We start from the raw sequence: 123,252 nt of genomic DNA on the forward strand, positions 1-123,252 counted from the left end.
TTACTTTTGCTATTTTTATGGGGGCGGGCACGGTATCTGATTCTATGGTGTAACGGTTTTTAAAAATAAATATTCATTGCTTTCATAATACATAGTTTTAAATTCTAGTGCTTTGAATATTTTGTAGAGTTGCTGCTCAGGTCTAAACACTCTCCCCCATTCCTCCTCAATGATCCCCAAGTATGTTCATTTTAAAAGGAAGTGGGCATGGCTGTAATCTCAGTACTCAGGAAGTCAGACAGGCAGATCAGGAGTTCAAGGCCGGCTTGGGCTATGTAGTGAGATCTTGCTTCAGAAACAAAAATAAACAGAATGTCCGTACTGAACATGTAGAAATGTTCTCTTGTTATTCCTCAACAGTACAGTAAAGCAACTGCTTACATATTATTTACACTTGGGTATATGTCATCGAGAGATGATTGAAAGTATTTAGTACACTATTTAGGGGTCTTGAGCATTCCCAGATTCCAGAATCTGGGAGAGCCCCTGAGGATAGCCTCCTTTGAAATATAGCACTGATGCCTTCTTCTAGTGAAGCTGGGAGCACCTTGACATATGATTCATCACTAATTATTAAGGTGTTCCATATGATAAGGCTGGGTGTTATCTATTAAGTGGTCACTGAGGGTTGAATGACTAACCTCTTTGTTAGGCCAAGGTCTTGCTCTGAAGGAAGTCTGAACTGACTTAGGGCAGAATAGTCAGTTCTGTTTCCCTCACCCCAGATCATTGCGTTCCAACTACTCTTGCTTTGGTCTTCTGAAAAGAGCAGTGTTGTGGTGTGTGTGTGTGTGTGTGTGTGTTGTGGTTATTATTATTTTGGGGGTTGCTATGTCCCCTTGTGTTTAAATATCTACTAGGGGTTTCTAGCTCACTTCAGAGCATATTGTTCCCAGATAAAAAGACACAGGAACCTTTAGATTCATAATAAGTTTAAAAGCATTAGAGCTGGCTGGATATCAACCTTCTATGCTATTTTGTCTACTTCTCTGTGGTGATCCCCAATGTATTGCCATGTAGGACCACTCCTACTCCATCGGGACAGTCCTTTTAGCCGTGGGCTCATGACCCACCTACCCTATGGCCACTAATTCCTTTTTACTCTCTTTATAGTTCCTACCTCAAATCCCAAGCCTGGGAACCTTTGCCCTTCTTTGCTGCCCAGCCATCTCTATAACAGGTCAGGGGTAAGTTGGGAGGAAAGGTTTACAGAGCATCATTTGGCACTTAGTGTACCTGAGATCTTGGGGGCTCAGGATTTAGCATTTGGATACATAGTAGCATCAGACCAACCCTTGTGTGTGTGTGTGTGTGTGTGTGTGTGTGTGTGTGATATTTCTTTTGCTATAGAGAGTCACTGTTTGCAGGAGTAAGGCAGCAAGCCTCTGTTGGTTTTGAATGTAAAGAGGCGTCTGTGAGATGTCTGTGAGATAGTTTCCTTAGTGAGTCTGGTTTTCTGCCTTGTTTCTCAGCAGTGTTTCTTGTTGAGATTGGAGGAAAGACAGCCTTCTCAGAGAGCCTGGCTGGAGACAGGTGTGAGGCTTGAAGCCTACTCAGTCATCTGGGACATCAGACAATGGCAGCCAAAGTGCCATCAGCGCCCAGTCCGCTCAGCCCTTTGGTTCAGGCACCTCAAGAAGAAGATGGACAGGCGGAGGTCACCAGTATGATCCTGGAGGACGATTCATGGGTGCAGGAAGCAGTGCTGCAGGAGGATGGCCCTGAGTCTGAAACCTTTCTCCAGAGTGCTGGAAAAGGCAGCCCCCAGGACGAGGGTGCAGCTGAGGGACCTCGGGATGCGCTTGCCCGATTTCGGGAGCTCTGTCGGCGCTGGCTAAAGCCAGAGGTGCACACTAAGGAGCAGATGCTAACTGTGCTGCCAAGAGAAATCCAGGCCTGGCTGAAAGAACATCGGCCTGAGAGCAGCGAAGAGGCAGTGGCCCTGGTGGAAGACTTGACCCAGACTTTTCGGCACAGTGGTAAGATGCAGAAACACGTAGGAAGAGGGCGGGAGCCTTCTGACATGGAGTAGTGTCCGGTTTTTTAGTTTGTGTGTGTGTGTGTGTGTGTGTCCAGGAGTGAGTGGTCTTCAAACAGTGTAAGAGATGGTGCTTGTCTTTCCCTACTGTTTGCAGCACTCAGCAAGATACTTGCTCTTTTAAGACCCTCACCTTGTGCAGTGGTCGCTCCAGACTTTTAGTGTGAGGGACTTGGAGGGCTGTTCTTGGAGCTCCGTTTGCATACTAAACACAGCTTCTATAATTTATTCCAACGGTTGGAAAGTTTACTGAGATCACAGGATAAAGTTCAATGGTTAGTAAAACACTTGCCTAGCAAGCACAAGAGGTATCTGGAAGCGATTTTTGTGTTTGTGATTTTTAATTTTTCTTGCTATAGAGACAAAGTATTTGTTGTTGTTTTTCTCCTTCTTACTTCTTTCTTCTGCTTCTTGATAGGGTCTCATTATGTAGTCCTGACAGGCCTAAACTCACTGTGTAGACCAGGCTGGCTCCAAACGCACAGAGATCTGCCTGCCTCTGCCTCAAGAATAAGACATTCTTCCCTTAAGAGGAACAAACACTTCTGTTGGTTTGCAGCACAAAAGAGACCTTTGTAACCCACCCCTTGGTCCCTTTCAGTTGGCTGTAATCATTCAGATTACAATAAATTAGAATAAAAGCATGCAGGTTTTTTTCAAAGTGGTCCTTTTAAGAAACCATGATAAACAACTAGTAAATTGTCTGGGCTTCTTGTGGTATGACGCCATTGTAGACCCTCTAGAGAGTAATTGTCCAGGCCTGGAAGGGCACACCTATTATCCTCATCCTTAGAATTGCGGCAGGAGGATTGCAAGCTAGTCCTCTGTATTTAGAGTAAGTTCCTTCTGGAGAGCTAACAACAAAAAGTAATTTCAGACAAGCTCTTTACGTGGTTATATATGTACCCTCTTTGTTAGTAATGAGTTCTGGATCCTTGTCTCCTTAGCAATTCTGTGTGCATTTGGCCTTGGGCTGTAAACTGTGCTCATTTGATTATCAGGTGTTTACCTCAGTTCTGCCTTTCCCCTAGGATAATTCCAGGACCCATAGGAGGTTGCAGGATTGAGTAGAAATTGGAAAGTCCAGGGTGAGGAGTGCTCAGAGAGCTGTGTGTAGCCAAGGCCCTGAAGTGGGGAAGCGGGGGAAGTAGGTTTCTTCAGATTTAGAGATGGTGAGGCAGGCTTGCTGGTTGGATTGGAAAGTGTTTTCAGGAAGTGGTGGGAGTTTGGGGGAAGGGAGGATGGAGGCTTGAATGAAACTCAGCAGGTTCTTGAACTGGGGCCTGTGGGGCACAAGAGGAAGCGGAGCTTGGCTACAGGATGTAGGTTTGATTAGGTGGGAAAGAGGCTGGAGGGCAGAGAGCAGTCAGGAAGCAGCCTGGTCATGGGGTGTGCAGTGATGAGAGTCTGGCCAACGGTGAGGTTGGACAGGCTGTGTGAGAAAACTCGCAGTGTGAACAGCACCTCTGGAGTTCTTTCTCCGGTCCTCAGTCTGCTGGAAGGTGAGTGGATTATTGTCCCTAAGATCATGCAGCTGGTCTGAGGCAGAACCAAGAGGACTCATGTTTTTAAGCATGTCATGGCATGAGTGTCCTGACAGTTCCTAGGGAAGTGCTGGAAGGAGGTCCCAGCAGGGATTAGGGCAGATTGACTCTGCCATCCAGTCTGGAAGACTTAGCCACGAGGGAAGGGAGAGCAGGAGGAGAGGGTGGTTTAAGGCAGAGGGTACGACAGCAGCTGAGGACTGAGAGATATGGAGAGGTCCGGGCTTAGAGGACTGACTGAATCTTGCTCCGCACCGGACACCTTAGATGGCGCTCACACCAAGAATCTTGTGAGCTGAGTGGATTGTCACTTGACAGCTTCACACAGCTGTCATTCAGTAGAGCCAGGATTCAAACTCAGGTCTGTTTGCTTCAGTAGGCGTTTATAGGCGCTGACTTTTATCTGAAGTGAAGTATTTTAATTTCTTTGACTGACTGATAACTTCCTTAGGGGGTGTGCTCGAGATCAAACCTAGGAACTGGATCATGTGAGGCAGGTACTGTATCATGTATGATGAGTACCATGTATGTGCCTGGTGCCTTCAGAGGTCAGAAGAGGGCATCAGATCTGGAACTGTATTTACGGACCACACTCTAAGCGACAAGTGGGTGCTGGGAATCGAACCTTGGTGTGCACCTAGCTGCTAAGCCATTTACAGCCCCACCTTGATCTTTTGATGGCCGACTTCACTGGATAGGATTGTAGATGTGTGCTGGTGTTCCTGGTTTCTGTGGTGCTGAGGCATCAAACCCAGGGCTTCTTGCCTCTTTGGCAATCAATCTACCAAACCTAACTACATCCTTAAGTCAGTTTGTGTTTTGAGACAAAGTCTCTCACATGATGGCCTAAATTGGCCTCGGTCTTATGGTAATTCTCCTGTTTCAGCCTCCTGAATTCTGCTTAATTCTACCACATTCGGCTTAATTTTATACTTTGAACAAAGAAGAAGAAAGAAAAAAACCTCTCTCGCCCTGTCAGACTCTCCTTCCCTTCTGATGGCCATGGCAAGTTTATAATGAACTTGAGGGTTTCCAAGTTATCTCAGAGGCTTGGGCTGAGGTCTGTTTGGTGGTGATTTACTTGGGGCAGTCACAGATTGATTGATGCCATGTCTCAGCAGGTATCTGAGGTGACCACAGCCCTCACCACAGCTTTGCAGTGCTTTCTTTACTTTCTCATTGGTCATCTGAGGTGGGGGATTCTCCTGAGAGGAATCAGATGGCTGCCTCCTGACTTCCGCTTCTAAGATTCTCTCTGCTGGCCTCCATTTGGTAACACATTGTGCCCTTCTTCCTCATAGCTGCTCACTGGAATCTACATTTTCCTTCATTCCTTCTCAAACACTGACTACCTGACACCAACCAGCCTCCATTCTGTTCCGTGAGTTTACCCAGGAAAGGTCATTTCAAGGCCTGGTTAGTCATTGTGTAACATCTGCCTGAGAGGCACCTCTGGGTGCATGCACTGAAAGTGTCCTGTGACTCCAATTAAAACCACTCCTCTAGTATAGCTTACATGGAAAGTTCATCTCTATTTGTTCATGAGTCCCATGGGTGTTCTAGTTCCATTCCAAGACCGAAATCAGGCTTTGGGATTTCCTGACTGAAGTTTTGCAGGTCTCTGAACTAAACCTTCTAGCCTCTTTACCGCTCATCAGACTCCTCTACACCTCCCAGAGCAGTCTGCCTGCACTCCACAGGCTCCCCTCCTCCTATGGGGCAGTCTCTTCATTCATTCTATTGCAATCTCTTTCTCTTTGTGTTTTTGTTATTTGCTTGGTTTTGTTTTGAGATGAGGCCTCACTATATATTGTGTCTAGCCTAGGCTGATCTGGAGCTCATCTTCCTGCCTTAGTCTTTTGGCTTTTTAATCACTCTTGTTTTTCTATTTATATAAATACTCTTATGTCTTTTAGGGACTTTTCTTTTTTTATCATTTATTTTATATGAGTATACTAGCTGTCTGCAGACACACCAGGAGAGGGCATCCGATCCCATTACAGATGGTTGGGAGCCACCATGTGGTTGCTGGGATTTGAACTCAGGGCCTCTGGAAGAGCACCCAGTGCTCTTAACTGCTGAGCCAGCCCCTTTTAGGGACTTTTCTATTCCTCCTTGTCCTCTTTCTCGGTTCCCTGTCACAGTGAAGGCTCAATGGGGATTGTTGGGACACTTTTGCACTTGCAGGTTGAGAGATCTCTACCTGCTGAGCCATCTCTCCAGCCCCAAGTTCTACATCTTGATTAGAAAACAGCTAGAAGACTCTCTCTTCTTCCCTGGGTGGAGCTTAAGTATAGGACCTCAAAGCCCACCTCAGTGGGCAGTGATGCACTTCCTCCAACCAGGCCACAACTCCTAGTAGTAGCACTCCCTATGGGCCACAGAGAGAGGGAGACCATGTGTGCGTGTTAGCATATGTGTGGAGATCAGAGGGCAACTTGCTGGAGTTCTCTCAGGTATCAGACTTGGTGGCAAGCACCCTCCACCCAAGCTGCTGCCCATCTCCTTTAACTTGGTTGGTTTCTTCTTCTCGTCCCAATGGGGAATTGAGCGGACATTGTATGTTTTTCTTCCCTTCAGATTTTGAGATACAGAGTGAGAACGGGGAGAACTCAAATCAAGATGTGTTTGAGGACGCAGGATCACACGGGATGTTTTTGAAAATCCCTGGAGGGGAAGGTGGTCAACAGTCCGATGGGGAGAGTGACTTTGAGAGAGACCATGGCTCCGGAGGGGCACAGGGAAATGCCCCAGATGAAGGGCACAGGGACGTGCCATCTGAAGGAAGGGAAGTTGGCCAGCTAATAGGCCTTCAGGGCACCTACCTGGGTGAGAAGCCTTATGAATGTCCCCAGTGTGGGAAAACTTTTAGCCGGAAATCCCACCTCATCACCCATGAACGGACCCACACAGGAGAGAAATACTACAAATGTGATGAATGTGGGAAGAGCTTTAGTGACGGCTCAAACTTTAGTAGACACCAGACGACTCACACAGGAGAGAAACCGTACAAATGCAGGGACTGTGGGAAGAGCTTTAGCCGGAGTGCGAACCTAATCACACACCAGAGGATCCACACCGGCGAGAAGCCTTTCCAGTGTGCCGAGTGTGGCAAGAGCTTCAGCAGGAGCCCCAACCTCATCGCTCACCAGCGCACACACACAGGGGAAAAGCCATACTCGTGCCCTGAGTGTGGAAAGAGCTTTGGCAACCGGTCCAGCCTTAATACTCACCAGGGAATTCACACTGGAGAAAAACCCTACGCGTGTAAGGAATGTGGCGAAAGCTTCAGTTACAACTCCAACCTGATCAGACACCAGAGAATCCACACGGGAGAGAAACCATACAAATGTACCGAGTGTGGACAGAAGTTCAGCCAGAGCTCAGCGCTCATTACCCACCGGAGAACACACACGGGGGAGAAGCCGTATCAGTGCAGCGAGTGCGGCAAAAGCTTCAGCCGCAGCTCCAACCTGGCCACTCACCGGAGAACCCACCTGGTGGAGAAGCCCTACAAGTGTGGGGTGTGTGGCAAGAGCTTCAGCCAGAGCTCCAGCCTGATCGCCCACCAGGGCATGCACACCGGGGAGAAGCCCTATGAATGCCTTACGTGCGGAGAGAGCTTCAGCTGGAGCTCCAACCTCATCAAACACCAGCGGATCCACACCGGGGAGAAGCCATACAAATGCGGCGACTGTGGGAAAGGCTTCAGCCAGCGCTCGCAGCTGGTGGTGCACCAGCGGACTCACACGGGTGAGAAGCCCTACAAGTGCCTCATGTGTGGCAAGAGCTTCAGCCGGGGCTCCATTCTGGTGATGCACCAGCGCGCGCACTTGGGAGATAAGCCTTACCGGTGTCCTGAGTGTGGGAAAGGCTTCAGCTGGAATTCAGTCCTCATCATACACCAGCGGATTCACACAGGAGAGAAGCCCTACAAATGCCCCGAGTGTGGCAAAGGCTTCAGCAACAGCTCCAATTTTATCACACACCAGAGGACTCACATGAAGGAGAAACTTTACTGACGTGGCAGTAAAGAGAAGTGCTGAGCTGACTCTGAAGGGAGAAGTCCCACAGTGCCCCCTCCCCATGTTGTCCCTTTAAAAGAACCATTTTTCCTAAATGTTCTTTGTGAGTTTATGCCAGAACCATACCGTTTGTCCTCATTTCTAGGACACTGTTATCTTGTTAGAGTCCTGTACAGGTCAAGAAGGGAGTCTAGGAGTGGACATTCCTCAATTTAATTGCACCTTCTCCCCTTTAAATTCCTCTGTGCTTCTGTTCTCTTTAAGTGGGGAAACACTTCTCCATATGTGATGACAGTTTGGTCTGCAGCCTAGGCTGAGCCCTCAAATACTGAACATTATTTGCGTGGCCCTGATTGCTTTGCTGTCAGGTTGTCCCGCTAAGGTGCCCTTTCCCCCAACCGCTAGCATCCCAGGCTTCTCTCCCGTGTCAGACTCCATCTTGCTAGCTTTTGTGTCAGGTCAGGATGATAGGTCTTCTCCAGCTCTGAATCACCTGTAGGAAGGCAAAGCCCTTTTCTGGTTTCAGAACACAGTCTGGGGAAGTATGTGCTGGGACTGATGTCCCACTGTCTCTTCCATTGGTAAGAGGGACAGTGACTGCCAGGAGAGTGTCAGCTTAGATTCGTATGTCTGTGGGGGGGAGCACACTTGGACACACAGTTTTGTGTTTGGAGCCTGAGGTCTCTGACCTCCAGCTGTCGCATTAAGGTGAAACAGTCTCGTGTGCTGTGCACTGTGTGTGCATTTTCAATTCACTCCTGTACTTATCTGCCCCCGTCCATATTTTATACACACACACACACACAGTGCATGGGTCCCATAGAGCTAAGGCAAGCCTTGAACTTATAATGTATTTAAAAATGACCTTAAACTTCTGATCCTGAGTGCTGGGATTATCAACATGCCTGGTTTATGCCTTGTTGGGGTTGAATTTAAAGCTTCATACATGCCAGGCCATCACACTACTGAGACATATCTTCAGTCCCTTACATCTTTCAGTGTGTGTGTGTGTGTGTGTGTGTGTTGTTACGGTGTATACAGGTACTTATGGAGACCAGTGGTTAGCTTCCAGTGTCATTGCTAAGGCATGGTTGACCTTATTTTTTGGAGACAGAGTCTCTCGTTGGGCCTGGAACTCTGCTCAGGCTAAGGTCCTGTCTAGACCGCCCCCAGAACTGCCCTCCAGTGCTAGTGTTACAAGCACGTGCACCACAACATGTACTTTACCATTTGAACATGTGAATCTAGCATACTGCCCTGCAGGTCTTGTATACCAAGGGTGTTCTTTTTAAGGCAGTGTCAATTTTGAGGATATCAGAAATCTCATTGTGGGGTTGATGAAGCGGGTCAGCGGTTAAGAACACTTACTGCTCTTCCAGAGGTCCCTGGTTCAATTCCAGCACCTGCCTGACAGCTCACAACCATGTGAAACTTTCATTCTAGAGGATCTGATGGCCTCTTCGCACATACATACCTCATACATGCAGGCAAAACACACATACACACAAAATAAAATCTTTCAAAATAGGAAGAAATTCCCTGGTGAGGATTAGTTTTTTCTTTTTTCTTTTCTTTTTTTTAAGATTTATTTATTTAATGTATGTGAGCACACTGTTACTCTTCAGACACACCAGAAGAAGACATCATATCTCATTACGGATGGTTGTGAGCCACCATGTGGTTGCTGGGAATTGAACTCGGGACCTCTAGGTAGAGCAGTCAGTGCTCATAACCACTGAGCCACCTCTCCAGCCCTATCGCTGCTATTTGTGAACCATCCATCATGTTTGTCATTCAAGCAAGGTGTGGTGCCTCATACTTTTATAAACCTATCCCTTGGGAGGCAGAGATAGGAAGATGACAAGTTTGAGGAGTGTGAACTCAAGTCCAGGCCAGCTTTAGCCACCTGTCTTGGCATGGCACATCTGGCTAAGGAATAAGAGCGTTGAGAATCGTCTTTATTCGGAATCAGTTAATGTCGACAGCAAGGAAGACTGTGAAACTAAGTAGTCTGTTAGGTCCATCACCGACTCTTTCCCTTTGCTTATCGAGTGAGCATTCATCGGATGCACCATCATCCCTGTGCTCAATGTTAGGAAAACTATAAAGTCCTACTGGGTGCCAGACGAGACATTTGGATGTATCCAGGAAGGTGCAGGAGCTGCGTGTCAGAAAGGCAGCGTAGCTAGAATGGTTTCCCAGCTGACACTGTTTCTCATGTAGCCCACACTGATCTGAAGCAAAGGGACAGAACGTGCCATGCCAAGCCTGCCTCTGCTTCCCAAGTCCTGGCACTATGGTTTTATGTGCCACCATGCCATCCACTCTCACACTGACTATATGAAGTCATCCTGGGACAGTCCCCTTACTTTAAAGATTATACTGAAACATGACAGATAAGTACATAAAAGTGTACGACTTGCTTTAGTTTCACAAACTGCATACACTTAAACAACCACCCAGATCCAGAAACAACTGGCACATAGCCAGATGTGCCACTTTGCGCCTGCCTAAAGTTTCAGGCCTGGTTCTAAACAAACTTGTGTTGCACAGATCTGCTTTCACTATTTTACAGCAGAGTCGAATCCTAATGAGATTGCTTCTCCACAGAATTCTATGGAGTCCATTTATGGTTCGTGATGCCATGATAGCTTACAGTGTAAGCAAAAGGTACAGAGCAGGGACAGTGGCAGTGCCCTGCTTCTCCTGCTCTCTCTCCCAATGACAACCATCAGGTAAGTAAGTAGCCTCACTCTAGGGACAGCCTGGAGACTTAGGATGTGCTAAGTACATTATTAGCACCTGTTAATCCTGTGGTTGCTTAGCTATGTTGTATTAGTTTCTTTAAATTTTTTATTTTTACTTTTGTTTATATGAGGCAAAGTCTAGGAGTATAGCCCAGGTCAGCCTCAGACTTATAGATCTCCTACCTCAGCTTCTCACCTTGGGCATTCAAATTTATTATTAAAGCTGTAAGAAAGGGCGTGGTGGCTGGGCCGTGGTGGTGTGCGCCTTTAATTCCAGCATTTGGAAAGTAGAGGCCACTGGATCTCTGTGAGTTCAGGCAGACAAGAAGGTTCGGTGGGTAAAGGAGAGGACCACCAAGCCGGAAAGCCTCAGTTCAGTCCCTCGGCCCCATGTAGTGACAGAAGAAAGCGGCTCCCAGAAGAGCTCTCCTCTGACCTCTATGTTGGCACCACTGCATACACTCCCCACCCCCCACATAAAGTTTTTTAAGTTTAAAAACCAAAGCAAACACAAGACACACTAAGAACAAATGGATGGAAAGAGCTGATAGTAAAAATGACACATTAGCCACTTTTTCTAGTCAGTAGCAGGGTTGACACACTTGTGATTAGTCTTGCAAGCAAACAACCATCACCTTTCCTGGCCCTTTGGCCCTGACTGGGTTGGGGGATGGGGTGGAGGGGGGGTGGGGATTTTGGGGAGACTGCAACCTCCTAACTAGGAAGCTCCATGGCTTGTTCACCCCACTGTCTCTCACATGACTGTCCATAAGCAGGTTTTCAGATCTTTGGGTAAAATGTGCATCTTTTCACTTTTGTGAATGCTGGACAGGTGTTGAGATAGAGATCAATCTCCTTTGGTTTTTCCCACATTCCCTACCCCAGTCCCTTGTATTCTATCTAGGTCTGGAGACCTTTGGTAATCTGAGCAAAGGCTGTGACCCTGGGGGCCCACTTGTCCTTGGGTTTCTCTCCACTGCTCACCCCATGATGAGTTTTACCATCTGCGTGAAGCTGCTGTGGGAGAGGTTATTAGGGGAAGGGCTCACTGCAGGGACAGTTCGCCCAGTCATTCCTTCATAGCTTGATGTGAACCCTGTCAAAGGAGAGACACTCTGTTAATTGGCAAGTGCTCCAAACTCCCTCCCGGGCTAGGTGTTGGGAATAGATTTCTTGGCTTGCGTCCAGACAAACCACACCAAACCAACACGGTTCCACACTGTTCCACGTGGAGAGAAGAGGAAAGAAGGGGGAGGGGTTTTGGTCTTTTATGGGAGTAGTGACATCACTTGCTCCCAGGTGCAGGTGGGCGTCTGAACGGGTGTATCCTGGGAATGCTCAGCTGTTTCCATGGCAATGGATGCGCCAGGTCCCTGTCACCTGTGGGTGGCGCCATCGCTGGGGGTGGGAGCCGTCCTAGTACCAGCACTAGGCCTTAGTCCCTAAGGCAACTCTGCACTTAATCTTAGCCAAAAGGCCAAGAAGTGATCCTAAGGCAACTCTGAAACTCCTGGGCTGCTTTGGAAGCTAAATGCTGTGTGTTGGCTTTGGTTTCCACATAAGCAGTCTCAGAACTCCTGAAGATCAGAGAAAGAAATCTCCAAAGTCCAGTCTCATTACTGGTCCCTCCTGTCATCCCGTCTCCACGGTTGTTCTTCCTGTGGGCAGGCACACTTAGCTATCTTGAGCTGTGGAATTTTCACCTGGTAAATAGTGACCAGAGACCAGGGATAGAGTCCCTGCGTAGCAGAGCAGGTAGTTATCATGTGTGAGGCACTGGGTTTGGTTCTTAACACCTAAAGTCAAAACACACAATAACAGTTATTTATTTATTATAATATATGAGTACACTGTAGCTGTCTTCAGACACACTAGAAAAGGTCATCAGATCTCATTGCAGATGGTTGTTGCTGGGATTTGAACTCAGGACCTCTGGAAGAGCAGTTAGTGCTCTTAACCACTGAGCCATCTCTCCAGCCCATAACATTTATTTTTAAGGCAACTTCTTACTGTGTAGCCCAGGCTGACCAGAACTGTCCATTGTCCTGCCTCTGGTGCTGGGATTACAGATAAAACTATGTGCTAAGTACCTTCCTGCCCCTTTCCTTGAAGCCCCACCTTATCCCTTTGAGCTCTCCCATCTCTCTGTAGTATTTCCACACATTGACTTTGAACACGCACATATTTGGCACGAACCACACTGCTGTGCAGGCAACTGGGTTGTTCAGAGCAGCATTTTGGAAAGTTCTCTCTCTGCCCGACTGCACTCAAGCAGGAGTGTGCTTTTCTTTTCCCAACACAGCAAGTTCTAGTCCAGCTTTTGATGCCCCACAGTTGGCTTTTGATGAGTTAGTGTCAAGGATACTCTTAGAATCAGGCAGGCCTCGTGCAGAAAATAAAGAAGTGGGCTGTGTGTTACAGCTTTGCATGACAGGTACCTGGCATGTTAAGCGGTGGAAAATGCCAATTGGACTTTGAGCTTCATTCATACTAGTTATTCACCTGTATACTAGATAAGGATAAATACCTCGGTCGGTCCACTGCCGTGAATGACGACTCTGAAAAGGCCCCTGGTACTCAGCGCCCCGAGTGGAGTGGCAAGGCCCCCTCCAGCTCTTAGGGGCTCCTTCCCCTGCGACTGCAGCTCCCTTTGCACCTTCCCGCTGCAAAGCAGTACTGAGGTCTCGCCCTTCACCAATGATTCGTATGAAACAATAGGTGTCCTTATATTTTATTGGTTAACACTGCTGTCAGTCTGAGTGTGGAGGCCTTTGGGAAATGTAGTACTTGCTGAGTCCTGGTGCGCGCCGCTCTGTCTTCAGGATTCTTTTGCATTGGCCTGTCCAAATGATCCACGATTGAGTGTCACGTGAGGATGTAGCGTGCAGGGGAAGAGGCTCCAGGTTGTCCCCGCCCCGCCGGGTGGACGTGGCCAAACGGAGAGACAGGTCATGTTGCACCTACCCCTCAGTGGGACCAGTACTTGGTGCTGGAGGCCTGTCTTGCTGTTCATTGGGCCTGGAGACCATATCCATGAGCTTTCAACTCGGGTCCCAGAGCCTGCGTTTGCTACCAAATTGTTTCTAGAAAACCTAGCGCGTGGAACAGACTAGCCTTCCACTTCCTGGTCATGAACCAAACAAGTCACCTGCGGGGGGGGGGGGGCTGCATTTTTATTATGTGTTCCTAAAGTTTGTAGTGTTCAGGAGTAATGACCCCTGTCTTATTATGTTAGGGCTAAGACATTCTGACCTAAGGTGGGAGCCTAGCTAGAGACAGGGCAGCTCAGCTACTGAGCTTGAATCTCAGGTTGGGGCTGATTCCACCCAGGTGCTGCTGGTTTTAAAAGAAACCGGGCTCCGGAACAGAGAAATAAACAACTGAAAAACAGTAGTTGGCCTGACACAGCATCACAAGAACAGACTTTAATCCCAGCATTGGGGAGGCAGAGGTAATTACATCTTGACAAGTTCAAGGACAGCCTGGTCTACATTGTGGGTTCTAGGCCTGCAAAGGCTACATAGTGAAACTCTGTCTCATGAAACAAAACAAAGCAAAACAAAACAGAACAAAAACAGTACGTTGTTTGGCTCCAGCTCCCAAAACAGGATATAAAGAATAGTACTTGGTGATGGTCTCTAGCTGAGTGAACTTAAACTGACCTCAGGAAATTCTTCAGTAGGGAAGCATGCACAGTAACCTTTTCAATTCTAGGGATATTTAAACCCCAATATGTATCATTGAATTTATGGGGGATATGTATTAGCTTTCTCTCCCTCTTCTCCCTTTTCTCTTCCCTCTCTCCCTCTTCTCCTCCATCTCTCCCTCCCCCTCTCTCTCTTGGCTTTTTGATACAGATTTCTATGTATGGCCCTGGCTATCCTGGTAGACCAGGTTAACCCTCAATCTCATAGAGATCCATCCACCTGCCTTTGCCTTCTGTGTTCTAGGATTAAAGCCTTGTGCCACCATGGTCAATTTAGCTACTCCTTTTTAACTTTTGTGCGTTTTGTTTTTGTTTTAAATGTTTGTGTGCCTGCTTGTTCTTATGTGTATCATATGCTTGTAGTTACCCTACAGACCAGAAGAGGGCGCCAAAACCTTGAACTGGAGATACAGTCAAGGTTGTGAGCCACTTGTATTGCTTGGCACTGAACTCTGGTCCTGATGCAAGAGCATCAACTGCCATTAACCACCTCGAGCCGTCTCTCTAGCCCCATATTCTTGCATCTTATACATTTTCTTAAATTCTGGGTAAAATAGGCTTCCAAGAAGAATGTGTGTATGGGGGGGGTGATGGCTGGAGAAATCGATCAGTGGTTGGGAACACTAGAACACTGGCTGCTCCCTTAGTCCTGGGGTCAGCACCCACATGGTTGCTTCAAAACTATTTGTAACTCCAGTTCTAGGTGATTCATGGCACCGGACATGCACATGGTGTGCGCGCAGACACATTCACGTGCAGGCAAAGTGCCCATACAAAATAAATAGTATCAAAAAAAAAAAAAAAAAAAAAAAAAACAATTTCAAAAGTGTATCTTTTTTTTTTTTTTTTGGAAGTTCTTAACCCGGGGGGAAGTTATAGGAGAGGGGATTACAGAGGAGGGAGAAATTTAAGCCCTAATACCTGCCAAGACCGAGACCATTGCTGCTTGGCTCTTATTTTTGCTTGCTAAAATTTAATACTTAGTGCATGCTGTATTCCATGTCCAGTTTGAAGTCTTCTCTCGGGGAAGCTCAGGAACAGTGATCTGTTGGGATGGAGACTGGAAGAAACTCAAACCTCTCCAAATACTGCTGCCCTGTAGGAGCTGAGATTCATACCAGATTTTATTTCAAGACCCTCGTAGTTATTTGGTACAGTGAGGGAGGGTTGACAGGTATGAGCTCCATGAACCCACCCTCCGCCACACTGCCACATGGATAACTTGGGTTTTCTCATCCCTGAGTGAACAGTGAATTCCAATGCAAACAGCTTCAAGATAGATAGCCACACGGCACAGGCACCAGGCGGTTAGCAGGGCAGGCGGCAGGGCTCTCTTCTCCATCCTGCTGATCTAACAGTTGGAAGTTCACTAGGGTTCCAATAGCAAGAGGCACTAGGACCCTTCATGGCCTTCGTACTCCAGCAGATACTGTGCCATTAGTGGCGGAAACCAAAGCATTCCAAAGAGATGATGCTACACTTGCCTCCTTTAGAACATTTCCAAACTCTTCTTCCCCCTGGAGGTCCAGATCTGAGCGGAGAGCAGCATCCAGACAGGATCCAGACAGGAGGCTGTGGCTCTGTCGTGAGACTTGCCGAAGCCTGAAAGGCAGAGGCTGCCTTTCAACAGTCCTGGTTCTGGCTATATGTGTGTGCAGGTTAAAGCCGTAGAACACATAGGCGAACTGGAGGCACAGGAGGCTGTGACCAGCCTAACATGGGGTCCTCTGGAAATGCCACACACACTGTTCACTGCTGAGCCATCTCTCCCTAATCATTTCTATGTTAAATTTTAAAACTTCATTTCTTTCCTCAGTCCTACTCCAAAAGAGACAGGAAGTCAAATACTGTTCAGCAGTAGAGAGGATGTTTTCTCTTCCCTTCCTACTCCTTTCTTTAAAAACTATTTCCTGTCCATTTGTTTTATGTGCACAAGTGTTTCGCCTGCATGTATGCATTCGTAGGCTGCGCATGCCTTCGGAAACAGAGTTAAGAACAGTTGTGAACTGCCGTGTGGGTGCTGGGACTCGAACCCTCGTGCTCTGTAAGATCAACAAGTGCTGAGCTACATCTCCAGCCTCCCCTGTTTTTTGAGCAGAGGTTCATGCTAATCACAGGTCTGCCACTCTCTCCTCTGGAGCAGGGAAAACCTGAGCACTGTGGCCCCTGAATCCCAGTGGGTGAATAGCCTTTTTCTTTTTTCTTAAGATTTATTATATACATAATAAATAAAGCATTCTTTCTGCATGAATGTTTGCAGGCCAGAAGAGGGCATCAGATCCCATTACAGATGGTTATGAGCCACCATGCCGTTGCTGGGAATTGAACTCAGGACCTCTGGAGGAGCAGCCAGTGATCTTAACCTTTGAACCATCTCTCCAGCCCTTAATTTATTCTGTTTTGTTTTGTTTTTTTTTCTGTTTTGTTTCTTCCGTGTGTAGTATCCCTGGCTGTCCTGCAACTCGCTCTGTAGACCAGGCTGGCCCCTGCTTCTGCCTCCCCAGTCCTGGAATTAAAGGTGAGGGCTACTTCACATCTGTCAGGGAGCGTTACCAGCAGGTGGTTAAGAGCCAAGCTTGGCCTGCTATCAGTTGTTAAGAACAACCTAGGCCTTTGCTCATTTGGTTTCTGTTGCTGTGATAAAACACCACAAAAAAAAAAAAAAAAAAAAAAAAAAAAAGTGAGGAGTAACAGTCACAGTCCTTCACTGAGGGAAGGCCGGAACTTAAGCGGCCATCATAAAGGGGTGCTGCTTACAGGCTGCCCATGCATGGCTTGCTCAGCCTGCTTTCTTATGTCACCCAGGGCCATCCCCAGGGTAGCCCCACCCACGGTGAGCTGGGCCCTCTCACATCAGCCATCAAACAAGAAGATGCCTACACACTTGTCCACGGGCCAGTCTGATGGGGGCATTGCCCACGGGCCAGTCTGATGGGGGCATTCTCCTCAGTAGAAGTTCCCTCTTTCCAAAGGACTGGCTCGTGTAACACCGGCATAAAAAGAGCCTCACAGCCTTGAATGGGGAGGAGGGCCAGGGCCGAGGGGAGCAGAAGGGATGACGAACATAGAGGGCTGCAAAGACCAAGGGGGTTCTGGGACATGTCAGTGAACCTTATATCCAAGAAAAGCCCCACCTGCCATCAGAATTGCAGAGGGGACTGTCCTGTGGCTGGCTTGTGACCAGTTCTTAGCACCCGTGGGCCCAGGAACTGACTCAAAAGCCTGTGGCCCAGCTGCTGCCAAGCCAGGAGAACCAAGCACCTTCTAGGCTAAGAGACATACCCAATGAGTCTTCCTGGGTGCTTGCTGACATCTTTGATGCCTTAGAGGTGATGGAAAGCCTTCTTTGCCACAGAGGGGGACTCCCAGGGAGCAGCACCAAAGGGTGAACAGGGTAAGAGTCAGAGGAGTTGTAAGGGGAACCCAGAGGTTGGGTCCCAACCTTGGGTAGCAGGGATGATCTCAGTGATAAGCTCTCCTCTCCAAAGTGCTTGGAACACTAAGAGACACCCCTAACCGTAAAATCAGGGACCATGAGTTGCTAGTCAGGATTTTCATCTTCTTCAGGGGGAAACATTTTGGGAAAAATATTTACCTCCTATCCTGAAATACAGCTCAACCAACTAGAAGTGCAGGGTGACTCACAAAGGCCATTGGAAGGGGTTTCCCCTGCTCTGTAGCAAAGGAGTCTTGTCTGCTCCTAATAACAGCATGAACACAGAGCAGGAGGGGAGTCTCCAGACAAACAGTGCCTGTTAAAAGTGTCATTCAGATGGGCTGTGGCTTGTTTCGTATTCAAGAAGTTCTTTGAGTTTAAGGATTTAGGGCTGGGGAGATGGCTCAGTGGGTAAAACATTGGACCATTGAGGCGGGTGTACTTAGTGGGAAGAGAACAGAGAAAGACTGTCTCAAATATAGCAGAAGGTGAGGACTGCCACTGAAGTGTCCTCCAACCTCCACATGTGCCCCGTGGCAAGCAATTCACACACAATTTTGTGCATGTGCACACACACAGACACACTTTCTAAAGAGCTGGGGAGACGGCTCAGAGAGGGGAGAGCTTGCTTGCAAACATGTGGCCCTGAGTTTGATCCCCAGGCCCAGTGTGTGCATCTGTAACCCTACAGTATCTTCAGCTTGGCGGGAGCCAACCGGAGGATTCCAGAAGCTCAAGGGCCAGGTGGCCTGAGATACAGCAGTGAACCAGAAGAGAGCCAGCCTCAAACACAGTGGCAGATGGGGACCAACACTCAAGGTGTCCTCTGACTTCCACATGCATGCTTTAGCATATACACATACAACACGCACACACACACACACACACACACATACATGCAGAAACATCACACGAATCAATGATACATAAATTGGGTTGTAAAATGTCTTCATACTATTCAGACAGGACCTCGCTCTATAGCCCTGACTGGCCCAGCACTCAGTGTGTTAACCAAACTACACAGAGGTCCACCTGCTGGAATTAGGCCAGACCAGGCTACTTTAGAAGGCTTCACACTCCACACTCCGGGAGCTTAGTACTCTACACATGGGAAGCTCAGTAGGTGCTGACCTAAGCACCCGTTTGTTAAGCTTCTATCTTCCTCTGAGACTTGGCTCTGTTCAGTTTCCTCCTTCCGGTCTAGTCCTATCAATGGATGGCTATTTGCAGACTTTGAGACTTTTCAGAACACCTGTTGTTGGAGATCATTTTCAAAGGAATATTCCAGAAATCAAGTTGGAGTCTTTGTTTCTTCCAAGGACAGAAAACAAAAGTGGTATAGGTTATTTTAGAATAACCTTTTAAAGAATTTTTAAAAATTATTTATGTGTATGTGTGCACATAGGTACCACAGAGGGAAGAAGAGGGCAGTGGCTGCCCCTGGAGCGAGCTACAGACAGGTGTGGGTGCTGGAAATCGCGCCCCAGTCTCTCTAAGAGCATTAGGAGCTCCTCCTCTGAGCCGTCTCTCCAGCTCTGAAGTGTTTACTTTTAATCACCTAAGGTTCCTTATTAGACAATAATTCCCATTCTCCCACCTAACCCTGACCTCAGTGTCCTAGCTGAGTCCCAATGACTCTGACTGCTATAGGTACCCTCCGAGTGGTCACCTGTCACATTTGTCCTCTGGGTTGGTTCATGTCCTAGGATACATTTGCCCAAGTTTAAGGATAGCCTTGGGCAAAGAGCAAGCAACGTCCTTGACCAGCTGGGCTCTGTTCCTTGTGTTAAGTGCATCCATGTGTCTGCATGCACACTCTTCCTGCTGCCTAGCACAATCTAGTGCCACCCTCAATGCCCCCTGCATGTGTCAGTGACAGACCTCACACCTGTCTTCTCAAGTTGTATTCCTACTCACTCCTAGGGTTGGGACTCCAACTTTACCAATGATGTCCCCTCTGCCTGAACACAGGACACAACTCAACTGTCACCTTCCTTGTGTGAGCCTGCTCTCACCAAGCGCATACGTGTGTGTAACTGAGCCTGTGCTGCAGGCCATGTGCTCCTTCTCTAAGCGAGGCCCTCTGTATACAGTGCAGCATCTCATCCTAGCGCCTAGGCTAGTGCTTCACTGCATTCAGGAACTTTTGGAGATGGCTAAGTGAGAGAGATGGAGCCTATAGTACCACTGTTTCCACAGCTGCCCCCCTCTCATGCCCCAAATCCTGTGGCAGCTGTGAGCATGCCTAGCCCCGCCCCCTTTCCCTAGCTGGGAGAAAACACTGAATTCCAGGTAGCTTTTGTCAGTGCCTTCCTGACTCCCAGCACATAGACCATGCTAGGCCAGGTCACAAGATGTGGAACTAACTCCTCTCACCAAAAAGAAAAAAGGGAAAGAAACACAGCTCAGAGTTAGAAATTCACTTTTCTCTGGCTCCCACTGAGCTGCCTACAGACAGGACCTAACTCTACTGTCCTGGGACTTGGAGGGAAGGCTCTCATTCTGTCTCTTTAAGGCCCCCTTATGTCTGCCTCATAGTCCTGGTGTCCTCTTTCAGCTAATGCTTTCTCCTCCCAGGCCCGACCACTGCGGCCTGAGGCATGAGGTTGCCTTTCCTCATAGCTCATCTGAAGGGAGTTTGCATTGCCTCTGTGAACCTCTGAATCTGTCCCCATCTCCTATCACTCTACTTTCTGTAGCAGACAGCCCTCTTCTCTGTGGACCTAGTGCCCCAGCTCTGGTCAGACAGAAACCTGCAGTTCTTACCTGGAGGCCTCTGGCCTAGAGACTTTCTGCAGCTGTACACCTATCTCTGCAAGCCTCGCCCCCTTCACTTCCTCTGTAGCACTGAACTTCAGCTCGATCACCTGGTCAGACCCTGGCTGATACGTGTCAACAGAGCACCTTCTCTAACCAACCAACCTCTAAACCACTCACTATGCGCTCACTCAGCAGGTTGAGCTCAGCTAGTGGTGGCTGGTACCTGGATCTTGGGATGGGAGTGCTGATTTGGAACACTTGCCAGTTTCTGGGATGTAAACACTCCCACTAAAGCCAATTTCAAGCTATCAATTTGTCACCGCTGAGCACAGGGGAAGGTGGGGGACTTCAGGATGAGCTTCAGGCGGGGCGGGGATGACAGAGGATGCTTCCGAAACTGAGCGTGATCCGTCCTGAAACTGCAGTTCTCACAGCTCTCCAAAACCAGCCTTTATCAACTTCACAGCTAAATAATCAAGTACTTCTTTCTCCTGTTGGTCTCAGGGTCACAAGCCAGGATCCTATCTACTCAGGAAGCTGAGGGAGGAGGGGCGTATCACCTGAGCTCTCAGCCTGGTTGGTATTAAAGGGAAGAGAATCCACACCTGTGTCTACATCTACTGGGAATGGCCTCAGGAGGCTGAGGAAGGAGGCCTGCATGTTCAAGGTCAGCCTGATTCTTTACACAATGAGTCTGAAATTTTACTTTAAAAAGTTGTTAGGTTTTTCTTATCTCCAAATATTTTTATGTGCTGTGGAAGGAAGAGTGTACCCCTGCAAATTCATACACTGAAGTCCCGACCCCCAGAGAGACTGAGGTTAAATAAGGTCATAAGGATGGGACCCATATCCAACAGCAAAGAAGACAGAGCTTACTCCAGTCAGCATGCAGAGGGGTCACGTGTGCACAAGGCAAGCAAGGTGCATCCGTTAGCCAAGCAAAGAGGCCTCAGGGTGAACCCACCTTCCCAGAACTTCTTGGTGCCTATACTCATGAGTGTGCACACCCAAGCAGCATGTACACACACACACACACACACCCCGGGAAAAGCTAAAAGAAACCAGTTGGGACATAACTCAGTACAGTAGCCCTGGGGTCAATCCCATGTACAAAAACCAAGTAAGTAAATTACTAACTGCTTCTCACTGATGTTCTTTTCAGTGTTTATTGGCCCTGAGACATCGATTCCTTCTGTGAGAAGGTTCACACCCATATTCACACTCCAGCTCTCCTGACTCTCACCATGAAGCTGTGAAGACAGGAACACAGCCTGCTGCTATACACTTGGAGGTAGAGCTCCTAGAGACAACGGTTGCTTCCAGCCATGTTATACCATGTGCCCTACCAACTGTTCTCATAATTTTCTTGTGACACCCCCCACAGTACTAGGTGGTAGTTACTACACCTTCATTTTACAGATGAGAAAAATGGACAGGGGCAGGCTAACTTGCCTGAAGCCAACGGCTGTGGTAGACTTGTGGTCACTCACAGTCTGTGTCAGCCTCTCGCGCAAGTCCTTTTCTCAGAGGCCCATGAGGGAAGCTGTTGCTGTCATCAGGAGGCCTGGAGGTCAACCCAGTCCCACACATGCAGAGAGGCATCACTTGCTGCTGATAACAAAGTTCTGGGCTTGCTGGGGTGCCAGGTATGGGTGGTGACCAGAGGAGCTGAGTCAACCTCATTTCCATCCAGGAAGATGTGGCCCTTGTGAGTGAAGAGAGGCTCCACTTGGGTTTTCTCTCCATCCCATGATGTGACATCATAGATCTGTACCGTCCCGTCAAAGCCTGGAGAAGGATGTGGAGAGATGTGACCCTACTCTTTCTAGGAGGACATACTGTGTCACAAGACACTCAGATCACCCACAAAGCAACCTGCACCTGCACCAGTGCGGGACGCACCATGAGCAGTGTGGAAACCCATCACACTCCACACAGTATGTAATAGCATGCATCATATACTCAGGCCACTGTGTTTGTGAGGAGGTCAGAAAGGTAAACCTTAGGTACCATTTTCCAGGCACAGTAAACCTTGTCTTTTGTCATATAGAGTCTTTTCATTGGCCTGGAATTTGCCTGTCTGTCTCCCTGATGCTGGAATTATAAGCACAGGACACTTCAGCCAGCCCCCCTCCCATATATATATATATATTATATGTGTGTGTGTATACATATGTATATGTGTGTATACACACACACACATTTTCAAGACAGGGTTTCTCTGTAGAACATCTAGCTTTTCTACATAGGCTCTGGGGATCAAACTACTCGGGTCCTTGCTCGCACGGCAAGCTTCACTGAGCTACACCTGCAATTTCGGCTGTGACATCTTTATCCTCATAACAGCATCTCCATGGGAAATGGAGGCAGCAGAGACTTTCAAGTTGCTCCAGATCCCCATCCTTCCACCTGCTCCTGGAGGAAGCCTCGTCTCTCTTGTCCATCTGTCCCTATCCCACCCTGCTGTCCTTCTGTTCTCCCTGACACAATGTTTCTTCTGTTCTCTTGGGATCCTGGACCGTGAACTCACAAGAATCCCCAGGCTTCAGGAGCCTGTAATGGCTATAGCCAAAAATACAAGTAACAAGCAGCTCACTGAGAATCTGTCTAGTGCAGCCCCTGTCTTACTATCTATAAGTCTCTCAACACACCTGAACCTCTGTGAGGTTTGGAAGAGCCACTGCTGGTTGCTGCAAGTTCAGGGATCAGGATGGGTGGGGCCTGCCTTGAAAAATCTGAAGACCACCTTAGCATCCTGATAGGAAACCTAAACTGCAGCCAGGGTAACTATGGGACTACAGTTCCTTCCCAAGCACCTATCATCTCTGGGAGAAAGCAGTGGAGTAAGTTTCTCAACAGTACCTGAAATAGCCAAGCAGTTGTCCAGGCCTGGAGCCCAGGTCACCCGAAGCAGCTCTGGGTCAGGGCTAGGTTTGAACACTGGGCACTGGGCTGAGATCACAGGATGACAGAGATTCCGGGGGTCAGAGAGACAGAGCTGCCCATCTGAGCTAAGGCTGGCAATGCAGGGCCCAGGGCCTTGGCCCTTGTTCCTAACTTCTGCACACCATCTCTCTCCACTGGGGCTGACAGTCTCCAATGGTGCCCACTTCTGGCGGGTGTCCACAAGCCCCAGTCGACCTGAGGTGCCACAGAAAGCAAAGGTATCTGCGTCTAGGACCTGAAGGCTGCTCAAGGACTCACTGTCAGTTGTACCTACAAGACAGAGGGCAAAGAAGAAAAGGTGCTGGAGTCAGGTGGATCTGGTGGGTGGCAGGGCTGGAGGCTGCGCCATGCCTCCTGTCCAAACCCTCCCCTCATCCTGCCTGTCTGCTCTGCTGGCAGCTGCTGGGGAAACCAGGGTTGGCACTGTATGCTCCAGGTTTCCCCAGCATCCGGCACAGAAATCTTGAGCAGTGTCTCACAGTGGCTGAGCTCGGCTGAGGGACAGAGCTGTCTGGAGGAGCCAGCAGGGGCTGTGGTAGTACCTGAGCTGTACGTGATCTTCTGGGATTCTACATCCACAGTCCTCAGGCTGCTGAGCCGAGCCCCGTGGAGGATTCCAGGCGCCACAGCGCAGAAGACAGAGACCCGAGGCCAGAGACTCTCCTCTTTGTCCTGCACATCAATGGTACTGACGACTTCAATGACATCTGAAGCAAAGGGGAAGAGGCAAAAGTGCAGAATGTCAGTGAGGCCGGCTGGTCAGAAACCTTCTCTGACATTTAGAAGGTCAGGGAGAGAGGGAGCTAAGGGCTGCTGATCTAGTGCTGAGACAAAGGCATTCTGGGGTTTGTTCAAATATCTGAAGTGCCAGAATCCCTTCGTGTCCTCATAAATTATTTTAGGAACTGTTTTTATACATGGGAGACAATGCGTCACTGCAGCCATCTTGAAATCACACTGTCCCGACATGTCTGATGGAGAAGAGAAAGGAAAAGAAAGGGAAAGGACAACGCTGCTGATGTCAGTCACATCTACAGTGAAATGTGACAAGCACCCAGTTCACAAACCAGTCCTGCTTCTTCCAAAATATGCTCCGTGACAGCCTGCAGACCTGGCTGTTCCTAGCTACAGTGTCACCGATAAAAACAGGAAACCAGGAAGGGCAGCCTCTCAAACAAAATGCATCAAAGATGCATTTTCAACTAGGTAAAATTTTAGTTTAGTTTTCATCTTTAAATATCACTTACTTTGCTTATTACTGTATGTGTGCCATGGTGCCTGTGTGAAGGTCAGAGAACAACTTGCAGGAAGTCGGTTTTTTCTGTCCACTGTGTGGGTTCTGGGATTGAATTTAGATTGCCAGATGGCCAGGCTTGGAAGCAAGTGCCTTTGCCCGCTGAGCCATCTTGCTAGACCTTTTCTTCTTCTTTTCTTTTTGAGACAGGGTCCTGCTACGTGGTCCAGTCTGGCTCGCACTCCGTCTCCTCCTGTCTCTGACCTGGTACTGATGTGAATGTGTTTTAGCTTTTGTTTGGGTCTCACGTCTGTGGCTCACTGTGCGTCTCAGGCTCGGGCTGCCAGGTTAGCTGTTTCTAGTCTCTGTTCTATATCATCTGACTTTTTTTTTAATTTAAGTTTTGGAGATGGGTCTCACTATGTAGACCAGGCTGGCTCAAACTCATGAGGTCCATCTGCCTCTATCTCCCGAGTGCTGATTCACTTGACACTTCCGTCGCTGTCACGGGGAACAGTTTGGAACAAGTATTTGCTGCACAAACTACTGAAAAGAGAAATCTTGTTTTCTGCTTTGAATTTTCTTTCTCCAAAACCAGAACTCACTATTTCACGTCCACATGTGTGGAGAGGAAGCTCTGTGTGCTTCTTCAGTTCTAAAGGACGGGCCTTGATGAGAACGGCGGGTGGGGTGTGAGAGGTACTGAGAGGCTGAACAGGAGTACTGTTCCCTCCCGACAGTTCTGCACCAGGGGCAGGGATGGCTGGGCTCCCATGGGACCCTCAGGGCATAAAGCTGAAAAGCACTTGCAGCAGACACAACAGCTGAGCCTGGGGCTATTAGCTTGTCCCTAGGGAGCACAGAAAGGCTGCTCTCCTGGGCCATGCTTCCCTGACTCTCTCACTATGATCCCAAGGAGCGTGAAGCTCCCGGGACCTGCTGCTCTGAGCTGGGAGAGGCATTTCAGCTCTGCTGGAAGGGAGGAAACCTACTTAAAAGTCTTAGCATGAGCAGTGCTATATGAGGCCCCAGATGACCTCTCTGTCCAGTACCACAATAACTGCACACATAAAACAAGTCCAGCCCCTCTCTCCAGTCAGAACAAAAGTACATCCTCTAGAAAACCCCCACTTAATACCCAAAGCCAGTACATTAAGATGCTCAGAGAGCCAGGAGAGGTGGTACATACTTGGGAGATGGAGACCAGCCTGATCTACATGAATGACTTCTAGGACAGCTCTGATTATATCGTGAGACACTGTCTCAGAAAAACAAAACAAAACAAAAAAAGCAAGACACCAAAGAGAAGAAAACCACCAAACTGGGATACATAATCAGCAAATATATCTAATAAAGAACTTGTATCCAACACATACAAAGAACTTTTATAACTCAAATAAGTGAATGGCTTCAAAACCACATGCAAGATGTTCAGCGGGAAAATGCAAACAGAAGTTACAGTGATACATAATAAATACCACACCCGTGAGAATGGCTTTGACAGAAAAGCTACGGTTAGAGAGAAGTGCTTGCCCTGTAGGCATAAGGTTTAATCCCTAGGCACCCAGAGACAGTGACAAGTGTCAGTGAGCACATGGAAAAATGGTAACTCTTGCCCACTGCTAGTGGGACATAAGTAAAATTGTGTGTGTGTGTGCGCGCGCGCGCCTCTATCTACATGAGTTTCTGTGCACATGCTCACAGAGGTCTGAGGGTACCTGGTCCCCATGAGCTGAAGTAGCAGGGCCTGTGAGCTACGTGACAAGCAGATGTGCTGGGAACCAAACCCAGGTCATCTGGACAGCAGGAAGAGCTCCTAACCACCGACCTCAGCAATGTATGTCCACATTAGGATTTGCACACTAGGGCTGGAAGAGGCAGAAAAAACGTGCCATACTAAGGGCACGGTATCAGCAATAAAGGAACAAATCGCTGATGTGCGCTGGAACACGGACAGTCTTAAAATGCATCTGCTCAGGGACGGAGGTCAGATACAAGAGAACACACGAGAGGGTCAACAGATTTTATCTTTAAAAATCACTGACCTGTACACTGAAAACAGATGAGTCATTTGGTAGGTAAAGCATACCCCCATTAAAACAGCAGCAATAAGCCAGATGGGGGGGGTACCTTTAGTCCCAGCCTTTTACAGGAAGGCAGAGGCAGGCAGATCTCTGAGGCCAGCCTGGTCTACATGAGCAAGTTCCAGGATACCCAGGGCTACACAGAGAAGAAACCCTGCCTTGAAACATCAAAAAAAAAAAAAAAAAAAAAAAAAAAAAAAACCAACAACACCCCAGCAGCAACAACAAAAACCTCCCACGAGCATAGGTGAGCATCACAAGGACAACACAGACAAGTACTGAGAGAGCAGTGGTCGGGGATAAGCCTGCACAGTGAGTGCAGCAGTGAAGTAACAGCTGCTGCTGGGAAGCTCTGTGGAGACAGGGTGCCATGGCCGGCTTCCTGCTGTGAGATGTCTCTCACTGGAGGAGGGAGGGATGCATGCTCTTGGTGTCTGCCTGACAAGGACCTGCAGTCCCATTGCTAATCCCTACAAGGGGACTTCCTAACACTGACAAGGGACAGCTAACACTTCCTGTTCTCTCTGTAAGACACTGCCAGTGAGCATCTTGCTCACTTGTGACTTGCCTTCCCCGGAAGTAGCACTCTGTAAAAGGAGGGACCTCCTCCAAGAGCTGAGTGCTCCGGAGTGGCTCTAGCTCAGCCTTCCTCAGCCCATGTCCAGCAGAGAGGCCCTGGCTCTCTCGGGGCTCGGCCAGCGGCTGGGTGGTAAACTCAACTCCTGGAGGGAGTTTAAAGAAGCCCGTTAGGCCTGTCTGCTGCACTGTGGACGCTAACTCATCTTCGTTGTTTCGCATAGTATGCAGAGCCGTGCTGTCCCGCCCCCTCCCTTAAGTACTTTCTTACCGGCTCAGCTAAGAGACAGGAGTGTGAGTCACTTTCCTAAAACCTCACCTTCCAACAAGTGAACTTCACTTACCACTGTCTTCTCTCACTTGCCACACTTGTATGCCACACCCTGGGAGTCCACTGGTCACCAGCAACCTGTTCCAGAGAGACGGACCATCTTGAGTCCTGACAGGGAAGTCAGCCCTCACCCCAACAGCCTTTCCTCTCCAGCCCACTCAGGAGCCCTGGGACCAGCTGCCCGCATGCAACAGAGGAGCAGGCTCTCCCTGCTTTAGGGACAGGATCACAACTCAGAGAGCCACAGGCTGCCACAGGTCATAACGGTCACCTAGAAAGGACACAAGTAGGAAAGGCTGAACACAGAACCCTGACTAAAACCTGAATTCCTACAGGGGTCTGCCAGCTCTCGGACAAGCTTCAGAGAACTTTCCCACTCTGGAGTGGCTCCATAGACTTGTGTAGGCTCTACTAATTGAAATGGCTGCCAAGCTAATGATTTCTTCAGATGGCAAATCTGTGTGAACCGTGGCACCATGAACACCCACTTACGTCTGTGAGCTGAGGAAAGGGCATGCTGATAAAAATGCAGAGCATTTCCTGCAATCACCACAGAATGGAAAGTCTGGGACAGACTGGCCATACCTGGTATCTGGCACGTGCTTTAGGTCAAAGACAGATCTGTCTGAAAATCCTCCGTGGCGCACTGTGAAGTCCCTCTCTGGGTATAAGCCCTAGAATCAAAGGGATGGGGCAATCAGACAGCACAGGCTTTCCCTTTCCTTTTTGGCTTTTCTAGGCAAAGTCTCTATGTAGCCCTGGTCGTCCTGGAACTGGCTCTGTAGACCAGGCTGGGATTAAAGGTGTGCACCACCATGCCCTGCTCAGTACCTGCTTTTCAAACAAACACTTCAGATGAGCACCAGGGAAGGAGGCATCAAAGTCACTCAGCTGGACCAGCAGGTGTGTAAATACGTACATGTTCAGCTTCTTTTTTTCCTGCCTGTCTCTAAGCCTTCTTCTAGCCTGTCCCAGACCTTGGATTATAGGGCAAAACCAGTTTACAGCTTCTTAGAGGAGTCACAGAAGACAAACAGCCTCAGCCAAGAAGACAAAGATTACTACTACCAACCACTCACCTGCCCACTAGAAGCAAGGTGGGTCTTCCTAGCAATAAAGACAGAACGACATGTAACACTTGTTCACTCTATTAGGCACATCCAACTGTTTTTCTTCTTTGTTCTTTGAGACAAGTTCTGTCTAACCCTGGCTGGTTAGCAGCAGCCACTAGTTACACTTACATAGCTACCACTCGCACCTTCTTTTCTCTCTATTTCAGAGAATATCCTTTCTCTGCATCATTTAAATATGCCCCTTAAGGTTCTATTCCTACTGGCTCAGGTCCTACACCTTCATCCCAGGTGACCTTACTCATCCACATGGCTTCCAATAACCCCTACTCTACCAGCTCCCTAGGCTACTCTCTGAGAGTTGGACTGAGATGAAAGAGGTCGTGCCCATGCTGAGCACTACACTGGCTACTTCTCAAGGTTCTAGATCTATTTGTTAAATTTATTTTATGTATATGGATGCTTTGCCTGCAGCATGGCTGGACACCATGTGCGCAGTTGGTGCCCTTGAAGGCCGGAAGAGGGTGCTGGGTGCCCTGAACAGGAGTTATAGAAAGCTGTGAACTGCAGTGGCTGCAGTGTGGGTGCCAGGAACCAAATGCAGATCCTCTGGAAAAGCAGCTGGTGCTCTGAGCCTCTGAACCATCTCTCTAGCCCCCTGAGTCTATTTTCGATAAAGACCTGACTTTCCTTAGCATTCATCCCTATGCACAGGAGCCTCTTTCTACTAGGCTTTGGTTTTGTTTTTCTTTTTTGAGACAGGATTTCTCTGTGCTACCTTGGATGTCCTGGAACTGTAGAACAGGCTGGCCTTGAACTCACAGAGCTCCACCTGCCTCTGCCTCCCAAGTGCTGGGATTATAGGTATGCACCACCTCCACCCAGCTCCTTCTGTGGACTTTAAGGGCTGACCCAAGTACTTGTTACCTGGTGGGTGTACCCTACAGAAATGCATAATACATTGACACATATAATCAGCTTCTCTATTTAAGTTACCTGGTTTTCTTTTACAGAGAGTCTGAGAGGTAGTATCAAATGAAGAATCTCATTTTTTTTCAAACTTTCATAACCAGCAACAAAAACTCCTGAAACAAAACAGTAACTATGACAAAGTATTAGAAATATCATGGGTCTATAAATTTCCCCAAAGGATAACTACCTTCCCCATTCTCTGAGCAGCCTTGTCAGGGGATGAAAGTTGAATGGGTCTCTCTAAAGGCTCAGATTTTAAAACTCAGCCCGAGAGGCAGAAACAGTGGCAGGCAAGGTGTATTACCTTTTTCACCAACCCACTCAAGGACTCGAGTGGCTCCTGAGAGGTCAAATGCATGGAAGTCTTGGTACCTGCAGGAGAGGGAGACAAAAATCACAGCTAACCAAGAACTCTGAGATTGCTGAAGGATTGGTGGATCCAGGTTCTGGAGTTAGGTAGACAAGGGGCTGAATCTTTTATTCTGCATTTTACTCCCTGGTGTATAGGACCAGACTGACCATAAGGAACCGAGCCTGGTTCCTCACCTGTGGAACTCCCACAAAATTGATTTCCCCAAGTTGAGATGAACAATCAGTAGGAGAATCTGTGTTCAAGTTAATCTAGCAGTCGGCACAAGCACGGATCAGGTTGCATTACTTGCTTACAAAGGACTGAGCATCCCAGACCTAGAGGCCGGAGAGTAGGACCTCTGTCCGTCCGTGCCTGTGCACTGCCCGCGAGCCCACAACAGCCCGCGCCCTCTCCCATTGCCCATCAGACCCGCCCACGGCCCGATTTACAAGCGCAAAGACTCCACGAGCCAGTCCTCTGCGAGCTCCATAGCAACTGTGGCTTCCGTCGCTCCACTTCCGCCAGCCAGACTTCCTGGGCAGGCGCGCGTTCTCGCGAGGAGAGGGCGTGGCCTTCCGCTTAGCTGGGTCCTGAGCGCTCAGAGCTGCGCGAAGCTCTGTTGATGTTTCTTCGGTTTTGTGTGCAAAGTCCTGGTGAAAACGATGCAAAAAACCCAAATTCATCGATGTAAGTTACAAGCAGGGTCGGAGACAACAAATATACGCCTTAGGGTCATGTATGTGCAATCAAAGAGCTGTCAGTGTCCCAAAGCCCGGTACAATAGAGACTTGCAACTTTAGGTGAACAGTTAATTTAAAAGTTTGCGTGAATATGTCCGTGTAGGATACTTTAGGATTTTTTTTTTTTTAAATGAAAGGAATCTTGTTGGACTGAGGATGGAGCTCAGTGGCTAGAGTGCTTGCCTAGCATGCACGGAGTTAGCTTTCTAGTACCACGTTAAAAAAACACACAAAAACCTAGGGTGGTGGCGCACGACTGTGATTCCAGGACACAGAGGGATCAGAAGTTTTAGGTCATCATCTGACACATAGGGAATTCGAAGCCAGTCTACGTTAAAGAAGACACTATCGATAAAGTATCTGACATTTCAATTTAATTTTTATTTGATAACTTTGGCGACATGGATGGAAAACCCCACATCCAGAGAATAAGAACACAGTAGGGCTGGATTCCAAGGTGATTCTCTCCCATATGTACCAAGTACTGCACTAAAGTTTGCCATGGGGATGAAAGACGGGGCCAGTGTAGTGCAGGCCTCCGATTGCAGGCAGAGAAACTTCCTCTGGTAGCAGAACTCATGGCTGGTAATGGGTCAGTGCAGCCAACACTAATGCTAAGAGTTGGCAACCACTCATTATCTGGCTGGTGCCTTGGTGAGGGGTGATGGGGCTTTCCCAAGACTAACCCATCTTTCTGAACATGCCTCCAGAGCCCTTCCCTCTTTCCTCAAATGTGGGTGGAAGGAGAGGCCCAGACAGTCTGTGTAAAGAACAGTGTTTTTATTCACAACTTCACCAGGGAAGCAAGGCACACAGCAGGAAAGACTCTGTCCACATCATCCCTGGTGACCCAATCAGAAAGCAGAGTAACTGTAACACGCCCGAGCTTAGGATTTACATCCAGACTGCTAGGGTTCCATTCATCAGTTTCCCTGGATGGACACAGTCTAAGCCCGGCGTGGCGCTTGCTCCGCTGTTGGCATCACTTCTTCAGTATCGGCTCCCGCAGCCTCCTGTGCTGAAGGCAAAAGAAAAGACTTGACCCTGGGGTCCACAAATCAGGGGCATGCTGAGTGTATACAGGAAGGCAGTGGCAGCAGGCTCTCCCCTGAAAGACCCGAGGAGAATACAGCCCCAACTTTCACAGGGCAGTCATGACAACTGAAGGACATCACAGAAATCAAGCCCAAGGCATTGGACAAGTGTCGGCGACATGCCTTACCCCCCAAACTCTGCTCTAGACCTCGCTCCCATTCTCTCCGACACTGGCTTTGGCACTGTTGCTTCCTCTGAGATTCTCTGGTTGGTCTTGGTATTTCAGGCTTTCAAAACAATGTCCCTAGAGGTGATGTGTTCTCTCTCTTTCTCTCCCTCCCTCCCCCCTCTCTCTCATTTCCTCCCACCCCCCACCCCCCCGGACTCAGCCAGCCCAAGCTTCTCCTTTTGCATTTGAGTTTCTTGGGATGCTTGCTGGAACTGGAGGTAGGCTTCTAAGGAATGTCTCTTTGAGCATGTGCCCACAGTGCTAAGCACAGTGCAGGATAGGAAGGGGGTCATCAGAAAGTCCTGCCAGGAGCTTGCAGACATGCTTACTGAGAGCTCTCTATGTGACCAGCACTGGACAGAACATGTGCCACAAATGATCTCATCTACTGGGAGGTGGGCCTGTTGTTTCTGTTTGATGAAGGACATATTTCTAAGGTCACCTAGCTGCTTAGCTCGGTATGGCCTCAGCATGCGTTCTACCCTGCACACAGCAGCAGGACAGTAGTGTGCAGTGGGGATGACACCAGAGCCAAGAATGGAGGAACTGCCACCCAACCAGGCAGAAGCCTAAGGCCTTGAGCAGCACAGGGCAATGCTTTACAGCCAACAGTGATTCTAGCCCGCTTCCACCTGGGGGACACCAACACTATTGTCTGAGGCCTTGGTTTTTTTGTTTTTCCCAAACTCCCATCCTCCTGCCTCATCCTCTGAGGGATTTGGGACTGCAGGCAAGTGCATTGTTTTTGGTCCGGAGGGAATTTTGATTATCACAACCTGGTGAGGAGGGGGTGGACGTGCTCCTGGCATCTGGTGGGCAGAGACCAGGGGTGTGCTAAGCATCCTCAATGCACACAGCCCTCAGAGCCTTGCTGTCAGGAGCACTGGGAAACAGATGGGGGTTGGAAAGCAGGCTGCTTCTGAGCTGTCACCACTCTAGGCCTCGGGGATCACAACTTGCTCCGGACACGGGCACAGACTGGCACGGCAAAGGTGGGCTTGGCTAATATGCCGGATGGCAGCTGGGGTGGACAAGGCGGTACGGCCTGGAGAACACTATTTAAGGGCTAGAGTGCTCCTAGTCTGTGACTTCAGACTGGGGATGGGCAGAGAGGAACTTCTTTCCCCTGTAGTCTGCTGCGTCATTTTCCAGAATATTCCATTCTTTGGGAATTCCTCCTTTGAGCCCTGGGACCCTGGCTTTGTGGAATCCATTTGCATTCTGCTCTGGCTAGGCTGTTCCACCCTGAACCCATGCTGGGTGGCAATTCTTCTGTGCTGGTCCTGGGGAAGGGACTTACCTGGACCGGGAGAGCTGGGCCACTGCTGTTCATGCCTAGAGCTTTCTTTAGCAGGAGAATCCTGAGCAGGTCATGACTCAGCTGTAGTCTCTGGTCCCTCTGGGTGTTAGGGGGTGCTGTCCCCACCAGTGACAGGCTTGGGGGTTCCAGACTCTTCTTGCCCATGAAGTGGCCTAAGGAAAGGAGGTGCCAAGGTACGTGGAAGCTAGGGATGAGGACCCTATTACCATAACCCAGTTCGGGTTTATTCTACCTTTCAGCTCTCACAGAGGGAAGACAGGAAACATTCTCCTTAGCAAGAAGCTACAGATCTCTGGGTGGAGGCAAAGCTGACATCCTCAGCTTTTCCTGACCCACTGGAGAACAGAAGAAGGGTTGATAGCCAGGGACCAGAGAGATTACCTGCCAGGGGAGGAAGTGGAGAAGGTGCCTCTAGATGGATGTGTAGAGAAGACACGAGGTGAGAAGACCTGGTAGTCTGCCTAAGGGAAGGGGGATCGACTGGTAACCAGATCTAAGATGCTGGCCCAACTCTGTCTTAAACTTGCTGAGTGGGTTATCTTAGCCAAGTCTGTGAGTAGCTAGGATCTCAAGATTCCCATCTGTTAAACTTGAGGAGCCCCCGGGGTCTGCAGGAGCTCCGCTACTAAGAGCTCCCAGAGGATTGAAATGGAAACTGAGGACCAAGGTGAATGAGACACTCTTGTCGGGTCCCCTAACACTTACCAGTCGCCCAAAGGTTGCCCCGAGGATGCACTCGAATCTTGCTTGCTCGGCTGCGGGGCTCCGGGAGATCCCAGTTGAATGGGGCGACGCCGGAAACGAACAATGCGAAGAGCAGGAGACCACGGAGCAGCCAAGAGCTCCCTGCCTGGCGGACCATGGCTGTGCCAAACAGGTTTCCTTCTGGCACTCTCAGGATCCCAGCTCCCGAAGCCCGCCTTCCAGCCTTTTAAACTACAGTCTGGAGCGGAGCCTGCTTGAGCGGAGCTCGCTCCTCCCCAGAGCCCCGCCCCCTGCAGGCTCCGCCCACACACCCTTGCCTCCCGGAGATTTCTAGCTGAAGCCCACCAGTCACCTGGGGTGTGGTGGGTGTGGCATCACCCCCAGCAAAGGTGGTTCCCAAGGCTCTCCTTGGCCTCCGACACAGCCTTCTGCCATCACCAGCCCTCGAGGCTTCTCCTTAAAGCTAAAGTGGAACAAGAAGCCCTGCTTTTGGCAGCATGTGTTTGGCATCATCCGGCAGAGGAACTCCAATGGAAGAATCCTGTCACCTCCTGTCACCTCCTGTCTCAAACCATCTGAGCCTTGCTTGTACTGCTCTGCTCTCACAAATGGCACACACCGGGCAACCTGGAAAAGTTCTGTGCCCAGATTGGGGACATGATGATGGGGAAGGGAGGGAGGAGTTGTCTCCTAGCAGTGGCACCCTTTGGAGGGCCTGGCTTATCATACATAGGCCGACTGACCTACCCTGTAGGGCCACATCAGTGGAAAGGCTGCTGCGCCACATGACACTTTCTTCTTTTGTAAAATGGAAGTAAGCATGCTGCCTGTAGCTTTAATGATTTTACATTTTTTTTTAGTACAACTATTTCTGGTTTATTTCTTTTTGAGGAATGGTTTGTGTAGCTCTGGCTGTCCTGGAACTATGTAGACCAGGCTGGCCTCGAACTCAGAGCTGCCTGCCTCTGCCTCCTGAGTGCTGGGGTTAAAGGTGTGCACCACTGCCTGGCAGTACAAGTACTTGCTGAGGAGCAGAACTCTCTTCCTGAGCTGTCCTTACTGGTCCTGGAAAATATCTTCAGTGGCATCTCTGAATGAGCAAGGGCAGATATGTGCTCCGACCCATTGTGGGAGGAACAGAAGGAGACGCCAACTCCTGACTCCAGAGACTTCACCTTCTCATTGGAAACTAGGTCAAGGAGTAGATGATGGAGTGGGGTATTAGGTCTTGGACCCTCCTCTGCAGCATTTGAGCCTCCTAGCACAATCTTTCAGCTTTGTTTGAGACATGAGCTAGGTAGCTCTGCTGCCCTGGAGCTCACTTGTGTAGACCAGATTGAGCTGAATTTACAGCAATCCTCCTGTCTCAGGTATGAGCCACTCTACTTGGTTTGCTGTCCTCACTCTTATACATAGCTAGCTGAGCAGGGCCAGAGTCCTACGGACCACCATCCCAGAAGGCATTCTTGTGGATGTCAGAAGTTAACACATTAAGCGTTTTCCTCAACTGTACTCCGAGTGTGTGTGTGTGTGTGTCCACATGTAGGGGCCAGAAGACAACTTTCAGGGGTCAGTTCTTACCTGCTTTGAGGGAGGGTCTCTCTGTTCTGCTGTCTGCCATGTGGGCCATGCAGGCACAGATTCGGGTTATTCCCCCATCCATCATCTCTCATCTCACCGTAGTACACACGGTTTGTCTTGTATGTTCTAAGAATCTGAGACTAGCTCAGTTTGTTGCAGCAAGTGCTTTTATCCACTGGGCCATCCCCCCAGTCGACACCTTACTGTTTGAGGCAGGGTCTCTTGCTGAAACTGAGGCTCGCTGGTTTAAGACTGACTAGCCAGGATGCCTAGGGGTCCTGCCACTCCACTCCCCAGCACTGGGGTTGTAGGTGCTTGCCCACACCCCTGGGTCTTTATTTGGAGCTGGTCCTCATACTTGCATGGCAAGCACTTTGGTAAGCTGAGCCTCTGCCAGGCCCAGGGAAGCTTTCTGAGGCTATGTTGTTGAGATTCTGGAGTGTGGCACACGGGACAGTGACAGTCATTTCTGGCCCTGGCTTTTCCCGTCAGTCTCCTTGCTTCTCACTCTCAACCTGACATTCACACTTCCCTGCTTTGTCACAGCTTAGCCATGGTGTTCAGATATAGCTCTTATCACCTCCCATAATAATCATTCCCTGAGCAACTGCCTCCTGCTTTCCTGCACCCATCACACACCCAGTCTAACTCTTTGGTCCATGGATGTAGAAACCAAGGAAAATAGTATTTAGTGAGTGCTGACTTCCTTAAACACTTGAAGGAACTCATCTGACAAGCTTCTCTCTTATGTTATTGGTAAAGATCACCTCAGAGGCTTCGGTACTTGTGTAGACATCTCACTAGAGTCACGCTTCCAGTCTGTCATGACACCTTTGGGGCACTGCCTCACGTACCCAAAGCTGTGAGAACAGACACAGCTCTCCCTAACACATGCAGGCCTGTTTTCCCACGCCATCGTCTCGGGGGTCAGAGTTAGTGACACTGCCTCTCGGTCTCACTGTTCTCCTGCACGTGAGCTCTGGTCTCACAGGCTCACTGATCTGAACAAAAACTAGCTCCATCAGATACACATAGAGCCAGGAAGCTGCTACTCAGTGAAGAGAGGTCTTAACTGCGCATGTAACATTTGCGCATTTAAGGTGATAGTTATACAACTCAAGTAATATTTTCAACCCCAAAGAGGGTTTCCAAAAATGGATTTTAGAGACACTCATTGTGGAACCCAAGGCTGGTCTTGAACTCAGAATCCTCTTGGTTCAACCTCTCCAGTGCTGGGATGTGTGCCACATTACTGGGCGTCCAAAGACTTGGGAATCTGGTATAGAATCTCATGATTTCTAAGAGATATGATAATCTGAGCAAACCCGAGAGAGGACTTTGCAAATCTAGGCCATTCCATTTCCAAAGACAGGACAGGGTAAGGCACCCAGTGCAGCAGCCTACACTGGGAAAAAAGCAGACCTCTGCTGTGCACTGACCTTGCAAAGATGCAGTGTAAACACCTGAACTCTGCTTTGTCTCCTGAGGGAAACAGAGGTTATTCTGAGGCTTGTTAAATAGGAAACAAAGCTCTTGCCTTTTGCTGCCATCACTAGAGCAGCCAAGCCAGAATGAAGCTGAACCCCTTTGTGAGTTCGGACTGAAGCGGTGAGGGGGCACTTCAATGGACCCTCTCACATTCGGAAGAACATGATGTCTTCTCTTTCTAAAGCCAAAACAGAAGTGGAGTGCCCAATGGATAGGATCCACCTGCTTCTGCCTCCTATGTGCTGATGGGACTAAGGGCATGGGCCTCCACCTTGGTATTACCTCAATTTTTGACCAGTTCTGAAAAAGAATTCTGTAGTACTCTGGTTTAGGCTTGAATACATTGGAAGGCTGAGAGCTTCGGTCAAAGTTTGATGTCAGCTTATTTATTTGCTTGCCTAACATTAAGTTCTGAATATACATTTGTCTAACTAGACTCATTGAATTAAAGCAGGTAACAGGCTTACCAATCCAAATAGATGGGGCAAGTAAGTCAAGGTTGTGTGAAGTGATTCAAAGTGGGCAGAGGCATGCTGGGAATGCTAAGACAGGCATCTGTAAGTCAGAGTGAATAGTTCACTTTAACTGTATATGAGAAAAGGGCATTGTTTTATTATACAAGCTTCAGACAAAACAGAGTAAAAAGGCAAAATGTTCTTGACTGACCAGAGTAAGAGATCGGGGTAGGAGTGTCAGGATAATGAGGATACCAGATTTCTATTTCCTAAAGACGCCCACATGGAGTTAGAAGTTTACAGATGATCATCCTAAGGAAAGTTCAAATATCTGACGGATGTGGCTTTTTGGTTTGTTTACGCTTTGAGACTGGCTCTTGTGTAGCTCAAGTTGGCCTTGAACTCACAGTCTGTAGCTAAGGCTGGGTCTTGAATCCCCGATGTGCCTGCCTCTACTCCCCATGCCAGGATCACAGACATGGGCTGCCACACCCATTCAGGCGGTGGCTTTTTGTAGATGTTGTCGTACTAACTATACTGAGAAACTTCTGGGAACAGCCTCAGCAAAGCTACCAGGCTAATTTGGACAGGGTTATTACGTAACACTCAGGGTGGTCCAAGAGCTCTCTGTCCTTGGAAACTAGTATACGCTTTCTATTATTATTATTATTGTTATTATTATTATTATTATTGTCATTATTAGGTTTTCTAGCATGGTTGCTCTGTGTATCCCTGGCTGTCCTGGAACTCAGAGATGCCTTTGCCTCCCGAGTGTTGGGACTGAAGGCAGGCATCACCCACCCAACTTTCTTTTCATTACATTTTATGCCCATTCTATAAAGCACAGTTCCCTTCTTTGTACTAGATACTGGGAAACCAAGAGTCAAAAGGTACAGATTTCTTCCAGCAGACAACAGAATCTTTTACTACCTTAGGTTTTATGTAAGGCAAACTGATTTTAGATCTGGCTTTATCCATTTCTACTCCAACAATGATCTCAACTCTAATTTCTTCTGTTACAATTTTATATTTTATCACTTAATACTAAATTTACCTGTACAGAACAAGACAAGTATTTAAATAAATTTAAAAATAAACACAATACTGTACTGGGAACTAGGGGTTACCCAAAGATGAATCCAAAACCAGACCTGTCTATCTTAATGCCTGAAGGAATCAACTCTCAGGGAAGAGGGACGTGGAGAAAAGCCATTGCCCCGAGGGCGTGTTTGGGAGAACAAGGACAAAGCACTGGGCAGTCTGAAGCTGAAGCATCACGTGCAGTCACGGAGAATTAGCGGCGCCCACTGGAAGCCCCCAGCACCATCTTATCCTAAGTGGGAAAGGCTGAGACATGCTCGCCCACCAGGGCATTGTTTTGAAAGGGCTCCTCACCTCTGCAGCTGGGTTTGGCTGGAAATCTGACACAGCAGATGTTCAGTAAGCATCTGCTGAGTGAATGGGGAATTCTTAGCTGCACCCCAGGCAGTGAGCCGCATAAGCAAAGGTGGCATGTTTCCATGCTAAGACCATGTGGATGCGGAGAATGGGGTCTGAGGAGAGCTGAGACAGAAGAGTCCTGAGTGAGGCTTACAGTGAGGCTTGAAGAAATGTGCTCACAATGTGAGGTAAGCCTTGATCGTTTCAGTCTCAATAACATTCCTGGATTAGACAGCGTTTTCTATATCCATGCACACTTTACAACAGCACGGGTATTGTTCAGTTCCAGCATCAGAGCACAGCGATGAAGGTACAGACAGGCAGAAAACAGCTTGCACCGCCTTCCTGGCTCAAAGAGCGCCCAAGGAAGCACGAGTCCATGGAGTCAGCTACAATGCTGTCACAAGGAGAGCTAGCTAGTGACAGCGACGAGGGGCGAGTCTCTCCCATGTGACGAGCAGCTAGTTGAATGTGATAAAACACGAAGGCAAGCACCAGAGCCTATGCTAGAGAGCCTCTGTGCACGTCCCCAGAAAAACACACGAGTACTCAAGAAAGCCATGGCTCTCAAAACCTGTGACTCCGGAGGTAGTGACAAATGTCAACAGTCCAACCAATAAAGACAACTCGGAGAGACCCTGCAGGCATCCAGAACAAGACAGCAGAACTAACACTAAAGGGTGTGCTAGCTGGAGCCATGGCGAGAGGAAGTTTTCCGATTCCAATTTGGCAAGGCCAGGAGAGAATGTACTTAGTAAATAACAGGAAAGTACAAATCACTTTAATGATTCATGCGCTCTGCTTACAACACCCATCGAAGACACTGCGCCTGTTCCAGTGCACGACTATACCCAGCATTTGACAGATGCTGCTTCATGCTACTGGAGAAACAGTACAGCGGCGTGGGGGTGCTCACTCACTACCACGCCCGTGCGCAGGACCCAGGCAGGGTGAAAACAAACCGTCTGCTTCAGGCACAGGATGCTTCTGCACACACGCCCAAACGAATGACCCACACTGCCCACAGTCGGGATCACAGGGCCGGGGAATACAACAGAGGAGAAAGGAATGAGCAGGGATGTGGTGAGTGGTGCTCAAGCAACAGGAAGCAGGGAAGCAGTAGTTGCTAATGAAAATGGATGGCAAAGGGAGACATAGGCTCAGCAATGAGACACACAGGAAAACACCCCCTAGCGCCTCCCTGAACATGTATGTGAGAACTGGCCGAGGAGCTTGAGTTTAAAATGGGATAGTCAAGTCAGAGGTGTGGGACTACTGAGAAAATGACATATCGCTCTATTAGCTGGAGCTATGAGAGTCAAGAGATCATCCTAGTATCAAATTCCAGTTTAAGGTTTTATTAGTTCTCACTGTTTCTAATTCCTTCCAGTGGCTGAGTCCTCCACCCTTCAACTAATCTCGTTAAATATCAAAGAACTGGGAAGTCAATTCAATTACTAGTTATGTTTCTCTGGCATTTTACTTTTTTATTCTTTTCTTTCTTTCTTTTTTTTTTTTTTTTTGTATTTTCGTTTTGGTGAGTTGTGTCTCAACATGATGCCCAAGGTGGTCTCAACCCCACGGACTCAAATGGTCCTCCTGCCTCAGCCTCCTGTGTGGTTTGGACTATAAGTGTGTAGTGATGTATCTGGCTCATTTCTTACGTTTTCTGTTTTTTAAGGATTTATTTTAAATTGTGTATGTGTCTGTGAGCACAGGGGCCAAAGGAGACCAGAAAGTGTGAGATCCCCTGGAGCTGGAGTTATGGGCAGTTGTGAGCTGCCATGTGGGTGCTAAAAACCCAGATCTGCAACAGCAGTAAAAGTATCATTCTCTAATCACCCCCATTTCAAGAATTATTTTAATTTCTTACATTCTCAAAAAGCTCAAAAAACATTTAATTTTTTAGTTTTAAAGATTTATTATTTTTGAAAGATAGTTTTATTTACATATTTGTGTGTGTATATGTGTGTATGTGTGTGTGGTGTGTGCTTGTGAAAAACAAAAGGCAGCACTGTATCCCCTGGAACACCACATGGCTGTAAGGTGCCTCATGTTGGTGCTGGGAACTGAACTCACGTCCTCTAAAGGTGCAGTGTGTGCTGTTAACCAATAACCTCCTCTCCAGCCTTTATTTTTTATGTGTGAATGTTTAACCTGAAGGTATGCATGAATACCATCTGTCGTCAGTACCCCTGGAGGTCAGAAGAGGGCATCAAATTCTCCATGGAGCTAGAAAATACCGGTTGTGAACAGCCACCATGTTGGAAGCCAAGAAGAGAGGTCTGACGGAACACCCAGTACTCTTCGGGCTGAGTCATCTCTCTCTGCTCCCCAGATCTTAGTGTTAAGTCTTATGTTTTAGCTTTCAATAATATAAAACTTGGGAACATAATAACTCTCCCCAAAATAATCTTTTTACTTTTGGCTAATAGAATGATTCAAGTGTTTTAAGTGCTCTGGCTACTTCTTAAGAAAAATGTAGCCTTTGTAATAGAAACTTCTAGCAAAGGAAGAAAAAGGAGGTGGGGCACTGATCAGAAAGAGTATGAACTCTATCTCTCACAGATGACTATCGAGTTAAAAATAATAATAATAATAATAACCTGCCATGCCACTGAAGAGGCAGTTTGAGCACCCTTAGGGATCATGGGAAGTAAGTTTCACAGGTTGTGAAAGCCATCTGTTAAGAGCTGGTATCACTAAGTGCCATATACAAAGTTTGAATGTAAGGCCTAGTTACTAGGTCTCACAGAACAGCAGTCTATATAGGGAAGGCTTTGGAAGCCTGTCTATTCTATTAGCAATATAGCACAGGCGTCACCTCAGCTGAATAAACAGAAGCTGACCACAAGCTTGCTTTGAGATTTTGCATTAAACAAGAAAGGCAGAATTAGAAGTATTTTGTGTTACTGCATATTGGTCTATCCTACAATCGAATTTCAAAATGAAAGGAAAACACAATTGGGCTTTTAGTCACTACTTACACTGTCTCCTTAAGCCTGCATTAGAGAAAATGCAAACCTGGCCACTTAAAGGAATGGGTTTAGGCAAATCAGAATTAAATAGAGTAAGGTGCTGGCTCCCTGCACCTGCCTCATCCAAGTGCTAACACATAGTGTGGAGTAGACGAGAGCTTCCAGTAGACAAAGGGTTAGGTGTCTTTACAGCCAGGTGAGATTTTTCTGGACCTCTCAGTCACACCATCTGGGATTATACATATCTGAGTCACACTCTAGTGAAGAATTGGTTATGACTAAGATTTCCTATGAACGTCAATTGCTACTTTGGCTTCATAGAAACAAAAACAAACCTAAACACAAAAGACATTTTTTAATATTTGATCAACTATCACTGACTGTTAAGGACTGTTCATACTAAAGCCTTTTCTTCTTTAGCCCAGGCTGGCCTTGAACTCAGAAAGTAGTTGAGGATGGCCTAGAACGTCTGGTGCTGAGATACTTCCGAGCTGGGATAACAGGCATGTGTCTGCCCAGCGACAAAGCCTTTATAAACTCATGATGGGTGCTAAGAACCAGCCAAGAAAGGCACATTTCAGAAGCTTTCCCAACAAACAGAATTCAGGGAAAGGGGTTCAATGTGCAAAGTCTTTTATTTAAAATTTTGAAAAGTTAAGACTTATGACCGCCTCAATAGGTGCCCTTCCCACTGTAAGGAGGAACGACAGGTTTGAACTCATGCAGAGCTGTGTTTTCATGTACAGAACTCTGTAGGCACTTTAAAAGTGAAGCTTGGCTTCAAAATACAAACACTAGGGGCTTTGGCTCAACCTTTTAATATAAAAAAATTCACTGATGTACAAAAATGTGAAAGAGTGACAATGACAACATATGAAACCCTGTGATTGACAGTCCCCTTGTGTGCACTCCCTGGTGCACATGCACCCGCCCACACATCATTGGGTGTGGAAACACAAAGTAATGCAAACCAGTGCTACCAAGAAGTGCCAACATGTGTCCTCCGAATATCCGCCAATCACAGACCAGGATCTACTCCAACATTCAGTAACAACAAGCACAGCATCTTCCTAGGACCAGCGAGGTCGACTTCTTACTCACGATGGACCAGCACAAATAGACCCAGCAGAAACAGTACTGCGTACTAGAAAAAGAAACAGGGACACATGTCAAGGACACTTCCAACACTTCTTAAGTCTTCATCGGTCATAAACTCAATTGTGACCAGGATCAATTACTATACTATTCTTTCATGTTTTAACTGTAATCCATTTAACAGTTTCCAAAATTAAAACAAAAGATCTCTATGGGTGAGGTGGGCTGAATCCAGGACCTCACACATGCTAAGCATGATGGCTGCTGAGATATACTCTCAACCCAAGATCCTTCACTTTTAATCAAACACAAAGTTGCAGTCTCACCTTAAATTTAGGATAGTCATTCATGAGGATTGTCACAATTCCAATATAAGGAACAAACCTAGAACAAACAAGTAAACAAACAACTTATCATCAGAGAGAAACACCCCAGATGAGCAGCTGCTAACATCTACTATTAATGACCAGTACCTTCCAGAGTACTAACTTTCAGTTCATAAAGTCTACTTGCATACATTTTATTTGTTTCTTTCAACAACCTGCTACAAGGAAGTTAGGATTATTACCATCTTATAGATGAGGAAAACAGGATCAAGAACCCAAGGTGCATGGCTTGTGTGTGGCAGAAGCAGTCAGTAGCAGACCAGAGATCTTAGGTCTCTAGTTGGTGTCTCTAATGCTAGGGGCTGGGTGTAGGGAACTGCCAATCTTGGTGGGGAGATAAGGCACACAGCAGCTCACTGCAAGGCACCTCATGTCAGGCAGTCACCACCCCCTAGTCTGGCTTTGGTCCTTTTAATCTTGGTTTTATTTTTAGACAGGGTCTAGAAATGTAGCCCTGGTTCACCTTGAGCTCACTTCCACCCAGCTTAGCCTCCTAAAATGCTGGGATGAGTACACGTGTCACTGTGCCTAGCTCTGAAATTTACTAAAACCATTTTTATTACCACATGCAGCAGACCAGTCTGAGCCTCCATCTTCCTATATATTGCTTTAGCATTCTTTTCAATTCTTAGATTTATTTTGTTTATGTGTGTGTTTTACCTATGTGAATATATGTACATATACCTGGTGCCCACAGACCAGAAGGAGGCATTGGATCCTCTGGAAATGTAGTTACAGATGGTTGTGAGCTGCACATGGAAGTTGAGAATAGAATCCAAGCCCAAGCCCTTTGAAAGAGCAGTCAGTGTTCTTAACCAGAGAGCCATCTCTCTAGGTCCAGTATTTGATTTTTAATGACTACAACTTGCTCTTGAAATTCTTCCTTTTTTGTTCTAATAACCCACAAACCTATTTCTACACCTACCTCTAGACGTATCTGTACTTTCATTTCTTAAACTGGAATTAGAGATGGGTGATTAAGCCTACCCAGCATTTACAGAGGCTTTGGGGATCGAACTCAGGTACTTACACTTAAGCTTCAAGCACTTTAACCACTGAGCCATCTCTCCAGCCCTGTGTTTTCACTAGCTTTCTTTTCCTTCATCCCCTCACACTGAGCAAAAACACCTGGTAACAAGTTTTAATGTATTCGATACACTTGCCCAAAGGTCGCTGTCTCAATTTTAAGAGCTTTTGTTTTAGTTCTATATCTGCTGCCCCTCTAACTCTATGAGAGTAGCCAGGTTGATCTCCCATAACCTCATGGCCTTGTACACCCAACCTTCCAGTAAACACGTACAGGTGCACACGCGTGTGTGCGCACACTCCCACACCAAGTTTCACCATGCTAGAGATCAAACTCAGGGCTTCATCCAGGCCAGGCACTTATTCCATTGCTGAGCCACACTTTGGGCCCAATATTGCCTGATGGAATGTTTGAGTAGGTTTTCTTTTCATTTTCTTGAGAATTTCAATTTCTCCAGGCTTTAAATCTTCTGTGTAAGACATCTTAACACTGTAAGACTTTAGAGCAGGGACTGGGCTAGTCAGTGGTACACACATTTAATCCCAGCCCTCAGTAGGCAGAGGCAGGTGTATGGGTATCTGAGTTCAAGGCTAGCCTGGTCTATAAATCAAGTTCTAGTTCAAAGAGTGCTACACAATGACACCCTATCTCAACAACTCACAACAACAATAATAATTCAGGACAAAAAAAAAAAATCAAGGTGTCACTGATGTGCTAGAAAAGGAGGTGAGCAAACACAAACATTCACCTTTCTTCACTCTCCCCGCCACTGGCAGACTTCAGCGTAGAGTGGCCATAATGTGGCAATGGCCCATGTGGACTTCAACTCTTTTATCACCGGCCACTTTCACTATGTGCAGACCCTTCCTGCCGTGCTACAGGCAGTGAAACAGAAATCACCTCCACCATCAAAGCCATAGCAAACTTCAACAGTGTTTTTAGTGTCCATCACTTCCTGTTAAGAACTCTTCTTACTTTCCATTTCCTGTGCTCTCTCTTTTTAAAAACTAAACTGTCTTTCTCCCTCCTTTCCCCAAACTCCCTTCCCATATGCCAATGTTTCTCACTGGTTGGGAGTCACTTGGGGCTGCATCTATAGCTCAGAAGGCAGAGCTGGCCTAGCATAAAGGCATGAAGCCCTGGGTTCGATCTCCAACACCACAGAATTCAGTTGTAGGTGACACACCTGAATGTCAACATTTGATAGGTGGAGCCAGGAGGATCAGTCATTCTTGGCTACCACAGAGAGCTCAAGGCCAGCTTGCGCTACACAGAACACAAAATTACCAGATACACTTTCCTAGTATCTCCAGATTATCTGAGTTTAAACAAATCCCTGAAACATGCACCCGAAACAATGCTCTTACACACTCAAGTTCAAGATATTTAGGCTGGTACAAGGTATGTGGCACAGGTGCATGGTGGCAAGCAGTTCCACCACAGCAAACCTGCATCACATATGGGTTCTCCGAGAGCTGAAGACACTTCTGCAAAGTACTGAAAGGCTCTGGGAGGAACAACAAGGGCTCTTAACCACTGAGCTACCCATCCAGCCCCATATTTCTAATTTTCAAGATAGAGACTCACTGTGCAGCTGCAAACAGCTCTACCTCAAAACAGTCCGTGCTCCAGGCAGCTATGACTACAAATGTGCCACCACACATAGGCACAAGCTTTATATCCTATTTACATGTAACTTACATTCCTTTTGTGGGCATATTGTTTTAATTGGGTATTTTAATACATGTATACAGTGTGCACTAAACACATCAGGGTATTTCCACTCAACCGTGAAAGCCCGTGGCACACTTTAGGGGCAGACATTTTCCTGATGCACTTCACTTCCTGTTAAGAACACTTCCTCTTCTGTCAGGACAGCTGTCTGGATGGTTCCCGAGTCACTATCCCTATTCCCTTCTTTAGTCTCATTCATTGTGACATTTTGTGCCAACTCTCCTGCCCATCTCTTATCTTCTAACACTCTTTTCTGTGACTAACAGGTCCAACTTTCTGATTTTTTAAAGTCATCTCTATTAAATATTTTTAGTTGGTACAGTACTAGTTTCGTTTCTAAAAATTTTATTGTGTGCTACAAGATGAACTAACTGTGAAAATTAGGATAGGTAAAAGAAACCAAACACAGAAGACCACAACTGTGACTCTGTTTACAGGAGCTACCCCACACAAGCCAGATGCCTACACAGCAGGTTAGCACTGTCAGCAGCTGCGGAAGGGCATGAGTCGTGCCTACTAATAAGTGTGGAAGATTATTTGAGAGTGGAGAGAAATGATGTGGGATTAGACAGTAGTGATGGTTGTACAAACTTGTGAACTATGCCCCTTAAATTAAAGAATCTTATATGTAAATTCTGTTCAGTCTGGCTCAGAACCACTGCTGTCAGTGGGGAATAATCCAGGAAACTCTCAAACTGAAAGGTAGTTAAACCACAGACACAGGCTTGCCCGTGAGAGTAAGGTACGGCTGGACTCTGAAATATCAGCTTAGTGCTTTATAAATACAATTTCCACAAAGGAAGGCGACTCATTACATTAAGTGTCAAGCTCAGTGGCGGGAAAGTCAATGAAAAGTGCATTGGGCAGTGAAGCCTGTCTGCCAGCTGTTACGGCCCAGGTGGGCTATATTTCATAAACAGTACTTAATTCAGATTATTAATTTTTTATTAAAACTCACTAAAGGGTTTATACTATCAAAGTTGAGGTTTTAGTTTAAATTTTATATAGTTTGGAACTTTAAAAAAAAATTCTTCAAAAAGAAGTTTCTGGAGAGACCCTGAGCACTCTCTTTTTACCCAACCCACGGCAGCCCAGGCAGTCACAGTGGCAAACAAAGAGGAACCAAACACAAAAGGGACACTCTTACACAGAAGGAGCATACAGAAAAATCTGTCAAGAAGCTTTACTTAGTAACTGAGTTTTAAAATATTACTGGGAAGACTGGGTAGAACCACTTGATATATCCAACAACAATACAGTGTTCACAAAAGCAAACTCGAAAGAATGCTAACCAGGGTTAATGCTAGGACAGCCAGCAGCCGGATGAGCTACCCAGAGAATGCAGTGCTGGCTCTGTGAGTGACAACAAATGCACTGGTTTATAAATACACTAATGACCTTGAAGTGCAAAGGGGTTGTGCAACAGTGTGACAGGTGTGACAATGCACACCTTTATCCCAGCACTTGGGAGGCAGAGGCAGGCACATCTCTGAGTTCAAGGCTTGCCCGGTCTACAGAGTGAACTACAGAGAAAACCTCTCAAAAAAAAAAAAAAAAAAGATGGAGGTGGAAGAAAGTAAAGCAACTCCATTTTTTGTGACTGTCACTCTAAATGTATCTGTAGACTTACAACTAATGTAAAAACAAAGACTGAAGAGATGAATGAATCTGAAAATGACAGAAGCATCTTTGGAAATGAACAAATTTGGAAATCTTTTCAGAGCCACCCATGACCTAATGTAGATTATGTTTACCTACAACACAGGGTACTTGTTCTGATCTGGGTTCCTTTATATTTCTCATACAAGTGAAGAAACTTTCAGAAACAGCCACGGGCTCTGCACAGCAGTGTCACAGTGAGGTGGCAGTACACAGCTGACTGATGGAGTAAGGAGGAGCGGTTCTATGAATGCCATGAAGCACCTAAACAAAGAATTCTGCTGCGGTGGCTCAGAGCGTGGACTCTGGAGCTTCCAGCCACTTAATACCACCATCAGAGCGATCTCAGATTTGTAACATGGCTTGTCTGAGTTCCTCATCTGCAGACGGGGACTTAGAGCTGTCTGAAGGTTAAAATGAAGCAATACTTATAAGGCACATATAGGAGTCTAGAATATAGCAAGCCCTAATAAAGATAAGTTGTTGTTAATATTATTAATGCATTAAAGTAGTAATTCCATACTTCCTTACACCAGTAACTTACAATTCCTGTCCTCCACTCATCTGTTCTCCTGATAATATCTGAAATAAACAGGCTTAGTATAATTTAAAAATTTCATTTGATCTCATCAACTTCAAGACTGAAATAAAACAATATAGGATATATTAATACAATAAAATTAATTTAGATGAATAATTTAAATAGCTTCAATAAAATTCTAATAACTTGTTTCATGAAGCAGTAATAATACTACATTGGATCCTAATAGCCTAGCCATTACAGAGATCAATGCTCCCTTGGGTGAATTGAATACATGATTCTTGTTTTTAGAGCCAGGGTCTCAGGTAGCTCAAGCTGGCCTTAAACTCACAGCTTTTTAGTGAGCCTGGCCTTGAGCGCTGGTCCTCCGGGCCTACCTTCCAGGAGCTGGAATTACAGGTATGTACAGCACACCTGGCCAACAGCTTTGGATTTAATGTGCTCTCCACTATACCATCTCAGCATTCACACTCGACTCCTACTGCACCCCACCCCGCCCTTCAGAACAGTACACCTGAAACTTAATGCACTTTAAGATTTACATCTTTTTAAGGACAAAAAGGTGACCTGGTGTAACCAGAACCAACAGTTATGCATTCAGTCATGCACAGTTAAGACCATGTTTAAAGTAATATGAAAAGTCCATGACGTTCCCCTGGGTACTCACCCTCTTGCTCTCCCTACAACATCTTTCTTCTCCAGCCAGTGTTGTCCTTGTTTATAGAGACCTCGGTCATCAACGGCATTATTATCTCCTTTGGTTAAAAACTTGATATGCCCATCTTGCCTTAAGAGTAAGGAAACACAAGTCACCAAACACCCTCATGGCATTTAATGCACAGAATCAGCTCTTGTTACCAAGTACCAAGGGGGCAGTGAGGAGGGTGCAGTGAGCAGTGAGGAGGGGGCAGTGAGCAGTGAGGAGGGGGCAGTGAGCAGTGAGGAGGGGGCAGTGAGGAGGGGGCAGTGAGGAGGGAGCAGTGAGGAGGGGGCAGTAAGGAGGGAGCAGTGAGGAGGGGGCAGTGAGGAGGGAGCAGTGAGGAGGGGGCAGTGAGCAGTGAGGAGGGGGCAGTGAGGAGGGGGCAGTGAGGAGGGAGCAGTGAGGAGGGGGCAGTGAGCAGTGAGGAGGGGGCAGTGAGGAGGGGGCAGTGAGGAGGGAGCAGTGAGGAGTGAGCAGTGAGGAGGGGGCAGTGAGCAGTGAGGAGGGGGCAGTGAGGAGGGGGCAGTGAGGAGGGGGCAGTGAGCAGTGAGGAGGGGGCAGTGAGCAGTGAGGAGGGGGCAGTGAGCAGTGAGGAGGGGGCAGTGAGCAGTGAGCAGTGAAGGAGCTGCCTGCCCCACACCAGTGTTAGCAACACTGCCACAGACAGCTTGAGACAGTAGTTGACCAGGCAAGTTTTACGTGTGAGAAGATCAACTAGTATATAAAATAAATTTCAAATTATTTTAAAACATACACAACCAATTTTCTACTAACATAAAAATAAAAGAACATATTCAATTATCCCTCAGGAAGTAACTGTCAAGAAAGACGATTAAGAAACTACTGAACAGCTTAGTTCCTTTAAGTAACGTGAAAATTTCTGCACAAGACAAAGTGTTGGAGAAGGAGCCTGGAGATGGAGTTAGTCTGTAAGGTGATGGCTCCTCAGGTGATGGCATTTGCCAAGGTTGACAACCTGAGTTTGGTGGCCAGAAACGAGACAGTACAAGGAGAGAACCAATTTCCCCAAGTTGTCCTCTGGCTTCCATATGTACTAACAGTGACTCTCAAATAAAGCAATAAAGGAAATTAAAATAACATCCCAAGTGTCTATTAAGCCCCATCAACCAGCTGCAGCCAAGGACTTTGTTTGAACTAAGTTCAAACAAACAGTTAAAGTCATAATGAAACTGGCAAGTTGAACAACTAGAAAGTTAATAATCTTAAGGAACTGTTCATTTTTATTTATAATATATATTTGTTCCCCCACAGTAATTATAGTTTTAGTTTATAAAAGCTTAGTGGTTATTTTATAAAATGTATTGAAATACTAATGTGACATGCTATGATACCGAGGATCTGGCTTAAAATAATATAAGAAAGGAGGAGAAGAGAATGTAGATGCCCAGACATGGCCATGCTAACCATCTGGTAGATGGCAGATACATGGGACTTATGAGACCCCACTGTGCACACTAGAAAACCTTTAAATACCAAGTGTAGAGCTAAAGTAGCACAGACAAGGGATAAACAGTGGCTGCCTTCAGCATACTGTAGCTTCACACTGTCTTAGTCTTTCTCTAACAAACATGTAGTTATTTGAAAAAGTTTTAAAAGAAAAGCTAAGTGTGGTGGTACACATCTTTAAACTCAGCACTAGGGAAGCAGAGGCAGATAGATCTCTGTGAGTTCAAGACCAGCCTGGGCTACAAAATGAGTCCAGGACAGCCAGGGCTATTACACAGAGAAACTCTGTCTCAAGGGGGGAAGCCTCAATTTTTCAGGTATGGTAACATTTATTAGAATACTATCTTGAACAAGGTGTAGTGGCACATGCTTTTAATCCCAACCCTGAGGAAATTGAGGCAGATGTATCTCTGTGAATTCAAAGCCAGCCTGATCTACATAGCAAGTTCCAGGATAGCCAGGGCTGCACAGAGAACCCCACTCAAAAACAAAAGAAAGCAAACCCACACTCTATCTTGTCTAATCAAGAGATGACTGCTGATGTTGTGCGATGAGTACCTGCCTTGGCTCTCATCCCAGCCTAGATCAATCAAGCACAACAGCACATGCCTATAATCCCGACCCTTGAAAGGGAAAGGCGGGAAAATGAAGGCGTTCTCTGGCCACACAGTTGAAAGACAGCCTAGGCTAAACAAGATCCTATCTCAGTGGGGAAAAAAAGTCAAGAAACCTAATGCTACTAAAGAATGGTTAAGACCTCTAGTAATTTTAAAATTTGCTTTTAGATTATACACAGATACTAGTGCTTTGACTGCAAACATGTATGTGTGCCCTGCATGTGCCTGAAGCCTGCAGAGGGAAGAGAGCACTGGATCCCCTGAGCCTAGAGGTACATGTGAGCTGCCTTGTGGGTTGGTGGAGAGAACAAGTGCTCTTAATCACTGAGCCATCCATCTCCCCAGCTCACCTTCTACTGAGTTTAAAATGTAACTGAAAACGAAGGAAAATATACAGTTAATAAAGACCAAACTAAAATTAATCCAAGTGTCTTTAACAATCACAGTCTATAAAAGAGAAAATGAGGTTCAGGTTTCTACTGACTAATATCTACTCAGAAAACTGACTCTCAATATGCTAGAATTCAGGTGAAAATTGGGAGGTGTTGCAAACACCAAAGACAGTTAAGTGCAAATGCCACGCTGAAAATGAGGTTCCAGTTTAAAAAAATGCAAATATATACAGAGAAAAGTAACCAGTAGCTGATAATTCAGTAAGTGAAAGAATGTCTGAGAGATCCTGGGGGGTTAGAGGAGTATCAGGGAGGAGGGACAGTTCAGCCAGAAAAAGACACTGGCCCCTCAGAGGCTGAAGTAAAATCCAACAGAAGAGAAGCGGCCAGAAGGGAAGGCGTGCTACCAACTGGACTAGTCCCAAAGACCTACTGACCAGCAAATGCTGTGCTTTCCCCTGCTGGGCTGGAATCAGGAGAAACCACTATTGTTTATTGAAGAACACACATCTCCCTCCACAACTTAATGGCAGAACAAATACTTTTCCCTGGTGACCACCCTCAATACACCTGTCACGATATGCTCCAGCCAGGTGTGGGGGTGTCCGCATGGAATCCCAACACCCAGGAGGCAAAAGAAAGATCACCAGATCTGATCCTGCTGAGAGTTGGGTACAAGTGGCCTTTCCTCACTCTGCTGTCCTGGATGGTCCAGAACGCACCATCCTCTGATTCCACCTCTCTGGTACTGGGATTAAGGTACAAACCACTCCAGATGAGTACCTATTAAATGGAGAAAAACTACAAGGTGCCGAGCCGAGCCAGTCAGTACTGAAGACAATGCAGGAGAGCCTTTGGGCCTCCGGTATGCCATCCCTATTTGTTAATCTCCTCTCTTGGGAAGGTACAGCCACTACAGACTGGAAAGACCGGTGCACAGCTGCACATGGACCACCCAGTTAGGATCCATGATTCATCTTCCCGAAGTCTTTACACTACCTTAAGAAAACAAAACTCAGGGAAGCTGAACTTTCTGCTCACTGTTCTCACTCTAAAGGGAATGTGTCCTTTCTGCTTCTAAAATGTAGGATTCAAGTTAGAAAACAACTTAGATTTTAGAAACTGATCTTGGGTATGCCACAATGGCACATACTCTTAAATCCCAGAACTCATGATGCAAAAGCAGGTCACTTTGTTTAGTGTTGTGAACACTTGGTACACGTGGGGAATTCAAAGACAACTTCTGAGAGTCAGGTCTCACCATGTGAATGATTGGGGGCTGAATTCAGGTCATCAGGCTTGGTCATAAATGTCTTTACCCACTGAGCCATCTCACAAGTTTCTTTTAAAAACTTAACCTTAAATGTATTCACCATTATGTTGTGTACGTACACTGCCACAGTGCACGTGTGGAGGTTAGAAGACAAGTTTTGAGATTTGGTTCTCTCCTTCTACCGTGGGTTCTGGTCATCTGGCCTGACAGCAAGCACCTTTCCTGTTGAGCCATCTGGCCAGCCCTCTTTACTGAAACGTCAATATAATTGGGTCTGGCCCAGTTTAATTCCAGTATTCCAAAAGAAGTTCATAGTTTATTATCACCATATTGCTTTAAAGCTTTTGTTCTCATTTTAAGATTTCTTTATTCATTAAAGTTACTTATATTCCATTATAGCAGGGAATTATATTTAGGACTAATCTTTACTTTTTTTTTTTTTTTTTTTTTTTTGAGACACACAGAAATCAATAAATTAGAAAAAAACAAAAACAAACAAACAAAAAAACCCTCTGGAAAATATTCAGAGAAATAGAAAAATACCTATCCAGAGTTCTCCAAATGTTCGCCAAACTTTCAGACATCATAAAACTAGATGGGGAGTAAAGATCAAGGACTCCTTACTCTCTGCATTGTTTTATTATTAGAGACTCGTCGGGGCTGGAGAGATGGCTTAGTGGTTAAGAGCACTGACTGCTCTTCCAGAGGTTCTGAGTTCAAATCCAAGCAACCACATGGTGGCTCACAACCATCTGTAATGGGATCTGAGGCCTTCTTGTGACAGCTACAGTGTGTTTATATAAATAAAATAAACAAATCTTTATTAAAAGAGAGAGAGAGAGAGAAGAGACTTGTTAGCACAGGCTAGCGACCCTGACCTTGCTGTTTCTGTTTCCCAAGTGCTAGGATTACACATGTACCCAGGCCTGGGTTCTGGCTTCTGTGGTGGGGTACTGATCCAGGGCTTCATTTCACCAGCTGAGCTACATCCACAGCCCTCTTTATTTTTTATGTATATGAGCATTTTGCCTGCATGTACATATGCCAAAAACATACCTGGTGCTCCCAGAGGTCAGAAGAAGAAATCAAATCTCCTGAAACTGACGTTACAAATGGGTGAAAGCTACCACATAGGTGCAGGGAGCCAAACCTGGTTTCCCTGCACGAACAAGGACTCAGCTGCTCAACCATCTCCCAGGCCCCCTTTTCAACAATTTTTATGTATCAAAATTAAACACTTTAAACTCTAAAACAAAAACAGATGAAAAGCTGGCATGTACTTTTCATGGATCTTCAGGACTCGATGCACTATAGGAATCTCTCTTCCTTCTATCCTGAAAACAACGATTTCCCCCACACGTATAGGATCTTCAACTCGGTTCGTGAGGAAAAGGAGATCCCCTCTGTGAAATGCAGGCTCCATGCTGCCACTGGGAGGGGAAAAAGATCAGAAAGGCAGGTTACATCTATTTCAAGATTAGAAATTCAACAAAGCAGCAGATGTACCCCCGTGATGTACTCAGCATTTTAACAACTACAGTGCCATAGAAAACTCTGTCCATAAAGCAGGCTGCCCTCATTCATGCTCATTCATTCATTCATTCATTTTGGGGACATAGTCTCACAGTATATACATCAGAATGACCTCAAACCTGTGGAGGTTTTCTTACCTCAGCCTCCAGTCCTGAGATTACATGTATGCACCATAACACCCAGCTTGGTTTCTCTCAACTAATAAAGACATTTTTTTTTTTTTTTTTAAGTTATTTGTCTTCACTAACTAGTTCCATTTTAAGCATTACAATCAAAGATGCTTAAGTCTTGAAAAGGGCAGTGTTACTAATTCCTTAACCTTTTAAAATTTCAAATGACAAACAATACAAAAGAATGAACTTTAAAAACCACTGCCCTTATTCTGGCTTCATCTGAAAATACTAAACATATTCAAATATTCAAATGAGAAGTGGATCATCGTCTGCCATTTATAAAGACACAGACTTTGTTGACCTTATGCATTCAGCTGATTATAGAAGAGACAGCTCACCAAATCACAGACAACAGGGATTTCTGTCTAAGGATTTCAGAAACAAAAAGAGGTGGAAACTCATAAGAACATCTCTTCCCTCTTATCTGCTGTTTCACATCCAGTTCTAAAAAGGTCCTAAGAGATTTGTATCATGAACTCAAACCCAAGTTTTCAATGATAGAAACATTATTCAAAAGTAAACATATCAGCAGGACATAAAACTCAAGACAGACATCATCCAGTCACAGACACTATTATTTGAAGATCTGTATGGGAACAGCAGTGGTTCCCAAACTCTCCTGTACACTGAAATAACCTATGTCCTGGTCACATACAAACCATTCACATCAGATTACCTGGGAATGGGAGGTAGGCATTACTGGATCCCCAGAAATTCTACCATAAAACAAAATTGGGGAGCTATGAGAAACACTGCTTGTGCTTGTATTTGTTATTACTTATGTTTTTTTTAAAGTTTGGTTGGTTTTGTTGTCCATATCTTTTTTTTAATTAAACAACTTTATTTTTAAAAACAGATAAATGTACAGATTTTAGAAGCATTTTTGCATAAAACTGTATGAATATATTTTTGTCAGTACTTGCTTTTTTTAAAAAGGTGTGATAGTATGCATTGAAATCTTACTAATTACAATGAGCATAAAGTACATGTAAATTGTTGTCCATATCTTGTTTTTGTAACAAGATATAACCCTGTATTAAAGGCTAGCCTGGACTAGGTAGTCCATACTGACAAAGTTACAGCACCCCTCTTGCCTCCCAAGAGCTGGGGTTACAGGAATGTTGCTTATTGTTTTCTTGAGCTTGAACTAACAGCAACCCTCCTGCTGGGATTACAGTCTTGTACCACCATGCTAAGCTACTCTATGATTATAGTTAAAGCTCTTATTACAGGAGGGCAGATCTCTGTAAGTTCAAGGCCATCCTGACCTACATAGCAAGTTTCAGTCCATCCAAGGCTACATAGTGATCCTGTCTCAAAATAAATTTTTAAAATCCTGTTACTAGAATTGTTAGGCTGAGGCTATAGCTCATTGGACAAGGCCCTCAGATGGATATCCAGTACTTCCAAAACCTTAAAAAAAGAAACAACTTTTCAAATAGATACACATACACATACATACTGTGTGCATGTAATTCTATATAAAAGTAATAAAGAGGAAAAAAAACAGAGAAAAGAAAAAGAAAATGCACTTACAGAATTATCTCAATTGTCTGTAAAATTACACTCGAAGACAGGCTACAACATTAGCAAGATTTTTATCTCAAAGTTACAAAGACAGGTTCAATCTAGATTTTCCTGTTTCTAGCATTTCACATTATGGGAATATATTAACTTTTTCTTATTAGAAAAGCATTTTCTTCTCAAAGGTCACTATGACAGTCAGGCAGGAAATGACAGGGGCCTGAAATAGAACAGCAATAGAGGAGAAGAGAGAGGAAAACAATTGGTAGCCAATTAGACACAGCACAATCAAGAATGACCCCTAGTTTGTGTCAAAAGCAACTGAACAAATGTGGCAGTCACAGAAACAGGGGTTGGGTTGGGATGGCATAGGGGTAAAAATGGAGCTCAATTTTATTTTTATCACTAGGAGAACCAAGTGCCTGGTCATTAGTCAGGTGAAGCTGTCCAGTGGAGCAAAGTAAGAAACAAAAAGCAAATGTTATTAGAATTCACACGTACATACCAGTTTAAACCACACGAGAGAAGCCAGAAACATGGTTAATACCTATAATACCAGCTCCTGGGAGGGAGGCACAGGCAGCAAGACTAAGTTCAGTGCTAGCCTGAACTACATCCCAGGACCCCAAAATCAAAATGAATGAAATTAAGTATATAACATATGTAGGAGAGGGTAGGGAGACACAGAAGAAAATATTCTTGCATGCCTCATATGAAAATGTCTGTGTAAAATAAGCCGAGAACAATTGCCAACAATGGCTTGGCAGTTCTGAGCTGCCCTTCCAGAGGAACTGGGTTCAATTCCTAGCACCCACACTATATCTTACAACCTCTCTAATTTCAGAGGATCTGATGACCTCTTCTGACCTCCATAGGCACCACATACACAAGCAACACAGACATACAGGAAAAACACATAAAACAACAATATTTAAACATAACAAAAATTAAAAAAGAAAACAGACTAATGCCAAAAACTTTAAATATTAAAAAGTTGAGAGTGAGACCATTTCAGGTGTTGTTACTATTCTGTGACTTTGTGTGGAGACGAGAGTCCAGGCCTTGCTCACGATATGCAAGCATTCTACAGCCTGGGCTTATGAGGATCATTAAAAAATAAAATAAAACAAGGAAAACTGTTTAAACAGTAAATGAATTACTAGTAAATCTATTATCTGATTACATTACACTTTCTTGACAAACACCTTCCCTCCCCCTTTTAAAAATGGGACAGGGTTTCAAGTATCCTTGGTTGGCCTTGCGATAGATATGTAGCAGAGAATGATCTTGAACTTCTGACCTTTCTGCATCCACCTCCTGAGCTCCGGATCAAAGGTATAAACTGACACACACACATTTTTTAACTAAAAATGGTATGGGTGCTTAACATGCATGAATATAGAGTGTGCACCATGTGCATACCTGGTGCTCTCAGAGGCCAGAGGTGGTTTAGCAGCACTATCGTCAGACCAGCTGAACTGGCTGGCATCAAACTCAGTGATCCTCCCAGCTTCAGCCTTCTGAGAACTTGAATGACAGGTACAAGCCACCACATTCAACTATACTCTTAGTTTTTAACTGACTCATTAACCATTGCATACACTGGCACTGGCGCACTGGAGATTGGTGCTAATGCTTTGAGTGTCCAGACGCTGAAGGTCTTTGTTCCCAATTAGTTTTTGATCTATCAATAAAGATGCCAGTGGCCAATGGCTGGGCACAAGTTGGGACACTTAGCACTGCAAGGGTAGGATGCAGAGAGAATCTTGAGGACTCGGGGAACAAGAAAGGGATGCAATGGTGGCAGAAGACAAAGCCAACCAGCCATGTGAGCTTTCAGGAAAGTGGCTACTGCCCACTTCCCTGATTGGTCCGGCAGTAGCAGAGGAAGGTTTAAGAGTGCCCAGCCTTTGAAGAAGCCAAGGCATTTTAAAATTAACTGGAGTACACATGAGTGCGTGTATGCATGCGTGCGTGAGTGTGTGCGTGTGTATTCGAGGATCCAAGACAGCTCCTGAGCTGGTGTGTGTGTGTGTGTGTGTGTGTGTGTGTGTGTGTGTGTGTGTGTGTTACATAAGGATCCAAGATAGCTCCTGAGCTGGTACATGCCTGCAACTCACTGGAAGCACAAAGCAGTGCAGTCAAAAACTAACCACAACACTGGAGAAATGTCTGATGACTTGAATATTCACAGGAGGAAAGAACTGACTCGTGCATATGGGCACATGTGCAACTATACTCATCCACAAATAAATAAAATGTAATAAAAAGCTTATAAACTGGCGGCTGGGACTCAGGTTTATTGGGCAGGGTGCTTGCCTATCAAGCACAAAGCACCACATGCCAGGTGTGCTGCCAAGATGCACTTGGGAGAGGAAGAAGGGTCAAAAGCTCAACGCCATCCTTGACTACATACAGAATTCAACGAAGCTGGAACTACACACGATCCTGTCAAAGGGGAGATGGGGGAAGCCAGGTGTGGTGGTGCACACCTTTGATGCCAGCACCTGGAAGGCAGAGGCAGAAGGATCTCTATGAATTTGAGGCCAGCCTGGTCTACATACTAAGTTCCAGGATAGTCAGAGCTATGTAGAGAAACCCTGTCTCGAAAAAACAAAACAGAGCAAAGCAAGAGACAAAACAAACAAACAAATGTGAGTGTGTATCTTGCCTGAGCTATGTAGCAGGATCTGATCTAAAGAAAAAAGTGGCCTGAAAGGAGAACATCTGCAGGGAAAGCCAACTCATGATTCTGTGGCCAAAAAGAGCTTCCACTGATGGACCATCTTAACACTGAGGGAGAGGACGTGACACAGCTGGAAGATGTTGGGAGCTAGCCAGTGAGCACTAAGGTCTTCTTGGTTACTTCAGATGTCATGCTCTTCAGTGGAAGTATTTAACTTCAAGGACTTAATGTCTGCTTGTGATCAGATATCCCTAGGAGGATTTGTGCCCACCCAAAGTTTACCTTCTGAGCTTTGATAAAGCTGGTGAATTCTGGGAATAAGAAAAAACACTCTCCCATGACTTATTATATTAACTGAGGTTTCAGGTTATAAACAAACCCTCCCTCCTCACCGCAGAGATAGAGCAGACTGGCTTCAAACTTGCAGAGATCCTCAGTCTCCTGACTGCTGGGATAAATGCGTGCCTCCCACACCCAGCTGAAAGCTAATTTTTTTTTGGGCTGGATTTACATTTATACAGCTGTTTAAAACAACAACAACAACAACAATAATAATAAAAACCTAGTCGGGGATGATGGTACATAGGCAGGAAGATTGAAGATTAATCCACATTCAAGGTCAGCCTAATTACATAGTGGGTTCCAGGCTAGCCAGAGATACACAGCAAGACCCTGCCTCAAATACTGAGATATTCTCTCAAAAACCAAAAGCACCAACCTAATTTTGGAGAGAACTAGTCAGCAGTGGAGCATTCGCCTAACACACGGGGAGGTCCCTAGGTTCTACTTTCAGCACTGGATACTGAATCCTCAGGAGTATTCCTTTAATCTAGTCCTAAGGTCCTAAGGAAAACACCACACCACTGGGAAGTGCAGGGTCATAGAGGTTCCTTTGGGAGATTTCTTCTGGTCCTCTTTAGCAGAGGGGTGCAGGACTGCTGTTAGGACCTGACTGAGACTCCTGGAATAGCTGGGGATTAGACTGGAGGCCTTGATTTAAAAAACCGACAGTTTACATGGTTAATGTACACCTATAATTTCAGCACTTAGAAGTCTGAGACATAGGACCATGAATTCAATGCCAATGTAGGCAAGACTATTAAAAAAGAAAGAAAAAGAATGAAGGTAAACATTCTAATATTTTTAGCATAAAAAACAATGGTGAATGGAGAGACTGTGAAAGTGACAGGCATACTTATGGTGGTGACTGTGGTGATTTTGAAGGTATATGCTTACCAAAGACATACCAAGTTCTGTACCTTAAAAACCACTGCTTTCTGCATATCAGTCATACCTCAGTGGAGTTCTGAAGAGGAAAGTATTTCAACACTAGATAAGGGGACAGTTCTATTTCCGCATATTTGTACTATGCTCACTCCAGGAAGGACTTGAGAGGTTACAAAATGAATCCCCAAATAAGACAGAACTATAATGATTCAATTAAATAACCACATAGTAATGTCCCAAAAATTAGTTGCTAAATTAGGTTTTAAAATCCGTAAGATTTATCAGAACAAAGATAGGAATGGAAACAGGTAGGGAAAACTTTGGTGCTCTCACATAAGTGACTGGAATGATTACCCTCAAAATTTCTAGAGTCTAGTTTTGAAATGATATTTAAAGGTCAACAGGAAATATAGAAGTACTTAGTGATGCTTCCAGTACTGAGAACAAACTGCAGGAGAACTCTGATGTGGACTAACGTGCTACAGCCTAATGTGCTAAGGTCTAACTAAGCCTGATATACCAAACATAGAATGCTAAAGACAGAGGAATCTGAGGAAAACAAAGGACACTAAATAAAGTACACTCTCTTAAGAGATGAGCCAAAAATGAAACTCAAATGAAAAGTGTTTAGGGTTCTCATGAGATTGGCCTTGAACTCCTGACTACTGCCTCAGATTATAGGCATGAGCCACCACAGCTAGCACAAAGCATCCTATACGGTACTGGGGTTGGGAATGAGACCAGAGAAAGAACTTAGGAGCTGAGGACACACACTCACTGCTCTTACAGAGGACCTGAGTTTGATATGCATTCTGGGCAACTCATAACCACTGCTTTATCTTCTGGATTCAACGGGTACTTACATTCACATGCTAACATACCCATACAACACACACATGCATGTAATTAAACACAAATGTATTTAAGGAAAAGAATATATAGGGGAATGGAAACACCTCCCATGATAGTTCTCATGGTTGAGTAGCAACTGATTTCTTTTCAGGCTCTATCCTAGATAACAGTTTCTAAGGAATTGGTGGTATACAACGATGTATTTAATACCTCTACTTTCCTCCCAAGTAATCCCATGCAATTCTGTGTTCTGAAACGGAATTGTGTTACCTGAGCACCACTACAATGGGACTCTCACTTCCAGTTATCACCATCAGTCCCTTCCAGATCATTAGTGCTGAGGAGACAATCATTCCAAAATTTAGGACTTGGTAGTACAGCTGCAAGAACAAAGAGAAGAAATCAGGTCCACTACTATTCTCACTCAGGAAAGGACATGACAGTAGTTATCATAAAAAACTTCAAGTAGCCAAGATGGGGGATGCAGCTCAGTTGGTGCAATACTTGCTTAGCAGGTGCAAGCGCAGGGTTCAGTCCCCAGAACTGCATAAAGGCAGGTGTGGAGACTCATGCCTGTAGCCTAGCAATGAAGAGGTTAAATCAGGAGAAGGGTAAAAAGACCACTAACATCAGGCTGCTTACAGAGTTCCAGGCCTACCTTACCTTGGGAGACAGAGGCATGCAGATTTCTGAGTTCAAGGATAGCCTGGACTACAGAGAGTTCCAGGACGCACAGGGCTGTACAGAGAAACCTTGTGTCAGTTAAAAAAAAAAAAAAAAGAAAAAAGAAAGAAAGAAAGAAAGAAAGAAGGAAAAAGAAAAAGAAAATAATTCATAACACACCACATGATAGCTCACAACCTTCTGTAACTCCAGGTTCTGGATATCAGACGCTCTCTTCTGGCCCCTGTAGGCACCAGAAACATGTACATGCAAAACACTCACACACATAAAGTTTTTAAAAAAGAAAAAACTTTCTTTAAAGGAATGAAGATCTGTGTTCCTGTAAGAAGTTCCTCTCCCCCTTACACTGGTCTGCCCCGTGCCCCTTCCCTCAGACACACAACATCACACTGACTACAGCAGCTCACTCTGAGATGCAGCTAGTCAACATCACCTGCATTTTTAGGAGAGTGTGTAAGTTTTCTTTCCTGATTGTGGCGAAAGGACAAAGTATAAAAGTATATACTTACAGTAGTTTTAAAAAGGTTTATTAGTACACACAATTCAAATGGACAGTCCTTTACTGTGGGGAACTTGAAACAGCAGGAGCCTGAAGTAGCTGGTTATATTCAATCCATAGCCAGGAAACAGAGACAAAAGAAGGCTTGAAATATTCAGCTAGCTTCTCCATTTTGTGTAGTATGTGATCCTCTGGCTAGGGAATGGTCCCAGCAGAATTAAGAAGGTTTTTTTCCACATTAACTCAGTCAAGATAATCCCAACAGGCACATCCTCAGGCAAGGCTAGATTCAGTCAGCTGACAAGCAGCACCAACCAGCACGTGCAGCCCTGAAATGTGTTTGTGTAGCTGCTAGTTCCTTAAGAAGGACCAGTAAACTAGCCTTGGGGCACAGTGTAGACAAGAGCACACTATGCTAAACAAACATCCTGTCTGAGCAAAGTGTCAGACATGTTACTCTTTCATTCCTCTTCTTTTCCTGCCAAGAGATTTTACTCAAAAGTCAAATAGATAGCTTCTACTTCCTGTTGCTTTCCCCTATGTGCATGCTTATGAACATAAATTCTCAACAACAAAAGCCATTCTTATCAGTCGAGTACTGGCAGAAATGAGTTAGCCAACCTCATCCCATTGGGCCACATCAAGCTAGTAGGAAGAAATGGTGACATGTGTACAACCACCACAGACTTGAACTGCCCTTTCTAAGAAGTGACAGACAGTAAGTTCCTCTTTGATCAAGGTCAAACTCTAAAATTTGTTATTAAGCCCAATGAAATACTGACCTTTCCACACACCTCTCATCCTGCACTGGGAGGCTGGAAGGACAGGCTCACCAGTGAAAGGGTTACTTTGGACTTCATGAGACTCTCTCAAATTAGAGAGAGGTGAGGGGGAATAGATTTAATGTTTAAGCTCCTTTCAGCTAGGCAAGGCAGAGCATGTCTGTAGAACCTTCCCATTTGGGAGACTAAAGCAGGGAGAATGCCAATTCCAGGCCAGCCTGGACTGTACAGTGAGACCCTGTCTCAAAAACTACTCAGGGCTGGGCTCAGTTGGTGAAGAACTTGCCTGGCATGCACAAATCCTGGGTTAGACTACAGCTATGCATAAATTGGGTATGATAACACACACCCAGCACTAGGGAGATGGAGGCAGGGGGATTAGACGTTCCAATCCATCCCCACTACAGGAATCTTCCTCAGTGGCTCTTTTACCTTATTCTTTGAGGCAATGTCTCCCAGTCAGATGCACAGCTCACTGACATGGCCACTCATACTCACAAGCTCATCCTTAGCTCTCTGCCTCCAACACTGGAATTACAAGCCCATGGCTACATCTACCCAGCATTCAGCATTTTTGCGGGTACTGGGAATCCCGGATCTGGCTCTGTTGTTTACCTAGCATGCACTTTAACCATCCAGCCATATCACCAGAAAGTATTTAAACCAGAGTGAAGATAAAAATACAACACAAATAGTGTAGGCCACACCTACAAAAGTAATCCACAGAGAGGATCTTGTAACTCTAAAGGTTGATGTTGTTTGAATTCATCATGGTCTTCAGCACTTGGGAATTAGGGCACCTGCTCTATGGCACCCAGTTTTGTGAAGCTGGAGTGATGTTTAATATTCTCCAGGGAGTCACATGTACTGATCCAGTAACTATCACATTCTGTGGCTAGAATTCATCCACATAGTACACATATACTCTTCAGGCAAAACATTCACACATACAAAACAAAATAGGTCTTTTAAAAGTCTAAAGACTTTTAAAAGTCTTTGGGTAGTTAAGCGCTTTGATGAGTCAAATTAATGCTATCAGTGCTCAGATGTGGATCAAGTAACATCCTAACCATCTTCCGAGTCCCTAAAAAATCTCAAACAAGGTCAAGCACATGGGCTCATGACTATAATTCTAGCACTTGGGAAATGGAGGCACAAGAATCACCAAGAATTAACTAAGAATCACCAGGCTTGTTCTATATAGAGAATTCCAAGCCAGCCCAGTCTGAGGAGTGAGATCCTGTCTCAGAGAGACACATAGAGAATTCTCACATTTATAACCATTCTATAAAACCCCATCACATTTGTTGAATAATCAAAAATTTCAGACAGTATAGTGGCTTGAATATATTTGGCCTATAGGGAGTGGCACTGTTAGAAGGTGTGCCCCAGAATTTATCACCGGGAGGGGTAGAAGGTTCCTTTTTTTCTAAAGCAGTCATTTTTGTTTTGTCTTAACTCAGCTTGGTCAGTAAAGTTTGACCTGTCCACTAAAACTTTGTTTTTACATTTTCAGAACCTGGTTTATATATTTCAAAACCTTGAGGGGTTTTGTTCTTGTTTTGTTTTTCAGAATTGGGTGATTCGAGCATGAGTTAATTATGGCATGCATCAGGACCCTATCTAGGGCTTTCTAGAGGGCCAAGTGGGTATCAGTCAGTATATTCTGTGGTTTTTTTCTGAGAATTACTCTGGGTCATTGTTTTTATTTGTCAGGCACAGGCGGGATCTCATAGCCTTGGGAATGACTGGAAAGTCTCTGAGTCTGATTTTAACCATTTCTGGGTCTTTAGGGTCTCACATTCTAAGAATGGGGTGTTTTGGAAAAGTCTCAGAGCCCCTAAAAACCTTGTTCTTTTACATCAGCTCTGCAAACCTAGCCAACTACCCAGGGTCAGTGAAGTCATACAACTTAGAGACTTACAACTACCACTTTACTAAAACAGCCTAATCTCTAACTATTTCTAAGCATTTGTTCTTATACCCACAGGTAAGTGTAGTCTTCACCCCTCACTTCTCCTTGTAATAGACAAGGACCATTACAGAAAACTATAACCGATCAAAATGCAGAGCTGTGGAGCCCAGTCCCAACAGATATATCTACCTCACAACTTCTGCACCTAAGAATCAGGGATCACTGTGAAAGAGGGGAAAAATAAGAGTCAGAGGCTGGGGACGTTTGTTGTAAGATTGTGTCAGAAGCTACACCTATGAAGTCTTACTAGCTTGACCACCTGGGCATGATAGGAACACACGTGTTAATGTGAAAGGGGTAAAGCTCATGAGGCCCCAACTCGATCTAGACAAAGAACTACAGGCAGCTAAGGAAAGCTGACAGTGGGAAAATAATCTTCCCTAGGAAAAGAGTACACTAATTGGTTATCCGATACTAAATGGTCAACCCTTGTCTTAGGGTTTCATAACTATGAAGAGACACCATGACCACAGCAACTCTTATAAAGAAAAATATTTAATTATGGCCGGCTTAGAGTTTTAGAGGTTTAGTTCATTATCATCATGGCAGGAAGCATGGCAGTATGCAGGTAGACATGGTGCTAGGAGCTAAGAGTTGTATACCCTGATCCACATTCAGCAAAAGCGCTATGTACCCTACCCCACTGGGTATAGCTTGAGCACAGGAGACCTCAAAGCCCACCCCCACAGTGACAAACTTCCAACAAGGCCACATCTATTAGTGCTACTCCCTATGGACCAAGCATTAAAATACCTGAGTCTATGGGGGTAATAGCTATTCAAACCACCACAGCCCTAAAAACAAATACAAGCAACATTACATAGACCAAGCAGTTTGTATTTATACATTAGAAACACACACACACACACACACACTCAGTTATATGTAACAAATGAGGTCATGAATTTGAAAGAAGCAAAGAGGCGTGCATGAAAGGATTTGCAGGAAAAAAGGGGGAAATTATATAATAATTACATACAAATCTCAAAAATATACATAATCTCAAAAATTAAAAATAAAGGGGTATTATATTTATAAATTAAGTTTAATACTGTGTTAACTTTTTGTGTTCTGTGCTGCAGAAGCATGCATATTTGTGTGGTATATGAGGAGTGCAGATGCATTCATCCATGTGGCATGTGCAGAGGTCAGGAGTCAATATTGGGAGTCTTCTTCAACTGCTCTTAGCCTTTATTTTTGAGACCGTCTCTCACTGAACTTAAAGAGTTTGTCATTTCAGTTTTAAGGTCTGGCAGCAGGCCTATGGGAATCCACCTGTGTTAGGGTTTCCACTGCTATACGGAGACACCATGACCATGGGAACTCTTATAAAAGAACACATTTAATTGGGGGACTGGCTTACTGTTTCAGGTTTAATAGTGGGAAGCACAGTGGTGTGCAGGGAGACATGGTGCTGGAGATGGGACTGAGAGTCCTATGTAATGATCCACAGGCATCAGAAGGGCTGTATGCTACACTTAATGTACTGAGCATAGGAGACGTCAAAACCCACCCCCACAGTGACATTCGCCCAACAAGGCCACACCTCCTAATAGTGGTCTATGAGGACCACTTCCATTTGAACCACTACACTCTCTATCACTGAGTTTACTGTTACTTGTTGCCACACCCAGCTTCTTACATAGGTGTTGAGGATTCGAACCCTGGTACTCATGCTTGTACAGTCACCTTCCTAGCCTTGAGTTTATTTTACTTTTCAAAACATGGTTTCTAGGTATAATACTGAGTGTCCTGGAACTTGTTTTACACACCAAGCTGGTCTTGAACTCAGAGATCTCCCTGCCTCTGCCTCTTGAGTCCTGGGATTAAAGGCATGTGCCACCACCATTCCCAGCTCTCAGTTTAATATTTTTAAAAATCTGGGTTTAGTTCTCGGCTTGGGTATGGGGATGGGGATAGAGATGGAGACAGGACACATAGGACAAAATAAGAAAAAGTAACAAAAATGTTTAAGTTTGCTGGGTAGGATAGCTCATGTTTATAATCTTGGTAGAGACTAATGTGGGGAGATTGTAAATTTGTGATAAGCCTGAACAACATAAGGAGAACAAGCTATTAAAAGAATAATTAAAAAACTGTAAACTAATAATGGCTTAATCTTGTGATGTTCAGAACCCTTGAGAGGTTCTGAAAGGACAGCCAACATGAACCTGAGGCCAGCCTGGGTTACCTAGAGTGTTGCAGACTAACCCAAGCTACAGAGTGAGCCTATGTCTCAAAACAAATTAAAAAAAATAAAACAAAACCCAACAACAATAATAATCCACAGGAACTAGGAAAGTGACTCAGAGGGTAAAGTAAGGTCATGAGTCCTAAGTTTAGACCCCTAGCACTCACATAAACAAACACACAGTGTTTGCCTGTAACCCTAGTACTGAGAAAGCAGAGACAAAATAGATCCTGGGCCTCACTGACCAACCTTTCTAGATGAAACACAGATCTCCAGGTTCAGTAAAAAGATCTGTCAAAATCAAGGTCGTTTTGTGCAGAGGCCACAAGTGTAGCTACCATGTCCAGTCAAAGAAGCTTCTCTTTATGGCAAATGGAGACCACCACAGAAAACCATGACTGGACACCACAGAGCCGAGCACCAGCCATGCATCTGCAGCCTAGCTCCTGCATCTATGGCTCTTAGAACACGACAGAAGAGGGGTGAAAAGACTGTAAGAGCTAGAGTTCCAGGGAGCCTGTCATCAAAGTCTCTCCTATAGATAGCTCTATAAACGGGACCAGAATAGACCTGTTAAGAAAGTTGGAGAGATGGCTCAGCGGTTAAGAGCACTGACTGCTCTTCCAGAAATCCTGAGTTCGAATCCCAGCAACCACATGGTGGCTCACAACCATCTGTAATGGGATCTGATGCCCTCTTCTGGTGTGTCTGAAGACAGCGACCGTGTACTCACGCAATAAATAAATAAATACATCTTTAAAAGAAAGAAAGAAAGAAAGAAAGAAAGAAAGAAAGAAAGAAAGAAAGAAAGAAAGGCAGAAGGGGAAAGTTCTGAGGAGTCCCACCCTTAGATAAAGAACTACAGGCTACTAATGACTTCTGGAGGAATAAGAGTTGCTCTCTCCTAGAGTTGAGCCCCCTTATCAGTGTCCAATGTAGAGTGGCCAGCCTTTAAACCATACACACCACCAACAAAAAGAGTCAACAGGTTATATTTATATCTATTTGTGCATATGCATGCATATACACACATGTATGTTTGTAATGATAATATTAAAAGAAAAAGAAGCTATTAACTTAAAAGTAGAAAAAACAAGAAGGGCTTGAGGAAAGGTACCTGGGAGGAGCTGGAAAAGGAAATGGAAGGGGAAAGTAATCTAATTCTATATCAGATAAAAACATTAAAAAGATAAAATGAATTAAAAGGATTTAAAAAATGGTCCATAATTTTAAGTCTTTCTATCCAAGTAATTCCATATAGATGCATTATAGATCCACCCAAAATTTACCATTGTTTCTTAATATGGAAATATGTAACTAAAGTGGTAATAGCCCATGTTAACCCTTCACATCCCCAAAGAAAGAAAAAGATAATTGGTTCGGGGGAGATAGGTGTATAAATCAGGTAAGATTTGTGATTAGCATGCTTGAGGCCCAGGAATCAATTTCTACCGAAATCAAAAAGAAATTAATATAATTATATTATATTAATAAAAATTATTAATGTCCTAAATTCATCACTCTATTTTATTAGCTCACTGTCACCTATGCTTTTCTATTGTCTACAAAGTAAAAATTAGTTGTGTGTGGCTGTCTTTTCTTAATTCCCCTTCCATGACATGCTAATGACATGATAGTATCCTTTTTAGTATTTATATCATAGAAATAGGTAAACTCTACAAATCTGGGATCTGTGGATTAAGAAAAGCCCTAGCTGGTGTTGGAGAGATGGCTCAGTGGTTAAGAGCACTGGCTGTTCTTCCAGAGGTCCTGAGTTTAATTCCCAGCATCCACATGGCAGCTCAACAACTGTCTGTAACTCCAGTTCCAGGGAATCTGACACCATCACAGACGTACATGAAGTCAAAACACCAATGCACATAAAATAAACATTATAAATCTTAAAAAAGTAGTAAGCAAAGAAAAGCCCTAGTTAAAAGGTGATCTTGGGGTATGTGTGTATCTATGAAGAAATGGCTCAGAGAATGAAGATGTTGGGCTGATTTCCAGGACCCATAGGATGGGAAGAAGAAAACCAAATCCCAGAAGTCATCCTTTAACCCTTTAATTCTGGATACACACACTCCAAGCCCCCAATCTCCATTTTCAAAGTTCTGGGATTGCAGGTGTGTACAACCATGGGTTTCCAGTTTTAAGGCTTGTATTTGGTGGTTTGATTAGTTAGTTGGTTGGTTTTTTTCTCTTTTGGGGACAATATTGTGCTTTTAATTACATGCCAGCCTTCAATTATGTTGCCTAGGTTGGCTTAGCCTTCCAAATGCTGGGATTATAGATGGGTACTATTGTGCTTGGTTCAAGGAAAAGCTGTGTCTTTCAAAAAGCCAGGGGCAAACAACAGCACTCAACTGGTAAAGGAGCTTGCTGCCAAGCCTGATGACCTTAGTTCAACCCCTGGGCCACTGGCAGAAAGAACTGATTCTGACAAGTCAACTTAACTTCCACATGTAGGCCATGGCACACTCATACCATACACATATATGCACACACAAGATAATGTACTTTAAAAAGGAGGGAAGGGCACTAGCCAGATAAATCAGCTTGTAAGCTTATGGACCAGCTATGCTGGGGCGCTCGAAATAACAGAAACAAGTGAGACCCTGCCTCAGGAAGGTGGTAGAGAACCAACTCCCAAAAGTTGTCCTCTGTCACATGTAGTCTGTAGCTATGCATACCCACATTCACACACACTCAATAAATAAGTAAGCTGGAGACACAGCTTAGCAGTGGAGAGCACGTGCTGCTTTTGCAAAAGACCCAGGTTTGGTTTTCAGCATCCACATGTCAGCTCACAACTGTAAATCCAGTTCCACAGAATCCAGTAACTTCTTTTGATCTCACCCAGCAGCAGACATACACATGGTGAACACACACACTTTTTCAAAAGAAAAAAAAATTAAAAACCAAGGGTTACAGGTGTCATTTACTGGTAGAGTACACACTTAGAAAACTGCAGGACCAAGTTGGGGTTGGAGGTAGTGGCATATGCTTTTACATCCTAGCACTCGGGAGGCAGAGACAGGCAGAGTTCCAGGCTGGCCTGGTCTGCAGAAGAGTTCAAGAGGAAAAGAAGTCCTGTCTCACAACAAGCAAAGAACATGAAAGGCCCTGGGTATGATCCCCAGAAATACGCATACAAAAATTTCTCTTCTGGAAATGGAATAAGGGGAAGGAGGTGTCACCCGGTCAGGCAATATATATGCCTTCAATCCCAGTATTTGGATGGCAGAGGCAGAGCAGGAGACAGGCAGGGTGGGTCTCTGATTTCCAAATAGAAATCTGGTCTATATACAAGGCCTTATTTTGGGGTGGGGGGGAAACGAAAGGGGAAAAAAGTTTTCCCAGATGGGGATATATATACTCAGTGACAGATCGCTTGCCTAGTGCTAGGCATGATTCTCAGAACTACATTTGAAAAACAAAGAAACTGGAAAAAGAAAAAAGAAAAAAAGAAAGAAAGAAAATATGGCTTTTTCCCCTGATAGGGTAAATGTAGCACTCAAAGGCAAAGGCAGGAAGGCGTCCAGTTCAAGGCCAGCGCAGCTCTGGTGGCCTGTGATGAATGCAAGGCCCTGGGATTGATCCCCAGCACCCAAATAGGAGTCCATACAGGTGACCTACTCTTTAAAGCCGTTCTGCCTGGAATGTCTACAAATCTGTATGTATGTCCAAGAAGAGACGGACCTATTTTCTTTCTGTGTAATAACGAGAGACATTGCAAAACGAATATCCTATCCCCCCAAAAACAAATCTTTAAATGAGACAATTCTTACTACCAAAATGCTCAGGGGTGGGAGGAGAGAAAAAGGTTAATTGCTACCAGGACTTTTGGTTCAGGAGACAAAAAGGTGACAGTGTTCTCAATACCTTTTAGCACCTGAGCTAAAAGACAAGAGAGCAAGAAATAAGAATAAAATCTGGAGACTTACTTTTCAAGATTTCTGTCCCACCATTGTCATCTGTCAAAGATTCAGAGGATTGTCACCTTTCTGCTAAGGAAACCAGCACACAAGTGATAAAACTGATTCAACTCCCGAGCTTAGAGTGACCCAAGTTAAAATGGATGAAGTCCCGTGAGGGAATGAAAGCAACAAAACGGCTCTTGTGGGACCTGCAATGGCTATCCCCAGAGCCCCACCAGAATCGGTTAAGTCCTCCGCCTTAACAGTGTTCAAAACTCTCATTTACAAAGCGCCCTACCTACAGTTTTCACTCACGCCCCTGCCCCCTTGGGAGGAAGGGATCGCAAAGGTTCGCCTTCCCTCTCGGTCCCCCGAAACTGGTCCTATGAATGAGGGCAAAGAAGCCTTGGCTACAGAGTGCATATAAAGAAATGATCCATACAGGCAACGGACCCACGCAGGCCCTCAATCCAGCTCAGAGGTCCGCGGGGCCCCCGCAACGGCAAAGGGACTAGAGTAACCCTGGCAGAGGGAGCGGCCAATCTCACCTGCCTCTTGTTCATCCGCCGCACATCATCTAGAAAGTCTAGAGACAGCATGGTGAGATGGAGAACGCGACAACTAGCAGCTAAGCGGGCGCGACAAAATCACCGAGAGGAACCGCTGCCACACGGGCCGGGCTCACAGTGGACAGGGACCCCTGACGCCTGCACTTCCGCTTCCGGGGCGGGAGCAGGTGAAGCCCCTCCCTTCTTTGCGGAGAATGGACAAAGACTGAACCTCCCAGAACAGCCCAGGCCCTGGCCTTGTCAAAGAAGGATCGAGCGTACTCCAGCCGAGAACCGGCTGACGGCTTCTTTCTGTGCTCAGTCCGCGCGGCTACTCGGGAAGGCGGTGACCCTAGGTTAGATATGCCCACAGCATGCGGAAGGCGGGCCCCCGGACAGGCCTGGCCAATCGGAAGCCGAGTCTGCGCCAGCGCAAAGTTGGTGTCTTCCTGCGTGCTGCTGGGACATGGGTGTGGCCCGGGACGTGTTGCCTAGCTGTTTGTTCTCAGGTAGAGCACGCTGCGGTTCGTTACCGGAAGCTGTGTCTGAAAGCATTGTGTACACACACACACACACACACACACACACACACACACACACACACACGTCAAATGATCTTAAGATGCCGTAGTGTCTTGAGGGCACTAGTGGTGCAGGTGACCTCAATTGCTTTGTATCCTGACACTTGGATATGAGCCTCAATTGCTTTGTATCCTGACACTTGGATGTGAGCCATTTATTTGACCCGCAAATTTTTCACAGGGGCGGAGATTAGAAATGACATCATTGCCATGGGATTTCTTTTGGTGGATGATAGATGTACAGTTCCGTGTATATACTAAAACCCTTAAATTGCGCACCTTGATGAACTGTATGGTTTGTGAATTATATCACAATAAAGTAGGTGTGAGAATGGAAAAGAAACCGTTGATGTCTTGTTCACTGTTAAATCCCCAGTGGTGACCGCATAGCCCGAATATATAAGGCACAAAATCAGTACTTGAATTTAAAGAGGAAAAGAGAGAAAGAATATCTTCAACTACTAGTAGAAACCTCATATTTACTGAGATGGTAAATGAACTATTTGGAATCTCCAGGTTAGAAAGCATTATGAAAGAAAATACATAAAAACTCCATGGAGTAACCTATAGGTACCCCATCTTCCATAACAGTACCAGATATGTGTATCAGAATGACTTACTCATTAATAAATGTTGATTGTGGTTCTCGATAAAATTCTGGCTAGTAGAAAAACCTTCATAATACTTGTCAGTGTTAATTTCAACCTAAAGTTCAAATTTTGTGGGTATGAGCTTTTGTCCCTTTCTTGTGTAGCTTGAAGAGCCCCAAGAGCAGCTTATAGCCTGTGGATGCAAAAAGGTGAATATTTTTTATTGTTTTGTTTTGAGACTGACCTCATTGATTTTTTTTCTGGCTAGCCTGGGACTCTCTGGATGTGTAGAAGAGGCTAGCCTTGAACTCATAGGATCTGCCTGCTTTTGTCTTTTAAGTGCTAGGACTAAAGGTATGCACTACCATGCCCACAAGCACTGGGCTCTTTAAAAGTCACATTGATGACTGATTGATTGGGGAGGAGCTTGCACATGCTGCAGTGCCCATGTGTGGTTCTGAGGGCAACTTTAAGGAGTCAATTTTCTATTTCCATCATGGGCAATCCCAGGAATTGAACTCTGGATGTCAACCTTGGTGGCAAGTGACTTAACCTGCTCAACTGTTTCTACAGTCCAGCTACTGAACTTTTAAACTCAGGAAAATAGGTATAGTAAATCATTGACCAAGAATCTAGCTTAAAGATGACTGCTCGCTGATCCACAAGTCTGTTGTTTTCTGGTGCGAGCTGAATGAAAACATGCTAATGTGGGATATGATAAACCTCTAGGAAGCAAGTTTTATTAAACAGGTAATCTTTTTTTGGTTGTTGTTTTGTGTTTTGTTTGTTTTATTAGATACTCTGTATTTACATTTGAGATGTTATCTCCTTCCCCCCTTGCTCCCATTCTCCCTCCCCCTCCATTTGCTTTTACAAAAGTGCACTCCCTTCTGATCACACTCTCCACCCCATTGCCTTGGCATTCCCCTACACTGGGAAAACATGCCCTCCCTGGACCAAAGGCCTCTTCTCACATTGATGCCGCCAGATACTGGTATCTTCAGCTACATATGCGACTGGATTGTCTCTTGATGTATGCACAAAGGTTGATGTTTTAGTCCATGGGAGTTTTGGAGGGTTTGGTTGGTTGATAAAGTTGTTCTTCCCATGAGTAAACAGGTGATCTTGATGACATTTGGTCAAACAGCAGCCTAAGTTAGCTGTGGTGGGGTACAAACTTCCTTCGCACTGCTTAGAAGCCAAAACCAGAGGATCACCAGGAATTCAGCTGAGCCTGGGTCCCACAGTGAGAAGGGGGAGGCAGAAGAGGAGGAGAGTAGAACCATAAAGCTGATGAAACTTGAGTGTCTTTAAAAAGAAGAAAAAGAAGAAGAAGAGGAAAAGGGCCTTTGATAAGGCTCATCAGATAAAAGTACTTGCAGCCTAACAAACTGACCTCTGACCTCAATCCCCAAGTTGTTCTCTGACCCTCTACAAGTGCTCCATGGAACCTACGGGAGTGCACATGCACGTACATGTGCACACAAAATAAACTAGTGTAAAAAAACATGCTGGTAATTAGAACGGACTTTTTTCCGTTGTTGTTGTTTTTTCAAGATAGAATTTCTGTGTGTAGCAGCTCTAGCTGTCCAGAATTAGCTTGCTCCCTGTAAACCAGGCTGGCCTTAAACTCAGAGATTCCTCTGCCTCTGCCTATCGAGTGCTGGGATTCAAGGCATGTGCCACCATCGCCCAGCAAGAACAGACTTTTCTAAGGCAGGAAAGTACCAATAGTGGTTCTTAATATATCATTCCCAGGATTCCTTCACAGCGATCAGAAAAGTGTTCAATACTAAAACACCAGCCTGTAGGATTCACTTTTCAGAGCCAGCATAGGAACTGATCCCGGTGTTCTTATCAAGAAGCTTTTAATACCAGTAGCAAGGTTAATGATAAACATGCTTAACAAGAAAACAAAATAATCTTTCTGGCAAAATTCCTTTACCAAAAGATACTGTTGGCCATTACACACAGGCATGACATAGAACAGACCTCAACCTGTCAGCTGTGATCCTTTGGGGGGGGGGGTTGAATGAACTTTCACAGGGGTTACCTAAGACCATTGGAAAACACAGATGTTTACATTATGATTCATAACAGTAGCAACTGTTATAAAATAGCAATGAAAATAATCTTATGCTTGGGAGTCACCTGATGATGAGGAACTGTATAGGGTCACAGCCGTGGGAAAGTTGAGTACCACAGATACGAGCATGTCATAGCAGTTTCCTAGGTTGCTATTGATATAGAGAGTTACCCATTGTGCTAGGCAGAAAATTAGCCAGCATGATAGATCCTTCTTCTTCTTTTACAGTTACCTGCTAAATTAGGTGTCTGTATCTCTACAACGAACAGGTCCTAAAAACTGGGCAACTCAAGGGGCCGGAGAGACAGTACTTACTGATCCTGCAGAGGACCTGTGTTTGCAACTTTGCACACATCAGGAGGCTCACAATTACCTGCAACTCCAGTTCCAGGGGATCTGTTGGCCTCTGGCCTCTGAGTGCACCTGCACAAATGTGAACATTAACTCATGTAGGCACACACATGCACATAAAATAATAAATGTTTTTTAAACCAACAACTTAAAATAATTTTTTTTGGTCTCAGAAACTCAGAGCCAGCACAGTTGGATGGTTCCTGGCTGAAGGCCATTCATGAGTGATCCATTTCCAAGCTCTGCTTGGATGATTATGTGTAGTTTTCTGTCCTTCCCCTGTTGTTGGACTGGATAATCATTTCCTGATTGCTTAAGAATCCAGGCTCCCAAAGTTTCTCACCATGTGGCCTCTCCGTTGGAGCATTTTCAACAATATGAAGGCAGATACAAGCTTTTGGTTAGGTTTGGCTTAGGAGTCTCATAGCTCAAGCTCACCTGAATTTACCATTCCATGAGTCCAGGCTGGTCTCAAGCTCATGATCCTTCTGCTTCTGCCTTCTCAGTGCTGGGCTTACTGATGTATACCATGATAGCTAGCCATGCTAGGCTTCTTTATTTCATTTGATATCAACAAGTCATGTGTGGTGGGTAGAGTTTAGCTACAGCCCTAGGATTCAGGAGGCCCATGGAGAAAGACAGAGGTCAAGGCCAGCTTAGGCTACAGAAGGATTCCTGTCTCTGTGCAATTAAATAATCTGTATATCGGGTGCTTTCCATAGCAAAGCTGTTGGAAAGTTAATGGTCTATTACCCAATGGTATGGCCTTCAAATGGGTGATAGTTAACCACCTGAGAGTGATGCTCCAGTTTTTCTGATCGATTATCTGATACCTGAGTTGACTCTGGTACTTCTTAGAGTGTTTCATGGGATAAGGTTTTTTGCTTGTAATGTTCTTCATCTTCCTTCTCTTCCTCCTTCTTCTCTTCTTCTTTTCCTTCTCCTCCTTTTTCTCCTTCTCTTTTTTCTTCTTGGAACATGGAATCTCCTGTATCCCAGGCCAGCCTTAATTTTAAAACCTCCTGCCTGTGCCCTCCCCCAGCCTCACAAATGTGAGTCCTGGGATCACATATGTAAGGCATCATGATTAGGATTCCTGTTACATGTTAATGTGGAGGGATTTTTGGATCTGTTAGGAGTCACTCCCTTTATTTGAATCTACATCGAACTAGCTTTTTGTGGAGATATGGAAGGAATGCAGGTGCTACTGTAAGTGCCAGTGCTTACTTATTGGGTCAAGAGTACCTGATGTGACCGGGGAGAAATGATTCTTGAGCAGGCACAGGTTGGAGGGGTCACGGCAAGACTGAGACTGTGGTAAGTTTATTGCAAGCTATCAGACTTTTTATACCTTTTTATATAAAGACTTTTCATATACAGAAACAATATAATGGCAGTTGCCAGGATCAGTGCAATGGTAGTTGACAGAATACTATGATGTTTGCAAGCTATCCAGAGTATACTAGACTAAGGTCTAAGACCAATTGTCCTGTTAAACTTCTATATGCTTCATTGACTTCTAAGAAAACACAGAGTAGCCTGAATGCTTCACTGCCTGAGGGAGTGCCTCTCTTTCACAGAAACCAGAGGCACACAGTGCCCCAGGAGCCATGGACTCTAACTTGAAAAACATGACACATGCCTCTCAAGGCAGCTAGAGCAGGCCAGCTCCATGGCTCCTTGAATGTTAATGAGTGATTTGGGTCTTTTGTCTTTCTTAATTCAGCTCAGAGAAGGATCTCAATATGTAGTCCAGGTTGAGCTTGAACTCCAGTGCTCCAGCAATCCTACCTCAGCCTCTCCAGTGGTTGGGGCTACAGGCATGCATGGCCACTCCCAGGACATGGTTTGGTTTCCATGGTTGTGAGTTTCATCTCCGTAGTTATTCTGATTCAACTGGTACTGATGAGTCTCCTGAGATATGGAACTTGGAATGCAAAAACTGGGAGCATTCTGAACAAATCAGGATGTGACAGTTAGGGACAAAAAGAAATAGACTCAAGTTCTCAACCATTATTTGTTAAAAGCATGGCATACGGAGCTGGGCATGGTGCCGAAAACCTTTGATACCAGCACTTGAAAGGCAGAAGTAGGTAAATTTCTTAGTTTGAGGCCAGCCTGATCTATAAAGTGAGTTCCAGTACAGTCAGTCATGACTATAGAGAGAAACCCTGTCTCCAAAAACAAAAACAAAAAAAGCATGTTATGTATTTCATCTGTCTCCTATCTTCACTGCAGACTAGACTGGATTTGGAATCACCTCTGGGCATGTCTCTCAGAATATTCCTAGAGTGCTGAAACTAAAGGCATGCACTACCACCACCATAGGGCACCAAATATTTCTTATAAAATGTTTATCCTGGGGCTTTATTGGTCTATAATTCATGTATAGTAAAATGCATGACTAGTGTGTGTGTCTATATGACCATAATCTACATCCTTCTTTAGATTTAGTTTTCTTTTTATTTTTAAAGAATTTATTTATTTATTTTATGTATATGAGTACACTGTAGCTGTCTTCAGACACACCAGAAGAGGGCACTAGATCTCATTGCAGATGGTTGTGAGCCACCATGTGGTTGCTGGGAATTGAACTTGGGACCTCCAAAAGAACAGTCAGTGCTCTCAACTGCTTGAGCCATCTCATTACTGCTTAGATTTAGTCTTCTTTAGCTTTCTTTATTTCTAAAATTATATTTATTAAATATATATATGTGAGTGTGTGTGTGTTTGCCTTCTTGTATATAAGTGTAGTGCATTGTGCCTGGTGCTTCTGGAAGTCAGAAAGCAGTGTTGAATCCCATGAAGCTGGAGTTACAAGCAGTTCTGAGCTGCCATGCTCATACTTGGGCCAGAACCCAAGTTCCTTGCAAGAGCACTGAGCACTCTTAGTTGTTGTACCGTCCCTCCAGCCTCCTGTTTACCAATGTGTGTCTGTATAGTTATGTGAGTACACATGTGTGGTGGGGTACTTGAGACTGGAGATTGCCATCCGGTGTCTTCCTCAATAACTTCTCCTCATTTTTCAGGTACTGAGACATGGAACTTGCTGATTGTCTAAGACCAATGACTCACAGAGCTCCTCCTACTCTGGATTATAGCTTCACCATATTCAACTTTTTGCATGGGCACTGGGGATCTGAACGCTGGTCAAGCTTGTGTGCCAAGTATTTATTCACTGATCTATCTCTCTTCCAAGACCATGGTCCCCCCTCCCTTTTTAAAATTTAATGTATGAGCGCTCTGCTGCCTATACATCCGCCTGCCTGAAGAGGGCATCAGATCTCCCTATAGATGGTTGTGAGCCACCATGTGGTTCCTAGGACTTGAACTCAGGACCTCTGGAAGGGCAGCCAGTGATCTTAACTGACAAGCCATCTCTCCAGCCTCCATCCTTAGCTTTTTAAACTGAGGGTCTGGACTCAGATCCTCATGCTTAAGCAGCAGGTACTGGGCATCTCTCTAGCCCTTCAACAGTTTTACGCTAATGATTCTTAGGAAAAAAAATACAGTGTACCACCACCACCCAGCTGTATTTTAGCATTATTTGAATTCTATAGAATTCTATAGAAAGGAATATTGTCTCTATATAGTCAATCTTCATAGTGATTTTTTAAATTGTATTGAAAAAATTTTGTTTAAAGATTTATTTATTTATTATACATAAGTACACTGTAGCTGTTTTCAGATACACCAGAAGAGGGCATCAGATCTCATTACAGATGGTTGTGAGCCACCATGTGGGATTTGAACTCAGGACCTCTAGAAGAGCAATCAATGCTCTTAACCAGTGAGCCATATCTCCAGCCCTGATTTTTTTTTTAATCTTTAAACATTTTGTCTGCATATGATGTGTGGGGAGGCACATGCCACACTGAGATGTGAAGTCAGAAGACAACTTTTCTGAGTAACTTCTCTCCTTTTACCTTTAGTAGATGTCTTTCTTATCATTTCCACTGCTGTGAACAGACACCAGGACCAAGGCAACTCTTCTAAAGGACAATATTTAATTGGGGCTGGCTTACAGTTTCAGAGGTTCAGTCCATTATCATCATGGCAGGAAGCATGGCAGTGTCCAGACAGACATGGTGCTGGAGAAGGAGCTGAGAGTTATGCATCTTGATCTGAAGGCAAGGAGAGACTGGCATCCCCAGGCAGCTAGGAGGAAGCTCTCTTTGCCCACCCCCACAGTGACACACTTAACCCCAACAAGGCCACACAGTGCCACTCCCTGGGCCAAGCATAGTCAAACCACCACATTCTACTCCCTGGCCCCCATAGGCTTGTTCAAGCACATGAGTTTATGGGGGCCATTCCTAGCCATAATGAGAAATACAGTTAGTTCAAAACTTTCCGTAGTCTACAGCAGTCTCAGTAATGTTTAAAAGTCCAAACTCAAAGTCTCTTCTGAGATTCACTCCTTAACTGTAATCCCCTATAAAATCAAAATAAAGCAGATTGCATACCTCCAGCACCACAGGATATACATTACCATTCCAAACTGTCATCGTGAGGAAGCTCAAAACCCAGCTGGACAAACTCCAAATTCTACATCTCCATGTTTGATGTCCAGCTCCTTTCAGCTTTGATGACTGCAACACGTGTCTTTCTCATGGGCTGGATCTACTTCCTGATAACAGCTTTTTGTGGCTGGTGTCCCATGGATCTGGCATCTTTAATATCTTGTGGTATCAAGGACTGGGATATTGCTGTGATAGGTCAGACCATGTCTTTGTTTGGGAAAATGTGGATTTGGGGACTTTGGAAAGCAGTGGAATCCTTTAAGTGGAACTTAACGATGCATCTCAGTAATAATATGGAAGACACTGTTGCTGAGAGTAATTTGAACTGTGAGGTCCTAGCTCAAGATGTTTCCAAGGAGAATTTTAGTATATGGCCTAGAGGGTGTTTATGTAATATTTGGGCAAAGAGTATGGCTGCCTTTTGCCTTTGTCTAAAGAGTCTACCTCAGGATAAGGCAAGGAGATTTTGATTAATTGAATTGACAAAGAATATCTCAGAAAAGCCTAGTTTAGACTTTGTCCTCTGGTTACTCTCATGAAGAGCATTTTGATCAAGCATAGCAAGTTTAGAAAGGAAGAATGAAAAATGTTCAAGTAATAAAAGGGCACCAGGAAGTACAATGAAGCTAAATCCTGTGTTCAAGGATTTTAAATGGAATTAAGGGAGTGGTGACCTTGGGGCAAGATTCCACCCAGCTAAACTTGTGCATTTGCAGTTGTGTGAGGGAGGGTTTCGTCATGTTAGGCATTATGTTGTTGTTATGGCCTGGTTGGGTTTTTTCATTTGAACAAAGGGAGATTTTTGACTGTGTGTCAAATTGTCAAGGAGCCATGTTCCAGTCCCAGCAAGCAGCAGAACTTGACAGCTTCAGCCATGTAACTCTGGCTTTAGAGTCAAGAACAGAAGGGGCTATGGAACAGCTGATGCTGGTCAGCTGGAGCTAAGAAATTAGTGCTGATTAAGAAGAGACCAATATTACTGAGGTGAAATCTTCTGGGAAACGTTTTCTGAGAGCACAAAGAAGCTGTGTTCCAGAGGTAACTAAGGTTGTACTTCATGCTGCAGCTGAACTTGGTAATGTGTAAGTCACCCAGGTGGTACTGTTTTTAAAGAGTAACTGAGGTTTGGCACGGTGAAAGTCCAGAAAAGACCACTGGTGAAGGAGCAGCCTTGGTTTCAGTTGATGGTCCAGGACTGAAGGGGTCATGCAAAGGATCTGAGGCTTGGCACCATGAAGGGAGCCAGTGAGAAGCTACTGTGAAGCCTGGTTGCAGTGGAAGATTCCAGCGAACTGGAGATGCCAGCACCATGAGATGACCACCACAGTAGGTTTCAGCCAAACTCGGGTTGCCAAGCTTACATGCCAGTCACCTTTGCCTGCTCTGGATTGGCATGTGTATGTGTACAGCAATGAATCAGCATGTATTTGTATATGGTAATGAATCAGCACGTGTGTGTGTGTGTGTGTGTGTGTGTGTGTGTGTGTGTGTGTGTGTGTGTGTAATGGAAGGGTCAGTGTCACACTAGTCTCCTGCTGGGCCATACTGCTTGTTGAAGAAAGAAAGTCACCTGAGTTCTTCAGGAGAGCCTTTGTGAATGAGGAAGGCCTATAGGTAGAGTAGAGGCCAAGGATACAGAACACTTCACCCTCTCTGTTCCATTTAACTGGGACCTGGACCTCCTTTTCTGATGAGATACACCTCTCACCCCCGCTTTCCTTTTCTACAATTCCAATCCTCCTTTTGAGCCCTTATATCTAGTAGCAGAGGGCTGACTCCTGATGTCCCTCTAGTTAGCTTTAGGCATCTTATAGGAATTGATTGCTTTTTTTGAGTCACCCCTGGAAATGTGACTAGGTAGTCTGGTTATGAATTCCTCTTTTTAAAATGTTTTATTTAAACACATTTTTTGTTTTTATTTCTGTTTTGGTTTTGATTTTTTTTTTAAGACAAGATTTTCTCTGTGGAAACCTGGCTGTCCTATAACTCACTGTGTAGACCAGACTGGCTGTGAACTCAGAGATCCACCTGCCTCTGCCTCCCAAGGACTGGGATTAAAAGCACGAGCCACCAAAGCCCACCTAATTATGCTTTCTTTTTCTCTTTTATTTGTTTGTTTGTTTGTTTGTTTGTTTCATGTATGTGATTATACTGTTGCTGTCTTCAGACACATCAGAAGAGGGCATTAGATCCCATTACAGATGGTTGTGAGCCTCCACGTGGTTGCTGGGAACTCAGAACCTCTAGAAGAACAGTAAGTGCTCTTAGCTGCTGAGCCATTTCTCCAGGCTTAGTTATGAATTTCTTAATTCAATCATATTCAGGGATATGATCATTAGCAATCATGAGGCCTCATGAGCTTTATCCATTTGACATTAGCATGTGTGTTGTTCCTGTCATGCTCAGGTGGTCAAGCTAGTGAGACTTCATAGGTGTAGCTTCTGACACAATCTTACAACAAACATCCCCAGCCTCTGACTCTTATCTTTCCCCCTCTTTCACAGTGATCCCTGATCCTTAGGTGCAGAAGTTGTGAGGTAGATATATCTGTTGGGACTGGGCTCCACACTCTGCATTTTGATCGGTTATAGTTTTCTGTAATGGTCCTTGTCTATTACAAGGAGAAGTGAGGGTTGAAGACTACACTTACCTGTGGGTATAAGAACAAATGCTTAGAAATAGTTAGAGATTAGGCTGTTTTAGTAAAGTGGTAGTTATAAGTCTCTAAGTTGTATGACTTCACTGACCCTGGGTAGTTGGCTAGATTTGCAGAGCTGATGTAAAAGAACAAGGTTTTTAGGGGCTCTGAGACTTTTCCAAAACACCCCATTCTTAGAATGTGAGACCCTAAAGATACAGAAATGGTTAAAGTCAGACTTAGAGACTTTCCAGTCATCCCAAGGCTATGAGATCCTGCCTGTGCCTGACAAATAAAAACAATGACCCAGAGTAATTCTCAGGAAAAAAAAACACAGAATATACTGACTGATAGCCACTTGGTCCTCTAGAAAGCCCTAGCTAGGGTCCTGATGCATGTCATAATTAACTCATGCTCTAATCACCCAATTCTGAGAAACAAAACAAGGGCAAAACCCCTCAAGGTTTTGAAATATATAAACCAGGTTCTGAAAATGTAAAAACAAAGTTTTTGTGGACAAGTCAAGCTTTACTGACCAAGCTGAGTTAAGACAAAACAAAAATGACTGCTTTACGGAAAAAAAAAAAAGAGAGAGAGAGAGAGAGAGACCCTCTACCCCTGCTGTTGATAAATTCTGAGAAAACCCACCAAGAGTCAGCTTGACGCTGCCTGACCACCAGTTCCTCCCCCCTTGGAAATTTTTTCAAGCCAGCCCTTTCCAAGGACAAACACAAAAACTAGGTGAAAGAAAAAAAATGACTAACTCAGCTAAGAACATCCCCTTGAGCAGGGCTAGCCAATAACTAATTTTTGTCCTAAGATCTACCAATGAGAGTAAACCAATTACTCTGTTGCTGAAATCTGCCAGCTAAAAAGTATAAAAGATACATGCTTTTTGAGCTCACGATTGACTATCCCTGCAAGGATGAGGAACCCCATGTACATGGAATAAAAAGCTCTTGTTATTACAGTGGTCTATCGCCTAATTGTGTTCTGTGGGTCGTGCTCCTGAGCTAAGACTCCTCGGGTTCTTACAACAGAACCAGTTGTGATTTTTCCTCTTGTTGAGTCATAGGTTCAGTTAGAGAGCTGTTGGTTACCACTAAGGTATGTGTGCCACTACTGCGTTCTTATTGTTACTATCCCATGGTGGTCAGTGTTGTGGTTCATGTGTATTGTAACTGTCACTGTCCCAGGGTGGTGAGTGTTATGGTTCATGGGTATTGTAACTGCTACTGTCCTATAGTGGTCACTGTTGTGGTATGGTACCTGGATAGGACTGTTGGTTGCTTTCCTTCTTTGGAAGTTTCCATGGTACATTCTGATGCCATGGAAATTAGTCCTAAGAGAGGGGGCTTTTGGGTCAAATTCTGCTTGGGGCCTATACTAGCTGGTTTTGTGTGTCAACTTGACACAAGTTGGAGTTATCACAGAGAAAATGGAGCTTCCCTTGAGGTAATGCCTCCATAAGATCCAGCTGTAAGGCATTTTCTCAGTCATTAAGCTGGGAGAGCCCAGCCCATTGTGGGTGGTGCCATCCCCGGGCTGTTAGTCCTGGGTTCTATTAGAAAGCAAACTAAGCAAGTCAGGGGAAGCAAGCCAGTAAGCAGCACTCCTCCATGGCCTCTGCATCAGTTCCTGCCTCCAAGTTCCTGCCCTGTGTGAGTTCCTGTCCTGACTTTCTTTGGCAATGAACAGCAATGTGGAAGTGTAAGCTGAATAACCAACCCCCACTGCCCCAACTTGCTTCTTGTCAAAACTTGTCAAATGATGCATGGTATTTAGAAGGAATATATAGTCCAACAGACAGTGGTGATGCTGGATGGTATTGGTATATTACCATTCTTTACTGGTCATCATTTTTCATGCCTTCATAGAGAGAAATGCACCAAAAACTTCTGGTGGTATTTTGGTGGTTTCTTGCTGCTTCCTTAGACTCAGGCCAATTGACAAAGTAAGTGGAAGTTTCTGGATATGTCAGCTGATACAGACTCACATGGTGTTTTACTAAGACACTCACATCGTGTTTTTGCTGAGGCAAGACCCATGGGAGGACGTGTGATGTTTAGAGGGAGTGTAAATAGGACTCAGTGGAGAGTGACAAGGAGCTTTACAATGCTCATCTTAGTCTTTGTTGATCTTCACTTCATTGAGAGAGACGTGGCAGAGAACTTCTCCTGGCGTCCCTACTAGTCTTGATCACTCCGGCTGACTCATGCAGATTTGGCAGAGGCCTGGCTGTTTCTGCTGGATCGTGCCACCGCTGCTGACTCTTGTGACAAATGGAGACTGGAATCACCCCAAGGAACTACTTCTAAACAGTATACGTCAGAACCTCTCAGATTCTTCTGGATCAGCCTATGGTGGTTGATTCATGAATGGTGTTTGCAAGTGAAGTGAGCTGTTGCTGCTGCTGCTGCTGCTTGTAAACTGAACTGCTGATATCCTCACAATGCAGATTAGATTTGCTCCAAAGAACTATTTCTAAATAGGTCCACATCCTCTGCCCTATTAACTTTTTCTTTCCACTACCTCTGGTGGGTGGTGGGCTAAAAGAGACCTTAAAGCATCTTTAAAACCCTTATTAAAAGTAGTTTTAAAGAAAAGAATCTAAGGCTACAGTGTCTGAAGTGCATGGTGTCTTTAGAAGTAGGGAGTTAACTTTCTATCTCTGGGCTTTACCTCCCCACTCCTCCAAACACATACACACACCAAAATCTTATTTAAAAAATACCATCTAAGAACTTTGATTATTCAACAAACCTCTTGGGATTTTTACAAAATGCTTATAAATGTGAGAATTCTCTATTTGCCTCTCTGAGACAGAGTCTCACTCTGCAGACTAGGCTGGCTTGGAATTTTCTTTATAGAGCAGGCCTGGTGATTCTTGGTGAATTCTTGGTAATTCTCCTGCCTCCGTTTCCCAAGTGCTAGGATTATAGATATGAGCCCATGTGCTTGGTATTGTTTGAGATTGCTTAACTTCCCACTAGGCCACCCTTTCTTCTCTTTGGACTTATAAATGTTTATGTGTGCATGAATGTTTTACCTGAAGAATATATGTGACTATGTGAGTGTCTGTTGGATCCCTTGAAATTGTTGTTTGTATGTTTATTTTGTTTTAAAAATAGATTCTCATGTAGCCCAGGCTGGTTACAAATTCTCTATAGAAGAGGCTGGTCTTAATCTCCTGGTCCTCCTAAGTGTTGGGTCACTGGTATTGACCACTGTGTTTGGTCTTCTTTGGGTTTTAATTATCTCTCCTGTCTTTCTGCCTAAGACAAGGTGTCACTCTTTGGCCTTGGCTGGCCTTGAACTCACAGAGATATGCCTCCTGAATACTACTATTAAAGGTGTGCCCCACCAAGTCTGAGGAGTGTAGGGTCCTTAAGACTTGATCAAATATTTTATTGTTTGTTTCTTAGGATTACCCAACTTCTCACCACCACCCCTGCCACCCACCCACACACATAATGCCCCCAGACAACGTTCCCCTGTAGCTCTGACTGTCCTGGAACTTACTCTGTGGGCCATGAGTGCCTGGAAACTCACAGAAGAATGCTTGACTCTGCCTCTGGAGTGCTGGCATAGAAGGTCTGCATCACCACCACCTGGCAGCATTGCCAAACTCTTAATGGCTACCAAAATAGATACTTGAACTCAAAATAACAGCTTTCAGTTTCAGTTGTTAATGAATTGACCCTTAGAGAAGAGCCTAGAAGCTTGGTGACTTCTTAAGACATCGGCCTAGTATAACTTTGCAGTGGATGGTAGGTGGGTATATTACGGAACATACACCACTTCCCTGCCTTCCCTGTCTCAGCACTGAGGATTTATTTTAGGGCTGTGGGCTTGGTAGACAAATCCTCTTTCCTTGAGGTACACTTATCTATTTTTTTTTATTATTTTAAGATGGGGGGTGTCTCCCTAAATTGCCTAGGCTATCTCAAACTTAGAAACCTTCTTTTCAGCTTCCTGAGCAGCTGAGATCAAAGGGATGTGGCCACCATGCTTGCTTGTTGCTCTTTTCTTTCTTTCTCTTTTCCTTCCTTCCTTTCTTTCTTCTTGTTGTTGCTCTTTCCTCCTCCTCCTCCTCCTCATCTTCCTCCTTCTTCTTCCTCTTCTTCTTCAGTGATTTTTGAAGCAGGGTCTCACTGTATAGTTCTGGCTGTCCTAGAACTCCCTTTTTAGGCCAGGCTAAACTCAAACTCACAGAGATGCTCCTGGTTCTGCCTCCTAAGTGCTGAGATTAAAGGCATTCACCTCTACTACCTACTACCTGGCAACTTGTTATTTCCTTTTTGTTTATTTAATTGAAATTTAATTTGGTATTTACATAGAATTAGGAAAAGTCCTTCTTAGAGGGGTGGTGTCAATGTCATTAATTGTCAGAATGTCAGAGTGTAAGCACTAGTAGCAGTCCCTGGTACATCACAAGGAAATCACATGTGGAATTTTGTTTTGAGCTGCACTATTCACCCACAGTTGCAGTCTTGAATATCCAGCAATCACTCTCTGTCCATTGAAACTGGGAAATCCAGAATACAGTGCTTTCTAAAGCTTAAAGGCTTCTCTTTGCTATTCTCCCTTAATATTTTGCATATTGATACGATTCTGTGGACCTAAACCCATTCTTCATTCTCATAGGCATATGTGACTATGGAAGAGAGAAGTGTAGCTCTTCCTCAGTGGGTTGTCTTCAAGAACAGAGTCTAAACACAGGGACAGAAACTTCCTGGAAAACACAGTGCTCTGGTTTCTTTCTATTGCTCTAATACAATACCCTGACAGGAAAGCAATGTAGGAGAGGAAAGACTTCACGTTTCTTATAGTTCCAGGTTATTGCTCATCACTAAGAAGGCAAGGCAAGAGGCTGGAGAGATGGCTCAATGGTTAAGATCACTGACTGCTCTTCCAGAGGTCCTGAGTTTAATTCCCAGCAGCTGCATGGTGGCTCACAATCATCTGTAACAGGTTCTGATGCTCTCTTCTGGTGTGTCTGAAGATAGCTACAGTGTACTCACATATGTAAAATAAATAAATAGATCTTTGGGGAAAAAAAGGCAAGGCAAGAACTTGAGTAGCTAATCACACTACATCCACAGTCAAGAACAGAGAGAATTAAGTGTACTCATGTTACCTGCTTGCTCATGCTTAGTCAGCCTCCTAATCTCTTCCACAGCCTACTAGGATCTACTGCTCAGGGAATGGTGCCACCCACAGTGGCAATTGACCATCAAGACCATCTTCCACAGATTCTCCCGCACACCTATCTGATCTAGGTAAATCCCTCAGTTGGGACTCTCTTTTCATGGGATTCTAGGTGGTAGCAAATTGACAGTTACAGCTAATCATCACACATGGGTTGGCTGGCACAGTGTGGCTGGTGAAAAAGTCATTAATAACAAATGTGGAATTTATTATAGGAATAATCTTGTATATTGTGGGAGAAGTTCGAGAGTCAGAGTTGTCATTACTGGGCTCAGTGGCCACAACTGTAATCTCATCATTCTGCAGCAGGGGGATTATCATGTTCAAGGCCAGGCTGGGCTTCATAATGAGCCCCAACTAGCTCTTCTGAACTGCTGGTGTGCACAGGTGGGTAAGTCCATGCCTCCAGGAAATCTGAGCACGCATGTGCCTGCTGATGTAGGGCCTGAACGGAGAGCAGGGAAGCTTTGCTAATCTGACTTAGCTGGAAGAGGTAGACATAGGGCTGCAGAAAGCAAGGACAACCTGGATTCTACAAGTGCCTCACAGTGTGCTTACTCCCTGTAACCACTGTGACCTTCAGACAAGATCACAGCTTCCCTTCCACCTCCCAGAGATTGGCAGACTGCCCTTTTGGGGCAGATTTAACTCAGAACCATAGAGCAAAGGGGACTTGGGAAGCTATGTTGATTTACCCAAATTAACTAAGTACAAAGCTGTTATAGCCTGACCTTTGTCACCTTGGGAGCTAGTCACACCTGTTTGGCTCTTAACTCTCACATGAAAATGAAAGCAGTTAGGTTTCTAATAGAATGTAACCTTTGTTTCTGCAATTGATTACATGGTCATAGCTGTTTTCTTCTGCAGTTCTGGGCAAGAAGGTAAATTTGCCGTCGTTTCTTTCCTGATAGGGTATCTTAGTTAGGGTTTTACTGCTGTGAACAGACACCATGACCAAGACAAATCTTATAAAGGACATCATTTAATTGAGGCTGGCTTACAGGTTGAGAGGTTCAGTCCATTATCATCAAGGTGAGAGCAGAGCAGCATCTAGGCAGGCATGTGCAGGAGGAGCTGAGGGTTCCACCTCTTATTCCAAAGGCAGCTAGGAGAACACTGCATTCCAGGCAGCTGGGATGAGAGACTTAAAGCCCATGTCCAAAATGACACACTTCCTCCAAGGCCACACCCATTCCAACAAGGCCACACCTCCAAAGAGACATTGCCTCAAAGAATAAGGTAAAAGAGCCACTGAGGAAGATTCCTGTAGTGGGGATAGATTGGAACTTCTGATCCCCCTGCCTCCATCTCCCCAGTGCTGGGTGTGTGTTATCATACCCAATTTATGCATAGCTGTAGTCTAACCCAGGGTTTGTGCATGCCAGGCAAGTTCTTCACCAACTGAGCCCAGCCCTGAGTAGTTTTTGAGACAGGGTCTCACTGTACAGTCCAGGCTGGCCTGGAATTGGCATTCTCCCTGCTTTAGTCTCCCAAATGGGAAGGTTACAGACATGCTCTGCCTTGCCTAGCTGAAAGGAGCTTAAACATTAAATCTATTCCCCCTCACCTCTCTCTAATTTGAGAGAGTCTCATGAAGTCCAGAGTAACCCTTTCACTGGTGAGCCTGTCCTTCCAGCCTCCCAGTGCAGGATGAGAGGTGTGTGGAAAGGTCAGTGTTTCATTGGGCTTAATAACAAATTTTAGAGTTTGACCTTGATTGACGAGGAACTTACTGTCTGTCACTTCTTAGAAAGGGCAGTTCAAGTCTGTGGTGGTTGTACACATGTCACCATTTCTTCCTACTAGCTTGATGTGGCCCAATGGGATGAGGTTGGCTAACTCATTTCTGCCAGTACTCGACTGATAAAAATGGCTTTTGTTGAGAATTTATGTTCATAAGCATGCACATAGGGGAAAGCAGCAGGTAGTAGAAGCTATCTACTTGACTTTTGAGTAAAATCTCTTGGCAGGAAAAGAAGAAGAGGAATGAAAGAGTAACACGTCTGACACTTTGCTCAGACAGGATGTTTGTTTAGCATAGTGTGCTCTTGTCTACACTGTGCCCCAAGGCTAGCTTACTGGTCCTTCTTAAGGAACTAGCAGCTACACAAACACATTTCAGGGCTGCACGTGCTGTTTGGTGCTGCTTGTCAGCTGACTGAATCTAGACTTGCCTGAGGATGTGCCTGTTGGGATTATCTTGACTGAGTTAATGTGGAAAAAAACCTTCTTAATTCTGCTGGGACCATTCCCTAGCCAGAGGATCACATACTACACAAAATGGAGAAGCTAGCTGAATATTTCAAGTCTTCTTTTGTCTCTGTTTCCTGGCTATGGATTGAATATAACCAGCTACTTCAGGCTCCTGCTGTTTCAAGTTCCCCACAGTAAAGGACTGTCCATTTGAATTGTGTGTACTAATAAACCTTTTTAAAACTACTGTAAGTATATACTTTTATGCTTTGTCCTTTTGTCACAATCAGGAAAGAAAACTTACACACTCTCCTAAAAATGCAGATGATGTTGACTAGCTGCATCTCAGAGTGAGCTGCTGTAGTCAGTGTGGTGTTGTGTGTCTGAGGGAAGGGGCACGGGGCAGACCAGTGTAAGGGGGAGAGGAACTTCTTACAGGAACACAGATCTTCATTCCTTTAAAGAAAGTTTTTTCTTCTTTAAAAACTTTATGTGTGTGAGTGTTTTGCATGTACATGTGTCTGGTGCCTACAGGGGCCAGAAGAGAGCGTCTGATATCCAGAACCTGGAGTACAGAAGGTTGTGAGCTATCATGTGGTGTAGAAGTGAATTCTGGTCCTCTGGAATAGCAAGTGCTCTTAACCACTGAGCCATTTCTCCAGCCTCAAACCTTAAATCTTTAAAGTTACAAATTATTATTATTATTATTATTATTATTAATTATTATTATTATTAAGACAGGGTTTTCCCTGTGTCACACTGACTGTCCTGGAACTCTGAACACTAGGCTGGGCTCAATCCCAGAGCTCCACCTGCCTCTGTCTCCCAAGTGCTTAGATTAAAGGTGTGCACTATCAGACTATTTCTTGACCCCCAATGACAAGTAGGATTCTGATAATGTCTCTTTGTGAGATGAAGATTTTCCAACTTTAAAATGAATGAGTTCTAGGACAGCCTGGTCTACAGAGTGAGTTTCAAGACATTCAGGACTATACACAACCAAGCAATCAAACAAACAAAAAAGAAAAAAGAAAAGGAAAGAAAAAGAAACAGGTGATAAATACTAAATATTCCATAGTTACTAAGAAAGACAAACAGTAGACAAGTACAAGAGAGGCTGAGAAGCAGATTGTTTTAGTGAACGGAATTCGGGAAGATGCTTTGAGGGGTGGTCCCTTCTGGGATGTTAATTTTAAGTTTTTCTTTAAAGAATGTGCCGACAAATTAGTGGTCATACTGTAATGTCAGATGCCTACAGTGGCAGCACTTGGGAGGTGGAGGTGGAGCATCTGGAGTTCAAGGGTAGCTTCAGCTACTTAGTGAGCTACATTAGACACTACTTTAAGAAAAAAAGTCTCAGGACTTTATCAGACATAGTGTTCGACTTGAAACTTTTTGGGTTGTTTGTTTGTTTTGAAACAAGGGCTCACACTTAAGTCAGGTGCTCTTACAATCCACATGTAGGCGTAATTGGCCTCAAATTCATATAGTACTGGCTGGGATTGTAGATTGGGATAGTAGCCTGCCATACAATGGTAGTTATTTGAAACTTAAAATCTTTTTTACTTCACATTTATTTATATTTCCTTAGTTTGATGGTATGGTGCTTTCTTTTTATTTTCTTCCTTAGCTTTATTATTATTATTATTATTATTATTATTATCATTATTATTACAGGTCTCCTGGCTGAGGTAGGCCTGGAACTCAGCAAGCTAGCCTGCTATATCATAAGGAAAATTTCTCATATGTTACTGCTGTTGTTAGAAAACTTTCTAATGCTAAGATTGATTACATATCCTGTTTTTGTTCTGTGCCCTTGGAAACCAATCATGATAAAAGTCAATGGAACTGTTTTGTATAGTTACAAACAATAAGCTTGGATCTGAACCAACCACCCAACAGCACATCCTGTACCTGTGTATAAGCTTTTATGGTAGCAGCTACCTGTGAGTACACTACTGCACCAATGTAAGAAACTATTTGGAATAAGACTTTCATTTCGAGTAGTGGTCCAGTAAAGTTTGAGTTCCGGAGACCTCCCTGTGAACTGACAGCCTACTTGGCGGAAAGAGATGTGTACATGGGTAACAATCATCTTGGCTAGCAAGTTAAGACATGAATGTTAGACAAGGTAAGTCCCCTGCCGCAGATGAATACCTCATCCAATGGGAGCAGGATAAATGTACAACAAAGGCATGTATGTGGAAACCCCTTGTCCCTAAATCCTGATTGGTGGAACAAGTGGCACAGATGTTTGTGGATTTTGGACTTAAAACCCCTGTAGTACTTTAACATAGGTTCATGGTTCTGTTCCTGAGTCTGGACTGTGGCCCCGGTCCACCAGTCCTGGGTGTGCTCAGTAAACTATCTTTGTCTGACTGAGACTGGTGTTTGTGTGGTTAGTGAGGCAATTCTTGTATAGTCTCCGCAAGAGTGCTGACATTTTTTTCTACCTTGTTTCCATCTCTATCTTTACACTAAGTCTTTCAGATTTTTTTAATTTCAATATATTGTATTAAGGCCTATAAAGCATCCAGAGAGATAAGTATGTGATCTCTGTGAAGGACTCTTTCTCTGCACTGTCCCTTCACATCCCCTGGGGCCATGCTGTTGTTTCCTCGGCTTCATTGCACACTGTGGAGTTCAGAATATCTCCTCACCCTCTGTCTTCTCATTTATGAATCGAATTCTTCTTTTGTTTCAAGACTAAGACTTTATTTCCACTAGAACGAGAGAGCTGGAGGCTCACCCAGGCTCCAGCGCCACCGTCCCAAGGACATGAGCTCTTCAGAGGTGTCAGACCCCAGAAGTGCAAGTACAGAGCTAAAAACTTCCTGATTTCCAGCTGGAAATCAACAGGCCCAACAGGTTCCACCACCACCTTTTTTTTTTTTTTTTTTTGACCAGCCGACACCAAAAGTGCCTGTGAAGGAGCTGGTCCGAGTCTGTCCATACCAAATTTTTGACGCCCTCACGAGAAGCCATATTTGTGGTGTCCAATTGCAACACCAGGAACTGGAAGACACGGCCATTGGCGCCCACGCTCTACATGACTATGGGCTGCTCCAAGACTTGGGTTGTGTTCCCATAGGGGAGCCTGGCCTGAGCCAGGGCGTTTGCAAAAGCAAACAGGAGCATCTTAGCCCTTAGCTGTTCTGAAAGAAAGCGCTGCGGCCATAAATTGGCCTTTTCCAGGCAATGCAAGGTGTAAGGATGGGGGTAAGGATAGCCCTCCTGGAATCCTGTATCATTTTTCTCTTCATTAACATGGCACTCTTGAAGATCAATGGTAGGAGATATGGGATAGAAAGTTTCGAGAACATGACTTCTGGTCGCTTCAACCTCCTCTCTAGAGGCAATGGTCGGGAGGGGATCCTTGGCACTCAGTGTGGTACTAGCGGACCTGAAGGAGAAGAGACTCTCGATTTCAGGTGGTGGCTAAGGAGCAGTTTTGGGCAGAGGTCCACCTCACCAGAGAAGGGTGCTTGAGAATCTGGGACTTACACAGCTGTAGGAGGCTGAGTGGGCAGTAAGTCTCTCTCTTGGGAATGTCCTCGGTGGAGTACCAGAGCCTGGCATGAGAGATGATACCCAAAACACGTTGTTCTTGGTTCTCTATGTGATTTGCTGCATCATCAAGACTAAGCACTTTCTTGGGAAGACCCTCTATTAGCTATCTTGCTCTTAGTAAGCCAGGGAGCCTGACTCATACCCTCAAGCAGTTGGCAACGCTGGTGGAAGATGTAGCGGGGTTCTTCCTTGAACAGAGGCTGCTCGTGGATGGGGGGGCACACGGTGGAACCGTGGGTCATTCCAGCCTTGCGGGAAAATCGGCTTGGCCAGCCACGGGACGAAGTGCTGCTTTCCCTCATAGGTAATGGGCTCCATACCAGGGATCTCTTATACCCTGTCCATGGGGCGAGGCTCGGGCTTCCGCATGCAGTGCACACCCCACTCATACGCCCCGTGTTCGGGGCTCCGTAGCCCCCAAGGCCGAGACTCCCAGAACCAGCTAGTGCCCGGATGCCAAGGCCATACTGACTCAGTCTTTACAACACTGCTACCTGGATGCTGCCATCTTTGCCCCTCAAATTCATTTTTAATCTACTACTCAGAGGCAGCGTATTTTCTTCTGTTCTACAACGAGAACTTTTTTGTTCACAATTGGATCATAGTGCAGAAGGGTCAGCTTCTCTCGGGGTCGGCTTCTCTTGTAGTTGAAGGAGAAACCTGTCCCAGCTTGGCTCGCCAGTTTCACCAGAATAGTTTTTGACTTGCTCTTGGCAAAAGAGACAGCAGAGAACAGCATGGCGTCGGATTCTTTCGGATTTTAAAACTTAATTTAGCAACTAATTTTTGGGACATTGTTATATAGTTATTTAATCGAATCATTATCGTTCTCTTCTATTTGGGGGATTCATTTTGTAACCTCTCAAGTCCTTTCTGGAGCTAATACAATATAAATATGAAGGAACTAGAACCATCCCCACTATCCTGAGTTGAGATACTTTCTTCTTCAGTACTTCATTGAGGTGTGAGCAATTTTGGAAATTGGTCCTGAGTTACAATGGTGAACATGGTGGAAACAGGAAGATATGACTATTGAACAACAACAGAAAATCATGGTATTAATGTTTCCCAAGATCAGTTGCTAGGTGAAGGTCAATATACTGAATTACAAAGCAGCTTGAATTTGATGACCACATCTTGGTGCTATGCAGTTTAGCAGATTTAAATGTTTGGGAAAAGATAAAAAAAAAAATCAGTAAATAGGTCTGAGTCATTTACTAAAATTTTACAAGGCCCAAAAGAAGCCTATACTAATTTTTTTTTTTTTTTTTTTGCAAAGATTGACTTCATCTGTAAATAGCGAAAGATCAGATTCAGACGTCAGACAAATATCAATAAAACCCTTTGCTTTTGAAAATGCTAATTTGAAAAGGGAATGGGTGGTCAGGCTTTTAAATGCAAGATCAACACCAATTGATGAATGGGTTAGAAATGAGCGTGATATTGTATCTCATATTTATAATGTTACTCTGATAGAAGTAATTTTTAAAGTTTTAGAAAAATAAAAATGTCACATGTTTTAATTGTGATAAACCAGGGCATTTGAAAAGGGATTGTAGGGAAGAAGTAATGTTTTTTTTTCCTAGAGCTAATCCAAATAAATAAATAAATAAATAAATAAATAAATAAATAAATAAAAATTAAAAAATGCCCCAGCATTCTGGAGTAATGCAGGTGAGGTAAAGGCCACCATTGGGCTAATGAATGCAGATCAACAATGGACAGGCAATGTAACCCTTTGCTATTGGGAAACACCTGAGGATGAGAGGTCCTCCCATCATCCCTGACATCAAATTTGATTTAATCGTTCTCTATCAGGAAACTCATCCACAGAGCAATGAAAGGAATCAATGCCTGCTGTTAAAAAGCAACATGGCTGTGGGTATAATCAAGGACAGAACAACTCCAGTAGATAAAGTGAAATATTCAGGAAAGACAAGAAAACAAAAAATTACTATAAATGATCAGAGACCAAAGCTAAAAATACAGTTAAATGGTATTGAAATTGAAGATTTAGTAGACATGGGAACATAGATGGAACAGTAATTTCACCAAAATCTTTCCATCCAGACTGACCTCTTCAGGAGGTAAATACTCAGCTTCGATGGACTCAAGCTTCATCTCAGGTAAAACAAAGTGCTAGATAGGTCAAGTGCATAGGTATGGCCAGAAGGACATGTAGAAACATTAAAGTCATATGTAAATAATGTAGCCATAAATTTATGGGGATGTGATTTATTTCAGCAATGAAAACCACAGATTGATAAACCATAAGATAAAGAATGCTTATGAAAAAAATACTAAAAAGTATTATAAAGAATGGTCACAGACTGTTCGGGTTGCTCATAAGGACACAACAGATCTTTCAAAGACACCAATCACTGTACCTTTAGAACAGCTAACTGATAAACCTGTATGGGTGGAACAATGACCTATTACAGAAGAAAAATTACAGGTACTAGGACAGCTGGTAAACACATTGAAGACTCTATCAAGACTTGGAATCTACCCATGTTTATTAAGAAAGAAAAAGAAATCAGAAAAATGGAGGGTGTTAACAGATTTAAGAACCGTAAATAAGATGATTCAGCCAATGGGCTCTCTACAGCCTGGAATCCCATCGCCTTCTTTATTACCTAAACCATGGCATTTGATAGTAATCAATTTAAAAGATTGCTTTTCCACAATCCCTTTGCATGAGCATAATAGGGAAAGGATTCCGTTTTTAGTATCTACTTATAACAATAAAGAGAGATTATTGGAAAGTCTGACCCCAGGGAATGTTACATAGTCCTTCCCTGTGCAAATATTTTGTACAATAGCTATTAAAAATAATTCAGGAACAGTTTCCTTAATCTCTGATTTACCATTATATGGATGATATATTACTGGCTGAGTCAGACACAGATACCTTAGAAAACATGTTTAATGAAATAAAAAGGATTTTGCCTTCCTGAGGATTACAAATTGCTCCTGAAAAAATACAAAGAGGACATTCTATCAAATCATCTAGGATATAAGATAGGTTTTCAGGGGCTGGAGAGATGGCTCAGTGGTTAAGAGCACTGACTGCTCTTCCAGAGGTCCTGAGTTCAATTCCCAGCAACCACATGGTGGCTCACAACCATCTGTAATGAGATCTGATGCCCTCTTCTGGTGTGTCTAAAGACAGCTACAATATACTTATATACAATAAATAAATAAATCTTAAAAAAAATAGATTTCCAGAAAGTTTGACCACAGAAAGTATAAATCAGGAAAGATCAATTACAATCTCTCAATGGTTTTAAAAAATTGCTGGAAGATATTAACTGGCTATTGCCCACAATTGGATTAACTATTTAAGAATTATGTAATTTATTTCAAACATTACAAGGTGATAAGGTTTTAAATAGTCAAATAAAACTAATCAGCTGAAGCTGAGAGAAAATTGGCTCTGGTAGAAAATAAATCACAAAATGCAAGTGTGGATCTCTTGGATCCAAAGCTTGACTGCATTTTATTTTGCCTTCCACTCGTTCTCCCACAGAAATTCTTATGCAGAGCAAATATAATATTTTTGAATGAATAATTTTAGCATGCAAAGAAAGTTAAAAATTAAAGACCAATGTCTAAAACGTTTCTGAATTGATTCTGAAAGGAAAAAAATGAAACTTTGTCAATAGCAGGGATAGACCCAAAAGAATTATGATGCCCTTCACTGAAGTGGAAACTTAAAAAAGATCCCTTGGAAAGTCAGTTGGATAGTGTTTTGCTGGTTCAAACACATGAAGGAACATTTAGCTGAAGAAGAAACAGGTGAAAGGACATGTGATGAAGAATCCTTCAAGAATGACATGCATATATTGTCTGCCTTACATTGTGTAGTTGAGCTGAATTTGTCAGAACTCCATAGAAAGAAATGTACCAAAAAACTTCTGGTGGTGTGCTGCAGTTTCTTGCCACTTCCTTGGACTCAGGCTTATTGGCAGAGTGATGTCATCTGGGGCAGATGCATGTGCTGAGGCAAGACTGTTGGAGGACAGGTAATGTTTGGAGAGAATATAGAAATGACTTGATGGACAGTGAAGGAAGCTGAGCTGAGCTTGTGTTGTTTAGAGAGCTATCTGTGCAATATTTGTTGGTCTCATGTCTTCACTAATCTTTGCTTCTCTGAGAGAGGCACAGCTGAGACCTTCTCCTGGCATCCCTCCTGGTCCCTCTGGTTGACTTGTGCCAAGGCTGAGAACTGGCTGCCTCTGCTAGGTTGTGTCACCACTGTTGCTAACCCAACTCTACTGAACTGAACTGCTGGTGTATCCATAAGGTGTTTTAAAAGATATGCTTAACAAACAGCATAGAACAAACTCTGGGGTAATAAAGACCTCAGAGATATATTTACATAGTACTTTATTAACTTTAAATTTTTTTAATGCTATTGAGAAAGGAACAACAGCTGTGGAGAGACATTGGCTAGTAGGAAAAAAAAAAAACCTGCTTACTTAAATCATCCTGTATATTTCCTCAGAATGGAAACCCTGATGTGTGTTACATTTGGGAAGAAGTATTGTGTTTGTTTCCATAGGAAAAGAAAATCTGTGTGTACCATCATAATTAATAAAGCATATTTGAACAAGAGACATGTCCTGAATAAGGACAGATGATGTTCATCAGACAGCTTGGCCATTCAGTCAAACTACCAAATAAAGATAAACAAATGCCTTTTATTTGATCAGGTAGGCTAGAAGAAATAAAAATAACTTTGATTCTCCTTCCTACATGCCCCTCCCCCAACTGGACCAGTGCTCAAGCTACAAATTATGTTGTTAATAGGTCTGAGAAAATTTGAGCTCCAGCCATAATGACAGAGGTGGTTTGTAATGACTATCCAGGACAGAAAGTCCAAGTGCTGTACCAATGACACCATCAGGGACTTGAAGAAACTGATCGCTGCCCAAACTGGCACCCATTGGAATAAGATTGTTCTTAAAACGTGGTACACATTTTTTAAGGACCAAGTGTCTCTGGGAGGTTATGAAATCCACAATGGGATGAACCTGGAGCTCTGTTACTAAGAGAGGGGCATCCCATCACCATGCCCACTGTCTAACGCTCCCACTCTCATTTGACAGTGATGAGGATGCTCCTTTTAAACAATTCTCATGAATAAAAACTTCGATGCTGCAAAAATAAATAAGTAATAAAACTGAAAAATAACAAAAATTTCAAATGATAATTTACCAAAGTCATACTTGCCTTACCAGCGTGAAATGAAAAATGTGCTTTCTTAAACCACGTATCTTAATTCCATGTTAGAATGTTAGATTGTAGATTGCCATGTGGCCCACTTGGACATCTTAGACATCAACTTTTGAGTTTTCTTAAATAAAAAGGATATTTCTGTTGTTTGGTTATTAAAAACACAGTTAAGAGATTTAAAATGTTTTAAATAAATTAAAAGATTACTATAGTTCAAACTTGTTTTCTGAATCTCTAAGAGTTGGAATAATTTGGAGAGAAGATAAAATATTTGAGCAGGGTTGGTAGTTGCCCATGTCTTTAATCCCAGAAGGGATGGGCAGATCTCTATAAATTAGTTGTTTTCTGAATGCTAGAGTTACAGTGAACAATGTGGTGTTATTAACAACACCTTTAATCCTACCACCCAGGGATAAAACTGAAACCCAGTTCCTAATCAGTATGCCTGCATACTAGAGAAATCACATACCATGTTTACAGATGTGGTGGTTTGAATAAGATTGACCCAGAGGAAGTGTCACTGTTAGGATGTATGACCTTGTTGACATAGGTGTTGCCTTGTTGGAGGAAGTGTATCACTTGTGGGAGTTGGTTTTGAGGTCTTATGCTCAAATTCCAAACCAGTACAGTCTCTTTCTGGCTTCCTTTTGATCAAGAACTCTCAGCGACTCTCAGCATCATGTCTGCCTGCATGTTGCCATGCTTCCTTCCATAACGGGCTGGCTGAACCTCTGAAACTGCAAGCCAGCTCCAATTAAATGCTGTCCTTTATAAAGTTGTCTTGGTCATGGTGTCTGTTCACAGTAATAAAACCCTAGCAAAGACAACAGATTATTATAAAAACATAGGGGGAAAAAAAGAGAGAGACTAAGAGGAAGTCAAAAGGTTGGATAGAGACACACACAGGAAGCTGAAGGAAGGGACATTGAGTTGAGGGTTTTTGAGACATCATGGAGAAGGAAAACTGGCCTTTTCCTTTTGGGACATTGGATAAGGAAGAAGGTCAGCTTGGTCCTTTCTCTACCTCTCTAAACTAGCTGATTCCATCCCAGCTTCTGGTTCCCTAGTATTTATTGGTAAAATAAAACAATTGAGATTTTGCTAAAAACAACAGTAAAGGCAGGAGGATCAGGAACTATAGACCAGCCTAGGCTATGTGAGACTGTGCCTTAAAACAGACAAACCAGAGTAGCTTTCTGGAGGTGTGTGTGTGTTTTTTCACATGTACCTTAGACACTCCCAAAGAGGCTGAGGAAAGGTAAGTACTGAGGCAAAGATGTCTCTGTGAGGTGACAACAGGATTCCTGCCAGCTTAGAACCCCCAAAGTCCAAGGAAAATGAACAGGCCTTACCTTAAAGAAAAAAAATATCAGTCAGTTCTCCAGTGACCTGGTTTCTCAGGTACCTGTCGAAGTGGCCAACCTCACTCTGGAAGACATAGTCAAAAGGTGGATAGCTTAGATTCAATCCTGTGTCTCATGGCCACCCAGGCTGCCAAGAAAGTGCTACCTCAGGAAAGGAGCCCCTCGATAACATCAATTTTTGAGGCAGGGCTCATTTCCACTTTGGTGTTGTTCCCGAAGGAGGCACTTCTCCTCAACCTGAAGTTTGAGGCAGCATGGGTTTTCAGAGCAGGCCAGGGCTGTTGTGGAAGGGGTGCCTCCAGCATCAGACGGAACTATCTCCCTGTACCTTAAGGTAGTGAGGCAGAAGCTCTCTGTACTCTCCCAGCTCCGGTGGCATTGTGATAATGAGGTCCCTCTCAGACATGTCCTGGGCCCTGTCTTACCTCACTGAAGTATACAATAAGCACATTCATCACATGATGACCACAGGGGTCCTGTACAGGCGTGTAGAGTTCATCGACAACTGGGATCTCAAAGCCTTGACATACTCAAGATCTCTGCACTACTCGAAACATTGCCACAGGAACAGACCAACAGACCCAGATGGCCACTGATGCATGCTGAAGACATTAGGCCAGCTCCTGAAGCACCCAAGTCCTTTATCTTGAAGGAGACTGCCCGAACCATGAACAATGCGGCTGCTGAGCTAAAACAGCATGCCCAGCAGCTGATTTGTGTGTAACCTGCTGACCTACCAAAGAATGCAGACTTCTAGGAAAAAGCTGTGTGTACCATGGCTAACCTGAGGCCAGTTGACTGTACTTGCTGGTCTTGGGACCTCTGCTGTATCATCCCCCAGCCATGAAGGCGATCATCGGTTTTTTTATTTCCTCCAGGAAGCAGATAAGCTGTGAGGGCGGAGACCTGAGTGTGGAGGTTGATCCTAGGAGATCACAGAACACCTGTGGGACTGGAAGCCAGAGGGCTGGCTAAATAAATGTTCCTTTGACCGAGGTACCACCCTGCACCTTAGTCTGATGCTGCGTGCTGTCTTTTCCCAGCATTCAGCCTGGGTTTGTGTGAGGAGGCCCCTAAGTGTCTCTGAATGAATGAATACAGATTGTAAGTTCATTCTTACACTTCCTAAGCAGCCCACCAGCCAGCTCTTTTGGAAAAACATGTGGGCTTATTGATTCAGTCTCCAGTTTCATTGTCCTATATCCTGCACAAAGCCATTAGGTGACCAGGCTGTCGATGTCTCCATCCCTGGGGGGAAATGTAAAAGCAAATCATTTCATCCACCTAAAAGTCTTGAACGCCTTCTCCCACCACCTCCAAGATATAAACCTGAACGCTTTAGGGGTCTGGGTATAGCTCAGTGCACCTGAGAAGCTCTCAAAGCTCTGGGTTTGAACTCCAGCGTGACAAACGCAGGCAGAAAACCTTCGGTGCCACAGCCTAGGCATTCCGTGTGCCTTCACACTTACTCTTCTGACAAGCTCTGCTGCTCTACCAACCTTCCAGCAGATCAATCAACAGTGACAGACAGTCCTATCGGGATCTGAACCAGCTGCCTTGACAAAGGCTAAAATACAAGGGAATATGAGATAGTTGAAAGTTCCTGCTCTTAAAGATAATCTTTTTAAATGAGGGGGAGAGAGAGATCAAAATACAGTCACTGAGATGTGTCTGGGGGAGGGGATCTTGTTGTCAAGCCTGAGAACCTGAGACCAGAGTTTGATCCTTTGGTAGAAGGACAGAAGTGCCCTTGGAAAGTTGTCTTCTGACTCACACACAAGTGTTGTAGCATGTGAGTTGTCCCCCACCCCCCTGCTTGGTGGAACGCAACATACACATACAATATAAATAAATAGGTAATAAAACAAACTTTAAAATATGTGGAAGAAACTGCATGCGGTGATACACGCCTGGCATCATTGTATTTGGGAAGCTGGATTGAAAGTTTGAGGCTTGCTTGGTGTCTTAGAGTTACTGTTGCTGTGATGAAACAAGGTGACCCAGAAGCAAGTTGGGGACGAAAGGGTTTATTTGGCTTATGCTTCCATATTGCTGTTCATCATCAAAGGAAGTCAGGACAGGAACTCAAACAGGGCAAGAACCTAGAGGCAGGAGCCAAGACCCTGGAGGAGTGCTGCTTACTGGTTCTACTCCATGACTAATTAAGAAAATACCTTGCAGCTGGATCTCCTGGAGGCATTTCCTCAGCTGAGGCTCCTTCTGCTCTGATAACTCTAGTTTGTGTCAAGTTGACACAAAACCAGCCGGTATACTTGGGCTACATACTGAGTTTGAGATTTGAGGCCTGCCTTGTTTACACAGAACAATCTGGTCTCAAACAAACAAACAAACAAACAAACAAACAAACAGTTTTTGGTCTTGGGATATAGCTCAGTGATAGATCTATTGCCTCTTGAGTATGGGCCTAGCACTAATGGAGAACAGACCTGTATGTATGCCAGTGTCCACACTTACATTGTATCTATGGGGAACAGACTTAATGGGAGTTATTCTTGTTTGAAGGCAGGCTGGTGGAGGTAGTCGTAAAGAAGGATTTTCTTCTAAGTTATGCATGTGTTTATGTTTTATTTTAGTGATGAGAATCAAACCCAAGACCTCACACATGCGAGGCAAGTTTGGTTTACATATGAGATCTAGACTAGCCAGGCTTGTATGGAAAGGCTAAATAGACACATTAAAAAAATTAACACAACAATAAGAAGCAAACAAAAAAACATACAAAACAAAGTAGGGATGGCAATCAGTAGCTTAGTGGCACATTTCTTGACTCACTGAAAAAGGGCCACCTTGATCCCCAGTACAGAAAAGGGGAAAGGCAGAGGAAGCATAAACAGAAACTTCATGAAAGGGAAAAATGGATACAGTTAATTGTTCTGCTGTATAACATGGTATAATTGTAGCATCATTGCTGTGGAATCCTACCATAAGACAGGCCTAGTATAAAGAAGTATTTATTTATTTGTGTCTCCTTATATATAACCCTAGCTAGTATGGAACTCACTACGTAGACCAGGTGGGCTTTGAACTTACAGTGATCCTCCTGCCTATGCCTTCTGAATGCTATTATAGGAGTGTACTACCACACCTAGCTTATAGTTGCATTAGTTTGATATAGGGTCTTGTTTGTAGGCATTGTTTCTGTACACTGAGTCAGGTTTACCATTGTGTTATTCAAATGTTGATTTCTCTGCCCTCATATCTTGTTTCAATCCACAGGCTGCATTGTAAAGCTTTCACCAAGAATCTCCTGTCAAGTTTGTGTAAACAGTTCTTACCATTTACTCACTCCCATGTCAATAAGAGCTGATCATCCAATGACTGGGTAGAATAGAGAATAAGGCGGGACTTCCACTAACCAGAGGAAGTGGGGGGAGGGGAGGGAGAATCAGATCAGTGAGGAAGTAGAGGATTAGGAGCCAAAAGGAAGGGGTCCAGAGAGAGAGTGGGGGGTGGGAGAGGGAGAGAGAGAATGAGAGAGAGAGAGAGAGAGAGAGAGAGAGAGATCATGGAAACACACCTGAAGCCCAAAGAGTCAGATCAATAAATAATAATATGCAAATATCATGAGATGGGGTTGGGGGGTAACCAGATTAGCATAAAAAGGAAAAATCATTTAACTGCTCAGCTATTGCTTTTCTGAAACACAGCTGCTGCATTAATTCATTGTAACATTCATTTACACTTGTTATGTAGTCCTGGACATCCCAGAACTCACTATGTAGCCCAAGCTAGCACTAAACTAGTGATATGTCCTCTGCCCCGACCTTTCAAGTGTGGTTTAGGCAACGCCATCATACCTGGGGTTATTTTTTTCCAGGCTCTGTCTCCTAGTCTGGACTGGAATTCCCTATGTAGCCAAGACTGGGTCTCCAGATGTCTCAAGCTTCCAGCGACTCTCCTGCCTCTGCCTCCTGTGTAAGGAAACAAGAGGTGCCACCACACCCAGCTTTATGTGTCAGAATCCAGTTTTAATTTTAAAAATATGGATTTAAAAATTTTTTATTTGAGGGTAGTATGGGAAGATGGTTCAGCCAGCCTTCCAAGCATGAGAACCTGAGTTCAATTCCTAGAGTTCAAGCAGAAAAGCCAGGGAGGGCATAATGAAATCCACCTGCTAGGGAGGGACAGGTGGCTTGCTGGAGTCACAGGCCAAGAGGCCTAGCATACTTATAGAGTAGGTGTAACCCCCATGTGCACACAAAATAAAATGTAAAAAAAAACTGTTTCAATAAAAGTAAAAATGGAAGCCAAGGGATAGTAGCACACGCTTTTAATCCTAGCACCCCGAAGGCAGTAGCAGGCAGATCTCGGAGTTTGAGGCCAGCCTGACCTACAGAGTGAGTTCTAGGACAGCCAAGGCTACACACAAAAACCCTGTCTCAAAAAAACAAAAAATTAAATAAAAAATTTTTAAAAAATTGAACTGGGGCAGTAACTGTCAGTTTAATCCCCGTGTAAAAATGTGTGAAGTGGTGGTTTGTATTTGTAACCCTGGCACTGGGGAAGCAGAAAGAAGAGACTCCTTGGGGTTAAAAGGCCAGCTAGCTTCTTACCTGTGAGCTTCAGAGCTTCATGTCAATGAGTGACCTCATCTCAAAAAACAAGGTAGACAGAAAGTAAGAAACAACATTCGAGGTTGTCTTCAGCCTCTGCATGTATACACATGTACCCATGCACACACACACACACACACACACACACACTTGCATACTCACATGCATGTGCGCATGCATACACACACACACACTCGACACAGATGGAAAACACATAACATATTAAAGTAAGATAAAAATGAAAGGACTAGTGGCATGCCCTTGTCTAGCCTGCACAAAGCCCAAAGCATGCGGAGAGAAAACGTAGAAACACAGGCTGTGGTATGTACCGGAAATTAGAAGCAACATGGCATGTTTAATGAATGGCAGGTGATAGTGGGGTAGAAAGGAGAACAAGTAAGGCAGAAGCAAAGGATGGAGCCAGGAGATAAGAAAGGGTGCTGTGGGGCTGGAGAGATGGCTCAGTGGATAAGAGTTGCACTTCCCAGAGGTCCTGAGTTCAAATCCCAGTGGCTCACAACCATCTGTAATGAGATCTGATGCCCTCTTCTGGTGTGTCTGAAGATAGCTACAGTGTACTCATATATAATAAACAAATCTTTAAAAAAAAAAAAAAAAGAAAGAAAAGAAAGGGTGGTATAATCAGGTTAGCTGTTACTCTTTAAATGGGGAAGAACTGAAGAGCTTTAGGCAGGAAACTGAAATGATTTGACATTAGGATGGACATTATGATCTTAGTCAAAGTGAGAGACACTAAGGGCTGTTTGCCCAGAGGGTTTGGCACATATGTGAATCAAGAGGTTTACCATAGGTAGGAGAGTGGGCAGAATTCTAGTCTGCTTTTTTTCTAGCTTCTTATCACCACTTAAGCATTGTCTGCCCACCCCCACCAGGATGTAAACTCCACAGAGCAAGGAGGTTAATTTTGTTTCCGCTTCAATCCCCAGGGCCTCACAGTTCCTGGCATAGGATAGGTACCACATAATTATCTGTTGACTACATGAAGTTTTGCTAGGAAAGAGAAATTAACACCTTAGCCTGTAGCAGTAGACAACAGATTATTTAACTCCATTTAAATTTATATACATCTTTTAAAATGTTTTTAAATTTTTATACCTGTATGTATGGGTAGGTTCTCTGCATGTGTAAGAACATGTATGCAGAGGATGAAATTCAACCTTTAGTGTGGTCCCTAAAGTGTATCCACCATGCTTTTGGAAATTGTCACTGGGACCTAAGCCCCCTGATTAGGCTAGGCTGCTAGCCAGTGAGCCCCAGAAATCTGGCAGTTTGTACAAACTTCGCACTTGCATTACAAGTGAGTGTTACCACACCCAGACTTTTTGTTTGTTTTTCAAGACACGGTTTCTCTTCATAGCTCTGGCTGTCCTGGAACTCTATGTAGACCAGGCTGGCTTTGAATGAGACCCACCTGCCTCTGTCTTCTGAATGCCAGGATTAAAGGCATGTATTGCCACACCTGGTCTCATGCCCAGCCTCTTCCATGCTGGGGAACAAACTCAGGCCACTGTGCTTGTGCAGCAAGCAATTGGCACCAAGTGAGCTATCTCTCCAACATTTTCATATATATTTCTGATCCCCCTGCCTCCAGGCTTAGATCCCAATACAGTGTTATAACAAACAATAGAATGGCCTCATTTGGGGCCTCCACCCTTTCTAATCATATAGTCTGCCTTTGCCCCTTGATCCATTCCTCACCCTGTTCCACTTTGCTCTTTATCGAGGCTGACCTTGAAAAACAGTTCACCAGGGCTCAATTGATCTTAGGTGTCCTTTTGGAATCAGACAGTGTGAGATACTTTAGGGAGTTGAAAGGAAGCAAGTATGTGTGCCTCTAAGATCTTGTTGGTCCTTCCTCTTACACCACACTGCTAACTGGCTTATGTCTTTGACCTTTCAGGATGTTGATTGATAGTGGCTTCCCTGCAGACTTAGGGCGGTTCCCAATCCTTGTCAGTTTCCCTATCTTTGTTCATTGTTTCTTCAGTTACACAGTTTGAGCGCTCCTTCTGTTTCCTGCTGCTCTTGGCTGATAGAAAAGCAGAAAATACACATTTTTATCTTCTTAAGAAAAATTTTATAGTATGTAGTTCAATAGTTTTGTAAACGCTAGAGAAGTGTATCTTTTTGTAATCTAATGTTTCCAAGTCACCCTCTTACCTGTGTTATACAATGTTGCACACATCCTTTACTTAACCAGCTACTGTGTTTACAATTCATCACAAATAAGATTATAGCAAACAGGGTTGTATATGTAGGATTTTGTGTGTTTTTCTGTTTGTTTGTTTTTTGAGATGAGTTTCTCTTTGTAGCCATGGCTGTTCTGGAACTTGCTCTATAGACCAGGGTAGCCTGGAACTCACAAAGATCTGCCTGCCTCTGCTTCTCTAATTCTGGGATTAAAGGCCTGTACCACCACTGCCCAGTTTGGGACCCCACGTTTTATTAAAGCTCTTTGAATTGTTTTTAAAAGATGACATTAATTTACCATGCCATCACTTTCTCTGAATGTAGCCATTGCGTCAGAGATGAGTACTGGGAAATACATCTACATTTTGCTAACACACTAGGTAATCTTATCATTTCAAGTGTGTTTGGATTACTTTGTTTTTGTGACATAATCTCAGTATGTAGCTCTGGCTGGCCTGAAACTTTCTCAAACTTGTGGAGCTTCTCCTGCTTCCAGTTCCCAAGTGCCAGGGCTACAGGGTATGTATGCAACACAGATTATTCGACTTCTCTGTCACACCAGTCCTAAAGTATTTAAAGTCTTGGGGTGCCTAGTATGCATGAAGCCTTGGGAGACCCTGAGGACAGCTACCCAAATATGGCATATACTCACACACACACATAAAGAAAATCTTAAAGTTTAACAAAAAAAAAAAAAAAAAAAAAAATCATTTTTGCACCAGTTTAAAGTGTTTTCCTTTTTTTTAAGCTCTTCGATAATTTTCTCTCTACACCAAACTCTATAGTCTAGTGAAAGAAATTGTAGTTAATAATCAGAGAAACAATGCCCAATTTTCATTATGTAAACAACTAGAATACCCTGTTCTCCCTGCCTCATTGTTCTGAATCAATCAAAGGTCCAATTATTAGGAAGAAAGGGCCGAAGCCTGCAACATCACTGAGTAAAAGATAGTGGGAAAATTCACTTCACACTGTATTGCTGGCACAGTTCAAGCTCCCGAGGTTTGTCCAGGTTTATGAGGATGAGAGTTCAGACTGAGTCACTTGTGCTTCAGTCCCCCAACTTTCCAGACAGGCTCTCCTACGGTTCTACAGGAGTCCTGGGCTCTGGCCAAACAGCCCTCTTGGTGGGTATTCTGAGTATCTATACTATCTGTCCCCTTTACCTGGGACAGCCTCCTAACCTTGGCCATTTTTGATTAAGTCCTAAACACTCCAAAGATCTAATTCCAATACCCTTTTCTAAACCTGAATTCTTAGGAGCCTCACAAATACATACACTCACAGTTGATATGCCTGTGCAGTATCTGCATGTATATAACTGGACAAACTCATGTGTATGGTGTATGATAATGTGGGCACGTTTGTAGCATGGCATGCATGTGGGGGTCAGAGGACAACCTCGGTGTTTCCTCATTACTCTTCCTTGGTTGTGATAGGATCTCTTGTAGGTCTCCTGCTATGTTTGCCAGGGTAGCTGGCCACTGAGCTTTCAAGGATTCTTTTCTCTGTTTATTACCTCCCCATTGGGTGGTTAGGATTACAAATATTCATCCTGTGTGCATGGATTATGTGGACTTCAGGAAATCAAACTAAAGTTTTCATACCTGTACTCACCTTTACCTCCTGAGCTGGCTCATTGCTCCTCAATATGGTCTTTACTCTTTTATTTTAAAGACTTTGTGGTTTTTCGAGACAGGGTTTCTCTGTGTAGCCACAGCTCTCCTGGAACTCTGCAGAATGAGAGATCCACCTGCTTCTGCCTCCCGGGTGCTGGGATTAAAGGAAGGCATGGGCCACTACTGCCTGGCTAAGATTAATTTTAATTAGTGTGTGTTTATACATGCACACAAACACCAGTGCCCAAAAAGTCCAGAAGCAAGCTGCTTGACGTGAGTACTGGGAATCAAACTCAGGACTTCTGCAAGAGCAGCCTACACTTTTAACCACTGGGCCATCTATTAAGCCCCTCGACATGGTTTAATGGCTACAAATAAACTCTAACACTTTTTAATTTGGGACGTCTTGTTCACAGGTGTAGTGTATTATTGGGATGGTGGAGGGATAAATGGAGTGATAATCAGGGAATGGAGACAAATTTTCTAAAAGGAAAAGGGCTTTTGTTGTTTTTTAAAAAAGATTTATTTTATGTATGAGTACACTGTCCCTATCTTCAGACATACCAGAAGAGGGCATCAGATTCCATTACAGATGGTTGTGAGCCACCATGTGGTTGCTGGGAATTGAACTCAGGACCTTTGGAAGAGCAGCTAGTGCTCTTAATGGCTGAGCCAGGAAGACTGGTCTTCAGTCCAGGGTATACAGCTTCGTTCTCTTGCTAGAACCTCCAAACAAGCTCTCAAGATCCATTTTGGTTTTTGTTTTGTTTTTGTTTGTTTTAAACAAGAAGTTTAGGGATAGGGCTGGTAAGATGGCTCAGTGGGTAAGGACTATTGCTGCCAAGCCTTATGACCCAAGTTCAATCCCTGGGACTCACAATGGTGGAAGCAGAACACTGACTCTCCCAAGCTGCCATCTGACCTCCACTCATACAGAGAAATGCATAAAAAACAAGTTGGGACTACAGATACTTAGGGGGGAAAATAAAGCACCTCACAAACTTCTACAGATAATATCATCTATGTTGGGTATGCCATTTTCTCTATTAAGTGGTATAGGTTTTGTTCTTTTTTGGGGGAAATATATATATACATATACATACATACAAAACCAAGATGAGCCTTAAACTCATTATCCTGTCTTCTGTCTCAGGGCTAGAATGTTGAGAGTACAGGGACTCATGCCGCCATAGTATGGGAGTTTGAACTAACTGTAGCTAACGTTAAAGATAGAATATACCTGTCTATGGATACTGTTCTGGCTGGTTTTGTGTCAGCTTGACACAAGCTGGAGTTATCACAGAGAAAGGAGCCTCACTTGAGGAAATGCCTCCATGAGATCCAGCTGTAAGGCATTTTCTCAACTAGTGATCAAGGTTGGAAGGCCCAGCCCACTGTGTGTGGTGCCATCCCTGGACTGGTAGACCTGGGTTCTATAAGAAAGCAAGCTGAGCAAGCCAAGGGAAGCAAGCCAGTAAGCAACATCCCTCCATGGCCTCTGCATCAGCTCCTGGTTCCTGCCTTGCTTGAATTCTAGTCCTGACTTCCTTTGGTGATGAACAGCAGTATAGAGTATAAACTGAATAAACCCTTTCCTCCCCAACTTGCTTCTTGGTCATATTTTGTACAGGAATAGAAACCCTAAGACAGATACCATCTAGAGTTATCCTCGTAGCTCATCTGTAGAAACATGCATGTCTCCCCAACTTAAAAAGTCCTGTTGAGTGTAGTGGTACACACCTTCAGTCCTAGCACCACAAAAGCAGAGGCAGGTGGGTCTCTTGAGTTTGAAGGCAACTTGATCCTTCAAGTTCTAGGATGGCCAGAGCTACACAAAGAAACCCCTGCCTCATATAAAATCCTTTATTGGCTTTCAAGGCAGTGTAATCTCAGCTGGTCATGAACTCAAGATCTTGTCTCATTCTCTCAAGAGATGGTATTACACACATGTACTACCACACAGGACATGTATTTCTATCTTTATTCACCCTTTAAATCTGTTGGACAGGGGCAGGAGAGATGACTCAGCAGTTAAGAGCAGTGACTGTTCTTCCAGAGGTCCTGAGTTCAAATCCCAGCAAACACATGGTGGCTCACAACCATCTGTAAGGAGATCTGATGCCCTCTTCTGGTGTGTCTGAAGACAGCTACAGTGTACTTATATATAATAAAGAAGTAAATCTTTTTAAAAAATCTTGTTGGACAAAACGCCCTTTCCTTGGATTTCCTCCTTCCCACTTCCCATATTTTCTGGGATATAAACTATAAATTATTCTACCTGCCTTTGGCTCCTTTACTTGAGCTCTAGCTCTCTCTCAAATTGGAAAGAAACGAAACAAACCTTTCTCTTTACTCCTCCTTAAGACAGAGGCCTAGTTTCCCCTCCCTCTCTCTGCCAAACTTCTGGAAAGAATCATTTCTCTTAACTGCCTTCATTACTTCATCACTAACATACTCCTCTTCCAAGTGTTGGGTTCCGTCAGGTCCTGGCACACAGCTGACTGTCAGTTCCGGCCCTTTGGCAAAGGGTGGGCTCTTTCCTGGTTTCTTCAGAAGGAATTTGTTCACACTTAGCATTTCTGCCTGGCACCAGAACTGACCTGCCAGTTCTCAGTCCGACCCTGCTGCCTTTATACTGCGTGCCCAGGAACTCCGGGTTCTTGGAAAGTCCTGGGGGTCAACCTCGTAATTTTGTGTCGAGTTCTTGCCCTGCAGCCATAGCTTCCCTGGTAAACCCGCGAATCGCCAGTCCACCCAGAGAAGGTTATCAGTCCCCCGCTCCCATCCCACTCCCCCAGCGTCCCTTGGCTCCCCAAGAGGCAACATGTCCGAGCGCCCCGCGCCTGCAAGCCCGTCCTCATATCCTGCGATGATCAGCCATTTAAGGCGCACCTGAGTGCCCAGGCCCACTCCACTCCTGCTTCCCTTCAGTGGTGACTAGGCCCGGCTCGCCCAGGTCTACGCGAAGACTTCTTCCGAGCTCCTGAGGCGCTCGGCCTCGGGCCGGCCCGCAGCTGCGAAGGCTCAACTCGTCCCTCCGGCGGGCGGCCTGGGCCGCACCGAGGCCTCAGAGGCGCGTCAGAGCTTCACAGGCCCAGGCGGCCGAGAGAGGCCGCGCCGAGGGCGGCGGAGCCAGCACAGGTCGGAGTCCCGGTCGAGCCCAGCACTGCGCCGTCCCCGCCCCATCTCCCCTCCCCGCAGTCAGCGTCGCTAGGGTCGCGCCAACCTAAGGCGAGAGGCGGAAGGCGCGGGACCGGGCCGGGCCGGGGCAGCTCCTCAGCCTCACCGCCCTGGCCGGTGCCCAGGCCCGAGTCGCCTTCCGCCCGCCCTTCCCACCCGCGGCCTCAGCCAGGTCCCGCCGCCAGCCCGGCTCCCGCCCCCGCTCCGCCCCCGGAGCCGCAGCCCCGCCCGCCACCGCCGTCGCCATGTTGTGGCTCCCGCAGCCGGCGCTGGGGACGCGCGCGGCCGAGCCCCGGGCCTGCCTCTGCCGCCGTCGCCGCCGCCAGGTAAGCGCCCCCCGCCGCCCGGACAGGGCGAGGCCACCACTAGGGCCGCTCCAGCTCGGGCAGGGGAGTCTGAGGAGAGCGGGCTCTGCCCGCGCCCCGGCCCGGCCCTGCAGCCCGGTGGACCCTGCCCGCCGCCCCAGGCGGCAGCCACTTCCCCGGACCGCCGCCAGGCGGGCCCTGGCCACCACCCTACCCCGCCCCCGGCCCGGACCCCTTCCGCCGCCGCCGCCCGCCGATCCGGGGCGGCCCCGGCACTCCGCTGTCGTCCCGCGCGCGACAGGCGGCCGCCCGCCGAGCCCCCGGCCCGGGCGAGGATAACGGTGCACTTCACCCGGCCGGGACGCCCTGTCAGCTCCACGGTCCCCGCCGCGCGAGGACCAGGTGCCGTCACCGGGCAGATGCTTGGTTCGTCGGCCCCCCTCGGCGCCCCTCAGTCTCCCCTCAGCCTCGCCCAAGTTCTGACCCCGGGGGATCCTTCTCCCGGGGCAGACAGGTCTTCCTCCTCCAGAGTTGGGGTTCTTAGGTGGGGGTGACCAGGTCTGTTGATCAGGGTTGAATTTATTTCTCTGCGGGGACTCTTCCTGCCCACTGAGGGGCTAGGGGGAAAATGCTCCGTGTGACCTGGGGGGAGGACAGGAGAGCGTCTGCTGGACAGATGGCCTCCTGGCCTCGAATCAGCTTTTGTGAGGGGGAGGGGTCCATATGACCTTAGGTATGCTTGCTCTTGAGAACTGTAGGATTATTGGAGGTGGTCAGGGATTTTTAACTATTTTTATGAGCAGGCCAGAGGTGACATTAAAAGTCCAGGGTTGGAATAAACCTACAGGCCCACCAAGGGAACAGGTTTTGTATCCAGGACAAGCCTAGATAGTTTCTGCTTTAGGAGAGTGGGACTCGGGTGGGTAAAATGGGTTTGGACCAGGGTTCGCCTGTGGCCTGTGTTTGTGTAGGAGCTAGAGTGTGCAGGTGTACACTGGCTGAGCACACAATGTGCTTGGTCTGATGGTGCTGAGTGCGATTTCAGAAGTCTGTTTGCTAAACTGACAGGTACATTACACTGTCAAAGAGAAGAGAAGCCTGGTGTTTTCTCTCTCTCTCTCTCTCTCTCTCTCTCTCTCTCTTGGTCACCATTTCTACTGCTCCACTGAAGATGGCTTTGGTTCATTACCCCACCCCTATCTCTACTTTTAACCAGGTTGGCCACCAAGCTCCAGTCTTAAACCTCCCCAGTTAGTTCAGACTTAAAGTGAACCTTTTTTTTTTTTTTTTCTGAGCATCTGTAGTATGTGCCATGTCAGTATTAGGTTTTGGAGATACTGAGTCAACCTGAAAGACACCTCTATTTTAGCGTTGGAGATCTTGGCCTAGAGACAAAGTCCAGTAATAAGAAAATATTTGTCAACAAATATATGTTTTCCATGTGGCGAGCAATGAAAACTAACTGCCCGTGTAGAGTTTTCCTTCTAACGTGTGGGAAGACAGTAAGTACAGTGTCTAGTAAACATGTAGTATGTTACAAAGCACCAAATACTAAGGGGAAAAGAGAGAGAATCTGAGGTAAAGTGGGTGGTGGTGGTAGTTTTTTGTTTTATTCTTTGTATATACAATTTAACTATGTCTTCCTGACTGGCCTATCTAGATCTTCCTGCCTCAGCCTCTTGAATGCTGGGACAACTAGACACCAGCACTTTTGGGTTCAGTAAGGATTTAGTTAATATTACTTTGGCAGAATGACTATGTGTGGGCTCTTTCTGTCTCTGTCTCTCAGTCTCTCCTCCCTCTCCATCCCCCTCCCTTTCTCTCTCTCTCTCTCTCTCTCTCTCTCTCTCTCTCTCTCTCTCTCTGTGAGTGTGTGTGTGTGTTTCAGGTTGGCTTGTTTTTCAGTGGAAGAAATTAATCCTCTGACCTTACTACCCTCTTGCTAAGCAGACTCTGCCTTTGAGTCCTAGCCCCAGATGAGTTTTTAGAACAATACTCTGAAGGAAATGGCAACATAAAATTTATAAACTCTGATGAGATCAAGGGAGAAAAAGATGAGGAAAGAGAATAATTTGAATTGGGGGCTCAGGGAACCCTCCCCTGAAGAAGCGCCATACATTAGGTCAGGACCCAAAGAAGGCTTAAGTGGTAACCATGTGGGGGACAGCACTCAGTTTGGCATCTTGGAGGAAGTGAAAGAGTTTCATGGGGCTAGAGGAAGAGAGAGAGGAGAGAAGGGAGATAAAGTCTGTGGAGAGCTGGGCCTGTCTGATCACCCAGGCCTGGGCTGTAGGGGAGATACTTTCCCTCTTTAGTTTGAATTGTAGCTTAGGGTAATTAGGAGTATTTGCATTTTATAAGGCCTCTGGCCCCAGTTCTGTCCTGCCTTAGTTTAGATAAGGCAAGGATTTCTTCTCTGTTTAAAAGATAAGTATAGGGGACTTCCTGTCCTCTAAGGTCTTTACAGCTTTTAGGAAGGGAACAGACAGTAGCATTTCTGAGTGTCTGCTAGGGTTTTGTATATATTGCCTTACTACTCTGTACACCCTAGGAGACACGGTTATCAAGTCCATTTAACTAGGAAACCAGCCCAGAGGGTAAGATGATGTTTCCACGGTGCAGTTGTAACATGGCCGAATTTAAACTCAGCCCACCTGGTTCCAGTGCTCTGGCTGTGGAGTCACACTATAAGACTTTACTTCTTAAATTTATTTTTATTTTAGGTACACTAGTGTTTTATTTGCATGTATGTCTGTGTGAGGATCTTGAAGTTAAAAGATGTGTTGTGAGCTGCTGTATGTGCTGGGAATTAACCCAGGTCCTCTGGAAGAACAGTCAGAATTCTTAATTGCTGAGCCATCTCTCCAGCTCCCAAGATCAATCCACTGAGCCATCTCCAACCCCAGGACTTTCCATTTTACTCCTGACACTTGTTAACCATAGGCTTAAACCATCTGACCTTTCTATGTCCAAGTTTCTTTGTCTTTAATGCAAGTATGTATTTTACAGAGTTATGCGGATCAAATTGAGCTATAGGATGCACTCGTTCAAATATTAGTTTCCACAACTAAAAAAAAAATGCTGCTTCTTAGCTATACTGTGACTATTTTGGAAAAGATTAAATAGATAAATCAGTTTTGTTTTATTTTGAGACAGGGTTTCTTTTTTCTTTTAAATATGTTTTTTAAGATTTATTTTATGTATGTGAGTACACTATCATTGTCTTCAGACGCACCAGAAGAGGGCATCAGATCCCATTACAGATGGTTGTGAGCCACCATGTGGTTTCTGGGAATTGAACTCAGGACCTCTGAAAGAGCCGTCAGTGCTCTTAGCCCCTGAGCCATCCCTCTAGCCCGAGATAGGGTTTCTTTGTGTAGCTCTGGCTGGCCTCGAACTCAAGAGATCCAACTGCCTCTGCCTCCTCCAACTGTGATTAAAGTTGAACATCACCACACCTTGTGATAATTCAATTATTGAATTTTGTATAACTATCTTCTTTTTCTCTTTTCTCTTAATGCCATGCTGTGTTCCATAAGATCAATTTTTTTTGAAAACCTACTTTGTTTTTTTTTTTTTTTGTTTTTTTTTTTTTTTTTTTTTTTTTTTTAAGATTTACTTATTGTATGTATATGAGCACACTGTTGGAGTCTTCAGACACACCAGAAGAGGGCATCAGATCTCACTACAGATGGTTGTGAGGCGCCATGTGGTTGCTGGGAGTTGAACCTCAGGACTTCTGGAAGAGCAGTCAGTGCTCTTAGCCGCTGAGCCATCTCTCCAGCCCTCAGGATCAATCATTTAACATTGACATCTCATTTTGTGTTTTGATACTATGCTAGAACTTAGAAGGTAAGAACTGTTAGGTACTATTTTCTTTTCAGTAGAATATCTAAGAAAAGTCAATTATTTTAACAGTGAATTATAATTTCTATTTAAATTCTCGAATACAGTGGTGGTTAATGAGCTATTTTATTGGGAACACATTGTGGTAGTACCTGGAGGGTAGAGGCAAGATTAAGGAAACTCAGGAGCTCAGCTATGTACAGTGTTTGAAGCCAGCCTGGGATCCATGATGGTCTAACACTGCTTGGGGGAAAGAGAAGGCTTCAGAGAAGAGGTGACTTCTGAACTGGGCATTGGAGGAAGACTAGGAGTTTCTCAGGTTAGTAAGATTGTGATGGGCATTCCAGGTAAAGAGCCCTGAACACGAAAGCTTGCAGCTATTAGAGACCTCATTGTCTGGGGATAAGGCTAGATAGAAAACAGGGCTGTTGGAAAGGCAGGTTAGGAAGTTTGTATTTTATTTGCAAGCCATGGTGAAGTGTCAGAGAATATTAAATACATCGCATGCTTTCCATGATTGGTGTTGTAGCTGGAAAGCAACAGTCTCTGTCAGCCTGGGGAAGCTTTGTCTTTTCAGAACCCTGGGCTTCAGTATCTGTTCAGTAGCTTTGAGACCAGAACTTCAGTTTAGTAAGATATTCAGCTGATTCAAGTCAGGGAGACTGACTCATTAAGAAAACGAGGAGAGACTGATGAGTGAACTAAACTCACTGACTGAAAATGGAACTGTACATCGACATTGTTCCCAGCTTGCTTCCCCTTTCTGCTTAGGCTAGGGCAGCTAACAAACTCCCTCCTCAATTCCTGTTTGCTTTTCTCAGGCTTCATGGACATGAACCATCTTTCTATGTTAGCCTTTCTTCAAGCACTGCTCTATATAGTTGGTAATAACTCTTGATAGAGTGAACAGTGCTGTATTATTTGGATGGGATTCTACACTTATGAAACTTAAGAAAGAGGAAGGATAACTTTAAAAAAATGAAATATTGGCAAGTTTTGGGTTATACCAAGTTTAAGGCTATCCTAGCTGACAGGAGAGATCTTTTTCTTAGCCAAAAAAGAAAAATAAATAAATAAATAAATTTTAGAAAGAAAGAAAGGAAATAACCCTGAGAGAGGTTCTTCTAACTAGGCTAACAGAAAGTATGTGCTCCTGCTTGGCGTGGGTGGTTTGGGGCTTTGTAGCAATATGGGCATATGTGTTGGAGTTGTTGGAAGTAACCTAGGCTGTAGAATTTTTTCTTTTTAAAACTTTAAAAATTTGGGGCTGCAGAGAGGGCCCAGCAGTTTAAGAACACTTACTGTTTAGTAGAGGCCCTGAGTTTGGTCGTCAATATGAGATGAGGTGACTCACAACACCTGGGACTCCAGCTTCAGCAGATCTGTGAGTGCATACAACTCTACTTAGATATGAATATATACATCACTCATGCTTAAAATGAAATCTTAGTAAAAAGTCTCTAAAATTATATATACATGTAAAAATGAGACATGCAAATGAAATACAAAGGAAATAAAGCTTGCTGATAAATCCTGTATTCAGAACTATCCAACATCTATTAGTTTTTTGTTTTGTTTTTTTGTTGTTGTTGTTTTTTGTTTTTGAGACTTTTTTCTGTGTAGCCCTGGCTATCCTGGAACTTACTTTGTAGACCAGGCTATCCTTGAACTAATCCTTCTACCTCCCAAATGCTCAAGTGCTGGAATGACAGGGTTGGGCCACCACACTCAGTTTATTGTTTGCTGTTTGTGTTGTTATTTGCTGGGCTGTGACTGACCCTAGGTCTTTGTGTAGGATAAACAGGTGCTTCACCACTTGTTTCATTTCTCTGCCCTCTTAGAGTTCACATTAGATGTTTTATTTATGTCTCTATTTTTGTGTGTACTTTTTTTTTTTTTTTAAAGATTTATCTATTATATATAAGTATACTCTCGCTGTTCTCAGACACATCAGAAGAGGGCATCAGATCCCATTACAGATGGTTGTGAGCCACCATGTGGTTGCTGGGAATTGAACTCAGGATCTTTGGAAGAGCAGTCGGTGCTCTTAACTGCTGAGCCGTCTCTCCAGCCCCATATGTATGTTTGTTTAACTTTTCCTTTTCTTTTAGAAATAGGAACATTCTGAATGGTAAAGAATTTTGAAAATTGGTGTGTATGAGGTAGAATAGTTGCATGTACCTAAAACCTGTGTCTTTTTGTTTGTGTGCATCTAATCTATTGCTTCCTCTAGGAATGTAAGATGTAATAATATTCATTAGGTCATTACATTTAAGAAAGGTTTTTCTTTTTTCAGACAAATTTGCTTTTATTTTGACAGTAGAAAAGCATACTTTGTTATAATTTATCCAATGAATAGTTTTATTCATCCCAGAGAAGTAAATGACTGAGTTTCAAGTTTGTTGTTACCATCAATGTTTGAATTATCCTACTGTGTGACTTTAGTTAAGTCCTTCACCGTCTGCATTTCAGAATCTGCAGGTGTTGTATCAAGAGGTAATGTGGTCCCTCATTCTGATTATATACTCGGTAGACAAGACAGGATGTAATGTCTGCTGTGGCTGTGAAAAGATTCACAAGGTGGAATGAAGAGGAATGAATATGTGTGTGCATGGCCAGGAGTCAAGTAATTCCATCACAAGTCAATATATGTAAAGTTCACATGGCTTTAGCCTATATTTAGTTTTAAAACCTCGAGTTGTTGGGGCTCCTGAAAGATTCTGAAACTTTAAAATGTTTGCTGGGTTTTATTTTAATTTTTTGAAGAAGAGTATCTCTACATAGCCCTAGCTATGCTAGAACTCATTGAGACCAGCCTGGCCTCACACTCAGAGACCTGTTTGTCTCTGCCTTACATCTGCAGGGAGTAAAGGCAAGGGCTACCACATCTGGCTTGTATTTTTTTAACTGAAAAAAATTTTGAGTAGCCCAGAGGATCTTTCACAAAAAAATCAACTCATCCAAAGAAGGCAAGGGCTGCACCAAGCCTAACTTGTATGCTAGTGCCCCCCCACAACAGTTTTCTGTGAACTGTTCCCTCTGAGTGGAGTGTGTCGTTTTTCTGTTGAGCCTGGTACAGTGAGTAGAGTGTGAGCCTAACTTGGGTCTCTTTTGGGGGTGTTCATGGAGGTGGTTGTGGAGGATCTTGTAGTCTAGTATAGCTTCAACTCAAAATCATTCTGCTTCAGCCTCTTGAAGCCTGGGATCACAGATTAACCTGGAACTCTAAAATCCCAAGGTCCCCCTACTGCTAGAATAACAGGCAGGCACCTCTACACGCAGTTTCAATTTCTTCCTTCTTCCTTCCTTCCTTCCTTCCTTCCTTCCTTCCTTCCTTCGTTTTTTGAGACAGGGTTTCTCTGTGTAGCTCTGGCTGTCCTGAAATTTTGGAGACACCAAAGGCCTTGTGGAAGCCTGCAGACCAGACTGGCCTTGAACTCAAGAGATCCAGATGTGCCCTGTGTTGGGATTAAAAACTTGTACCAGCATGCTTGGTTAGTTCTTTATTTTTTTGAGACAGGGTCTCAGATAGCCTTGGGCTGGCCTCAGATCTCTCTGTAGTATATGCCAGTCTTGACTGGTTCTCTTGCCTCTGTGCTGGCATTATATGCATATATCGCATGCCTAGCTCCTTGTTTGTTTTGAGACCAAGTTTCACCCTGTAGCCATAGTACAACTTTGAATCCTTGAATTTGAAGTCCTGCTGCCTCAGCCTCTCATATCCTAGTATCAGGGTGAACCGTCATACCTAGCACAAGAATATTTTACTTGTATTTAAAGTCCTGTGTAGCTTTCTTTGCACCTGCACATCATTGCTAGGCAGTGTACAGTCAAGTGTGAAAGGGTTACCAATGGCCCGGCCCAAAGCACCGTGCTTTGTAGGACATAAAGAATCATGTGAGATGAAACTTGATGTTAGGAGCTCTCTCAGTGCAAGCAATTACAGAACACGTCCCTTCTCTTTCTGAAGGTGGTGGTTATGGAACTTGAGGTGACCGGGGCTGCATCTCGGAAACACCTCTGGCACCAGAGTAGAGTGGCACCATTTGGAAGGACATGGTAGCAGTTGTGGATTTTCATTTTTATTACTTGCTCCTTGCCACATCCAACTCTAATTGGTTTTGGTGCTGGGGATTTAATCCATGGCCTTTAGGACTTTAGACTAGCACTTGATCTCTGAGTTACATACTCAGTCACCTGCTTCCACTGATGCTCTACTGTTTAAGAGGGAACCCCACCCACAAAACAAGAGCCTAATTCATTGCACTACATGATGATATGCCATTACTTTTGCATTTCTAACCTAAAGAGGATTTAAAAGTTATTTACATCTCCTGGGGAGAGGTTATATTCCTAGTAGTTTATCATTAAAGAGTAAACTAATTACCAGAAAATAATTTGACTGAGAAAAAGCCTGGACTCAGGCAGGCACTTAGGGACAAGAAAGCTGAAGTGAGACACTCTTGCGTGGTAGGAGAGAATTGACTGTAGCAAAGGAAACCTTTTTAAAATTCCCTCTTTTTTTTTTTGTTTTGTTTTCTTTTGTTGTTTCAAGGCTGGGTTTCTCGCTGTAGCCCTGCTGTCCTGGAATTCTCTCTGTAGACCAGACTGATATTGAACTCAGATCTGCCAGCCTCTACCTCCGAGAGTGCTGGGATTAAAGGTGTGTGCCACCACTACCCATCTTTTTTCTCCCCTTAATTACTTTATTTTATGGGCGTTATGCCTGTACTGCCCTATGTGCAGTACCAGGAGGGGGTTTTAAATCTACCACCCCCACCCCTGGGGATGGGGTAGGGTGGAACTGGATTTCAGATGGTTATGAGCTGCCATTTGGGATCTGGAAATTGAATCTGGATCCTCTAGAAGAGCAGCCAGTGCTTTCATTTACTGAACTATCTTCTGGGCTCTAAAAGAAACTTTTTGATTTCTGTATTTTCAATTGTGTCTCTTGTAGAGCAGGTTAGCCTTGAACTTTCTGTGTAGCTAAGGCTGGCCTTGAATTCCAGCTTCTTTTGCTTTGATCTTCAGGTGCTGGGATCATAGTTCCCAAACATGGACAGAACAGTCTGTTTTGAAGCAAAGTTTGGCACATAGTAGGTGCCTAATATAGACAACAAGGCTACTATACTTGGCTAGAAACTTTCACGGCTACCAGATGTTGCAGTCCCTAGTTTTTTGTTTGCTTGTTTTGTGAGACAGGGTTTCTCTTTGTAACCTGACGGTCTTGGAATTAGCTGTGTAGACCAGGCTGGCCTCAAACTCCGGATCCACCTGCCTCTGACTCCCAAATTCTGGGATTAAAGATGTGGCTGAGTCAAGGGTAAAGTGTATTTGATAATAGATGTGAAGGCTTTTGAATGGAGGTGGAATTTGATTATTTTCCCACCCTACCCTACCCCCTTTTTAATAAATGTTCAGTTAAAAGAATTTGAGAATTATTTAAGGAGAAAACAGATCTCTTATAAAATGTAGACTATATCATCCCTTGCTCCAAGTCCTAGGGGCTGGAGGGTGACTGAGTGGTTGAGAGTGCATATTGCTCTTACAGAGGACCAGCACCTGTGGTGAGTTGCTCACACTTATAACTCCAGCTCTAGACCATATGATACCTTTTATGGCTTCCTCAGGTACCTGTACACATGTATACCAACCTACACACAGACACCTACACATATACATAATTAAAAATAGGATAAACAGTAAAAGCAGAAGTCTTTGCAGTAGCCTTTCATCATCTACCTCCTGTTGATCCCCTCTGCTCCTGCTTCAGGACTTTTCTGTTTGCTCATCTTCCTGAAACCTCTTTTCCTTATCCACACTGCTCTTCCATTTGTTTCAGAACTGAGAATATATTCCTTCCAATTTCTGATTTGGGAGTAGGGACTCCAGTTGAGAAAGGCTTTCTGATTTCCTTGTCATGAACCAGTGTCTCTTTCCTCAAGCTTACTGCAGCCTTCTTGCCTTGTCTCCTGGGTGTTAGAATTACTCTCACAACCGGCAATATTATCGAAGAATAAATGAATGTATGTGCACATGTATGTAGTGTATATATGATGTAGATGGGATGGGAGTAGAGTTGGAAGCTCTGAGGAGAATGAGATCGCTCCTGGTAGGAGTAGAGGTTGGACATGATTTAGTCTCCAGTCTTGTCTCTTACTCGTGATGTAACAGGGAAGGCAGTGACTAGGTGTTCTGAGGAGGTGAAGCAGCAGCTGCTGCAATATCAAATGAGAGGACTTGGTTTGGTCTAGATTCTGAAGCTTCTGGAAAGCCTTGCCTTGGTGAAATTTGAGGTGGTAGGCAGAAAGAAACTATTTTAGGTTTGTTTTGTTTGAGCTTAGTAATCACGTGATGAAATAATTTTGAGGGGGATTAGTCTCAGAGTCACTTAGTCAAAGTGATGACATAGGGAAAGACCAGAGGTGGTCAGGAGTGAAACAACAGGTCAGAAGGCAGTCTTGGGAGGGAACAGATGTTGTCAGTGAGACTCAATGATGACCGGGTGATGTCTGCTGCATGGCCACCGACAAAGACTCTTAGAGCCCCAACCTTCAACATCTCTGTGGTGTCAAACAAGCTTCCAGAGCAGTTGAAGTGTGAAGAGGAAGTAGGAAGCAGAGGCTGTCTTAGGTGGATGGTTGGTGGTGAGTAGGGGTCACATCTTAGTAGTCTCTTCTCTGACTGTTACTCCAGAGAAGAGCCTGTTTGTTCTTTCTGGTCTGCTGAGAGTAGTTTCCTGCCTGTAGAGCAATCCTTTATCTATGGCTCTAGGTACAGGAGGGTCACTTTCTTTCATTTTCATCTCTATGGCTGTGTTTCTCAGGACAGATCAGGACAGAGTATCTGACTCACAAGCCCATTAAAGGAATTAATTTGACTAGAAATACTTATTTCTAAATAGTTTCTGTTTCATTAGGCTTTTTTTTTTTTTTTTAAGATGGAGTCTCTGCATTGCAGGCGGTCTTCAAACTTGAAAGGCCTCCTGCTTCAGGCTCCTGAGTGCAAGTCATGGTTTGAGGTTGGTGGTTCTGATGTGCAGATTGGCTGTATACCAGGCACTATTCTAAGCACTGGGAATGTAGCAGAGAACATGATTAAAATCTTCCCTTTATAGATCTGATTTCCTAGGAATTTAGGGACTTCTTGTCAATAAACAAAAAAAGTACTGAATATGAGAGGTGGTGAGAAGTATAAAAAGGAAAATAAAGTAGGTGTGGTGGGTAGGTGGTGGCTTTAAGGAGACAGATTTCTGTCTGTCTTTGATACTGGGTATTAAATGTGGGGTCTCCCATATAATAAACAAAGTCCATACTACTAAGCTCCATCTCCAGCTCTGGTTTCTTTTTTCTTTTTTTAATTGTTATTTTATGTATATGGATATTTTGCCTGTGTATATGTTTATGTACTATATATGACCCTGATGCCTGTTGAGGCCAGAAGATGGGATTGGATTTCCTAGAATTGGAGTTTTAGATGGTTGTGAGCTGTAATGTGGGTGCTTGAATTTGGATCCTCTGGAAGAGTAGCCAGTACTCTTAATCATTGTCTCTCCAGTCCCTCAGTTTCTTATTTTAATTATTTTTTTTTTTTTTTGGAGACAGAGTTTCTTTGTGTTATCCTGGGACTCTGCCCTGTAGATCTGGCTGGTATCAAACTCAGAGATGTGCCTGCTTCTGCCTCCTTGAGTGCTGGGATTAAAGGTGTGTGCCACCACTGCCCAGCAGGTTTCTTATTTTAAATGGAGAAGTTAGGGCTAGTGAGATGGCTTAGTGGGTAAGGGAGCTTGCAGACAGGACTGACGACCTGACCTGAGTTTTATTCCTGGGATAGAGGGAGAGAGCTGACTCCCAAGTATCCTACTCAGACCTCCATATATATTTTCTCTCTCTCT

At 44.6% G+C, this 123,252-nt stretch overlaps 5 protein-coding genes and 2 pseudogenes across 8 annotated transcripts; 2 read left to right on the top strand and 5 right to left on the bottom strand.

Moving 5' to 3' along the window:
• Positions 1-1,576: 1,576 nt before the first annotated feature.
• Positions 1,577-7,604, top strand: ZSCAN2 (zinc finger and SCAN domain containing 2; the record flags this gene model as incomplete). The annotated part of the gene is made up of 2 exons (XM_080914460.1): positions 1,577-1,979; positions 6,163-7,604. 2 exons carry the CDS (start codon positions 1,577-1,579, stop codon positions 7,602-7,604), a joined length of 1,845 nt encoding a protein of 614 aa, XP_080770586.1.
• A 13,874-nt stretch (positions 7,605-21,478) lies between these two features.
• WDR73 (WD repeat domain 73) lies at positions 21,479-30,316 on the bottom strand. The gene is made up of 8 exons (XM_080913950.1): positions 30,271-30,316; positions 29,774-29,841; positions 29,494-29,582; positions 28,013-28,101; positions 27,441-27,505; positions 23,745-23,909; positions 23,119-23,472; positions 21,479-22,044 (listed from the first exon to the last, which is right to left on the bottom strand). Exons 1-8 carry the CDS (start codon positions 30,309-30,311, stop codon positions 21,812-21,814), a joined length of 1,104 nt encoding a protein of 367 aa, XP_080770076.1. The 5' UTR covers positions 30,312-30,316; the 3' UTR covers positions 21,479-21,811.
• Positions 30,317-31,448: 1,132 nt separating this feature from the next.
• Positions 31,449-34,008, bottom strand: NMB (neuromedin B; the record flags this gene model as incomplete). The annotated part of the gene is given in 5 exon segments (XM_080914462.1): positions 31,449-31,467; positions 31,469-31,510; positions 31,543-31,574; positions 33,126-33,298; positions 33,852-34,008. Coding segments are annotated over 5 exon segments (423 nt in total).
• Positions 34,009-42,421: 8,413 nt separating this feature from the next.
• SEC11A (SEC11 homolog A, signal peptidase complex subunit) lies at positions 42,422-71,545 on the bottom strand. Of its 2 annotated transcripts, XM_080914191.1 has the most exons (6): positions 71,279-71,542; positions 60,950-61,059; positions 53,965-54,114; positions 48,903-49,022; positions 43,215-43,272; positions 42,422-42,937 (listed from the first exon to the last, which is right to left on the bottom strand). In XM_080914191.1, the coding sequence occupies exons 1-6, from the start codon at positions 71,327-71,329 to the stop codon at positions 42,887-42,889; spliced, it is 540 nt and encodes a 179-aa protein (XP_080770317.1). In that variant the 5' UTR covers positions 71,330-71,542; the 3' UTR covers positions 42,422-42,886. The 2 variants fall into 2 exon arrangements, with proteins under 2 accessions (XP_080770317.1, XP_080770318.1); XM_080914192.1 differs by lacking the exon at positions 43,215-43,272 and having other exon boundaries at positions 71,279-71,545.
• Positions 71,359-93,390, bottom strand: LOC308418959 (large ribosomal subunit protein mL37-like; annotated as a pseudogene). The gene is made up of 2 exons: positions 92,201-93,390; positions 71,359-71,679 (listed from the first exon to the last, which is right to left on the bottom strand). The product of its transcript is annotated as a large ribosomal subunit protein mL37-like (transcript).
• Positions 93,391-93,545: 155 nt separating this feature from the next.
• On the bottom strand, positions 93,546-93,761 carry LOC308418747 (large ribosomal subunit protein bL33m-like). The gene has a single exon (XM_080914226.1). The coding sequence runs from the start codon at positions 93,758-93,760 to the stop codon at positions 93,563-93,565; it is 198 nt and encodes a 65-aa protein (XP_080770352.1). The 5' UTR covers position 93,761; the 3' UTR covers positions 93,546-93,562.
• Positions 93,762-97,861: 4,100 nt separating this feature from the next.
• On the top strand, positions 97,862-98,055 carry LOC308418738 (ubiquitin-like protein 5; annotated as a pseudogene). The gene has a single exon. The product of its transcript is annotated as a ubiquitin-like protein 5 (transcript).
• Positions 98,056-123,252: the final 25,197 nt, after the last annotated feature.

Source organism: Micromys minutus (assembly GCF_963924665.1).
Source record: "Micromys minutus genome assembly, chromosome: 3".
Classification (NCBI taxonomy): Eukaryota; Metazoa; Chordata; class Mammalia; order Rodentia; family Muridae; genus Micromys; species Micromys minutus.

What these genes read in the sequence shown, in the direction of transcription:
- SEC11A (XM_080914191.1), bottom strand. Translation starts at nt 71,329, where the DNA reads ATGCTGTCTCTAGACTTTCTAGATGATGTGCGGCGGATGAACAAGAGG. An exon ending in GGCGGATGAACAAGAGGCAG is followed by an intron (nt 61,060 to 71,278) that starts GTGAGATTGGCC and finishes TTGTTCTTGCAG; the next exon opens with CTGTACTACCAAGTCCTAAA. An exon ending in GTCCTGAAGATCCATGAAAA is followed by an intron (nt 49,023 to 53,964) that starts GTACATGCCAGC and finishes CTTACTCTTAAG; the next exon opens with GCAAGATGGGCATATCAAGT.
- WDR73 (XM_080913950.1), bottom strand. Translation starts at nt 30,311, where the DNA reads ATGGAGCTCGCAGAGGACTGGCTCGTGGAGTCTTTGCGCTT. An exon ending in TCTCTGTAAAAGAAAACCAG is followed by an intron (nt 28,102 to 29,493) that starts GTAACTTAAATA and finishes CTTTGATTCTAG; the next exon opens with GGCTTATACCCAGAGAGGGA. An exon ending in AAGCACGTGCCAGATACCAG is followed by an intron (nt 27,506 to 28,012) that starts GTATGGCCAGTC and finishes TCTCTGGAACAG; the next exon opens with GTTGCTGGTGACCAGTGGAC.
- LOC308418747 (XM_080914226.1), bottom strand. Translation starts at nt 93,760, where the DNA reads ATGCTGTTCTCTGCTGTCTCTTTTGCCAAGAGCAAGTCAAAAACTATT.